Source organism: Protopterus annectens, chromosome 2.part0 (genome assembly GCF_019279795.1).
Source record: "Protopterus annectens isolate FY-2018-M chromosome 2.part0, PAN1.0, whole genome shotgun sequence".
Taxonomy (NCBI): domain Eukaryota; kingdom Metazoa; phylum Chordata; order Ceratodontiformes; family Protopteridae; genus Protopterus; species Protopterus annectens.
Window position 1 is genome coordinate 685,595,085 of NC_056728.1, and position 144,179 is coordinate 685,739,263.

The window sequence follows — 144,179 nt, forward strand, 5'->3', positions numbered from 1 at the left end:
ACACCGCAATATCTAGAAAACTTCAGAATGCTTCACAATCATACTAAAAACGCAAATAAAGACAAAAATATAATATAATAACTTTCAAAATAGTAGTAAACACAAACCTAAAATATTTTGGACAACCATTAAAAAAATCTTACATTCTGGCCGAACATTCAGCCTAAACCCCTCTCCAGATAATTTACCACTTGGAACTGCAATACAGTTCAACTCTTTCTTTTTAGAGACAGTACAGCATCTTTAACCAAGGTTTCCTCAACATCTAATCCCAACCCTGCCCAACAGCCATGTATCACTACGGGATCTGTACAGATCCCTGATGGCACTTTCTGCAGAAACAGAAATCACCAAACATACATAGCTGAAAGTGCTGTTCACCAAAGCAGCACTTTCGGTTATGTATGCTGGTTGTGCCAGTCGCACTGCGGTGTGGTTAAAGGAGAATTCCCTTTTCCCCACTGTAGTGCAACCTCGGAGTGAGACTATAAAAGTAGGGGGGGTGTGGGGGGCACAGCCCCCTACATGGGGGGTGCAGAGGGGCTTTCCCCCTGCATAAAAGAAGATTTATTGTTTTTGGGGGGGTTTTGAACGCACTTTAACGAAAGTGCTTTTTCAATGAAAGCGCTTTTGTTAAAGTATGTTCAGTTATTGTGGATTCGGACTATTGAACTTTCATTCAATAGTCCTAGATCCATCACTATATCCACTTTCACTTTCAAACCTGTGCCCACATCCTATATAAAACTACTCTTAAATTTAAACTGTACTCTTCTTCAGGTGATTAGCTTCCAAGCGAGTACATAAAAACAGCAGCCAATAGCATTCCCTACCCTGTCTCAATCCTTATAAATAGGTCAGTCCAGGAATCCCAAATTCCCTCTCTTTGGAAAAAGTCGCACATTATTCCTCTGCACATAGGAGAAAATTCAACAGACATTAATAATTTTAGACCTATAACAACCTTATTTCCCCTTGCCAAATTACTTGTATTCAGAAATAACTGCTAGACTGTCTCCTGCAGGAAGAACTCTGATCCCCTACACAACATAGCTTTTGTCCATCCCATAGTACTAGCACTGCCCTTTTAACATATATAGATACTATTAATAAAGTTAGAGATAATGGCAAACTAGTGTCTTCCTTATTTCTAGACTTGTTTAAAGCCTTCGACAGATTTTGTCACAGCAAACTTCTACTTCAAATGTCCTCATTAGTTCTCACTCAGCCCACCCTTCTGTGGTTCAAATGCTACCTGTCCAATAGGTATCAGTCAGTAAAATGGGACTCTATGCTCTCTCCTTACCTCCCAGTCACCACCAGCATACCACAAGGCTCTATCCTTGGTCCCCTCCTCTTTAATATTTTCACCAGCACCCTCTATACTTTCATGGATGATTGTACTCTCATTTGAACATCTTACAAAATGGTACACCACAAAACAATTACTCAGGAAGCTTTACTGGCCACTGAAACATAGCTTGGTAATTCAAGACTTACGCTCAACCCAAAAAAGACCAAACTGCTTCTTTTTTAACTCGAATCCCACCCTCATGAAAAAACTAAATTTAAAGTTGTTTCTCTCTTGATGATACAACCATTGAAGTCACTTCTCACAGCAAACTATTAGGGGTGATGGTGGATGATAATCTTACATTCAACCTGCATATACAAACTTGCATAAGAAAAATTCATGAAAAACTATGGATGCTTTACAGAGCCAAACATTTTCTCACTGATGCAACAAAAACTACACTTGCCACTACTTGTCTCCTCCCCACTCTTCTTTATGGTACTCCCATCCTTATTAACCTCTAGGCTTCACAAAAATTAAAACTTGAACATGCTATCACAAAGTTGCTAAATTTGCAGCACATACCCCTTTCAGAACCCACCATTGTATAGCACTGAAAAGCCCAAATTGTTAAGAACTGCCACATCAATTAACATACACAACTTCTTACCACCTATAAAATTATCCACCATCCATCTGCCTATCCAGCACTAAAAAATATTCTGCACAGCTATTTTCCCAGTCAGTCACTGTGATCCAAAGACCAAAATCTTCCGTCTGTCTACAGGCCTAGAAAATCTGCTGGGCATTTTCTGTACATGTACAAGGCTGCTAAGACATGAAACTCCTTACCTGTATCCATCAGGTCTATACCCTCCCTTCATCTTTCAAAACCACTCTGAAACACTTCCTAGATAAAATCTGTGTCTGTTCTTCCTCAAAACCAGGATAAACTATATCCCTAAATGTGAACAAGTACCTTCCCATGCCTTATATCTTCCTACTCTCCCTTCTTCACGTACTTCCTTTCTGCTATCTAATTTTCTTCCCTGATTTTCTTTATAAATATACCATAAACCTGTTTTTTCTCTCATTTCATATTGCAGTTCCTATTTACATTAGACTAACTTACCTTTAATTTCTCTACAAACTGTCTAAATTTTCTCTAAATATTAAATGATTGTCATAGACCTTGTATCAATTCTTAACCAACATGTTTATATTATGTTGAATTTCTTATAATTATTTAAAATGCAGATGTTTTTGTTTTATTTTTGATGATTATAAAATTATCGGTCTTACAATGGGTGGTGCAGTGGTACAGCGGTTAGCATTGCCACCTCACAGGAAGAAGTTCTCCAGTTCGATTCTCGGCTGGGATGCCTTCTGTGTGGAGTCTGCCTCTCGTCTCTGTGTTTATGTGGCTTTCCTCCGGTGCTCTGGTTTTGTCTCACATTCCAAAGACATGCATCTGGAGCATATCTCCCTGGGCCTCCTCTGAAAATGGGCTCTGTCCCAGGCAGAATTTCCCAGTAAACAAATGTTAAATAAAACAAAATGTTTTGTTATAATTTACTCCCCAGGCCTCCATTGGAAATGGGTTTCTATTCAGTCAGACTTTCCTGGTAATCAAATGTCAATAAATAAAATAAATAAATACAGTATTGGCAGGCAGAACCAAATGATGACATTTAATTGTTATAAACTGAAAGAAAGAAATATGTTATTTTATTTATCTCTGTATTTTTTAGTTAGCTTTGATACATGGGTATGCCAACAAGTCTGATTATTATTTTCAGCCACATCCGAGGACAAGTGGCCAAATAGTAGCAGGTTTCAGGACAGAGAGTTTGAAATATAATGACTATAAAAGCATAGACAGAGTAAAGACAAGGAGGGTATTCAGAAACAAATGCAGCATAGCATTACATTACATAGCATGATGAGCAACAACCTGCAGTGAGGGAACAATACAGAGACAAATGTGGAGTGACTGCAGTAGTGGGGAATTTGCATGTTATGCATCATATGCTAATGAGTGCATAATGATATGCAAATGAATGTCAACATGCTAATGACAGCAATTGCATATCCAAATGTTTAAACACAAACATGGTGGAGTAATGCAAAATTCTTATACAAATAACCCTACGTTTTGCAGTGATTATCTATTGTGATCATTACGATTTCCCATTGTATGGGGGTGTGGCCAAGATGGTGAGCAGTTAACAGCACTGTTTTTAGCTCTGTTTCATTTAACATTTCTGACAGAATTTTTACTAAAAAACTCAAATAGAATGTTTCAAAACTAGATGGATTTATAGTTGAACATCTGCTGAAAGACTTACTACAAAAATAACAAGTATGAAACTCTTCTATCTGCTTTTTCCTGTCAAGAAAACTAGAAAGAACTAATGAGCCACTCTAAGCCCAGTGTACAGGACAATACCATGAAACAGGCTATATTCAGTAACATCAGTGAGTTATCCGTAAAGATAGATACATTAAAAAACAAAATGGACAATTTTAAGGAGGAATATAAAAATGAAGTTGAAGTGCTGAGTGAATCTCTTAAACAAATTCATCACAAATCTCAAGTATAGAAGTGGCAATGTCTGATTTTGTATGAAGATTACTTTAAAATGAGAATAATACTGAATTTCTTTTGAAACAAAACAAATTATTCCATGATAAAATAGAAGACTTAGAGAATAGATCTAGAAGGAATAACATCAGGATCTACTGGATTCCTGAAAAGGAAGAGAAAGACAGTGCCATTCACTTCCTTAATACCTTGTTGCCTAAAACTTTGAACCTGCCTGAATCTTTTTCCTTTGCCATTGAAATGGTTCATAGATCACTTTCTAATTCATCTTAAAAAAAAAAAAAAACACCTTCACCAAAGTCAGTGATTGTAAGATTTTTCTCAAGTCAAGATAACAGATTTAGTCTTAAAAGCTGCATGGACTAGTTATCCAGTTAAAATAAATGGAAATACATTTGACAATGACTATTCCACATTATTGATGTCCAAGAGAAAAGCATGTGTGCCACTTGTTAATATTAAAGCACAAATCTTGTTTCCAGCAAAAATAAGGGTACACCTTCCAGAAGGAAAAAAGATTTTTTTAACACCTTGGAAGATGCAATGGATTGTATACATAAAAATAAAATTGTAGAAAAAGAACACAAGAAATGAACTAGAATCAACTTATTTGAAGTAAAATGCAACAATGCTGGTTAATAAAAGAAAAACATGGTAAAAAACTGAAGGACAAATGAAAATCAATGTATTTCATGGTTATGAATTCTTATTAATTTAAGTAAGTGATTGAATACTTATGAACAGGTGCTACATATTACTTTTTACAAAGTAAATCATTAATTATTTCCCTACTTCAAATGGTTACTAGTTTCTTTCTAAAATGTTAGTTTGATTCTTGAATCTATATATGAAATTAAAGCCACTTATTTTTACTTAGAGTTTAAAAGGTTGGATGAGCTTTCAACTGTTCAATTAAGCTATTAAGTTTTTTTATTGATGTTAATGTTTAAGAATGAGGTTTTTATGTGTTTGTAGGCTCTTTAAAGCCCAGTGGGCTGAGGCACTATAGAGTTTTTTATAAATGTTTTAAGAAAATTTGGAGATTTACTAGCCTTTGTAGTCATGTATTTTAAACCATTTTATTAAAAGTTAATCATTATTACTATGAAACTTATGTTAGGTGGCACACTTTCTGATATCTTGTTGAATAGTGTATTATTAAATATAATACAAGATAAGATACAACCAATGACACTAAAGAAGCATGCTAAGTTACATTCTAGGTTCTTGAAATATTTGCTAGTGTGCTACTGATAGTGCATACTTGACATGCAATGGCACCCAGGAAAGACATGCTATATTTTAAAGAAACTATAACAAATATAGGTTTTTACATATATAAAAGTTACTATTAGAATTATATCAAATAATTAGAGTAACATTCACATGTTACAAGGCTTTTTTGTGGTTGGGATACTTCGAGATGTTTTTTGTTGTTTTTTTGGTGGTTTGGAAGGGTTTTTGGGATTGATGTGTGGTGTGGAGGTGGCTTGGATTCACTTTCGGGAGGTTTTGTGTGAGTTGCAACTGATGGATTCATCATTTCCAAGCCCTTATCATGAAAACTAGCTTGATGCTGCAGGAGTTGTAAAATTCTAAGAACTGTGCAGGTTATCTTCCAGTCTAAAAGTAAATAATCATAATATTTTGAATCGCATGCTAAGATGTCTAAGAATAATAGATAGTTAATAAGTAAACCACAGTGAATTGCATTTTAAACTACTGTCAGTTATTACATAGTACTGAATGCCTGCTACTGATAGTATACTTGACATGCAATAGCACCCAGGAAAGTTATACTATGCTATAAACAAAGTATCAAAAATATAGTTTCTTACATATATAAAAGTTATTACTGGAATTTTATCAAATAATTAAAGTAACATTCACACTGGATCACACATAACTGTCATTCTTTGAATGCAAGTTTATAAGCTAAAAAATGACAGTCGGCTTTATATTAAACATCTCATACAAATAGTGCTTTTTGAAACCTTAAATGTTATTTCTTTAAATACAATATCTTTTAGTGGTTAACATATTTTGAATGTTTTTGTTTTTTTTTAATGATTTGGAAGGGTTTGAAGGATTGATGTGTAATGTAGAGGTGACTTGGATTCACTCTTGATTGTTTTTGTGTGAATTTTAGCTGACAAACTGTTCATTTGCAAGCCCTTGTCATGAGGACCTTCTTAAAGCAGCTTAATTAAAATCATGAGCACATTTGTGATGCTGTGGGAGTTCTAAAATTCTAAGAATTGTCCAGGTTATTTGTCCCGGTCCCCTTCTATAAAACACTCAACACCAACATGAGAGTTGACAACCTTTATTAATTTCCAACATAACCTTATTGCATCATTTCAAATGTTAATCATAATATGAATAGCCTTTTAAAATCCTTGTAATACATCAGAGCAGCATACCCCATTCACCCTGTCTGAATAAACAGCATTAATACCACTGCTCACTTATTCTTGTTAAACAAAGCAGCATCCTACTGCTCGCTTTCATTCCCAAAACTACTTACATCAACATCCAACACCAAGAGGGGGAACAGAAGAGGGCCTCTTCTCTGCTCAAATACAAAACCTCAATACCCATACCATCTAAAATAAACCAAAAGAAAGGGATGAGGGTGGGTAGCAAAATCACTCCTAACTATGATTCCTCTTCCCAGTCACACTCATATAAAACACCGAAGTCCCATCCCACATCTACCTCACTTCCTCTAAAGTTCCCCTTAAAAAATTAATACTTCCATCCCAGATCTAATCAAACGTCCCATTACTTTTTAACCTTAAACCCTTTCCCCAGCATACCCCCTTCCCCATCCTCATTCAACTCACCCTACTCCCCAAACTAAAGATGTCCCCGGAAAAATTGGTTTGTTCTCAAATCTCATTTGTCCCAGTCCCCTTCAGCAAAATGCTCAACACCAACATGAGATTTGACAACCTTTATTAGTTTCCAACATAACTTTATTGCATCATTTCAAATTTTAATCATAACATGAATAGCCTTGTAACCACAACAAGTAAAATCCTTTTAGCACATCAGAGCAGCATATCCCCTCACCCTGCCCAAATAAGCACTGTCCATACCACCACTCATCTATTCTTGTTAAAGAAAGCAGCGTCATACCACTGCTCACTTATTCTTGTTAAACAAAGTAGTGTTCTACCACTCATTTACATCCCTGAATCTCCTTGCATCAACATCCAACACCAAGAAAAGGAACAGAAGAGGGACAAGCCCGCCTGTCTTCTCCTCCCTCCAGCCTGACTACAGACTGTTCCCCCTCTCCTAAGAAAAAACATTTGCCACACCTTCTAAAAATAAATTTAAAAGAACATTAAATCTAAACCAAACTCATTCAAGTGCACTCCATCAGATCTAAATCAAACTGAGCCCCTGTCATCAAAATCCCTATGATCTATTGTATGCATACCCAAAGCACCCAACTGTTGTGACAGTCTACAATTAACAAACCTCCGAGCACACTCCAATGCCATAAAACTTGTGGCATTCTTCCAGTATAAATGCAGTACTATCTCAGACCATACAATGCACATGCCTGGATATAACCTCTGCAACATAGCCAGATCCTCCCTTATCCTGTCCACCAACTGCTTTTTAGGAATTACTCCCAAGTCATTACCAGCCAAATGTATCACCAATATTTGATAAATCCCCATCCATGACCATATCAATGCAACTTCATCCATAAACTGATTCCAGCTAAGACCTCTATCACCATGCCATCTGACTGTACATCCCAATTGAAGCAAACCCAAATCCTTTTCATCCATCCTAACAGTAGCCCTCTTTGCCACCCAATGAATACACGGATGGCCCAAGATGGCAATATCCTTTCCTGAAAGTCTAAAACAAAAAAATAATTATCAATTGAATTCATTGCCTAATATAAGATAAAAAGGCATTTGAAGACCACTGCCCCACTTTCCATATGAACTCAAAGGATCTCCCTTCCCCTTGCTAAATCTGAAGCTCTACCAATATGAAAAGAATGTGTGGAAAACCTCTCTTCCCCAGGAAACCCATACAGTGCAGAGCCCTTCTTATCATATATACAAACTGACTACCCATCACCACCTACCCCCCCCTCAACCAAAAAAACAAATCCTGAGGACTCCCTAAATGAGTCTACACCAGTCTCTTGGCCTAACCCACCAGACACAAGCCATCATTCCTATCTTTCCCAAGAACTATCTTTGTGCCCTTCCTTAACTGATCCATTTTAGACCTGCGTAACTAGATGTATACTGTCACCAGATAAAACATGACATCTCTCCAAACTAACAAACCCAACAATTCTAATACCCAGAATGCTCCAAAATACATCTATAAACACAAAGTAACCCACAAAATATAATCCATGGAATCACCAACCACTAAAGCTAAACCCCTCAATAAAACTTTCAAAACTTGTCTTGCCAAAGCCCAACGCACATCCATATTCACACCAACCACTCTAAACCATCCTCTCAACATCCGCCCTAGTATCCAGGACTTCATAAAGTCATGCAGCCTGCCACTTGTGCAAATATACTAATCACTACCAGGTTTGCACCACCTTACCTTGTTCCCAAGCCCAAGCCAAATATTGCAACAATAGTTCTTCTGATCAAACTCCTTCATCCTCAGGCAGCTGTAAAATAAATTTATTAAATTCATATAATGTCCTACCATACACCATCCTGGTAGATGCTGCCCATGATTTCTGCACCAACCGCCAAGTTATGTCAGCCTAAGACACCATACCTTGTCCGGCAACACCATTTGGCTCTTCCTCCACCCCAGGACTAAATTCCAAAACCTGAAAAACTGAAATTAAGACAAACTGTCAGCAATTTTGTTTTTAATCCCTGACACATGCACTCCCATGAAAGAATAAATTATTAACAAACTCTGCAAAGCCAGCTTATGTAAAACTAACATTAACAATTCAGACCTCCCAGTCTTGGCCTGCAAAACTTGCACCACTGTTATATTGTCCAAATATAAATTTTCCTCTCAAATGCTCCTGCCAAACTACCAACGCAGCTCATATTGGCATTAACTCCAAAAAGGCAACGTCCTTTTTCCACTCCTTCATCCAATCTGCCAGCCAATGAGCCGCAAACCATTCCCTGCCAAAAACTGCCCAATCCCAATACCACCAGCTGCATCTGTAAAGATTTGTAATTTCTTTTGACCTATCCAGTCCAGCTGCAAAAGGAAACAACATTAAACCGCTCCAAAAAGGATAAACAGAGTACTTCTCACCTCACAGACTAGTAACAAAACCAGAGCGTTTATATCACGTTATCAAAAGATGAAAATAGCAAACGCTATTTCATCGAACCTAAAATATCTAATCCACATAATATTGAACATTCAGAACAGCAATTTTTTTCCTTGAGAAAAAATTTGCTGTTCTGAAACACATACACACAACACAAGCACACCTAAAAAACATCAATACGAACACATACACTTATAATCCTACAACTAACCCTACACTAAACTATACATGCACTACAATCTATCCACTTACGTTAACCCAAACTGTAACCCTAATGTCCGTCACTGTTGCACACTCACCTAACCCACGCCCTAACCCTAACTCACTTAACCCGCCCCTAAACCTAATTCACCTAACCCGTGCCCTAACCCCAACTCACCTAACCCACGCCCTAATCCTAACAACCACACAATCGCGCAGTTACCTGAATCTCCACCACAGCACTGAAAATAGCGAAGCCACAGAACCGGCCAACCAAATTCTTTCCCTAGGAAAGTATTTGGTGTTCTGCAGCTTTGCTATTTTTATTATTTGATTAAAACGGGTCAATATTAGAACATTTGAAGTTTTAAAACTTCAATGTTCTGATGTAGACCCAAACCAGAAGCCGAAAAAACAGTGAAAACAGTTTACTGGAACACAGCAACAGAAACAAAAAGGTTTAGCTCTTTCATCCATCAGGACATCATCAGAACAATGAACCAGCCCATTCAATAAGTATAAATAGTAATAAAAACCATCACATGACTCTAAGCTCATTAATTAAACAAATATTAATAAAAACTGTGAACAATCCATTCTAAGATAAAAACTAAAAATACTAAAGGTTCAAATACAATCACATTAACATTCTAAAATTTTTAGAAATAAAATAGGTGAAATGGAGCAAGTGTCATTAAGACCTGGCTCCACTAGGGAATTTAGCTTGAGCTGCCATTTCAATTCCCTCACAAGTAAATGTTCTTCCACAATTCTACCCCTAACATCCCTCTTAAGCTGTTCTATGACAAAATACCCAAATTTATGTCCAGGATTTTTTTGGATATGTCTGAACAAAGCATTTGTGTCTTTTTTATTTTTAATATCTCTTTCATGTTCGTATATTCTTTCTCTTACCCATCTAATAGTTCTGCCTATGTAATAGGCAGAACAATCCAAACAGCAGGCAGCATAAATAGTCCATTTGGTGTTACAATTATATTTCTCCTTAATGAGAACCTTAAACCCATTAAGAAAAAACTAACAGCCTACTAATATATGAGGACAAGTTCTACAACATCCACACGTGGACATACCTCGGGTGCCAGATGAAATACAATCCCTACTATGTGTTCTCTCCAATAAGTGTTTGAAACAAAGGTCCTTCCTATAAACCACAATTGGTTTATCACCTAATAATCTACACAATTGGGGTTTGCAGATATCAGTATCCAATTATTTCTCACTGTTTGTACAATTTCATGACTATCCAAAGAATAGGTACAAATACAGGATCTATTGTACTTATTTCCATCATACACCTGAATTTCACTTGTGGTAGCATCAGAGCCCACACCCAAGTTCCCAGTGACACTATCTTGAACTCTGCTATTGTTATGATATAACAAAGGGAGGGAAAATCCACTTTTCCTCTTACTTGCCACTTCATCAAATGTAGGCTTTAAAAATTCCATGGGATACCCCCGCTTAGTAAATATTTCCAAAAGAATCTGACATTCATCCTCAAAAACCTCATCCTCAGAAATCATTCTGGCAAGCCTAACCATTTGGCCTTTTACCACTGATTTCTTCTGACAATGAGGATGGCGGCTTTCAAAATGTATGATAAACAGAGTGCCAAATCAGCCCACACCAACTTATTAATCCGGCCCAATGATGTTTGCTCTTCATCCCTTTTAACAAAAAGGCCACTGACTTACAGAACATACACCCCAGATGAACTGCCCAACGTGCAAAATTCAAAAGACTTAAAAGCTCTATAACTTCCCTGATCTGCACCTTATCTTTAAACATCACCCATCCAATCTTCTCCTTCAAATGGACTATCTTGTCTGCTGGCAAGCAAAACATCCCATGTTCTGCATCTATTAATAAACCCAAAAAATCAAATACCTTAGCTGGGCCTTCCATCTTCTACCTAGTCAATGGGACTCCCAACTCATCATACATCCCCAAAAACTCCCACAAACCTACCAACGCTCCATCAAACCCCTTGCCTACTATCAAGAAATCATATAGGTAATGCACCGTCCTCTGGGTGTCCACCCGCTGCTGCCAAACCCAGTGAAGTACAGTGCTAAATTTCTCAAATGTAATGCATGCTACTAAGCATCCCATTGGCATAGCCTTATCAAAGTAAAACTTGTTCCCCAACTACCATACCCCAGCAATGGCCACTCCTCATCCCATACTGGCAAAAGGCTAAATGCAGATTCAGTGTCCACCTTCGCCAACCACAGATCTTTAAAACCCTGAATAATCTTCACAGGATCACTCAAAGATGTATAACTGACCTTAGCATCCTCTACTGAAATAAAATAATTAATGGAATTCTCTTCCAGGTAAGACAAAGTGTGAATCAACTGGAAATCCTCAGCCACCTTCTTAGTAACCAAACCAAGTGGGGATATCTTAAAACTAACAAAGTGGGGCTATCAAAAGGCCACAACAACCTACTTTCCTGCTGTTCCTACTCTACCAAAACACTTAAGATATCCTCCTTTCCCCATACAGATTACAGATTCTTACAAACTACTCCATCTCCCAACACCCTTGATTCAATGGAACATCCCCCAAGAATAAAACAACAATAATTTCTTCCCTAAGGGAAGAATCGGGAAATTGCTGGAGCATTCTCTGTAATACTGTAATAATGTAATAATGTATTCCCTGACCATCCCCTTGCCCCCCAAAAAGACATCCCTCTCTGCAAACCCTGAAAATTCCCCCTACCTCAAAAATTCTGAAACCCCTGAAAAGAAGAAGGTAAGCCACCCATTTTGGTGGAAAGGGATCCCAAAGTCACAAAATTACCTTCCCTCTGACCACACTGTACCACTGGATACATCCCTGCACATTTTGAACAAGCATGTGAAAACTTACACCCCACTGACAAGCAACATCCCGCATTAAAACCCCAACACACCTCCACCCCTTCTCCCCTCATCTTCCCTCCCCTACTTATCGCTGCAAAGCTATACATCATAGTGGCTAGCTATATGTCTGGATGATGAACCTTCCAACAGAAATAGTGATCCACTGCCTTTCACTTCCTAAATCTCTGGTCTTACCACAACCAGGCAGTCCCAGCCCACAACTACTGGGCCTCCTGAATTGTAAGGAAGTAAGCCAAAACTGGTAAAGCCAAAGCTGTGAACTTCTCCAGCCAAACAGCCATGTAGTACACAAAGCCTACCACCAAATTATCCCATCTTCTGGGTCACAGCCTATCCACTGTTCTCCTCCTCAAAGCCACAACACTGCCAAGAGGTCTTTACCATTTGATGTTTCCAATTACAACAATCATTGAATGCCTTCTGCATCAATTAATTCAAAGACATCGACATACTCCCTACTCCAAATCTTCTCCTTAACTGAGGATGGTATGTGAGAAGTCAGTGTAGCTACCCAATCACCTGGCAGCATGCCAAAATCTGACCCAACTTCAGTGAACAAACTCCTACACTCAGATGACCCCAAGATCCTTATAGACAACCCTACTCTATCTTTCCCACTGCCTGTTCCATCCTGACCCTGCTTCCTAGACCTTCCCATATCACCTACAGCCTCACCTGTCCCCTGGTATACCTCATCCCTTACTATCCTACAACTATTCCCAACAGACACTCTGAAACTTCCCTGCCTAACAAACCTTCCGACATCATGTCATTACCTGATGCTCCATCATGTTTGATGTCCACTCTGATGACATTCTTTGACTATCTTACTCATTTCCCTCGAGCTGCCAACCTGGTCTTAGATGCCAGACATATTCTCTTCTGACTGGACTAACCCAGTTCATCTACCAGCCCAGACTCAGTGTGAGGCACCTATTTAAACAGCTCTTCCACCTGTAACACAGTGGCTGCCAGCCTCTGCTGCAAACTCTGCATATTCACCATCTGCAACAAAGGAGACAGATTACAACTGCAAAGAAAAACAATTTCTCTCCTTCATAAGTCCCTACCTTTATTTTGCTTTTGCACTTTGCTCCAGTGCTGAGACAATCAAACCCTGTCCCACAAGAAATACAGCTCACAGCCTTAACCTCTTCACCAACTGCCAGCCTCAATGGACATAACCCCCAACTTCCTGTCTTAATAAATAAGTACAAGTCCTGGAAGACAGACTGAAGCCCAAGTATAAACAACGGGTCTTAGAGGCAGAGGTACCCAGTACTGTAATCATGATTTAAAAATTAGTAGCATAACATGGTTCCTGCCCAGCTATTCCTGAAAATGCTGCCATTTCTTTGTTTCTTTTTTTTTTTTTTGGTTTACTCTCCTGAAGAAAACGCCAGCAACCCTTTAAAAATGATGTCCTCTTAACTAGCATGGAGGTTAGTCTGAAACCCCTATATATAGACTGGTCTAAGGGGCTCCCGCCCCTAAGCACTCACCGGATCCTCACAGTGCAACTCCCTTATTTGTCAGAAAACCATAAGTTGTAGGACAGAAAGCTGATAACATGAGAGCTGAAGGAATCAAACTCTGTGCCACAAGAACTTTTGCTCACAGCCTTAAAGCTTTGCATCGACTGCCAGACTACCTTTCCCCCCAGCAAAATTCTACAAAACTGGCATACCTCTCAACTACTTAGTGCAAGAAATCTAACAAAGCCCAACAAAATGGGGGCATGAAGGACTAAAATAGGGACATATTTTAAATATTGCTCATATAAACTTAGGAAGTCACTAGAGTAACAGGGTTTGTTTTAACATACAGTTTCTAAAGAATTTGAAGTCTGAATCTCAAATGTATGCCATTATTTAGTGACTTTAATGCTCTGATCATAGGTTCATAGGTTGGTACTAGGCTATCAGCCCTAGGGCCTATACAAGCCTAGCCATAACAATTCCCTGGATATTTCTTCCCACAATATTTACTTACCTGGACCCCTGTCTAGCAGGGCGACTGATGTGATCCCCGTGGTGAATTTCCTATATCCTATCCAATCGTCAAGGTTCCTTTTGAGAGGGCCAAGAAGGTGCTCTGCTTGACATGTATGGGCAGTCTATTCCAGAGTCTGGGGAGTCTCTGGGTCAGGAACCTATCCCTCATGCATGTTTTGTTCATTGTGATGACAAGGTTTAGATCCCTGGAGTGTGTGGCTCTGAAGGATTGGGATTTCTTTAAGTGGAGCATGTCCAACAGCTCAGGGTTTGAAATGGCCTTGTATGTTAAGCAGAGATCACCTCTGAATAGATGATATGCCACAGAGTATATTTGGAGTTTTTTTAGAGGGCCAGCATATGGCATCTGCTTTAGGCCTGTGATTCTTTTAGTGAGGTATTTCTGTGTCCTTTCCAGCTGTTGCAGATGTCTTGTGAGGTACATACTAAATGGGGCATTATACTCTATAATGGGTCTAATGAGGGATGAGTACAGTGGGACAATGACCTACTTTTTTCTGTATGAAAAGCCCTTAGTGATGAGGTGTGCCACATAGAAGGATTTCCTGACTGTTGTGGCGATGTTTTTTGAAAGTGAGACCACTGTTAACCTGTGTCACTAAGTCTCTCATCACACTTTCAGTGTTTAGTGTACTACCACCTATGTGGTAATTCATGGGTACATGTTTTTTTTTTCCAAAGGGGATAACTATACATTTCTTGGCATTAAGCTTGAGCCCATGGCTCTGGCACTAGGCATCTGTTTCTGTAAGGCCATTTTGTAGAATATCCACATCATTTGGGGATTCAATAATGGCTCCCAGTTTGCAGTCATCTGCAAACTTTGTTAGCCAGAGTCCTTTAGTGTTGGCCTGTACTTCAGAGAAGTAGATGCCAAACAAGAGTGGTCCCAGGACTGAACCCTGAGGTACTCCACTTGTCACTTGTCTGGAGCTGGATTTGTAGTCAGCTACTTTTACAGTCTGGGTTCTGTCAGTAAGCCAGTTGGCAATCCATCAAGTGATGTAGGGATTTATGCCCAGCTTAGTAAGTTTACTTATGATTCCAGAGTGGGGGATGGTGTTGAAGGCCTTGGCTAGGTCCAGATAGGCTGTGTGGACCCACTGATTTGCCAGAAAATCACAAATTTTATTAGGAACAGACCAAAAATATGAGCCAAAAATCTGGGCATTCTGTGAAAATCTGGACACTTGAGAGGTATGAAAATTGGACTGTTAACTGGTATCCAGTTGATCGGCTGTCCACACAAGCATGCTACCTTCCCTAATGGCTTAATGTCCCACTGCACATGTGTGGCATGTGGCTATTACACCATAGTGCTGGAAGCCCGCAAAAAGGCAGTCACAGCATCGCTGGACCCATCTCAGCCCCCCAAACCCAACAACATGGTACAACTACCACCAATGAACCTGCTAAATAATTCTCAAACCAGGAGATACCTTAACAAAGACAAAAGACTAAAAGAATATTATATATGAAATGTACCCTCAAACCTACAAACAGCACACTGTAAATGATATGCAGTTAAGGATACAAAACACTTTCTCCCACTCTCTCTAGAAAGATGCAGGACAAGAATAAATATGCCATATACAGCACCAGCTTCTAAACAATTCCTCTGTCTTGCCTCAAACCCCAGCCGGAACTACTACAAGATTACACTACTCCACCAGCAGAAACTAACCACCGGCAAACAACAAAACCACTAAAGGCCATACTAAAATGATATCACTGCTAGCCGAGGAGAAGAGTTATCACTAGGTGATTATGACTGAATTTCCATAACTAAGTGGCAGTATACCCTTTTCCAGATGTATACCTGCATTCCTGTCATCATTGCTGTGTTGATTGTTTCTGACATGTTATTTACATTTCAGATTTTCTTTAACATTCCTACATCCAGCCCACTATCCTTATCATTCAACACCTGCCCTTTACCAAGCATCCTACCCAATGCCTAACCTGTGCTGCCACCGAACAACACACACGCACACACGCGCACACACACACATACACACACACACACACACACACACACACATATATATATATATATATATATATATATATATATATATATATATAGACCTTTACTAACAACTATTATCCACCTTCTGTATACATCTATTAATCCAAAGCCTAACTGCGCACACAGTACCAACAGGCCATCACAGATGTAAACCTGTAGCAAAATCATTCCTAAATATGATTCCTCTTCCCAGTTACACTCATATAAAAGACCAAAGTCCAACCCCACATCTACCTCACTTCCTCTAAAGTTCCCCTCAACAAATTAACCCTTCCCATCCCAGAATCAAATGAAACCTCCCTTTACTTCTTAACCTTATACCCCTTCCCCAGAAGACCCCACTCCTCCCACCTCCATTTACCTCCCCCTATCCCCCAAACTAAAGATGTCTCTGGACAAATTTGGTTGTTCACAAACCTCATTTCTTCCTATCTAAAAGTAAATAATCATAATATTTTGAATCATATGCTAAGATGTCAATGAATACAAGTTAGCTAATAAGCAAAAGATAATGAATTGCATTCTAAACCACTGCCACTTATTAAACAGCTCTGAATGCTTGCAGTATACCAAAAGGATAGTTTATATACTAGCCTATAGAATGACACTTCTGATAAAAAATTTAGGATTGTGTTTCTCTGTTATTGTCTCTTTTTAATGAAAACAGAACTTATTTTAATTTATTTATATATTTTACATTTGTTTACCAGGATAGCCCAACTGGATACATGTCCATTTTCAGTGGAGGCCCGGGGAGAAAAGCTCCAAATAGACAAACTTACATAGATTACACAAGAAGTTAGATAACATTAGAAAATATAAAACAAAGTGGTTATGTACAATGGTTTAGTAGTGTTCCCTAGTAGGGATTCACAGTTCTCATGGACAGACAAAATTAAAAGCAAGAGATGTCAGATTGGATATAGAGCTTGGTGACATAGTTGCATATTATGATATTTATAGATTATGCTTTCAGTTTATAACTTGATCTGGGTTGGTACATGGGCAAAGCCAGTTAACTTTGAGATACTGTTTGAGGTTTTTTTTTTTTAAGAGACTTTTGGAGGATTGCAGAGTTATATAGTTTGGCAACAAATTACAGGTTTTGCCAACAAAGATGGCAAACAGGGATTCACCAGCAGAGTTATTAACTTTGTGGGTTTGGACCAGTAGTTTGTTGGCTGACCATAGGGATCTCAGGTTGCTATATGGCTTTATAATATTTATAAGTGAGGGGGGTATTCTCAGGGTGGTACACAATTTTGTGCGCTATTAAGAGCTGATTGAATTGAATTAAGCTGGGCAGTTCTAGCCACTCTAGTTGTTTCAGGTTCTGGCAGTGGTGGGTTCTATAGGTGGAGCCAGTGGCGAATCTGGCAATATGGTTGTACCTATGGGACACCTTATCTAGTTCAGATTTGTTGAGGTTTGAGAGTACAGGCGAGGCATATTAAAGAGTAGAGAGTAGGTGTGACCCGGCGATTGTAGTCCTAGCCAGTGGGGTTAAAAATGTCTTGCTTCTATACAGTGATCCAAGCTTCTTATTGATGGTCTGTATAGTTTTGTCGACCTGTAAGTCAAATTTGAGATTATTCTCTATGATAACCCATAGGAGTTTGGTGTGTTGATCTGGGGAGATAGTGGTACCATTGTTAGATGTGACAGAGAATGAAAGTGTGGCAGATCTACTAGTGGGGGTGAAGAGTAGAAGTTTCGTTTTATTGGGGTTCAGCAGTAGACGTTGGTTGGCAAGCCAGTTCTCAATAGTGTTAAATGTATTTTGGGTTAGGATTTGCAGTTCGGATGGGATGGTGGCTGAGCAGATCATAGTGGAATCATCTGCATATTGAATACAGGTAGCTTTAGGGATAGCGGTGTGAAGGTTGTTTATAAAAATAGAGAAGAGTAGTGGACCTAGTACGGAGCCTTGAAGGACACCAAGTGTGAGAGGTAGGTGACTGGAGAGTTTGCCCTGCCATAGTACCGCCTGTTGTCTACCAGTCAGGTAAGACTGGAACCACTGGGTTGCGTGCTTATTGAGGGAAATAGATTTTAGAGAAAGAATGAGAAGTTCATGGTTGACCATGTCATAGTTTTTTGATAGGTCAAGAAAGAGGGCAGAGGATAGCCTATTGTCATTCCTATTTTGGTTTATGGCATTAGTAAAGGAAAAGAGGGCTGCGATGGTGTTGTGGTATGGCCTGAAACCATACTGGGAGTTGGATAGTAAGTTATTCTGTGTAAGGTATTGCATTAGTTGCTTGTGTACACATTTCTCCATTATTTTGGCTAGTGGAGAAAGAATGGCAATGGGTCTATAGTTGGATATGTCTGTAGAACTACCACCTTTATGGAATGGAATGATGTGGGATATTTTCCAGAGGGAGGAGAACTTAATATCTCCGAGCAATTTATTATGGAAAGTTTGAATTTTAAAAGGGAAGAGTTTTCAGATGTTTGTTCAGATACTATTAGACATAACATTTAAGGAAAAAAATAGGACTGATTCTAACTGTAGTACTAGATTAAAGAGTATCAGATATATAAGGGTAAATATAAATGTTCTATATATGATACTCTACACTAGGATTATAGCTAAAAAATAAAACTTAGGAATATAGCAATAGTACAAAACAGTATACAAACAGAAATAGAAACAGATCAGAATAAGTAAATATATATATATAGTTAAAGAAGATAAATTTGCCTACATGTGTGGTAGGATGGCATAGTGGGTAAAGTGTTCACCTTATAGGCACAAGGTGCAGGGTTTGATTCTCACATGGGGTAATTGGCTGGGCTTGGAGTGGCCCAAAAGGAAAGTTACCTTGGTAATAATTTATGAACTTATAAACTTATGAACAACTTTACACACAGTAAATAAAACAGAAAAAAAATATAAAATCATCTGACCTATAAATTAATAAATATGAAAATAACTATTGACTTCCTCCCTATAGTAGACCAGAGAAATAATGTGAGGTACAGGGGAAGATGATTGCAGAGTTATTCATTCTCGTCAACTTTAAGATTTTGAACACCTGTTTAAGTTTTCTTATTCATAGTAACTCACTGACAGGCTTTTTGAAGATGATGCATACTAAAAATATGAGACAAATTAATATGAATCAGAAGCATGAGCTACATATTGTTAGTCTGTGAGCTTGAGAGGTAGTTTGTCTTTTTCAATAAACTAGGAATACGTTATTCCATAATAGAATGTTTTAGGTTTATATCATTAGGTATTTTTTTATTTGTTTCAAAACTTTTATCCATAGCTGAAGACTCCATATTGTTATAAAGTATATAATAAGTTCTGTACATAAATGTGATTTCATTATACCTGTGTTTTTTTCTTTCTTATATAAATGTCTGATTTTAAATGCACATCTATTAATACTAATAGATTGAATAATGCAGCAAAGAGGGTGAGTCTGTTCAGATACTTGCAATTACATAGAGCTCAAATAGTATTTCTACAGGAAACACATTTATTTAATAAAGATGTAAATGAACTTTCATCATTTGGTTTTAGGAGGTTCTGGCTTTTGAGCTAAAATAAGAGGCACCATCCTTTTGTGGAAGATCTCACCAGTAATGCCTTAAGTAAAAGATACCTATGTTGATAAAAATGGCATGTTAAGCATTGTTTTATTGAGTAGAACAGAAAACTGTATAGGTTCATAGGTTCATAGGTAGGTACTAGGCTATCTGCCCGAAGGCATTTATAAGCCTAGCCAGAATGTGTTGGCTTTCGCCGCCCCCTTAGATTAGTTCCCTGTGCATCTGTCCAGCACAGCCAGTGAAGTGATCCCCCGGGGTAAACTTTCTGTTTCCCATCCACTCGTCAAGGCTTCTTTTGAAGAGTGTTAGCAAGGAGCTCTGCCTAATGTAGATTGGAATCATGTTCCAAAGCATGGGAAGTCTCTGGGACAAGAATCTATCCCTCCAGCACATCCTATTTATTGTTGTGGTGAGGTTTAGATCCCTAGAGCATGTGGCTCGACGGGATAAGGTTTTCTTTAGGTGGAACATGTCCATCAATTCTGGGCTGGACATGGCCTTGTATGTCAGGCAATGATCACCTCTGAGTAGGTGGTATGCAACCGAGTACAGCTGGAGTTTCTTCAGTCGAGTTGCATAGGGCATCTGTTTTTAGCCAGTGATCCTCTTGGTGAGGTACTTCTGTGGTCTTTCCAGCTGTTGCAGGTGTCTTGTAAGGTACATCCCAAACAGGGCATTGTACTCTATGATGGGTCTGATGAGTGATGATTAGAGGAGCACAATGACCTCTTTTGATCTGGATGCAAACCCTTTTGTGATTAGGTGAGCCATGTAGAAGGATTTTCTAACCACTTTGACAATGTGATTATCAAAGGTGAGATTACTATCTACTCGGGTCCCCAGATCCCTCATTACGTCTTCCGTAATTAGGGGACTACCACCTATGTGGTAGTTTGTGGGTACTTGTTTTTTCCAAAGGGGATGACTATGCACTTTTTGGCATTTAGCTTGAGGTCATGATTTTGACACGAGGTATCCATCTTAGTGAGACCCTTTTGGAGGATGTCTGTCTCAGCCGGACATTCAATTATAGCCCCTAGTTTGCAGTTGTCTGCAAACTTGGTCAGCCATAATCCTCCTGTGCTTGCCTGTACCTCTGAGAAGTATATGCCGAACAGGAGGGGTCCTAGGACTGAGCCCTGGGGAACGCCACTTGCAACCAGTTTAGATCTGGACCTAGCTCCTGCAACTCTCACCATGTGGGTTCTGTCCATGAGCCAGTTGGCAACCCATCTTGTGATGTAGGGGTTTATATTCAGGCTGGTGAGATTGTCTATAATACCAGAATGCGGAATGGTGTTGAAGGCCTTAGCGAGGTCTAGGTAGGCTGGGTGTACCACCTTTCCCTCATCTGTAGCCTTGGTAACTGTCTCAAACAAGTCCACCAGGTTTAGGCGGTATGATCTGCCCTTAACAAAGCCGAACTGGGTAAGGTCCAGTGTTTGGAAGTTCCCAATGTCTCTGTTAATGAGTTCCATGATGGTGATGTGCTCCATAGCCTTGCAGACCAAGCTAGTCAGGCTTATAGGGTGATAGTTCCCAGGGTCTGTTGTAACTCTACCTTTGTGGAGCGGAATAACCATTGCTGTGCACCACTCTATGGGTACATAGCCTGTGGACAGGCTGAGTTTGAACAGTGTGTTTAGGTGAGGGCTTAGTTCATCTTTGAGCTTGTGTAGGACGCAGCCTGGGACACCGTCCGGTCCCATTGATGCTATGTTTTTGGCTTTGGAGAGGGCTGTTTTAACCTGAGTGTCTGTGATTTCAGGGACTCTACATTCTTCTGGTATGGTTATGGGCCCTTTTGGGGGTGAGAGGGGGGGTAAAGTTTGTGCTGAACCTGTCTTCCAGGATGTTGGAGATATCGGTCAGTTCAGTGTATTTTGTGCCATTCTGCACTAACTCCGAGCAGATCTGAGCATTGCCACTTAGATTTTTAACATTGCTAAAGAATGCCTTGTGGTTATCTTTGGAGTCCTTGGCAATTTTTCTTTCAAAGTTCGCCTTGGATAATTTTATGAGGGATCGTAGTTTCTTGCTGATACTGATCAGGGATGTCTTCCCTTCTTTGGATTTTACTCTCTTCTGTACTAGTTTCCTCCTTCTATTGTATAGCTTGTTTATGGCAGGAGTCCACCAGACTGGTTTCCTTTTCTTGGAGGAGTGAGTCTTGGTTTTGCTTGGGATGGCACAATCCATGCATTCTTGTAGGTGCCCGTAGAATGCAATAGTAAAGGATTTTGCAGCATGGACAGCGTTATCCTTCAGCATGGGGGCTTTGAAACTTTCCACTTCAGTCTTAAGTAACGTGAAGTTTGCTTTTGAAAAGTTTTTCATGGTAGTTTCCTTGTCCAGGGTTGGGGCGGAATGTAGATATCCAAAGTGAATTGTTTATGGTCAGATCTAACCAGTGAGGGGTTGACCTCTGGTGTAGAACACTAGTCACCCACGTTGGTGATGACCAGGTTCAATATGTTGTCACCTCTGGTTGGAGTGTTGACCAATTGAACCAGGGCATTTGAGTTTATAAATTCTAGGAAATGTTGGGCAAGGGAGTTAGTAGTTCTCCCAGTTAATGTTTGGGTAATTGAAATCACCCAATATCAGTGTGTTTGGTAGGACCTTTATGTTTTCCAGTGTTTCCAGAAATGCGGAATGGGGGCCCTGGAACATGGTGGGTGATCTGTAGCAAGCTACAATTTGAATTGCAGTTTTGCCCTTTGTTAGTTGCACGTGGATGATCTCTGAAGCATCTTGCTGTGCCACTAACCTGGAGGTGTGGGTATCCTTGATGAATATGGATATGCCCCCGCCTTTTGTATTTCGGTTTGGGTTCTGTGGCCAAAATGTATGGTATGAGTTGTAGCCTGGTAGTACTGGGGTGCTCTCTGGAGCCTTAAACCAGGTTTCTGTTACTGCACATATATCGATTTTCTCCATACTGAGGAGTGACTTGAGTGCATGCATTTTGAGGTTTAGACTTCTGGAATTGAGTAGCATTACCCTCAGTTTTTTGTTACTTGTGCTATTTACAGAGGTGGATTTGTCTTTTGAGCCTTGCCTAAAAAAGGTACTATGGGGGTGGCAAGAGCCTTGGCCAGTATTCAAAAGCCTAAGGGTGACAGGTGCAAGCCATCTCTAGCGAAGCAGCGTGGCTTGTCGAGCATGTCATCCCAGGCGGACAGACACCAGATCCCCTTTGAATGACACCAGAAACTTAGCCAATTGTTGAAATTGAGAATTTTTTCTTTATACCATGGTATCATTCTTGGTGAGGTCAGGATGCTACTCAGAGTCAGGCTCATACCTGCCTGGGCTACGTGATCAGAGAGCTCTTCCATGTCTCTTTTCATGTAGTCCAGAGATGTTTGGCTCAGGTCATTCACACCAACATGGACAATGACATATTTGTACTTGTTCTGGAGTGACCTGAGTGCTTGTGTTATGTGGCAGATCCTGGCACCCGACAGGCAGCTAACAGTAACTTCTCCTTATTCAGCCTAGTGAGTGGGACGTCAGTCTGCCTGACTATAGAGTCACCTATTACTAATATGTTGGGTATGTTATTTTGCCATAAGGGCTGTGATTGCATGGCCACTGGTTTTGTGAAGTATGTGTTTCATGGTTCGTGTTGGGGGGGGGGGCAGAGGTTGTTTGGTTGTTTGCTTTGAAGGTCTCTGTTGGTTTTGCAGATTTTTATTTAGAGCCTCCGAGTATGTTTTCATGTATTTATGTGTGTTTTTTGCTGGTGCTGGTTTAATCGGCCTATGTGAGACTGGTGGTGTGATGCAAGTATTTCCCTTCTCCTCTTGACTGTCTGATCCAGTCTTGGGTTGAGAGAACTTAGCCTTAGGTTTGGCTGTATAATTGCATCTCTCGCATGTATTAGTGTTTGGTGGTAGGAGGAGAGGGTTGTCTGTGTACATGAGGCAGTTCTAACATTTCCTCAAAATATCCAGATTCACCAGTTGGACTGGAGAGTACATCTGAAACTGCCCTTTGGATATACCTGGATAGGTACAGTGAACTGCTTACTGGATGGCTGGTAAGGTCGAATAGAGAGCATTGTCCTTCTGTACAGTACAGGAAGGTCTAGTGCTAGGGTTTATAAGTGCTTGCTATAAGTTTTGAGCAAGTGCCGGGCTGTGAAATGAATGGCTGGTGTGCTTAAGTTGAAAATTTGTCTAGTTCCAAGGGAAGAATTGAAGAGGAGACTTTGTGGAGCCGGGAATAGTTTTACCCTAGCTAACTGGCGCTGCCCAGTTTGCAAAACTGGGCAAATGTAGTCTTTATAGCAGGGAAATGAAAGAGATAGAAATTAGCCCAAGATGGCCAATAAATTACTAATTTCTGGGCTGAAACCACTCCTCCAGGGACTGATAGGCTACTCAAAGCTCCCCTCTCTCACAGGTGAACAGAGAAACATCCTTCTATCCAAGTAAGGTATGTGCAAACACAGAGATTTGTAACACAGCCCTGAATTCAGCACTAGGTGAGAAACAAGTATATACATATATATATATATTTTTTTTTTGTTTCAGAAAATAAAGCAGATACAATAAAAAAAAAACACTTTAAATGCACAGAAAATGATACTTATTGTTATATATCGCAGATCACAGTTATAGTCAGTGCCCCTAGTAATGAAGTAGGAAGAAACACAAATACAGTAAAAGCAGATAAATACAGTGCACTTTTTATATATAAAACAACAGAAAACAAACAAACTGATTTAAACAATTTACCCGATTAACCAGAAAAAAAGCTCAAAACTGAGCCCTATTCCAGCAGACAAGTTCTAACTGCACACTCCTGCTACTAGGGTGCAGGGGAACCTTCTCCAAAAAAAGATGGCCTGGATCAGTGCTAAAGTTATACAAACATAGCTAGATTCAGCAGGCCTGAATCTGGTCTATGCTACAGCAACAAGGTGCACCAATTTCAGAAAGAAACAGTTCAAATAAGCAGGCACAATAAGCCTGTGACCAGATATTCCCAGCTCAGAAGGGCAGAATCCAGCCTCTCCTCCCACAAGAGTACAGACCACAAACCTTCTTAATGTAGAATAACTGGCCTGAAGCCCAAGTGCTTAAGCCAAAACCATATACATTGATAAACTATTACTGGATTCCAGGGGTTGGAGGTAAAGATGCAAAAAATTACTTAGACACTATAGCCTATTACATGAAAGATGAAATAATACTGTCTGCTGATTTTAGTTGTATTTTATCAGACAAAGATTCCACTGCAGACAGAAAACTGAGAATCACATCTTCAGCCAAACACTTAATGAATTTTGTAAATCTAATGAATTTAAAGTATATATGAGCTAAGGAAAACAAACTCACTTCAATTTACCCATTATTCGTATAGAAATGGAACACAAACAAATATTAATAGTTTCTTGTCTCAAACAATCTATTATCACATATCAGAGTTTCAATAGTTTCATGTCCATTATTGGACCATAATTCTATAATCTTGAATATTATTTTAAAAACTGACATTCTGATACATCATAGGAGATTACCAGCATACATTTGTAAAATAAAGTGATTCAAGGATTGATATGTTAAAGAGATCAAAGGTTTCCTAGAATAAACATGAATGGTGAAGGTGAATGGTGAAGTAACTGACATTATCCTGTGGGGTTCACTAAAGGATTACTTAAATGGAAGAGTCACAAGCTAGTATATTATTAAAACAAGAGAATGGAACAACAAATTGAAAACACTACAGGCCAAAACCGACAAATTGAAGTTAAATTTAAAACCAAATGACATTATCAGTCAGCCGGAACTTAAAATTTTAAATGCAAAATATGTTGAAATTCTAAATCATAAAGTTTCAATAAACCTGGAAAAACCTCAACTTTAGTCATATTCAGTAAACCCTTTAAGCCTGCATAAACTTGCTCTTAGATCAAAGAAAATGAGTAAACTAAATCATATCAAAGGCACATATAAATAATGTGAAAGAAAGTAGAAGAGATATTAAAGGTATTCTTGAGGACTTTAAAATATCTGATGAAAATATAAATAATAATACAAATAACTTAGATAATGATAATATAGTTGAAAATATTCTAAGCAAAAATATAAATAATACATTAACAAGTAAACAAATAAAAAATTGACAGACCATTTACTTTAACAAAAATAAAAGATCAAATAAAAAAGTTAAAAAATAATAAGGCACCAGGCTTAGATGGTCGTATATCAGAACTATATAAAATACTACCAAATGATGCAGTTAAAATATTAGATATGGTCTATAGAGAAATGAAAACAAGTCCCACCATCATGGAAATATTCCCTTATTCACCTATTTTAAAACAAGATAAGGATTCTACAAAGTGTTTATCATACAGTCTCATTTCACTTCACTAAGATGTTCATGTCCATTTTAGCTAACATAATTAATCTACTTATACCTAAACTAATTAACAATGATCAAACTGGGTTTATTTTAAATAGGCAAGTACAGGGTAACATAACAAGAATACATGTATTAATAGACTATGCAAATAAAAATAAAAAAATAACTTTCTATCATTAGTATCGATTTAGATAAGGCTGTTGATTCAGTTCATTGGTTACACTTGTTTAAAACACTTAAAGTGTATATTTTTTTACCTGAGCTAATTGCATTAATTTCTAAGTTATACAATAATTCCTGTGCTTATGTTAAAATAGGTTATTTTCTTTCTAATTCCTTTAAATTATAAAAAGGCACAAAACAATGCCATCCATTATCACCTTTACTTTTTGCATTAACTATAGAACCCTTTGCTAATAGTATTAGATCCAATAAGAACATTAATGCTATCAAAATAAAAGAAGATTTCAAACTAAAGATTCAGCTCTTTGCTGATGATATTTTACTAACAATAGGAAATATAGAAAACTCATTAGAACATATAATTACTTCTATGAGTCAGCTTGAAGAAATCTCAAACTTAAGATTAATCATAATTAAACACATACATTATTAAGTAATAAAAAAAAATTAAATCATACAAAAAATAACATCAGTTGGAATAGCAATCAAATGAAATACATTGGTATAACCATTATGTCTAATAGTAAAGAAATGATATAAACAAGCTTTCAACAGGTCATTGATAGCATTTTAAGTTTAGTCACAAATTGGAACAAATTCTTATTTACCATGGAAGAACAAGTAATGCTTATAAAGATGGTAATTCTCCCTAAAATATTGTTTGTCTTGCAATCTTTAGTACTATCCCCACCAAAAAATTGATGAAGAAGATAAATATTTTACTTATTTTTTTTTTTTGGCGTCCTGATAAAACAAGGGTTTCATTTGATTGGCACAAAAAAAGGTTGGGATAATGGGGGAATAGGATTCCCTGATATTCAATTGTATACTACTTCAACAACTGTACAGGTTATAGCATTGTGGATAAATTCATCTTATGATTCAAAATGGAAACAAATAATCAAGAAATATTTTTAGTAAATAATAAATATATCACAACCAGTCATACACAAATAGTAATTAATAGTTTTATCTAGTTATTAAAAGATTTTTGTATAAATGGATAACATTAAGTCTATAAGATTAATACTAGTATTTTGACAATTAATACATTTTAATTTAGCTTGTTTATTTGCAGGCAGTCAGGTGTGAAATGCACTGTGTTTGGATTACAACAGTTTGTCCCACACTTGGTGCAGATGAGTAAGGCTATGCGCTGTTAACCAGCTTCTTCCTGTAGTACATGGTTTTATTCTCTCAGTCATCACTTGTTTTCTATGTGGCTCTGCCAAGTTACTTCACCAAACAGTAATCCTGACTGCTCCTGAGTGAAATGGGACACTTGTGGACTGTCCCAGGTTGTTAGCAAATGTGTTACACATTTGTAGTTTGAATTCCTGCATCCTTCACATAGATTCTAATTAGTTCCTCATTGTATGCTGTTTGAGTATGAATCCCAGCACATATATTGTAGTTTGCATTTTCATTAAATGTGAGTTTCAAGGGAAGATACGTTTACTGCTTCTTATGCTAAGTCTGTTTTCAGTGTAAGAATGTTTTATTTTGTTTAAAAATGTCTGTCAGTGCTATTTCTCTATAAAATTTGAAATACATTTTAAATGAAATCCAAATGTCTGTTCTAACTGTAAAACTAAAGAAAAACAATATGTACACTGACAGGTTTGAACAGTGTATGGTAATTGGAGTGAGACAGCTAGGTAATAGGACATTTGTATGGCTGGTGGGAGGCCTAATTCATTACATTCATTACCCTGCATGAGACCTCATTTGTCCACAATCTGGCTATGACTCTGGAGGTGTATACTGCAACAATATGGCATTATTAGCCATTCACTTAGGTCAAATATGTACTGAGTGATGTTAGAGGGGATAGTTATTCTCAATGTCAGCAAGATGGATCTACTTCACATCGTCGAACTCACTATTCATCGAATGCCTCTTCCTCTTCCTCGAACCCTATTTGTTGAAGTCTTTATCCATCGAACGATTGTTTCAGATTTTTCCCAAGGTAAGTAACCAGCAAGGATGTCCACAGGCAGGTGCAAGGGGGTGCACTTGCACCCCCCTGGAGTGGCTGGCCGGGAGATTTATTTTCTTTTAATTAAAATATATATATATATATATATATATATATATATATATATATATATATATATATATATATATATATATATATATATATGTTTTTTAAGGGTGTTCTTCTTTAAGAATGCCCTTTGCATCCAGTCACACAGATGCAGCAGGTGTTTGTGACCTGTTTACGTCCAGGATACCGATGGTTTACGTCTTTATCTTCCTGCGCAGAACTTGAATTCCTGAAGATGTATGGACTGCAGACAAATGTACAAGTGAGAGGTAGGTGTGTGTGTGCGTGTGTGTGTGTTTAAGTGTTTAAGAGATGTGTGTGTGTGTGTGTGTGTGTGTGTGTGTGTGTGTGTGTGTGTGTGTGTGTGTGTGTGTGTGCGTGCATGTGAGTGTGCGTGTAAGTGTGTGTGTGTGTGTGTGTGTGTGTGTGTGTGTGTGTGCGTGTATATGAAATAGGTGGGTAGGGGTATGTGGATGTAAGAAGGTAGGTAGGTAGGGGTGTGCATGCGTGTATGTAAGAAGTAGGTAGGTAAAGGTAGGGATGTGTGTATGTGTAAGTGTGTAAGTGTGTAAGAAGTAGGTAGGTCTGTGTGTGTGTGTGTGTGTGTGTGTGTGTGTGTGTGTGTGTGTGTGTGTGTGTGTGTGTGTGTGTGTGTGTGTGTGTGTGTGTGTGTGTGTGTGTGTGTGTGTGTGTGTGTGTGTGTGTGTGTTTGTTTGTGCATGTGTGTGTGTGTGTGTGTGTAAGTAAGAGGGAGGTATGAGTGTGTGTAATAGGTAGGGGGGTTATACCTCATAATTATCAGGATTTTTTCCTCATATTTTCAGTTTGTTTCTCATAGAATTGTGTTTTCCTGGCAAATCTTTGAGGACTGAAGTCAGAAAATAGTGGCAGACATTTCAGCTTTAGAGTTCATATCCTTCAGAAAATGCATACTAATGCAAAACTTGTTGTTCTATCTACTTTCTAAGGTGATAGAGAGATGTATGTGTGTGTCATACCTCCCAACTGTACAGATTTTTTGCCTTGTATTTATGGTCTGTTCCTCCTCATAAAAATTATTTTTTCTTTTTTTTTGACAAATCACTGGGATGAGCTAAGGATTAAAGTTACTAAATAATGACATGGTTTTGAGTTCCAGACTTTACATCCTTCAGAAAAATGCATTCTAACACAAATTCTGTTATTCTAGCAACTTTCTAAATATGTCCCTAGTTTTGGGCCTTTGTCCCCAACATTATAACAGGCTTTGTCCAGATTTCTTGTGCTAAGAGTTTGAGAGGTATGTTGTGTGTGTGTGTGTGTGTGTGTGTGTGTGTGTGTGTGTGTGTGTGTGTGTGTGTGTGTGTGTGTGTGTGTGTGTATGTGTGTGTGTAAGATGAAGGTAGCATACCCATCAGCTGTCCAGGCTTTTGCTGAATGTCCCGATTTCTGCCCCATATTACTCCTAAAAAGAATTGAAGTTGCTAAATGATGATAGACATTTGAGTTTTAGACATCATAACCTTTAGAATATATTCAAAAACAATTGCTAAACTATCTCTTGCAAGAAGAACTATCCCCCACACAGCCCACACAGCATGGCTTCCAACCATTCCATAGTACTAAAAGTACACTTTTAACCTATATAGATACTGTCAAAAGTCAACAGACTTTTCTAAAGCCTTCAACACAGTTTGTCACAGCAAATGTTTGCTTCAAATATCTTAGCCCACCCTTCTAGGGTTTAAAAGCTACCAGTAGATATCAGTCAGTAAAATGGCAGTCCACCCTTTCTCCATACCTCTCAATCATCACTGGTGCACCACAAGGCTCTATTTGTTGTCCCTTCCTCTTTAACATTCTCACCAACACCCTCCACACATCCATATAACCATCATCCCTAATACAGTATGCAGATGGCTCCATACACATTTGCAGATCTGACAACATGGCACACCTCCAAAAATTACTCAAGAAGCTTTAACAGTCACTGAAACACGGTTTTGTAACATAACTCATGCTCAGTCCTAAAAAGAAGTAAACTACTTTTTTTCCTCAAAACCCAACAAAATTTAAAGTCATCTCTCTTGATGAAACAACCATTAAAGTCACTTCCCATAGGAAATTATTAGGGATGATAGGGATGATCATCTTAAATTCGATCTGCATATTCAAAATTGCATAAGAAAAACTCATCAAAAACTAGGAATGCTTTACGGAGCCAAAAACTTTCTCACCACTGCAAACAAAACTACACTTGTCACTACGTATCTCCTCTTCACATTTCTTTATGGCACTCCTTACTAACCTCCAAACATCACAAAAGTCAAAACTTGAACAATGCTGTAATAAAGTTGCAAAATTTGCAGCAAATATCCATTTAGAATGCACCACTGTATAGCAGTAAAAAGCCTAAATTGGTTAAACCTACCCCATCAACTAACATATACACAACGTTTTACCACCTATAAAATTATCCAGCATCCATCTGCTTGTCTGGCACTATATAACATTCTACACAACTATGTTCCCAGTTGATCTTTATAATCCAGTGACTGACAACTCTTCTCTGTCCACAAACCTATCAAATCTGCTGGGCATTATCTATACTTGTACCATGATGTTAAGGCATAGAACTCCTTACCAGTATCCATCAGATCAATACACCCCTTTCCATCCTTCAAAACCATTCTGAAAGACTTCCTAGCCAAAAACTGTCTGTGTTCTTGTTCAACATCAGGATAAACTGTATCTCTAAATGTGAACAAATACCTATTCATACCTTAATCTCCATTCTTCACGCAATTCCTTCCAACCATCAATCCACAACTCCTTTTTCCCATTTTTTGCACATGGGATCGGGGTGTCACTTCAACAGTGACAATCATCTAGAACCAAGGTTCACACTGCCAGGTGCTAGCCCTGCCACAATAATCTTCCACACCACACACAGACTCACACCTATGGCCAGTTTAGATGTCCAAGCCACCTACTACATGTCTTTGGAATGTGGGAGGAATCCAGAAACCCACACGAACACAAGGAGGAAGTAAAGACTCCACACAGAAGGCACCCCAGATGAGAATCAAACCAGGAAACCTCTTGCCGTGAGATAAAAACACTATCTGCTGTACCACTGTGCCACCAACTCACTTCCTTACTTCTATCAATTTCTCCCCCCCGGCTTTCTCTCTAAATATACGAAATAACTTTTCTGTCACTTCATATTGCAATTCCTGTTTGTATTATACCAACTTACCTTTAATTTCTCTATAAACTGGCTAATATTTTTTATTTATTTTATTTTACATTTGTTGACAGGGAGTAGTCCGACTGAACTGCAAAATAGCCCTTTTTCAGCAGAGGCCCGGGGGAGAAAAGCAGCAGAAAAATTATACAATACAAGTAAAAACAATTACAGAGGCAATTACAATTTTTGCTGGTATTTACATTATACAAGTTACAGTTATTTATAAGTAATCATCAATAATACAGGTAATATGAGAAATAGACCTATTCTTACAGTCATAGAGTATTAGTTCAATAGAAACATTAGTTAGTTACTTACAGGAGGTGAAATTGAGGGGAGGTATGCAGGAGTTAAGCTGAGGGGCAGGGAAAGTAAGTTTGACAGAGACTGACAGGCAAAGTCAAGAAGGATAAAGGTGTTATAGCAGAAAAGAGTGGAAGTTAATGTTAGGGGTGGTGGTCAATTAGTGCGCAGTTTATGTGTGAACAGTTTATGGGGGATGTGTACAGAGCCAGGACCAGAGTGTTTTAAGTGTTCCTTTGCAGCTGCTTTAAATTGTTTAGGTTGAGTTATTAGTCTGATTTGACATGGAAGCTTGTTCCAAGCAGTGGTAGGATGATAGCTATAAAGGTTGCTGCCAATTTTAGTAATAGGTTTGTTGATAAGTAGTAAGTCTTGGTCAGAGATGCAGAGTGATCTAGAGGGAATATAGCGGCATATAAAGGAGGATAGGCTAGGGCAGTAGAAAGGTCGTTATAATATAGAATGTAAAATCTGAAACTGAGAGAGAAGCAGATTGGGTAGTTCCAGTCAGTTTAAGTGAGACACAGTGATGAGTTTTATAAGTATGTTGGGCAGAGAATCTGGCTATCTTGTTATAGGTTGAGTTAAGTTTTGCCAGGAGTGTGGTGTTAAGGTTTGTGAGTATTTGAGAACTGTATAGAAGACTCAGTAGTAGATAGGTATGCGATAAGGTTACTTTAGCTTTGTTAGTGAGAAACTTTCTGTTTCTGTAAAGGAGGCCTAATTTTTGATGGATCTTCCTGATGCAGTTATTAATGTGCAAGTCAAATTTAAGTTAATCGTCTATAGTGACACCTAAGAGTTTGGTGCTGCTTTCAGCTACTATTGGAGTCTTATTGAGAGACAGTATAGTAAAAGTAGATTTGAGATGGGTAAGAGTTTTTGGGAGAAAGAGAACGAGTTTGTTTTTTTATGGTTTAGGATTAGTTAGTTACTGGTGAGCCAGGTTTCCACTGATGTAAAAGCAGCTTGACTTTGAGAGATGAGACCAGAGGGAGAGTCAGAGATAGTAATCACTGTAGAGTCATCTGCATATTGTACAAGAGATGACTGGGAGCAGGAAGTATATAGTAGATTTGTAAAAATATTAAATAGGAGTGGACCCAAGATGGAACCTTGGGGTACACCCATCTCTAAATATTAAATCATTGTCAGATAACTTGCATCTTTTCTTGACCAATGTTTTCATATTATGTCTAATTTGAAGGTGGAGCATCCACTGATCCAGGAAATTATAGACCCATCAGCCTAACTAGCCTGATCTGCAAGGCCATGGAGCGGATTATCATGGACTTCATTAACAAGGACATTGGTAACCTCCAAACACTCGATCCCACACAGTTCAGTTTCATCAAGGGGAGGTCATGCCTGTTAAATTTAGTTGACTTCTTTGAGACAGTCACCAAAGCCATAGATGAGGGGGAAGATGGTGCACACAGCTTACCTTAACCTGGCCAAAGCCTTCAATAATATTCCCCATTCAGGTATAATATATAAACTCTCTCAACTAGGCATCAATCCGTATGTTACCAGACGGGTAGCAAACTGTCACACTGATAGAACCCACCTAGTCAAAATAGGGGAAGCCACTTCAAGCAGTAGACCCGTAACAAGCGGTGTACCCCAGGAAGTTGTCTTGGGGCCACTGTTGTTTGGGATATACATATCTGAGGTTCAGACCAATGCATCATCATTCCCACTGGGGATTGTGATGTCCCCACAAATTATCACATTAATAATACGGTTCTAAGCATGCACTCAGTCGTGAGGGACTTGGGCACCCAGGTTAATAGCAAAATGACTTTTGACCACCATATTGCATCCATTACATGGAAAGCTTTCTACATCACCCACAGCATTAGTAAAGGTATCCTATCCAGGGACAAGGAGATCATAACATCCCTGTATTCTTCCCTTATAAGACCCATCATTGAGTACAATGCCCCTTTTGGCATGTGCTCCACAAAGCACATGCAGCAGGTGGAGAGACCATAGAAGTTCCACACCAGGAGAATCCAGGGCCTCAAACATTTACCCTGTTCCACTTGGGCCAGTCAAGAAGACCCTCCATATCCCTCTCTATCTCACCTTCATTGTGTTTTCCTTCCTTATGAATCACTTTTTGTCCTCTGTTTGAATTCAAATTCTCCCTTCCAAAACGAATACTCTTCTTCCTCCACTTATTTTTCCCTTCATGCTGTCCTTCTGAGTGTTCCTCCGTCTGCTGTTTCTCAAGTCTGACTTTATCTCTTCCTTTCCTCCCATATATGTGATTTAATGGCTAGGTGCATTGGCGTGGTGATCTTCTATGTGCTGCTATCATTGTTCATGTTACAGCTATGACATGCTTCATTTGCATATATGACTGTGGGTAGCATTGTGCATGCCACCTGCCTTATGCTTTCACTTAGGTCACGTAATCACTCATAATGCAGTTGCTGCAGTGGCACAGTTATTATGGCTGCTGTTTCCTTATACAATCCTATCCCTAGCTTGATGTTAGTATGTTGGCAGTTATGTGTACCTCATTGGGATCAGGCAGCATAGTGCTAAAATCTCTTTACTACTTACTGTTGCCAAATGGATTTACTTCTAATACTAGAAACAACACAACTTTCATCCAGAGACTAGCAAATAGCATCCCTTAAAACAACTCACCTAGTTTTCACAATACTATATTTTTTTCGACAAAGGGCTGTATTTATTTTCATGCACTGGCAAAACAATAAGGCCCATTGGGTAATACATTGTGATCATATCAGCCTGGAATGAGTCTGCAGGTTTAGACTTCCTAAGAATCATTCATTCTGCAAGAAATGGTTTGTAAGAATCTGACACAGGTATGTTTCTGGTAACAAAGTCACACTACCAATATTTTCTTTGTGGGCAGTTTTGTAGACAAGTGAACATTTTCTGTTATATACTTGTTTCATTGTAGTATCTACAAAATGCACGATTAGGAAATCTATGCCAGTCATCACTGTATTTCCTGCTTTGAAATGCTTTAAGCCAGGGGTTCCAAAGTGTGCGCTGCGGCGCCCTGGGGAGTCATGGCTTCCTCACAGGGGCACAGCGAACTAATAAGCTTAGCTGCAAAATAAGCCACAAACAGTTCATGGCTTAGTTTGCAGCTAAGCTTATTAGTTGCAGCGAATTAAGTGTAGACCTACACTGTAGCTTCTGTAGAACTGGCATCAAGTATAGCAGCGGTCCCCAACCACCAGGCAGCGGACCACTACCGGGCCGTGGAGCACTTGGAACCAGGCCATCAGGTAAGTGAATGCCTGTATGAGTGTGTGTGTGTCTGTCTGCATATGTGAGTGAATGCATGCATGAAAGCAAAAAAGTCTGTGTGTAAGAGAGAGATCGGGAGAGTGAGAGTGATGTGTGAGTGAATGCAGGAATGAATGAAGAAGTGGCTGTGTGCACGTGTGTGTGAGATCGGGAGAGTGACAGCAATGTATAAGTGAATCCAAGTATGAATGAGAATGTGGCTGTGTGTGTGTGTGTGTGTGTGTGTGTGTGTGTGTGTGTGTGTGTGTGTGTGTGTGAATGAATGCAGCTATGAATGTGGAAGTGGCTGTGTGTGTGTATGTGTGAAATCGGGAGAGTGAGAGGGATGTATGAATGAATGCATAAGTGGGTGTGTGGCATGTGAGTGTGATATTGGGAGAGTGAGTGCGATTTATGAATGAATGCGTAAGTGGGTGTGTGGCATATGGGTGTGACAGACTGAGAGTGATCTGTGAATGAATGCAGGTATGAATGAGGAAGTGACTGTGTGTGTGTTTGATCAGGAGAGAGTGAAAGCAATATGTGAGTGAATGCAGGCATGAATGAGTAAGTGGCTGTGTGTGTGTGTGTGTGTGTGTGTGTGTGTGTGTGTGTGTGTGTGTGTGTGTGTGTGTGTGTGTGTGTGTGTGTGTGTGTGTGTGTGTGTGTGTGTGTGTGTGTGAATGCAGCTATGAATGAGGAAGTGACTGTGTGTGTGTATATGTGTGAGATCGGGCGTATGGGTGTGATAGATAGTGAGAGCGATGTGTGAATGAATGCAGGTATGAATAAGGAAGTGACTGTGTGTGTGTGCGTGTGTGTGTGTGTGTGTGTGTGTGTGTGTGTGTGTGTGTGTGTGTGTGTGTGTGTGTGTGTGTGTGTGTGTGTGTGTAAGATGAAGGTAGCATACCCATCAGCTGTCCAGGCTTTTGCTGAATGTCCCGATTTCTGCCCCATATTACTCCTAAAAAGAATTGAAGTTGCTAAATGATGATAGACATTTGAGTTTTAGACATCATAACCTTTAGAATATATTCAAAAACAATTGCTAAACTATCTCTTGCAAGAAGAACTATCCCCCACACAGCCCACACAGCATGGCTTCCAACCATTCCATAGTACTAAAAGTACACTTTTAACTTATATAGATACTGTCAAAAGTCAACAGACTTTTCTAAAGCCTTCAACACAGTTTGTCACAGCAAATGTTTGCTTCAAATATCTTAGCCCACCCTTCTAGGGTTTAAAACCTACCAGTAGATATCAGTCAGTAAAATGGCAGTCCACCCTTTCTCCATACCTCTCAATCATCACTGGTGCACCACAAGGCTCTATTCGTTGTCCCTTCCTCTTTAACATTCTCACCAACACCCTCCACACATCCATATAACCATCATCCCTAATACAGTATGCAGATGGCTCCATACACATTTGCAGATCTGACAACATGGCACACCTCCAAAAATTACTCAAGAAGCTTTAACAGTCACTGAAACACGGTTTTGTAACATAACTCATGCTCAGTCCTAAAAAGAACTAAACTACTTTTTTTCCCTCAAAACCCAACAAAATTTAAAGTCATCTCTCTTGATGAAACAACCAGTAAAGTCACTTCCCATAGGAAATTATTAGGGATGATAGGGATGATCATCTTAAATTCGATCTGCATATTCAAAATTGCATAAGAAAAACTCATCAAAAACTAGGAATGCTTTACGGAGCCAAAAACTTTCTCACCACTGCAAACAAAACTACACTTGTCACTATGTATCTCCTCTCCACATTTCTTTATGGCACTCCTTACTAACCTCCAAACATCACAAAAGTCAAAACTTGAACAATGCTGTAATAAAGTTGCAAAATTTGCAGCAAATATCCATTTAGAATGCACCACTGTATAGCAGTAAAAAGCCTAAATTGGTTAAACCTACCCCATCAACTAACATATACACAACGTTTTACCACCTATAAAATTATCCAGCATCCATCTGCTTGTCTGGCACTATATAACATTCTACACAACTATGTTCCCAGTTGATCTTTATAATCCAGTGACTGACAACTCTTCTCTGTCCACAAACCTATCAAATCTGCTGGGCATTATCTATACTTGTACCATGATGTTAAGGCATAGAACTCCTTACCAGTATCCATCAGATCAATACACCCCTTTTCATCCTTCAAAACCATTCTGAAAGACTTCCTAGCCAAAAACTGTCTGTGTTCTTGTTCAACATCAGGATAAACTGTATCTCTAAATGTGAACAAATACCTATTCATACCTTAATCTCCATTCTTCACGCAATTCCTTCCAACCATCAATCCACAACTCCTTTTTCCCATTTTTTGCACATGGGATCGGGGTGTCACTTCAACAGTGACAATCATCTAGAACCAAGGTTCACACTGCCAGGTGCTAGCCCTGCTACAATAATCTTCCACACCACACACAGACTCACACCTATGGCCAGTTTAGATGTCCAAGCCACCTACTACATGTCTTTGGAATGTGGGAGGAATCCAGAAACCCACACGAACACAAGGAGGAAGTGAAGACTCCACACAGAAGGCACCCCAGATGAGAATCAAACCAGGAAACCTCTTGCCGTGAGATAAAAACACTATCTGCTGTACCACTGTGCCACCAACTCACTTCCTTACTTCTATCAATTTCTCCCCCCGGCTTTCTCTCTAAATATACGAAATAGCTTTTCTGTCACTTCATATTGCAATTCCTGTTTGTATTATACCAACTTACCTTTAATTTCTCTATAAACTGGCTAATATTTTTTATTTATTTTATTTTACATTTGTTGACAGGGAGTAGTCCGACTGAACTGCAAAATAGCCCTTTTTCAGCAGAGGCCCGGGGGAGAAAAGCTCCAGAAAAATTATACAATACAAGTAAAAACAATTACAGAGGCAATTACAATTTTTGCTGGTATTTACAACATTATACAAGTTACAGTTATTTATAAGTAATCATCAATAATACAGGTAATATGAGAAATAGACCTATTCTTACAGTCATAGAGTATTAGTTCAATAGAAACATTAGTTACTTACAGGAGGTGAAATTGAGGGGAGGTATGCAGGAGTTAAGCTGAGGGGCAGGGAAAGTAAGTTTGACAGAGACTGACAGGCAAAGCCAAGAAGGATAAAGGTGTTATAGCAGAAAAGAGTGGAAGTTAATGTTAGGGGTGGCGGTCAATTAGTGCACAGTTTATGTGTGGACAGTTTATGGGGGATGTGTACAGAGCCAGGACCAGAGTGTTTTAAGTGTTCCTTTGCAGCTTCTTTAAATTGTTTAGGTTGAGTTATTAGTCTGATTTGAAGTGGAAGCTTGTTCCAAGCAGTGGTAGGATGATAGCTATAAAGGTTGCTACCCATTTTAGTAATAGGTTTGTTGATAAGTAGTAAGTCTTGGTCAGAGATGCAGAGTGATCTAGAGGGAATATAGTGGCATATAAAGGAGGATAGGCTAGGGCAGTAGAAAGGTCGTTATAATATAGAATGTAAAATCTGAAACTGAGAGAGAAGCAGATTGGGTAGTTCCAGCCAGTTTAAGTGAGACACAGTGATGAGTTTTATAAGTATGTTGGGCAGAGAATCTGGCTATCTTGTTATAGGTTGAGTTAAGTTTTGCCAGGAGTGTGGTGTTAAGGTTTGTGAGTATTTGAGAACTGTATAGAAGACTCAGTAGTAGATAGGTATGCGATAAGGTTACGTTAGCTTTGTTAGTGAGAAACTTTCTGTTTCTGTAAAGGAGGCCTAATTTTTGATGGATCTTCCTGATGCAGTTATTAATGTGCAAGTCAAATTTAAGTTAATCGTCTATAGTGACACCTAAGAGTTTGGTGCTGCTTTCAGCTACTATTGGAGTCTTATTGAGAGACAGTATAGTAAAAGTAGATTTGAGATGGGTAAGAGTTTTTGGTAGAAAGAGAACGAGTTTGTTTTTTTATGGTTTAGGATTAGTTAGTTACTGGTGAGCCAGGTTTCCACTGATGTAAAAGCAGCTTGACTTTGAGAGATGAGACCAGAGGGAGAGTCAGAGATAGTAATCACTGTAGAGTCATCTGCATATTGTACAAGAGATGACTGGGAGCAGGAAGTATATAGTAGATTTGTAAAAATATTAAATAGGAGTGGGCCCAAGATGGAACCTTGGGGTACACCCATCTCTAAATATTAAAGCATTGTCAGATAACTTGCATCTTTTCTTAACCAATGTTTTCATATTATGTCTAATTTGAAGGTGGAGCATCCACTGATCCAGGAAATTATAGACCCATTAGCCTAACTAGCCTGATCTACAAGGCCATGGAGTGGATTATCATGGACTTCATTAACAAGGACATTGGTAACCTCCAAACACTCGATCCCACACAGTTCAGTTTCATCAAGGGGAGGTCATGCCTGTTAAATTTAGTTGACTTCTTTGAGACAGTCACCAAAGCCATAGATGAGGGGGAAGATGGTGCACACAGCTTACCTTAACCTGGCCAAAGCCTTCAATACAATTCCCCATTCAGGTATAATATATAAACTCTCTCAACTAGACATCAATCCATATGTTACCAGATGGGTAGCAAACTGTCACACTGATAGAACGCACCTAGTCAAAATAGGGGAAGCCACTTCAAGCAGTAGACCCGTAACAAGCGGTGTACCCCAGGAAGTTGTCTTGGGGCCTCTGTTGTTTGGGATATACATTTCTGAGGTTCAGACCAATGCATCATCATTCCCACTGGGGATTGTGATGTCCCCACAAATTATCACATTAATAATACGGTCCTAAGCATGCACTCAGTAGTGAGGGACTTGGGCACCCAGGTTAATAGCAAAATGACTTTTGACCACCATATTGCATCCATTACATGGAAAGCTTTCTACATCGCCCACAGCATTAGTAAAGGTACCCTATCCAGGGACAAGGAGATCATAACATCCCTGTATTCTTCCCTTATAAGACCCATCATTGAGTACAATGCTCCTTTTGGCATGTGCTCCACAAAGCACATGCAGCAGCTGGAGAGACCATAGAAGTTCCACACCAGGAGAATCCAGGGCCTCAAACATTTACCCTGTTCCACTTGGGCCAGTCAAGGAGACCCTCCATATCCCTCTCTATCTCACCTTCATTGTGTTTTCCTTCCTTATGAATCACTTTTTGTCCTCTGTTTGAATTCAAATTCTCCCTTCCAAAAAGAATACTCTTCTTCCTCCACTTATTTTTCCCTTCATGCTGTCCTTCTGAGTGTTCCTCTGTCTGCTGTTTCTCAAGTCTGACTTTATCTCTTCCTTTCCTCCCATATATGTGATTTAATGGCTAGGTGCATTGGCGTGGTGTTCTTCTATGTGCTGCTATCATTGTTCATGTTACAGCTATGACATGCTTCATTTGCATATATGACTGTGGGTAGCATTGTGCATGCCACCTGCCTTATGCTTTCACTTAGGTCACGTAATCACTCATAATGCAGTTGCTGCAGTGGCACAGTTATTATGGCTGCTGTTTCCTTATACAATCCTATCCCTAGCTTGATGTTAGTATGTTGGCAGTTATGTGTACCTCATTGGGATCAGGCAGCATAGTGCTAAAATCTCTTTACTACTTACTGTTGCCAAATGGATTTACTTCTAATACTAGAAACAACACAACTTTCATCCAGAGACTAGCAAATAGCATCCCTTAAAACAACTCACCTAGTTTTCACAATACTACATTTTTTCGACAAAGGGCTGTATTTATTTTCATGCACTGGCAAAACAATAAGGCCCATTGGGTAATACATTGTGATCATATCAGCCTGGAATGAGTCTGCAGGTTTAGACTTCCTAAGAATCATTCATTCTGCAAGAAATGGTTTGTAAGAATCTGACACAGGTATGTTTCTGGTAACAAAGTCACACTCCCAATATTTTCTTTGTGGGCAGTTTTGTAGACAAGTGAACATTTTCTGTTATATACTTGTTTCATTGTAGTATCTACAAAATGCACGATTAGGAAATCTATGCCAGTCATCACTGTATTTCCTGCTTTGAAATGCTTTAAGCCAGGGGTTCCCAAAGTGTGCGCTGCGGCGCCCTGGGGAGTCATGGCTTCCTCACAGGGGCACAGCGAACTAATAAGCTTAGCTGCAAAATAAGCCACAAACAGTTCATGACTTAGTTTGCAGCTAAGCTTATTAGTTGCAGTGAATTAAGTGTAGACCTACACTGTAGCTTCTGTAGAACTGGCATCAAGTATAGCAGCGGTCCCCAACCACCAGGCAGCGGACCACTACCGGGCCGTGGAGCACTTGGAACCAGGCCATCAGGTAAGTGAATGCCTGTATGAGTGTGTGTGTGTCTGTCTGCGTATGTGAGTGAATGCATGCATGAAAGCAAAAAAGTCTGTGTGTGAGAGAGAGATCGGGAGAGTGAGAGTGATGTGTGAGTGAATGCAGGAATGAATGAAGAAGTGGCTGTGTGCGCGTGTGTGTGAGATCGGGAGAGTGACAGCAATGTATAAGTGAATGCAAGTATGAATGAGAATGTGGCTGTGTGTGTGTGTGTGTGTGTGTGTGTGTGTGTGTGTGTGTGTGTGTGTGTGTGTGTGTGTGTGTGTGTGTGTGTGTGTGAATGAATGCAGCTATGAATGAGGAAGTGGCTGTGTGTGTGTATGTGTGAAATCGGGAGAGTGTGAGGGATGTATGAATGAATGCATAAGTGGGTGTGTGGCATGTGAGTGTGATATCGGGAGAGTGAGTGCGATTTATGAATGAATGCGTAAGTGGGTGTGTGGCGTATGGGTGTGACAGACTGTGAGAGTGATGTGTGAATGAATGCAGGTATGAATGAGGAAGTGACTGTGTGTGTGTTTGATCAGGAGAGAGTGAAAGCAATATGTGAGTGAATGCAGGCATGAATGAGTAAGTGGCTGTGTGTGTGTGTGTGTTTGTGTGTGTGTGTGTGTATGTGTGTGTGTGTGTGTGTGTGTGTGTGTGTGTGTGTGTGTGTGTGTGTGTGTGTGTGTGTGTGTGTGTGTGTGTGTGAATGCAGCTATGAATGAGGAAGTGGCTGTGTGTGTGTATATGTGTGAGATCGGGCGTATGGGTGTGACAGACAGTGAGAGCGATGTGTGAATGAATGCAGGTATGATTGAGGAAGTGACTGTGTGTGTGTGTGTGTGTGTGTGTGTGTGTGTGTGTGTGTGTGTGTGTGTGTGTGTGTGTGTGTGTGTGTGCGTGTGTGTGTATATGTGTGTGACTGGGAGAGTAAGAGTATGTGTGTGTGAATGAATGCAGGTATGAATGAGGGAGTGACTGTGTCTGTGTTTGATCGGGAGAGAGTGAAAGTGATGTGTGAATGAATGCAGGCATGAATGAGGAAGTGACTGTGTGTGTGTGTGTGTGTGTGTGTGTGTGTGTGTGTGTGTGTGTGTGTGTGTGTGTGTGTGTGTGTGTGTCTGTGTGTGTGTGAGAGATTGGGAGAGTAAGAGTATGTGTGAGTGAATGCAGGTATGAATGAGGGAGTGACTGTTACTGTGTGAGAGATCGGAAAAGAGTGAGAGCCATGTGTGTGGGTGAATATGTGCATGAATGCAAAAGAGACTCTGTGTGTGTGTGTGTGTGTGTGTGTGTGTGTGTGTGTGTGTGTGTGTGTGTGTGTGTGTGTGTGTGTGTGTGTGTGTGTGTGTGTGTGTGTGTGTGTGTCACGGGGGGAGAGAGTGATCCGTGGCAGCAGCAGCAATGAGGTCTGTATAAGTCGGGACCATACCACTGGACATATACCTCTCACCCTCTTAGATCAAGAAATCTGGACAAAGCCAAAAATATTGGGGGTACAAAGGCACAAAATAGGGGTACTTTTAAGTACTGTTCTCACAAACTTAGAAAGTTGATAGAAATGCAGGTTTTGCATTAGCATGAATTTTCTGAAGGGTATGAAGCTTAAAACTCAACTGTCTGTCATTATTTTCTGACTTCATCCTCACTGATCTGCCAGTGATTCACCAGAAAACAACAATTGTTATGCAAAAATCTATACAGTTAAGAGGTATGCTGGACAGAGCCAAATAATAGGGACAGATTTTAAATATTGCCTTTATAAACTTAAAGTTAATAAGGTTGCCATTAGGTTTGCTTACCTCTCAACCACAGTAGATCAGTATTATGCTGTTAAGCAGAATGTACACTTTTTTTTTAATAATTGTCTTTTTATTGTACTTTTCAGCTTTTCTCCCCAGGTCTCCTAGTCCATTCAGGCAGCCTCATTATACAAATGTCAAACAAATAAATAAATAAAATATGCACTTTATGCATGCCGTGGGGAACCACTGCTTTAAGCATAGTGTCATAGTACTGGGTACTTTTCAGAATAAATGCTTAATGTTATTACAGATGTGAGTACTCCTATCAGCAAGTGGGTTTTACAGCACAATTTTGAAATGTCTCAAGTCTTGCCACTGCCATTAAGTTATGGCATCCACCCTTCCCTCTTCTCGTGTGGAAAAGCCAAGGACAACATTGAAGATAATGTGAAATGCACACAGTTCCATCTCACCCCCCCCCCCATGAAAAGGTTAAGAAAAATCTCAGAGTAAGAGTAAGAAAAAATGTATTTAACAAGAATTTTAAGAGAACATATTTAATAGCAGTGAGTCATGTGATAGGGAAGAATGAGGGTTCAGGTGCTGGGAGGTAAAATAAGTTTGTTGCATTCCTCAATAGGTTATGGAAGAAGAATAGTCAACACACTGCATGTATTTGTATAGCAGGATCCTCAAGGAGAACTTCAGAGGGCTGCCATAGTTGACAACTACAGAATAAAGCTTTAAATCAAAGTCGCATACACTCAGAGGAAGACCACAACAATGAACTTGGCCACAGTAAATAAACCTTTGAGAGCTTAAGTATCTTAAATATCTCTACAAATCAGGTGAGAGCAAATTCCGTACTAAATTCTTGGTTTGGCATACGTGCTGGGAAATTGGCTCAGTATTACTGTTGCATGTTTTGAAGATGTTTTGTTTGGTGTTATGCCTTACGTACGGAAAGAAGGGCTTCCTTTCTGGCCCTGCTGGCTTTCCTGAATGAAAACAATCCACAAGGACAAGCCTTCCTTTTGTGGTCTCAGCTATTCAGTTAGTCTTAACATCTGAAACTCAAAACATACAGAGACTTCATGTTAAAATGTTGCAGGTGCTCAGAAATTGGATTCAGTAAAGCCACTGACAATTGTTTCATCAAAATTTGGAACAGCATAGCAAACTACCTATGCAAAATTCATGTAGAGCCATTTATTTTGCATTCTTCCTAAGGCCATAATTCACATGAATGAAATTATTATTTTTTATATATTTTATTATAAATGTTTGAGTTCACAACTGGTAAGCACAATACTGTACTTCCTGACTTGTGTACAGTCATTTTCGTGGAAGGAATGCTAAATATGATGCATTGTGTTTCACAACTATTGGTTGTCTAATGCTTAATCCAAAGTAGTTAACTTCATTTGCGCATCAATCTATGGGTTATCAGATCCATATTGGATCCGAGCCGGCAGTTTCCAACAGCTGAGATCCAAGCTCTAAGCCTCTCCCCCTACCCATAATCCCCTGCCATCCCTTACTGACCCCAGATCTAGTTTGCCGTGGTTACACCAGCAGCTTGATCTCGAGCTTCCAGGGCTTTAGAGCATATATTCTGTGAGAAAATCCTCTCTTTTTTTTTGGATAGCTAAAGTTGAGTGTGTGTTTGTTTTAGGATAGCTTGTTAAATTTATTGTTAGTGTACCCTTTTTGTATTACCCCCCCCCCCCGTGTGTGTGGTTTTGGGGCCTAGTGAGTGTGTTTTTAGTTTACTATGGCAGAGGCCCCCAAAACATTTTTTTCTAAATGTACCGAGTGTGGCCATAAGCTCTCCCCAGCGGATGGCCACACTCGGTGCGTTTTGTGCCTTGGGGTTGAACGCCTGTCATCTAGCTGTGCTATTTGTGCAGTGTTCAACCCCAGGGCTCTCAAGGACTGGAGGTTGAAGCTGATTCTGGCGGGACTTCTGCCCCCGGACTCGGCTTCGTCCTCCAGTCCCCCCGTGGCTCCTGCCGTGGCTGCGGCAGTGCCTTCGGCTACTTCCCTTCCCTTCCCTTGGCCGGGACTCAACCTCCCTCCTTGGGCCAAGAGGATAGGGAAGCTAGACGTGAGAAGCGCAAGGAGAAGCATCACAAGCGGCGGGCCAAAGCCTCTGCATCGGCCCCGCCAACCAAGTGGGCTTCTTCCCCCGAGACCTCTGAACCTTCTCCTTCTCAGCTCCGTTCACCCCGCTTCTCACCGGGGCCAGAGGAGGAGGAGGCCCAGTCTCCTTCAAGGTCATAGAGGCGGCACTCCTGTCCCACCTCGGTGGCCTCCTCTAGGTCCACTAGAAGTTTAACTGATGCAAACTTGGACCGGATGATGCGAAGGTTCCTCCAGGCCCAACTGCAGATGGGAGTGCCCCTGCCTCCCCCCCCCCCCTCAGGGGGGAGCTCGACCCCATGTTTTGTCCCGATTGCTCCTTTCCCGACCCACTTCCCGGGTTCGGTGTCTTTGGAGCTGACTATCGTTGGAGCCGGGGGACTGTCGGCGCCGATAGAGTGAAGTGCTTCTGCGCCGATGGCACCCTTGAGTCTGTCGGGTCCTTTTTCTTCGGATCTGAGCTCTCGGAGCTGAGAGCTGAGCTTTGGATCCGAGACGGTTAGTATGCCTTCGGCTCTGTCCAGGTCAGAGCATACTAGGCTCTCGGATCCGATCACCTCAGCGCCGGCTCTGATCTGCGCATCGGATCCAAGGGAGGGTCTACTCTCAGATCCTAGGGAGAGCAGCTCTCCTTCGGCCTTCGACGTGGTAGAAAGGGTTCTGTCGAGGGACTCCAGGCTCCCGGCCCTAGCTATGGCCCAACCCTGCACTCCCTCTCAGACGGACCCAACTTCCATCACCTGGCCCAGGGACAGCCTGCTCTTACGTCCCAGATCGTTCCTTTGTTGGAGCAAGATGTGGTTGGTGAGGCCTCCTCGGACAGCCCCCCCAAGGAAGTCCCTCACAAACGCAAGTGCAAAAGGAGGCACTTGGACTCCCCTGAGTCCTTGACAGAGGACACGGATTTGGAGGAAGGGGAAGGCTCCCTAAGATCACCCCCCAAAGATGTCTCATTGGGAGACATCATGGAGATGCTCAGGATTAGAGGGGGTGGTCTGCCCCAAAGCCTACCTTGGATGAGTCCGTATTTCTGGAGGCATTTGAAGCAGGCCCATCTACCTCTTGGGTGTCCCCTCCAGCCGACCCCCTGGTAGATCTGATCACTACCAGGGCATGGAAGGAGCCGGACACTGTGGAGCCCATTCCCAAGAGGCCAGACAGAATTCTTAGACCCCCCTTGGACAGGTCATATTGGAGTAAGGGGACCCCCGTAGATGCCATGTTGGTGGTGGCTGCCACTAAAAGGGAACTAACCCAGGAGAGCCCCATGGTTCACCCTCCTGACAAGGAGTCTCAGGCGATGGACCGCTTGGGGAAGTGGGTGTTTGCTTCAGCCACCTTCTCGATAAGGTCGCTGAACTATATGGCACACGTCATACGACTCCAGCGGGACCTTGTCAAAGAGTACGCTGGTTCGCCCCCAGAGTCCATGTCGGCAGAGGACAAACATGTTTACTCTACCCAAATGACCACTCTCAGGTCTATTTCCAATACCTCTATGTGGCTACTATCCCATGCTATGGAGGGAGCTGCTAGAGCTAGCGGAACGGGCGTCATTCTAAGGCGACAGGCGTGGCTCTGCCACTGTGATTTTGCGGAACCCTTTAAGGCGTCATTCGCTAATGCCCCGTTTGATGGTTCTGCCCTCTTTGGTAAGACCATACGTGACACCTTAGTCCAGAGCGAGAAAGACGGGAAGACACTGTCTGCCTTCGGAGTCCGCTTCTCTGCTCCCCAGAGGTCCTTCTCCAAGAACCAAAAGGGACAGAAGAAGGTGTGGTTCCGGAAGTCTCAGCAGTCCTGTTTCGCACAGGTCCCCCCGTCCTTCAGGGGCAGAGGAGGGCAGGGTGGAGCCACCCTAGAGGCAGAGGGGGCCCGAAAAACTTTGGGTCCAGAGAACCTTTCTCTGATCGGCCCACACAGCAACCCTGAGGGGGTTACCTGACTGCTCCACTCTGGAGGCAGTCGGGGGGCATTTCTCAAAGCACCTAGCAGCTTGAGAGTCCATCACAACAGACCGCTGGGTGCTTCGGATTATATCCAGAAGCTACGAGATTCCGTTTCTCCATCCCCCTCTCCGATCCAGATCCCTCCCCGATGTCCCATCCGATCAGAGGGAGGCCACAGCTGCGGAAATTCAGCGGCTGCTAGAAAAGGGAGTGATCCAGCACATCCCCCTAGACCAGTACAGATCAGGCTTTTACTCCAGGTTTTTCTTGGTGCCAAAAAAGATGGGGGACTTAAGACCAATCCTCGACCTTTCTCTCTTGAACCTGGCGGTAACCAAAGAAAAGTTCCGGATGGTCACCCTTCAATCCATTCTCCCCCTCTTGCAGGAGAATGAATGGATGTGCTCCATAGACCTCAAGGACGTGTACTACCACATCTTGATGGACAGACGGTCCAGGAGGTTTCTCCACTTCAGGCTAGGAGCCAGCCATTACCAATTCAGGGTCCTCCCCTTTGGTCTCACCACAGCCCCCAGGGTGTTCACCAAGGTGTTAACTGTGGTAGCGGCCCACCTGAGACTCCAGGGAATTCAGGTCTTTCCATACCTGGACGACTGACTCCTGACCACCCCCACAAGGCATCTACTCTGCCCGGCCAGGAATTATTTTCTTCACCTAGCTCCCCCGCTGGGGATCACAATCAATGTGGGAAAATCTTCCCTTCATCCAACTCAGGTCATAGATTTCATCGGAGCCAGGTTGAACACAAATCAGCTTATAGACTTCTTGACTCCAGACCGGCTGCAATCTTTAAAACTTCATGTGCAGGCCATTCTTCATTGCCCAGCCCCTCCGGCAGAATTGGTCCTGAGGGCCTTAGGCTCGATGATGGCAACCATCAACCTTTTGCCCATGGCGTGCCTAAATATGAGAATCCTGCAATGGACCCTCCAAGTCCAGTGGTCCTTCCTTCATTACCCCCTGAGCCATCCTGTTCCTCTCAGCAGGGTTTGCAGGAGAGCCCTCTTGTGGTGGCTCCAATCTCCGGACCTCCAGAAGGGGCACCCCTTTTCTATGTCCCCTCCCTTAACCATGGTGACCACAGATGCCTCTCGCCTTGGGTGGGGGGGGGCATTGTTTGGGCAGGACCATCCATGGCACATGGAACCATGTGGAGACCTCACTGCATATCAATGTCCTAGAGATGAGGTGGTGCTGTTAGTGCTGGAAGCACTTCAGAGTCTTCTTCCCATCGGGATAATTGCGATCCAGATGGACAACATGTCGGTCGTCTGGTATATCAACAAACAAGGGGGAACCAGGTCCTATCCACTTTGTCGAGAGGCCATGAGAGTGTGGGAATGGGTGATTTCCACCAACCATTTTCTCATAGCAATGCACATTCCGGGACGGTCCAACATCCTAGCGTACAGATTGAGTCACACGATCCTCTCGCCATACGAGTGGTCTCTGAATCTCAAAGTAGTGAAGCAGATTTTCTCCAGATGGGGTGAACTGTGGAGTGCAACGACTACTTCGCTCTAATTCCCCCACCCGGGGAATCTCCAAGAGACGCCCTGGTGCATGTTTGGCCACCCGGTCTACTTTATGCTTACCCTCCACTTCCCCTGATTCTGAAGTTTCTGCAGAAAGCCAGATCTTTGGGGAGCAGAATAATCCTCATAGCCCCATTATGGCCTCATCAGGCATGGTTCCCATATCTATGATCTCATCTGGTGAATCCTCCCTGGATTCTAGATCCCATTCCAGATCTGATTTCTCACCGAACCTGAACAACCTCAAGCTCACGGCTTGGTTGATCCAGTTCCACTGTTAGCTAGGACTCCCAATATCTCTTCCCCGGTCAAAGCCATCCTAGTAGCTGCTCACAAGCCATCTACTAGAAGGGTTTATAATAGCAAATGGAAGCATTTTTCTATCTGGGCGGAGCACAAGAACTTAGACCCCTTTACAGCTCCGTTGCCAGCAATATTAGACTTTCCATCAGGGTTATTTGACCAAGGTGCTAGCTCCTCCCCAGTCAAAGTACAATTGGCAGCTATCTCTCATTACCATGTTGGATGCGATCTGGGTCCTTTGACCTCGTCCAGATTGTGCAAGACCTTCTTAAAAGGCACCTTCTTACTAAGGCCCCCGTTGAAGGATGTAGTCCCTCCTTGGGATTTAGCGCTGGTATTCCAGGCTTTAACAACTTTTCCCTTTGAGCCTGCAGCTTTGGTGGATATCAAATTCTTATCCTGGAAAACAGCTTTTCTTGTTGCCATTACTTCAGCAAGAAGGGTTTCAGAACTTCAAGCCCTTTGCTCCAAGCCACCGTATTTGACTTTCCACAAAGACAGAGTATCCCTCAGGACCAATCCCTCTTTTCTGCCCAAAATTGCATCCGAATCTAACATCAACCAGTCTATTAACTTGCCAGTCTTCTTTCCCAATTATCAGAATAAGGGTGAGTACAAGTTGCATTCCTTAGATGTACACAGACAACTGCGATTCTATTTACACAGGACAGCTGGTCATAGGGAATCAGACCAGCTGTTTGTATCCTTTGCTAAACCTAGTCTGAAGAAACCTGTTTCGAAAGTCACATTGTCCAGGTGGATTTCCCAGTGTATTCTTCTGGCTTATGAGAGTTCTGGCAGGCCTGCACCTCAGGGAGTCCATGCCCATTCTACTCGGTCTATTTCGACCTCCGCTGCTTTTCGTTCTAGAGTATCTTTGGATGACATTTGCTCAGCAGCCACATGGGCTTCATCTCATACCTTTATAAACCACTATAAGTTGGATTTTGTCTCCAGAGGGAGAGAATCCTTTGGCTCCGCAGTGCTCCGGAACATCCTTCCATGAGGACCTCCCAAGATGCAGGTAGCTGGGGACTCTGTCCCATAGGTTGATGCACAAATGAAGTTAACTACTTCAGATTAAGAAGTTATGTACTCACCATAACGTTCCATCTGAGTAGGTAAACTTAATTTGAAAGCAACCATCCCTCCCTCCGTCCCCCTGACCTACTTGGATGTTCATGGTATTCCTGTGTCATGACGGATTGTATCCAGGTTAACCTATAGAGGTCTCCTCTTCTATGATATTGCAGGTGTTGCTTTTAGGCAAACTCGATCTGAGGTCAGTAAGGGATGGCAGGGGATTATGGGTAGGGGGAGGAGCTTGGAGCTCGGATCTCAGCTGTTGGAAACTGCCGGCTCGGATCCAATATGGATCCGATAACCCATAGGTTGCTGACAAATGAAGTTTACCTGCTCAGATGGAACGTTATGGTGAGTACATAACTTCTTATTTCTTTAACTTTTCAAATCCGAATATATACAATAGGGTACTAACTACTCTGTATATATTAAAAAAAAACAATAAAGCTTTGTCAAATGATTTCTCCGTTTTCACTGAGTTGTTAAAAGTTCTGGCAGACAGAAGTACCTGATTTTTATTACATTTGACTCATATTTGCATCTATAGTGTGCTGCAGTAAAAGGACACACTGAACGCACATACACATTCACAAACTTCAGTACACTTAACCAGCTAACTGGAGGATTTATCATTTGCAGTAAAGTTTCAGAGCTCTGAGCATTCTGTAAATGTGGCTACCAGAACCTTGAAGAAATTGTTCAGGGTCATGCAATTGCAGTCAGATGCTTTTTATCAGATGCTTACCTTAGGGCTTTCATTTCACAATTTAGCATCTAGACTGCTATTTGATATACTGTATCGTGTTTATTAAAGCTGTGGTTTTGACATGTAATTGACAAGGCTAGTAGTGTGGTCTCTAGTACAGACACAGTGTGTCTATATGTGTCACCACTGGCATTCCTGATTTACGGATGAGCCCATAGCACTGGATGGCTAAATGAGAAGGACCATGCTGAGCATTCATTGGACTGCATCTGTTACTGAAGGGAAAGTATAGTTAGTCACCATGTCATGACCCTGTTCTGACATGGCTGCTTGTGATGCTTCAAAGGGTGAATATTTGTAGATATGATGCAGATAACACTACATGCAGGGGAAGAGGAGAAGAAAGTTAAACATACCCACCTCAGTTTTCTTAACTTCAAATGACCGCCCCAAAGTTGAGAGAGATCTATCCTCCCTAATTACTGAAATTGAGTTGATTCCCATGGTTGGGTTGGAATCAAAGATTAATGTAAAGAAAAGCATTTTTTGAAAAAAAGATGGAAAGCTCGGTCAGGCTGAGGAAGAGTTAACAGTAGTGAATAGCAGGTCGTAATGTTACCTGCTGTGATTAATGAGATTAATTTCTGATTTTTGGAAATGATCTTAAACAACTAATCTGATGATAACAAAGTGATCTTTGGGAACAGTGGACTAGGCTCATAGCCAGACTTAGGCATAGGCCAATTAGGCAACCGCCTAGGGCGCCGTTCTGGCAGGGGTGCTTTTCCAGTATTTATTTGGTGTAGGTAGACCAGGATGGGGGCACTGGGTGTTGTGAGGTGGCACCGTGAAGCCCTTTTGCTTAGGGCACCAGTTGACCTAAGGCCAGTCCTGACTAGGCTTTGTGTGAGCAGATTTAGAAGCACATAACAATTAAAAAATAAATAAGTAGATATCCTCCACTTACAAGAAGCAACATGTACCATAGATGCATAAAGTACCATTTTTTATCTAATTATCTTCAAATATTTTATGAGTAAGGGTATTACTTAAAATCCAAATACATTTGTAGCATACTTTGCACCAAACAGATTTCTTTCTTTGGTTACTTATATATATAAATAATGATAAATACCCTGCAAAGACTGTTCAGTATCTGGGATTCTTTTCATTTGCTAGTATTTTTAAGAAGAAAAAAAGGAGAACTGATTTACAATTAATGTTATATATGTGTGTACCAAATAGATTTTAAGTGCAGCTTATTCTGCAAGTAAATTTATTAACTCTTGAGGAAGAACTCCTATAGTGTTCTTTTATTATTCCCGTGTTGGTGTTAAACCTTCATTTTGAATTTTCAATTCCTATAATGAGAACACAATTTTTTTTTCTTTTGTTAATTCCATGCTAGTCTCAAGTCTTTATTTTAATGTTTTTATCACAGCTAAACTGCAGACCATCTGCGATGGTGCAGCGGTAGCGTTGTTGCCTCACAGCAAGAGGTTCTCCTGTTCGATTCTCAGCTGGAGTGTGAGGAGTGGAGTCTGCATGCTCTCCCCATGGTTGGGTGGGCATTTGAAAGACATGTGTAAATGGGTGTGCCTTCCTTGAAAGTTGAACATCGAGCTAGCACCTCAGTGTTCATCAAAATCTACTGACAGTCATTAGCAGACTGGAATTCCACTGTGGCAACCCCTAACTGGGAAAAGCTGAAAGACAACAGCATCACAGCTAAGCTGCATCTGTAACCACTTACCTGATAGATTATCTGTAACTGCTGGAGCAGTGTGTGCATGATTCTTATATCTGCACTTGGTTGCTACCTCTGAGTAAGAAAATGCAAGTAGTGTTCAATTGCAAACTTAAAAAGCCAGGTGAGATTAAAAAGATGAGTGAGGTTAAGCTTACTTTGTTAGTTTTTTTTTTTTTTACCCTCACCTTGTTGTACGTTTCTTTCACAATCCAAAATGTCCTGATACTATAAGAAAAGATGCCAGCTTTACTTGTACTTTTTTTTAAATGCTCCAGGAAAATAAAACTTGCTCGTATTTCACAAGTATTACTTCCAGTTGTAATGAAATAAAGATACAACACAAACACAGATCCTCATCATTTGCCCCCCCACCCACACCTACACACACACACACACACACACACACACACACACACACACACACACACACACACACACACACACACACACATAAGCAGCATGCATCCGACAATTAGTATGTTTCCTATTGCCTACACAAATGCATGTTTGATATCTTTTGATACTCTGAAAATTGTAAAATTTAAGAAGGGCGACCTATTATATTGGAATCAATTTCTCTCAGCTAATAAAATAAGTTTTGCAGACTATTTGATCAGCATATATAGTTTGCAAAATTGCAATTGGCTAGACATCCAAAGTTGTAAGGATTTGATACATACTAAGCTCATACCCTCGTTAGAGGCATACAATAAGAGTAACTGAAAAATCTTGAATTTTATCTCAACAATTATTAATAGCTCACTCAAGAACACTTCATACTTCATACATATCTGTTATTTATAAAATTCTCAGAAATTATTTTTAGCAAAACAGATGCTTCTTTTTGGAATTATTCAAGTGAAGTTAATAAACAAGTATTCTCAGAAAAAGAAAAAAAATAGTTTACAGTCAGTGAAGGAATCCACATCTTTCTTGTTCTGATGTGTATACAAATGGAAATGTTTACGTAGCTGTTTTCTCACCCCACATAGGTACAGTGGCAGCTGGTGACTTCAAATCACAGGGGGGCTGCAGGAGACAGCTGAATGGGTGGGGTCAAGGGGTGTGGTCAACCAGAAAGGGGAGGAGCTATGCACAAAACCACAAAAAACTAACTTTAATTAAATACGCTGCCCTGGGTGGCAAACCATCATTATGAAAGTCCAATCAAGACAAAAATAAGTGTAGAAGAATAAAAATATTTCAATACATTGGCTGCATGACAGCTTACTTAATATCTAGATGGAAACAAAAGGTTGTGAGGCATGAAAAAATAAATTACTTTTTAAATACATTACTGGAATGCCAGTCAAAATCAAGTATAAGAAAAACCAGAAGCACTCAACTCAAACCACTTCTCCTTGCACTGCAGTCCTAATTATAATATATTCAGCTTTATTAAAGTACCAAGTAACATGCTGAAAGTAGAAATGAAATCTATGTGATGCCCCCACTTGTAAAAATGTTTCTTATCCAAAAAAGACCTGCTGCCTGACAACTTGTTTCATGGGGAAAACATGATAAAAGTAAAAAATGAAAAGCAAACAAGAAACAAGCTCAAGATACATTGCTTAAAGGATTACTGTACAGGTTATGGACCACACATGATTGGCATTCTGTTTAGTTTACGGGTAAAGTCTGTAGAGATGACTGGAAGTCTCCAACAAGTGTAATGAGCTTTTTAAAATAATGGAATCCTGTCCTTTAATACCCAAGGCTTATACATTATCTAGTCAAGTATTCTCTGCATGGCAACAACAGAAAGGCTTTCAATGTTGGCAATTCTTTAACAGTATGCTTATTAAAGCTTACTTGCATCTTACGATCTCAGACAAGCTTACCTTATGGTCATTAAAGCATTGCTACTTAAAAACACAGAGCAACAGGCACTTTGAGTAATAAGCATAAATCAACAGTACAAAAATATGACAGAAACCAGACCATTCTGCAAAATCAAGGACAGATGAAAAGCCACTGTAGTACTTATGCAGTGTGTCCTCCCCATCCAAGGTAGATACAACTACTCCTTGCCTTGCTTGGACACATCCAGAGTCACTACATGGGGAGTGGGGTGCAACAAGCATGTCACAATTTGAAATCTCTCTGGCTGACTGTGATGGCCCTGACACATTTGTCATACCTCTCAACCTCAAGAGCAAGAAATCTGGACAAAGCCATACACAGAAGTGGGACAAAGGCCCAACAATAAGGACAATTTTTAAATATTGCTCTAATAAACTTAGAAAGATAATAGAATAGGTCTTGCATTAGTATGAATTTTCTGAAGGGTATAAAATCTGAAACTCAAATGTCTGTCATTTTCTAACTTCAGTCTTTAGTGATGTCACTAATTTGCCAAAAACACAATTTTATGAAAAATGGACAAAACGTGATGCAAAAATATAAAATAGACACACAATACAGCTGCTACCTGTCAAAGAAGGGACACTTTAATATTAGTACTGCTACCTTGAGCAGCTGACAAAATATAAAAGAATCTACATGCATTTCAAGTAATCTATAACTTTGATTATTACAGTTATTTCTTAATTGTAAACCCTCCATGTTTTCTTCCAAAATTGCTATTTTATGGAGGGATTATAAGGGGAAGAGCAACATTTTGAGCCAAAATTGGGGACAGTTGAGAGGTTGGCTATGCCTAATTCTATAAAGCAATTTATTTGCATGTACCTCTCAACCTGTTAATGCAGTAAATCTGAACAAGGCCAAATATATTGGGGGCACATATAAACAGTACTAAAAATTGCTCTTGTATAAATTGAGACAGTTGATAGAACAGCTCTTACTTTAACATGCATTTTTCTGAAGGTTATGAAGTCTGAAACTTAGAGTGACTTCTGGCAAATCATTTAGAAATTAAAACTACAAATTTTATGAACAACAAACCAAAAATAAGAAGCAAAAATCTAAACATTCTTTGAAAATCTGGACAGTTGGGAGGTATAGTTCAGCTGGGCCTGTCTGAGTTTGCTGCCCTTCCCCCCCTGACAAAATAATGGTTGAATGGAGCCTCTGCAGCCATTCCAATGAACCATTACTTGGCTATTTCACTCCATTTACCATAAACACTAATGTGCATACTGCTTTACTTCTATGATGAGTTGGACTTCATTTGAAAGTTTTATTTTGTATTTTACAGCACAAACACTAAGTCATCTGTTAAACAAAGCAATGCAGTCTCACAATGAAAACTTAGCATTAAAACTTCTCTGCCCTTGAAACTCACATTCATTGAAACAGCATTGAAACCCACATTCAAAGAAAATACATTTTGCCAGTGGCAGATAAAGATTAATTTTGGGCTGTTTTCGAATCATAGGCTCCTTGCATATGAAACATACATGTGCTCTTTGATACACCTTCCTCATTGTACTAAAATTATATTCCTTGTACAATACAGTACACTTGTTACAGGGTGTTTTAAATTTGTTTTGAACATTTTTTCCAGTAAGCAATGAAACAAACCATATGCACCCATAATGGCAAAACTGCCCAGTTGAGAACATTTATCATAAAAAGTCTACTCAGACTTCCACAGTCCACCATTATTAGTAAATATACACAATTCTACAGTCCACCATTATTAGTAAATATGCGCAATTCCACAGTCCACCATTATCAGTAAATATGCACAATTCTACAGTCCACCTTTATCAGTAAATATGCACAATTCTACAGTCCATTATCAGTAAATATGCACAATCTCTGAAGTCAGTCATCTAAATAATTCCACATTAAAGAAATCTGTAACTAATGAAGCAGTTGCTGCTAGCAATCACCTTTATATTTCATGGTTTCATCGAAAAATAAAGTGTCTGTTGCCCCTCAGGAATAAATTGCCTATATAACATTAAAAAAATGATAAGCTAGTAATAATATTGCAAGAGGAAATGGATGGCAAACTGATAACGAACTCATAGTTAGTATCTTCACCAAGGAGAACATACTCAGTACGGCAGCATCTACCCTTTGTGGGAGTAGAACCCACAACCTTCTGCATCAAAAGCAAGTACACAGCCTGTTGTGCTATAGCATTAACTTGGCAAAGCACTAAACTTCTATTCCCCTGCAGCTCTCAGTTCCTTGTAAAATCTACTCAATACTCAACTGCATCTCAACTTCGCAGCTCAAGAAAACTGGAAAAAGCCAAAAATGTATTGGGGGGGGGTCAAAAGCCCAAAAACAGGGACACATTAAACATTGCTTGTATAATCTTGGAAAGTTGCTAGAATAAAATGTTGTGTTGCCACCATATATTTTATCTTGGAAAGTTGCTAGAATAAAATGTTGTGTTGCCACCATATATTTTACTGCCAAGGTCCCTGAGCAAAAAACAGTCAGAGTAACATACCACTACGCCACATCAGCTGCTTTGTAAAAGAGAGGAAGACTGAAACTTAAATGGCTATCATTTAGTGAATTCAGTTCTCACCATAGCTGTCAACCTCTTAGTACAAAACACCTGGACAAACCCAGTAATGAGGGAATACAGCCCTCAAACATATTCAGTGAATTCAGTTCTTGCCATAGCTGTCAACCTTAGCACAAAAACCTGGACAAAGCCAATAATGGGGGAATACAGTCCCAAAAATAGGGACAAATTTAAAATATTCATCTTATAAACTTCGAAAATTGCTAAAAAAAAAGGTTGTGCTACTATGTATTCTGAAGAACATGAAGTTGGAAATTCAAATGCCGGTCAATTTTACTGCGGACAGAACAAAAACAATTTTCAGCAGAGACGCAGGGATTAAAACTGCAGACACGTCTTTGTAAAATGGCAGGGCACCAGAGCAAATCCACACAAACACAGGGAGGAGATGCAGACTCCACACAGAAGCCACCCCAACCAAGAATCAAACCAGAAAACCTATAGCTGTGAGGCAACAATACTACCACTGCACCATCAATTATGCAAGGAATTAAACATTCAGAAACCTGAAGTCTGAAATTCAAATGCCTGTCAATTTTACTGCGGACAGAACAAAAACAATTTTCAGCAGAGACGAGGGATTAATACTGCAGACACGTCTTTGTAAAATGGCAGGGCACCAGAGCAAATCCACACAAATACAGGGAGGAGATGCAGACAGAAGCCACCCCAACCAAGAATCAAACCAGAAAACCTATAGCTGTGAAGCAACAATACTATCACTGCACCATCAATTATGCAAGGAATTAAACATTCAGAAACCTGAAGTCTGAAATTCAAATGCCTGTCAATTTTACTGCGGACAGAACAAAAACAATTTTCAGCAGAGATGCAGGGATTAAAACTGCAGACACATCTTTGTAAAATGGCAGGGCACCAGAGCAAATCCACACAAACACAGGCAGGAGATGCACACTCCACATAGAAGCCACCCCAACCAAGAATCAAACCAGAAAACCTATAGCTGTGAGGCAACAATACTACCACTGCACCATCAATTATGCAAGGAATTAAACATTCAGAAACCTGAAGTCTGAAATTCAAATGCCTGTCAATTTTACTGCGGACAGAACAAAAACAATTTTCAGCAGAGACGCAGGGATTAATACTGCAGACACGTCTTTGTAAAATGGCAGGGCACCAGAGCAAATCCACACAAATACAGGGAGGAGATGCAGACAGAAGCCACCCCAACCAAGAATCAAACCAGAAAACCTATAGCTGTGAAGCAACAATACTATCACTGCACCATCAATTATGCAAGGAATTAAACATTCAGAAACCTGAAGTCTGAAATTCAAATGCCTGTCAATTTTACTGCAGACAGAACAAAAACAATTTTCAGCAGAGACGCAGGGATTAAAACTGCAGACACATCTTTGTAAAATGGCAGGGCACCAGAGCAAATCTACACAAACACAGGCAGGAGATGCAGACTCCACACAGAAGCCACCCCAACCAAGAATCAAACCAGAAAACCTATAGCTGTGAGGCAACAATACTACCACCGCACCATCAATTATGCAAGGAGTTAAACATTCAGAAACCTGAAGTCTGAAATTCAAATGCCTGTCAATTTTACTGCGGACAGAACAAAACCAATTTTCAGCAGGGATTAAAACTGCCGACACGTCTTTGTAAAATGGCAGGGCACCAGAGCAAATCCACATAAACACATGGAGGAGATGCAGACTCCACACAGAAGCCACCCCAACCAAGAATCAAACCAGAAAACCTATAGCTTGTGAGGCAACAATACTACCACTGCACCATCAAATATGCAAGGAATTAAACATTCAGAAACCCTTAAGTCTGAAATTCAAATGCCTGTCAATTTTATTTAACATTTTTTAATCAGGACAGTCTGACTTGGAACAAATAAACAATTTTCAGCAGAGGCCCAGGAAGAAATAATGCAGACATGTCTTTGTAACATGGGAGGACACAAAAGCAAACCCACACAAACACAGGGAGAAGATACAGACCCCACAAAGAAGGAACCCCAGCCAAGAATCAAACCCAAGAACCTGTAGCTGTGAGGCAACAATGCTACTACTACACCATCAAATATCAAGCATTGCAACATTTACAAACCACAGATATTATGAGGAACAGATCAGATCGAATATGAGGCAAAAATCTGAAATTTTTTTACAAATGGTGGTGGGTAGGGAACTCAAGTCTTTAACACCTGCATACAGGGTACAGGGTTCAAGCCTGAGGTATTCCCTACCACACCACCTGGGGCATTTTCACACACACACACACACACACACTCTCTCTCTCTCTCTCCAGTGAAGCATAAGCACCATACACAAACTCCAGTAAAAGCATAAGCACCATACACACAAATAAAGGTAAAAAGCACCATACACACACAAATAAACATTGTAAATTAAAGGTAAAAAGCACCATACACTTACCTGAATATATCTAGCTAACGTACATCCTTCCCGCGCAATACTGAAAGACCTGCGAGATCCCAAGGAAAGCCTGACAAGATCCTAAGGACTACTGTGCATGTGCGTTTTATTTTTCTTTCTATTTTATATTTTGAGGGGGCTGCAGTCCGGCAGCCCGATGCCACGAGCCGCCCCTGCATAGGTAGTAATAATGTACAAGAAAGATGAAATGAAGTGCTGGAGATGTGGACACCCTGATGCTGACTGGATATGTATGGTTGTTAATTGCAAAATAATTTCCCCATTTCTGTTAGACTTTAAATATCTTTGTAAAGCTCTATGGAATGACAACTGTATAATTTCTGATGACTTATCCTTTTCAATGTTCCTGTTCCTGAAATCATTCCTAAAAAACAAACAATTTTACTATGGAGTATCCTCTCTACAGCAAGGAAAAGTATTTATTTTATTTTATTTATTTTACATTTGTTTACTGGACTGGTCCGACTGGGACAGTGCCCATTTTCAGCAGGGGAGAAAAGCTCCTGCTTAAGCTTACATACAAAGTCATCACATCAAGTAATAAAATTATAGACAAAAAAAAAAAAGAGTGTTGACGCATTTACAGGATACAAATTTAAAAACATAAATATATACATAGTATCAAATAGAACAAGACTTTAAACACTTGAATATGGACAAATATATGGTTGAACTTATATATGTGGAGGAACATAACATTAGCTAGGAAATTAAGTAGGGCAAAGCTTCTGTGGTGACAGTTCAGCTAGGAATGTAGCTACTTATAGAGAAGTAGTGTTCTTAGAAGGGATATGTTAACAGAGTTAGTACGTACAGCCAAATTGTATAAGTAGTACTAAGTTAATAATTAACCTGGAGTGTTACATGTGCAAAGCCAAGATTCAAATAAGTGTCTTTTGAGAGATATTTTGAAATTATTAAGATTATTTATGGCTCTAATACTATGTGGAAGGATATTCCAATTTTTGGCAACAAAGTTAAAGAGAGTTGCTTGCTATATTGGATACTTTGATTACTTGTTAGATGATCAAAGATTACAAATGTTTGAATAGGATTGTAGAAGATTTTTTAGGGAAGGTACATTGTCGGGATTGTGCATTATTTTGTGAGCCATTAATAATCGGTTATAGTTCATAACATGAGATAGTTCCAACCAAGAATGATTTTTGAGGCATTGACAGTGATGGGTTGGATGTGTGGAATCTGTTGCAAATTTGGCAATCTTATTGCAACATGATTCTAATTTACTTTGTTCTGACTTTTTGAGGTTGGTAAGTATGGGAGATGCATATAAGAGTGAGGAGAGAAGGTGTGTTCTAGCTATGGCTATTCTTGCAGCATCTGTTAAGTTTTTGTTTCTATACATTGTTCCCATTTTCTTGTGAACCGTTTTGATTGTGTTAGAAATGTGTATGTCAACTTTTAGTCTGTTGTCGATTATGACACCTAATAGTTTTGTTTGGGAATCTGGGAAAATCCTAGTATTATTACTGGCAGTGATATAAACGTTAGATGGGAGGTTGGTAGGTTTAGATGGATGAAAGAACATAAGCTTAGTTTTATTTGGTTTGAAAGTGAGCTGTGAGTTTGCTAGCCACGTTTCAATATCAGAGAAGGCTTTTTGTGTGACTTTAAGTAGTTGAGTTATTGTGGATGCTGCACATATGAGGGATGAATCATCTGCGTACTGTATGATAGATGCTTGACAGAAGGCAGTATTAAGATCATTTATGAATATGCTGAAAAGGAGGGGGCCTTAGGATTGAACCCTGAGGGACTCCAAGTGTAACAGGAAGGAGTGGGGACAGATCTTGCTTCCATTTCAGATCTTGCTGGTGGCTAGATAGATAACTTTGAAACCAGTTAACAGCATCAGGGTTGATATTAAGATTATTCGGAGTGGACAGTAACTTAGGATGGTAAACTGTATTGAATGATTTAGACATGTCCAAAAAGACTGAAGACCCTATTTTGTCATCATCTCTGAATTTATTTATAGTATTAGTGAAACTTAGAAGAGCTGTAGTAATGCTATGATATGGTCGGAATCCATGCTGTGATGATGAGAGGACATTATTGTTCAGAAGGTGTTTAAGAAGGTGAAAGTGGATACATCTTTCCAGAATTTTAGAAAGTGGTGAAAGTGTAGCAAAGAGTCAGTAGTTTGTTAGTTCTGTTGAATTGCCTCCTTTGTGTAATGGTGTAATATATGCAATTTTCCAAATAGCTGGGACATACTGTTCTGTTATAGAGCGGTTTATAAGTATTGACACAGGGAAGGAGATAACAGCTGCTGTTAATTTTAGATATTCTGCTGGCAAGTTATCTGCTGCCAGTGAAGTGGGTTTCAACTTATTTAATAGTTTTGCAATAGTTTGTTTTGGGACTGTCTGAAATGAGAATGCATCTACAAAATTGCTTAGATTGCTGGGTGTTGGCATTGTGAGAGACTTGCTATTCTTAGTCAGTGCTAAAACACTTTCAGTGAAAAATATGTTAAATTGTTCAGCAATATTGTTTGTGTTATCAGGTAAGTCGGGGGGGGGGGGGGGTAGAGTTGTGGTTTGTCCAGGGTGAAGTATTTTATTAATTGTGTTCCAGAATTTTTGTGGATTCATTCTGTATTTCCATTGTAAATTAGAATAGTAGTATTGTTTGTCTAGTTTAATTTGGTGTTTGGCACTGTTTCTAAGTTGCTTGTAAATTAAACAGTTTTGGAGGGATTTATTTTTAGTCCAAGTTTGCCATGCTTTGTCCCTTTGTTTTAGGAAGGTACGAGTCTCATGGGTTAACCATGGTGTGTAGTTGGCTTTGACTTGAACTATTCTTGGAGGTGCAAGTCTATTTAGAATAGTAAGGAAGGTGTCATTGACCAAAAATAGCACTGTGTGAGGAGAAACAAAGCACCGGACAGCAAAAATAAAATAAAACCAACTAGTTTATTGAGCCAAAAAATAACGTAAAACGCTTAACGAGTCACCGCATTTTTCGTCCTCATAACAGACTTCATCAGACAACAATAAAATACTACCATAACATTTAAATATGCTGGCACAATTTCAAATCATCCAATAATATTCCATCTCATAAAAGTGTATTCCCATTCCAATGTACGATATGATAATTAACTACATAGTTAAGTCACTTAAAACTTGAATATAAAACTTTGAAGTTGCATGGAAATCAACATAAAACTCTAAACATATATATATGTAAAATAACTGATAGGTATGAAATGGTAAAAAATGGTAAGAAATGGTCCAAAAACCATAAATGATGCTTCTAATGTAAAAAAAAATCCCTGGTGAAGGGAATAGAACCTCTGGTTTGGTAAAAACTGACAGTTTTACTAGGGCATGTGTCTTGCCCTTCACCAGGGATTTTTTTAACATTAGAAGCATCATTTATGATTTTTGGACCATTTTTTTGTTTAAATGAGAAGATCAACAAAAGGTTGGGGGAAAAACCTCTTGTGGTTTACAAAAAGGGCACCTCCTTGAAAGGCCTGGTGGAGAGGAAAAAGTTAAAGGCAGGCCTTGGTGGAACTTTTAAATGTGGGAGGTGTGGACAATGCCCCTATATATTGGACATTGATTCAATTAGAATCAGGAACTATGGTAAAATTACTACTATTAAGAAGTGTTACTTTTACACCAAGGGAGTGGTATATATTGCAACCTGTATGGTATGTGAGGGGTACTATGTGGGGAAGACAATCAGAGCCCTCAGACAAAGAATATATCAACACAACTATGATATACAAAAAAAAACAAAGAAACCAATGCTTTATTTAAGCATATAAAGGTACACCCGACACATTATTTTAAATTTTTTGTACTTGAACAAGTAGACCTGGGTCCACAAGGGGGGCCCGATGATGACTTCCTTGAATATTTAGAGCTCAAGTGGCAGATTAAATTAAATGCATGTCAACCACCTGGGCTCAATGACAAGTTATCCATTAGTTCTGTATTAAAACTAAAATCAGCTTTTTTTATGTGATTTTATTCAAGATCTGTGTTTTAAATCATACTTCAATACACAACACATTAATGTCTGTGTGGTTGGTAGGTGGCAATTGGTGTGTTGTAGTGGGCAGTTACTGTGATTATGTGTTACTGTCTTTTTAAATTGCTTAATTATTTTACAGGAAATGATGTTTGCTTTGTCAACCAATGGCTGTAAGGGTTAGGGTATTGAAATATGGCATTTTCTGTTTGTTCTTGTTCTGATGAAGTCCTGTGATTTTGACAAAAGCGCTTAACTTTTTTCAATACATTTTCTGGATTGAGTGCTGCAGTGTTCCTTTGGTTATCCTCTTCATATATCTTTTACTTGGTTTTGGTATTCGTTGTTTCTAAACTACCATCTATAGTTACTTTATTAATCACTTTAACCAAACTCTTCATACCACAATCCCAGTAGAAACACACTACCAAAACACAAAAAATTGAGCTACTATCTTCATAAAATTAAAAGGTTATCCCTACAAATAATAATACTCTTTCCCTAGCTGCTCACTTAACTTCCTACACACATTGAAAAATACCACCACTCAACCATAAATTCACAACTCCTGCACCACTACAAACACCGTCAACAAACTTCAAAATAGCACCATCAGTTTTCAATACTACTCTCATAGATCATTTCACATTCAATATACTACCAATAAATAGGCCACAGCATACAGCCCCTTAGATTACATTCCTTCCTCAACATTATAATTAACACAGCATCAAAACTTCTAATTATCGGTGACAGACACCCAATCTCTGGCCCCACAAATACCTTTCTCTCACCTAACAAACCCCTCTCTCATCCTCATAATATGATAAACCCACCTCAGCAAAAACCTGATCTATTACTAATAAACTTAAATATTACAAGTCTAATCAAAAAAGTTCAAGACTTTCATACCACACTCTCTGTATATTCAGCTGACATGCATTTACCAACAGAAATGTGGTTAAAACCACAAACTGAAGACAATGAGGCCATCCACCCTGGGTATAACATTCTCAGACAAGACAAGAAAGGGAAAAAAAGAAAGAGGGGTAGCCATAGTTTACAAAAATAACCTAACACTATGACCCCTAAATGTAACATTCCAATGTTCAATAATACTGAGAGTATATTCTCAAAACTAGAAATTGACAATAACAAACACATAGTCATTGCAGGTGCGTATATTCCAGCTGGGAACAATCCTACTACTTTAGAGAGCATAGTCCACAAATACTTTTTCCCAAGAAAATAATAATGGGTGATTTCAACCTAGCTTGGTATACCTGTAACACACAGAACCCTACCAATCATATAAACCTCTATGAATTTACACAGCTTATCCAAAACACCAACAGAATAGATAAATCAAATAGACAATCTATCCTCAACTGGATTCTTACTAACAAAAACCACATACTATCAACATTCAGTCTGTCTCCTTGATAGCCTAAGTGACCACTCACTAACCTTTCTACTGAGACAAAAGAGCAATATTCCCAAAGCAACTGTTTACCACCAAATCCAGAACAAAAATAATGTCCATCCCCAGACCCTAGTGGCCACACTCAGCCAATGCAACTGATCTATCCTAAATGAGCTACCCCTCAACAAAGCCATTGAATGATACAACAGCACATTTCTAAATGTCCTTAATAGTCTTGTACCCCCTAAGACAGACAGAACTAAAGCAAACACCACCCCCTGGCTAACCAAACAAACTAGAAATCTTCTTAAACTTAGAGATAAGGCCTGGGAACAATGGAACACCACTAAATCTCTTCAAAATCATCAACATTTCAGCAACTTTGAAACAAAGCCAAAACTCAAATCAAGATAGATAAAAAAATACTATACCAACATGCAAATCACAAATCAAAAAAACACAAATATTCTGGACAACTATTAAAACTATCCTACACCCTAGAATCCCCAGCCCCCACAACTACCCCAAACTTGGACACAACTGCTGAACAATTTAACAAATATTTCATCAAGAGAATCCTAGCACTATCCAAAAATAACTGTTTCCCACCACAGACCTCACCATTATTAGAAAATAGGAAAATCAGTACCTTCTCCTTCCATCCCGTCCTGACAAACACCATAAAAAAAGTTTATTAAAAAATTGAAACCAACAATCATTGCAGCTGGCTACCTCCCAACAGAATACCTAAAAATGTCAACTGATGTCATGCCCTACCCTGTATCAGTTCTAATCAATAAATCTATCACTGAACATCAAGACCCACATCTCTGGAAAATCTCTTATATAATCCCACTCCACAAAGGAGGCATTTCAACTGTATTATCTAATTACAGACCTATTGCTATATTATCTCCTATATCGAAAATCTTAGAAAAGTGCATACATTCTCAAGTAATGCGCCTCCTCTCAGACAATAATCTACTATCTCCCAACATAGGTTGAAATCCAATCATAGTACAACTACAGCCCTCTTGAGCTTCACTTATACAATCAATCTACAATAATATGCAATATAGCTTCATCGGTCTTCCTTGATATATCCAAAGCATTTGATACAGGCTCTCATAGAAAACTTCTAATAGTCCTCTCCAGCCTAAATCTTAGCTCATCTGCCCTATCTTGATTCCAAAGCTACCTAACTGACTGACTCCAAGCGGTAAAGTAGTCACAAGACCTCTCATCACTATTTCCAGTCACATTAGAGGTACCTCAAGGATCTATTCTTGGCCCCTTCTTTTTAATATATTCACCAACAATCTCAACACAGCTTCTTCTCTAGCTACTCTAGTCCAATATGCAGATGACCCCACAGTAATATGTGCAGCCCACACTCTTCAAGAACTACGGGAAAAAACACAGAAATCATTCACAGCAGTGGAAGCAAGGCTTTCTAATGCACAGCTTATACTCAACACTAATAAAAGCAGATTAATAATCTTCTAACCTACTAGAGCCATTGACCCACCCCCCCCATCCTACTTTTTAATAAATACTGCAGGTAGCATAACTACTGAACCTATTACACAGACTAAACTCCTAGGTGTCATCATTGATCACAATATGAGATTGACCAACATATATCACAAACTGTTAAGAAAGTACACAAAAAAATAGGTACTCTGTATAAAATTCTAATCTATAATCTAATTCTTGGGTTAGCAAGTCAAACCTGTAACCCTGTAACTGTAAATAAGATGCCATAGCATCAGAAATAAGAGAACTGAAATTATCTATGTTTTTTTGTCTTTCGGCTAAGTGCCCAAGGGATGCAAACTACAGCACAAAATGTTGCATATACCTTTAGAAAAAAAAAGATATATTACAAATTAAATTAAATTGTTACAGCCTGTTCTCAACTTCTGCAGTAGATACATTCAGAAGCACCATATACTTGTAGTGAGGGAGGGCAGCCAATGCATTGAGCTACCTAACAGGCAAAAACTTTTGCTACTATGGCAACTTTGAAGACTGTTGGTTTCAGGACTTCCACAGTCTTGCAGGTGTTGCTGTGGTTGGAAAGAAGTTTCTAGTCTTATGAATAATATGAACAGAACAGAAATTTTTCAGTTAACTCTATGTTCCCTTGGTAATATCTTCATTTTATTATCGTAATAATTACGTTATTTCTCTTATTATTTCAACAGTAGGGCCACCTGGAACAATATGGCATTGATGAAAGGCATAAACAGCAAAGTTGGCACAGCAGCAAAACTCATGACTTATAAGTACTTTGGCATCCTCCACTTTGAGGTGTTTGCGGTGCCTCTGAATTTATCACTTGCTGACATTGAGAAACCTTCTGGAAATTCCCAATACATTATCAATACCATGTGGCCTATCTTCAAGAAAGATGCTGCAATGGACAGTGTTAATGCTCCAAGTACTTATTTGTCAAGTAAACACATTTCTGACTGAACATTTGATCATGTGAACTCAGTTATTAACATTGTAGTATATCAGCAGGCAAGAGCAGCAGGCAGCAATAAAAGTATTGCTTTACATTGATGTGCAGCTATTATTGTACTACATTAATTGTTTTTGCATTAAAAGTTTAATGGAAATGACCAGCACATTATACACTTTCACACTGTGCATGAGACACACAGTTATCTGCTAACTTCTGCAATCCTCATTCTCATGACATAGTGACATACATTCATTAAACATTTCTTATTAAGCTCCTCAGATTTTTTTAATAAACCTAGAAAATATAAACTACATTCAATACTACAATAGAAATGAAAGTGTTATACTTGTAGAACTCTGGCCTTGTCTCATGAACATCTGTGACCCACTAGATGAGCTGGTCATGTCACCTTTGCTGCAGGTATTAATACCTATGACTCCATTGCTCACCAGTGGAGGGAATATCTGTGGGAGAAGACAATTCATCATCAGGTGTGTCTACACATCTGTCTTTTTATACTGGTCTGCACCAACCACTTCCAATCTCTCCCAGAAAGCAGTTAGGCCTCATCAGATGTCTGCATCATAGTGTAGAACCTCTAAGTCTAAGCCTGCAACAGTGTTTGGTCAATGGCAAGAGTGTCCCCTGCATCCAGGACTTTCAGTTATTCCAGCAACTCAGCATTGAGTTTACATACCAAGATGTATTCACAATATATTGGACCATCAGCAACATTATCAAAAGGAGACATTGTGTATGACACATTCCAAATGTAGCACAATTCCAAGTGCTGTAACACATACTGTACTCACCAGGAAAATCATTTGCAGATTGACAGCGGTCACTACACATTACATCTGTTGTAAATGACAATTATCACACCTACCTTCTTGCTCATGAAAAAGCCAAAAGGAGAAAAAGAAAAAAGAAAGAAAGAAAAGAAGAAAAAAGAAAAAGGAAACTTTATTAAGTTTTTTATTAAAAAGAAATTCAGAACTGATATAGAAATTAAACATTTCAAGATGAACAACTGACATTTGCATTAGCAGCTAGATACAGCTTCAATAACATAGTTCAATTATTCTGACCACAGCATTAAGCAAGCAATAATGCCTGACAGGGTGTGTGTTAATGTGTAATTAACGCCGCCCAGGGGTGTTATGAAGCCTGACACTGCAGACCAGGAGTTTTAACAAAAACATGTCCAAACATGAGGCTGTTATGCAACTTGAACACATTCATATAAGTATATTTGTATCAACATGGCGTCAGACACACTCCCTCCATTCCTGCGTATAGTGCCTGTTACATCATCAGACCTACTAGCCATCGTGGGGGACTATTAGTATTTGTCAAGTATATCATCACCTCACAAAAACTTTCTTGTGACACTACATTTGAACTCTTAGAAGTCCAAATAGGTTCATAGGTTCATAGGTTGGTACTAGGCTATCGGCCCTAGGGCCTATACAAGCCTAGCCATAACAATTCCCTGGCTATTTCTTCCCACACTATTTACTTCCCTGGACCCCTGTCTAGCAGGTGACTGACATGATCCCTGGGGTGAATTTCCTTTCTCCCGTCCAGTCATCAAGGTTCCTTTTGAAGAGGGCCAAAGAGGCGCTCTGCTTGACATGTATGGACAGTCTATTCCAGAGTCTAGGGAGTCTCTGGGTCAAAAACCTATCCCTCCAGCATGTTTTGTTTATTGTGATGACAAGGTTTAGATCCCTGGAGTGTGTGGCTCTGAGGGATTGGGATTTCTTTAAGTGTAGCATGTCCAACAGTTCTGGGTTTGACATGGCCTTGTATGTTAAGCCGAGATTGCCTCGGAGTAGACGATATGTGACAGAGTATAGCTGGAGTTTTTTAAGGTGGTCAGCATAGGGTTTCTGCTTTAGGCCTGTGATTCTTTTAGTGAGGTATTTCTGTGGCCTTTCCAGTTGTTGCAGATGTCTTGAGAGGTACATACCAAATCCGGCGTTGTATTCTATAATGGGTCTAATGAGGGATGAGTACAGTAGGACAATGACCTCCTTTTTTCTGGATGAAAAGCCCTTAGTGATGAGGTGTGCCACATAGAAGGATTTCCTGACTATTGTGGCGATGTGGTTATTGAAGGTGAGACCACTGTCCACCTGTGTCCCTAAGTCTCTTATCACACTTTCAGTGTTTATTGAACTGCCACCTATGTGGTAATTCACGGGTACATGTTTTTTCCCAAAGGGGATAACTATACATTTCTTGGCATTGAGCTTGAGCCCATGGCTCTGGCACCAAGCATCTGTTTCTGTAAGGCCCTTTTGTAGAGTATCAACATCATTTGGGGATTCAATAATGGCTCCCAGTTTGCAGTCATCTGTGAACTTTGTTAGCCAGAGTCACTTAGTGTTGGCCTGTACTTCCGAGAAGTAAATGCCAAACAAGAGAGGTCCCAGGACTGAACCCTGAGGTACTCCACTTGTCACTTGTCTGGAGCTGGATTTGGAGTCAGCTACTTTTACAGTGTGGGTTCTGTCAGTAAGTCAGTTGGCAACCCATCGAGTGACGTATGGATTAATGCCCAGCTTAGTAAGTTTATCTATGATTCCAGAGTGGGGGATGGTGTCAAAGGCCTTGGCAAGGTCCAGATAGGCTGTGTGGACTGCCTTACCCTCATCCACGGCTCTGGGGACTGATTCAAAGAAGTCAATCAGGTTCAGGAGGCAAGATCGGCCCCTCACAAACCCAAACTGGGTGGTGTCCAGTGTTTTAAGGTTGCCAATGTCTTTGTTTATAAGTTCCATGACAATACGTTCCATGACCTTGCAGATCAGGCTTGTCAGACTGATGGGGCGGTAGTTCCTGGGATCCAAGGTGGATCCCCCCTTGTGGAGTGGGATAACTGTAGCTGTGCTCCACTCGGTGGGCATAAAGCCTGAGGTGAGGGTATGATTAAACATGACACTTAGGTGAGGTGCCAGTTCATGTTGTAGTTCATGTAGTACACAGTTCGGGATGTCATCTGATCCCATGGATGCTGTATTCTTAGCTTTGGAGAGTGTGTTTTTTACCTGTGTGGCCATTATTACCAGAATTTGGCAATCTTCCAGTATTGAGATGGGCCATTTAGGGGGTGAGAGGGGGGGTGAAGTTGGTACTGAATTGATCTGCCAGGATATTGGCAATATCCTTTGGATCAGTATATTTAATGCCATTCTGTTGTAGCTCAGAGCAGATCTGAGCATTGCCATTTAGATTCTTGACATAGTTATAGAATACCTTGTGGTTGTCTTTGGAATCTTTGGCAATTTTATTTTCGTAACTAGCTTTGGAGGATTTTATGAGGGATCTCAGCTTCTTACTGAGGATGGTAAGGGAGTTTTTTGCATCCTGGGAGTTTCCTCTTTTCTGCAACAGTTTCTTCCTTTTGTTGTAAAGTTTGTTTATGGCAGAGAACCACCAGATTGGCTTCCTATTTTTGGAGGAATGCATCTTGGTTCTACTTGGGATGTCATGATTCATGCATGAGTGGATGTGCTCGTACAGTGCCTAAGTGTAGGACTCAGCAGTCAAACTTTCAGTTCTCGTCTGCATGGGTGTCATGAAGTTTGTAACTTCTGACTTGAGTAGCATGAAGTTGACTTTGGAGAAGTTTTTTTATGGAGGTTTCCTTACTGGGGGGGGGGGGGGGGGATCTGGATGTTAAGGGTGATTAACTTATGGTCTGACCTGACCAATGAGGGGGTGACCAGAGGTGTGGAGCATCGATTTCCCATGTTGGTAATGACCAGGTCTAGGATATTGGAGCCCCTGGTCGGACTATGGATTGGTTGATCCAGGGCATTGGAATTTATGAATTCCAAGAACCATTGGGCAAAGGTGTTGGTACATGAGTAGTTTTCCCAGTTAATGGCAGGGTAGTTGAAATCACCCAGTATTAGGGTGCTTGGTTGTATATTAATATTTTCCAGTATGTTTAGAAAGGTGTAGTAAGAATCTTGGGGCATGGTGGGGGATCTGTAGCAAGCTACAATTTGGAATGCAGTCTTGCCAAGTGTTAGTTGCACCTCGAGAATTTCAGCCGCATTGTGTTGGGCAACTAACCTGGTGGTGTGAATATCCTTGGTGAATATGGACACTCCTCCACCTTTAGTGTTTTGATCCTGGTTTGGTGGCCGAAAAGTGTGATAAGAGTTGTAGCCTGGTATTGCAGGGGTGCTCTCTGGAGCCTTGAACCAGGTCTCAGTTACTGCACAGATATTGATGTTCTCCATTTTTAGGAGTGCCTCGAGAGAGTACATTTTGATGTTTAGACTTCTAGCATTGAGTAGCATTACCTTCAGATTTTGCATGCTTGTACCTGTTACGGTGGTGGTTTTGTTCTTTAAACTTTGCCTAAAAAAGGCACTATAGGGGTGGCAAGAGCCTTTGCCAGTAACATGAATCCCAGGGGCGACAGGTGCAGACCATCTCTGGCAAAGCATCATGGTCTGTCGATCATGTCGTCCCAGGCAGACAGATACTGGATCCCTTTTGAATGACACCAGAAGCTTAGCCAATTGTTAAAGTCAATCATTTTGTCCTTATATTGTGGTATAATTCTGGGCTAAGGCAGGATGCTGCTCAGGGCTAGGGTCATACCTGCCTGGGCCACATGATCCGAGACGTCTTCCATGTCTCTTTTCATGTAGTCCAGGGAGGTATGTCTCAAGTCATTCACTCCAACATGGACAATGACAGAGTCATATTTGTACTTGTTGTGGAGTGACTTGAGTGTATGTGGTGGATCCTGGCACCAGACAGGCAGCTCACTGTCATTTTCTCCTTGTTCAGCCTGGTGAGTGGGACATCAGTGTGCCTGAGTATAGAGTCACCTATGACTAAAGTGTTAGGTATGTTGTCTTGCCTTAGGGGCTGTTGCTGGGTGGCACACTGGTGTTGTGAGCTATATGACACTTTGGTTGTGATTGGTGTTTGTTTGCGTTTCAGCTTCGGAGGTCCTTGTTGCTTGTACAGGTTACAGTTAAGGGCCTCCACATATGTGGATTTAGTGGTGCTATGTGTGGGTGTTGGTGTGAGTTTAGAAGGGCTATGTGTTGCTTGAGGTGTAGTGCGGGTGTTAACCTTCTCCTCTTGACTGTCTAGCACAATCATGGGTGGAGTTTGGCTATGTAAGTGCATCTCTCACAGGTTGTAGTGTTGGGTGATAGGAGGAGAGGGTTGCCTGTGTACATGAGGCAATTGCTGCATTGCCCCAGTATGCCCAGATTCACCAGGTGGACAGGAGAAATCAATGGAAGCTGACCCTTGGATATGCCTGGTTTGGTGCTTTTTTTTGAAAAGTACAGGAGCTGTTTTCCCTTACCTTAGCAAGGTACTTTGCAATTATAGGCTGTTTAGTGCCTATGATTAATTTCTCCTTATTAATAAGGAGAGTTGAGTGCTTGTATCAATTTAAGGCTTCCTAGTGCTTTCCAGCAGGTATTATAGCAAGTGCTAGTCACAGGGATGCTTAAAGGTAAGATGAAAAAAATGGTTTATCCTAAACACTGCAATGTGCACTAGAGTAGTTAGAGGTGAAAGTAGGTCTCTTAAGTTTTACCTGTCTAAAAAGTTAAGTTTTAGTGAAGAGTCACTATTAAAACAGCAAAACAGATTGAAAGGAGGTGATCACTTTTGTATTCCGGTACTATGGAATACAATAGAATGGCCAATAAATTTAAATAGTTGAAGGGGGGTGATTTCACAAAATGGTAATTTAGCGCTTACTCACACAAGCCAGTGAAAGCAGAGAGGAAATAAGATATATGGGATATAAATGAGATAAATCATCATCAACAAGACTAATTACCACTTTAGAACCAGCTATTCAGTGCCATTTATGTTTCCTTCTGACCATGATAGCTATCATAACTCATAAGCTGAAATCAACATTAAACCCAACACTTTTCTGCTGAGGGAATTCAGCTATACTTCAATAAATTGGCTGACCTGCAATGCCAGTAGTCACCCTGCCCAGTGCATTTTTGACATTATAAATGCTAACTCTGTTTTACAAATAGTTAGCCATCCAAGCAGGGACCCAAACATAACTGATCTTGTCTTCATAAATATGTCCACATCTTGCACATCTCAATGTGTATCATCATGCCTTGGTAATCAGACCATAATTTACTTCCCCCGTAAATATATCTGTGCTTAGGCATGTCTCAAATGCAAACCTTTTTCAGTTACACAATGACCTAAATAAATTCCATTGTAACCTTCTCCAATGGATCCTATTGCTAAAGCCACTGTCTATGCCTCTGACTTCTACTCCCAGTTAAATAGGTGTATTGATAAGGCAGTCCATATCCCCACCAAATATGATAATACTTTTAAAAACAGTCTTCTTCTGTGGAATACCTGTATAAATAAGTTATATAACAAGAGAAATAAATTGCTTAATTCTTATAAGAGGTCACATTCTGCCAACTGTAAGATCACACTTAAGCAGACTAGTGAAGAGTTCAAGGAAACAATTAGGAAGCTCAAAGCTGTGAATGAACTTAAAATAGCCACCAAAAAAAAAATAGCTAAAAATCATTCTTTAACTATGTCAGGAAATTAAGCCCTAACACCAAACAATGTTTAGAACTAATCCATAATAATACTATACACTCTGATCCAAAGGAAACAGCTAATATCATAGCTAACAAGTTCATTGTAAAATTTACTCCACCTACAGTTATAGCCATTCCATTTTTTTAACTACTATGGAAAAAGGTATCTCAGGCCTGTCAAAAACTAAGAACATCTTATCCATGGGCCCTGATAATATACCAGGCTGCCTGATTAGCATTTCCATATATGGCCTATCTAAGCTCCTATTTAAGCTATGTAATCTAAACCTTTCCACTGATTACATTTCTGAAGCATAGAAGGCAGCTATTGTAATGCCATTGAACAAGTTGGTCCAATCATGGGCCCTAGTAATTATAGACCCATTAGACTTACTAGTCTATGTAAAGCTATGGAACATATTCTCAGAACTCATTCATCTGGACATGCACATTTAAAATCTGTTAAACCTGGACCTCCTTCAATTCAAGTTTGTCAAAAGAAGGTCTGGGATACAGGATCTGAATTGCCTAGCTATAGTAAGGTCATGTTAAGTTTAATTCTGGTGGTTACCAAAAAGGCAGTTACTAGAAATTGGAAATCAAAATCTAAACCAACTGTATTTGAAGTATTGCATACTGTAATAGAGATAAAAAGCTGGAAGTGGTATCTTTAGAAAAGAGTAGGAGCAAATTACATAGAAAAAATGGAAATTATGGGAACAATATATGTAAAATAATGTTTTGGAGAAGGAGGAGTGAGGTTTAAGGAAAGGCAGGATTTAAAAAATGTATGTAACTTTGGGCTGATGATAAATGCACAAAAGTATATATGTGATTTACAATGTTTGCAGCTGGGAACATGTTAATATGGTCTGTTTTCTTTTATTTAAATGTATATTTGCCTATATCCTAAGTGGTAATTCAATAAAGTTGTTTAAAAGAGAAAGTCATCCAGCTTTAACCTCATTAATTTGTGTAATTATGCAATACATATGACATATATGGACCCTGCTAAGGTCTTTCACACTGTCACCCATACAGGCATTACTGACAGACTCCTAAATCTAAATATAAATTAAAACTATTAATATAAATTAAACATATTTTATAACAAGTCTATTAAAGTTCTACAACTCTTAAAAACAAATTGAGGACTTGCACCTACAACTTCTGCTGTAAATGGAAAACCTTTGAAAATCCTCAGATTATTATATAATATTGTCTTATTTGCCTCAGCATCTACTGAAGGTACTAATTTAATTGCTATATTTTGATTTCCACATATATTTTTCCCTTTTTTTCCTGATTTTACCAACAATGCTTCAGGAGAATATTTCCTATCTCTCGCTCTGTCTTTACAAACAATTAAAATAATTCTCATCAAATACATTTTCAGGATAATATCTCCAAGTTAATTTCTCTTTAAGAAGGGCATGTTCCTGTTTAGAAACTTCATCATCCTGTTAACCTGTTGATTCTAACCAATTGTCCTTTCATTATATTCTTCTTAATCCAAGGTGGATGTATACCATTGTAACGTAAACAGGTAATGCTACTGATAGATTTAACTACATCGCTCATTCTGAGAAAGTCATTACTTTTCTTTAATAAAATATCCAAATGCACAATTTTCTCCAAATCAAAATTCATAATAAACTGAATAATACCAGCTACCTGATTCAAATAACATAAACATTTACATAATTCTTCCTTTGAACCTTCCAAATTAAAAAAATATGTCATCAATAAAATGTTTGAAAACATCATCTTCCCAGTATAACCAGATAAATAAATGTTCACCTCCTCCCATATTGTCATGTATAAACTGTCATAAATGGGGGCAACAGCAGCCCCTATTACCACACCAGATTTTTGCCTTAATTCCTGCTCATATATGACATAATTGTGACTTAAAACATTATCTAACATTTCCCCATTAATAATCTGACTCAGGATGCTGCCAGATTAGTCTTAGCATATAAATAATGAGAAACCCTTTCCAAACCATCAATATTAGGTGTTACTGGATATAAGGAATTAACATTGAGGATAACTAAAATATCATCAATCACTTTTATACACTCCACCTTATGTATAAAATCCACAGAATCCCTGATGTAAGAATCATTATAAACTCCACAGAATCCTTGATATAAGAATAATTTGCAGTCACTATCTGCTTAATGCTTTTTCCACATAGCTTCCATTTGAGATCCCTTACTAGCTATATATAGGCCTAAGTAGTAGGTTTAATAAATCTTTATGTATCTTAGCTAAGCTAAAGATATGTGGCATTGGATCTTGGTATTCACCACTGATAAAAAATCAGCCATATTAAAATCAATTAACCAGTCCAACAAACATTCATAAATGTATAACAAATCAGATTATTCATAATTATTTCCATTATTCAGTAGTTGCACCATTTTAAAAATATAATCATGTCTGTTTAAAATAACAATTACTCTACCCTTATCTGCTGAGAGAATAATGTTATCTATATAATTACGCATCACTTCTAATTTTTTTTCTCTGATAAAAGGTTTAGCTTTTTGATCCATGAAAGATCCATCTTTCTTTGACCTCCTATTGTTCACAGAACAAAAGGTACCTAAAATAGCCTGTTAAAGGAACTAAACCTTCATTTTAGATAAATAAGACACATAGATAAGATAAATAGACTGATTAAATGATTCATACCCTTATGTATCTTCACCTCTGGAATAAATTCCTACTACATGTCATCAGAGTCTCACCCTTGCCCCTTCAAGGTCAGCTTAGATAATTGGATGGGCAGCCTCATCCAATCCAGTGGGAATTTTCCCTTTTCCCCATTTTAGTGTGATCTCATAGTTGATATATTTAGTTAGGGGGGGTGTGGGGTATATAGCCCACCACCAGGGTGAGTTTTAAATTTTTCTGTTTTTGATGCAGTCGTTAGGTTGGCCCACTGGTTACTTACTGTGGGAAAAGTTCAACAGAACGATTGTTTGACTAATTCAGGTTTTGATGAAAACAGGTCAATGAAGAGGTGTTTGATGTAGTGAGGTTTAATATGATATAGATCCCAAACAAACTATGGCATTATCCCCCACCAAAAAATAAAAAAACAGAACTGATGTGTCTTTTAATCTCTTTAGAGATGAGATAACTTACACCAAGGCTATGATGGCAAACAGCAAAAATATTACCTGTATACTGAAAACTATAAGAGAAACAATGCAAAACAATACCTGTCAGGAGTGCAACACTATAACATCTAGGCAAATCTAAATAGCTTATTTCCCCTTCCAGAGTTCTGCTGAAACAGCTAAACAAGTCAGTTTTAATTTTCAGTCTTGTATGTAATGATACACTTTTTACTTCCAACACAGCAATTAACTCCAAACCTGTAACCCCAATCCTGACTAAAACTGTTCAAATTAGCATCATCAAAAACGTCTGCTGAAACTTAAACCATACTCATTAGCTTTTGGTTTTCTGCCACCCATTCTTAAAAATAGCTGTTTCATTCATTTTCTTCTCCGTCTCTAGTCTAGTAAACCAATTTATACTTCAGAGACATGTTCTGAAATTCTGTAAGTCAGAGATAACCCTTTGCATAATGGCAGTCCTTCAGTTACAGTCAATAATGGTCTATATCACTTCCAAATCTTCTTTCAAAATATTGTTACAATGTACACTCTCCCAGGTTTGGCATTATACAAACATTCACAGCTTACTATGTGGCCCACAAAACAGGCTGCTTTCAGGTCATGGGGACAGAACAGTGCTGCCCCCCTGACATCTCAGATGCTCAGGTAAGAGCCGCCCTCTCCAAAGCAAAAAACATAGCATCAATGGGACCAAACGGTGTCCCGGGCTGCATCCTACATGAACTCTAAGAAGAGCTAAACCCAAACATAAAACTACTGTTCAATCTCAGCCTTACTACAGGATATGTACCCAAAGAGTGGCGTACAGCAACAGTGGTCCCTCTCCACAAAGGTGGTGCCTCAATGGATCCTGGAAGCTATCGCCCCATAAGCCTGACTAGCTTGGTCTGCAAAGCTATGGAAAGGATCATCATGGACCTCATAAATAAAGATATTGGGGACCTACAGACACTGGATCCTACCCAGTTCGGCTTTGTTAAGGGCAGATCCTGCCTCTTAAACCTGGTCGATTTCTTTGAAACAGTCGCCAAGCCCATTAATGAGGGGAAGGTGGTCCACACAGCCTACCTGGACCTCGCAAAAGCCTTCGATACAATACTCCACTTGGGCATTATAGATAAGCTCACCAGCATAAATATAAACCCCTATGTCACTAGATGGGTTGCAAACTGGCTCAAGGACAGAACCCACATGGTTAGAATTGCTGGAGCCATGTCAGACACCAAACCAGTTACAAGTGGCATCCCACAAGGCTCAGTCCTGGGACCTCTCTTGTTCGGTATATATTTCTCGGAGGTACAGGCCAACATGGAAGGACTGCGGCTGACCAAGTTCGCAGATGACTGCAAACTGGGCGCCATAATCGACTCTCCAGCTGACACAAGCATCCTCCAAAAGGGCCTCATAGAAACAGACAACTGGTGCCAGAGCCATGGCCTCAAGCTAAATGCCAAAAAGTGTATAGGCATCCCCTTTGGCAAAAACAAAGTGCCCACAAATTACCACATAGGTGGTAATCCATTAAGTACAGAAGAAGTAATTAGGGACCTGGGGACCCAAGTTGATAGCAATCTCTCATTTGACAACCACATGGCCAAAGTGGTTAGAAAAACATTTTATATAGCCCACCTAATCATGAAGGGATTCACATCTAGATCAGGGGAGGTCATCGTGCTTCTTTACTCATCTCTCATCAGGCCCATAATTGAGTACAATGCCCCTTTTGGGATGTACCTTTCCAGACACCTACAGCAACTGGAAATACCCCAAAAGTACCTCATCAAGAGGATCAAAAGGCTCAAACAGATGCCATATGCTGCCCAGTTAAAGAAACTCCAGCTCTACTCAGTGGCATACCGCCTGCTCAGAGGCGATCTGTGCCTGATGTATAAAGCCATGTCCAACCCGGAATTAATGGACATGCTGCACCTCAGAAAATCCAAATCCCATCAAGCTACATACTCAAGAGACTTGAACCTCAGCACTGAAATAAATAGGACATGCTGGAGGGACAGATTCATAACCCAGAGGCTCCCTTCACTCTGGAATAAAATCCCAGTCCAGGTTAGGCAGAGTCCCTCATTGACTCTCTTCAAGAGGAATCTTGATGAGTGGATGGGAGATCGTAGGTTTACCCTGGGTATCACTTCTGTGTCACTGTTAGACAGAGACACAGTATACTAACCTCAAAAAAGGGCATAGCAAAATTAATTTAAAATGGGTAGTGAAAGCCAAACACACTCTGGCTAGGCTTATAAATGCCCTAGGGCAGATAGCCTAGCATGAACCTATGAACCTATGATTAAAATTAATCAGGGCATTGCTGGTAGTACTTTGCTGTGAAGCATGTACCATCCCCCACCAACACATTTTAAGCAAATTTTCTGCCAGTGGATTAAATGCAGATATTTTTTTTTTTTTTGGATTAGTAGCTACCCTGAATGAAGATCTGAGACTGTCAGGCTGTCAAACTGACAGGCACATCCTCTGTCAGTACATCTAAGTGTCCCACAGATCTCTTTGTTCACCCAACTTCTTTTTCTTGTCTTCGCAAATAATATAGAAACAGGTGCTGTCTGGTTAACCCAGAATGCAGACAACCTGACACTGATTTGTTCAACATTTGCAGCATCATTTGTAAAGTCAGACCTTCAGCAGTAAATTAACTCTTTTCAAACCTAATTAACCACCTTAGGTTTGTACCTAAGTATTCCTAAAAAATGCCTGATGCATGGGTACATACCAGTTGCTTCTTTACCTGCTCCTGACTTGCTTATTGCCTCTGTGGATCACTCACCTACCAAAGTGTTGAAATCTATCAGGCATTTTGGGGTCATCCTGTACACTGATCTGGAGTCTGATCTCTTTATCAAGTTCATAATTAGAAAAAAAGCAACTCTTAGATACATAGTGTGTCACACAAGGACAGATCATTTATGAGTAGTTAAACAGAAAATATACCTTCTAATGTTTCTTGTTGGCCTGACTCCATTGGTACCAACTATACTACCTTCTTACAGCTACGGCATAGAAACCTGATCTGGCTTATAATTGATTTATTTACCTACCTGTTTTTGTTTGCATATTATAGTTGTTGACAAAGTATGCCCATCTAAGAGGTTTCAGTTTCAGTAGAGCCTTGAAGAGAAAAGTTTGATCCCCTTGGGTGCTACATTGACCTTACACATCCATATTCATGAGAAAGCATTTAGAAGCTGTCTCTGTCCATCAGTAGAACAGAGTAAATTTTCTGTTCCAATCTATATTTCCAAGTTGTGTTTGAATATGGACAGGGATGAGCATTGTTTTACATGGATGGGGAGTCTGTCCCAGAGCAGCAATATGCTTTACAAGATATATACCCATCCCTCCAAACCATTCATTTGCAGAAGAGGTTTAGATCCCTGCACTGGGAATCTCTGATGCCATTTGACTTGCTGATGTGTAGTAAATCCATCAGTATTGGGTCTGCAATAAGTCAATAAGTTTGCTATGCAGTCGAGAGACATGTACAAAGTAATATCACTTTAAATAAAATGGGACAAGGATGCAAAACAAAATGTAACTTATGGACCTACATTTGTATGATTATCAAGATAGCATAGTCTTCACACAATGCATGAGAATGGCACTTAATACCGAGTAAACAGCAGTAACAAATATCAGATGGAGCAGAAGTTCTGTAGCACGCTCCTTTGACCCATTGGTTTTCGAAAGATTACTTCAAAATTAGTCAAAACCTCTAAAAAAACACAAAAAAAATCTTTTTTTTTTTTTTTTTTTTTTTTTTTTTTACAAGATTGTCATCAGGAAAACAGGACCTGCTAAACAAAATCAAAGAGTACAATTTATGTCCAGGTAGTAAGGCGAGGCTGTCCAGGTCAAAGTTAAGTAATACCACGTTGGCATTTTTCTCTACAACTGATTTTTTTTTTAATTCAGGCTTCCAAGTTTCTCCCCCATATAAGTACATACATTGACAGCAGAGGTTAGTTTGTTTTGTGTTTGTTTTTTTGAGCAGTGCCAGTGGCACAACAAATAGCACACTTGTCTTTCGTGCAGAAGGTTGTAATTTCTATTCTCACACCAGGTAGATGGATTTCTGAAACTTCGGTGTAGTATAAGGTGAGTGCTGCACTCCTGAGTGTGGTGTCCTTTGGCTGAGATGTTAAACTGAGGTCCATCTGTTGAGCTGGTAGTAGCTGTAGCACAGGTAGATGTAAAATATGTCATTCCACCTATCAAAAAGAGAAGTGGAAGTTCCCTGTTGACTTATCCAAATTTCCCCTTCTATTATAAAAATTCCACCTTAGGTCTCCTTTGAAAAGAAGACACTAGCCTAGTGGGATTAACCCAGTCAACAAAGTATAAATAAAAACACTGAATTGCAGGCTTTGCTGCTATGTCTTCCTATACTCACTATTGTGAATCCTTAAACAGGCTGATGTGACTAGAATTATGCAATCTTCTGACTCCCACCCAACTAACAATAACTCACAGACTGTTATACTGCAATAACTAACCAGAATTACTGTGTCAAAAGGAAGTACTGCCAGCACAGCTAGCTGGAATTTTGTAAATAATTATATCTATCCATCCATCCTCAACCCCTTTTTTCCATTTTGTGCATGCGGTTCGGGTGTCACTTCAACAGTGACAATCATCTCGAGCCAAGGTTTACACCCCCAGGTGGCTAGCCCTGCTGCTGTTGTAAATAATTATATATCATTTGTGAATATCAAACTGATTTGTACAACATGCTGGTGTTACAAATGTATTAGAATTGTATGTCATATGTATATCAAACTGATTTGTACAGACGTTTGTGTTAAGAAAGTATTTGTAAAATGTTTGTGTTTGAAATGTATCCACAGTATGCCCTACCGGTGAGAACAGAAATGTACATGGAGTATTGTAACTGTTTAAATGTATATGTTTTAACAGAAGAAATTGGCAGTCAGGAGGTTAACCTCAGTCCAGCAAACTTTAAAAAATATCTGAAATTAAATCACTTTATAGTCTAGGCCATAAATATGCTATCTCACAGGTTTCAATACAGCCAGAGATACAAAGTCTGTACTAGGATGGTTTCTGTATTGTCTTTGGTGTGAACTAATTACTACTTTGGAAGTGTGGAGGTATGCAATTGTTTTATGATTTCCAGCACAGACCAAAGATCTGAGCAAAAGCCCTTGTGTGTGTATTTTTACAGCTAGGTGCTAAGTCCTGCCAGCTTCCAGCAATGGTGGTGTGCATTGGAACTAGAAGTCAGATGACCAGAAGTGATGTTGTTCTGCAAGCTATCACATATTTTAGATATTATTTTGAAAAGTCTCTAGTGAGACTGAGCATTCTGTATTCTGTCTAGAGCCTGACAACAACAAGAAGTACCATTCACCACAGCATCTGCCTTGCTCTATTAAGTAAGTTATTAAGGAATAGTATAATTCTCTTACATTCAGTCAGTAATATAGTGAAGCATAGTTTGAATATTGTTTTTCTTTATTTGTCTGAACCTGTCCTTCAATGTCATTTTAAATATTGAAAACAAACTGGTGAAAGACAAGAAACCAGAAATCCAAACGAACTGACCACAAGCCCAAAAAAAATGATGAAATATGTAACTGTTTAATGAAGTGCTTTTCGTAATGAAAAATACAGTAACTTCTTCAGATACCATCCAAGTTACAAATCACTTTTTTTAAAAACTTTGTTAAAACATCACATGGTACTTGATAAACCAATCAACCAACAAAAGTTTTATACATCACCACTAAGATTAAAGCGACAACACAATGAAGTGTTGTTTCCTTAAAAAGTAAGTTTGATGTTTCTATTTAACAAGTTAATGCCGTAACAATAGGAGCAAACCTTGCCAGTACATAAAAATGTAACATCCGTTTAAACTAAAATCGGATGGTTAGTGAGAAAGTGCAAATGAGAGTAAAGATGACACTAGAAATACTAAGTATTGTAATAAATAGTACCCACTAACAACTAAAACAGATTTATGGCATGTATGGCATTCTACGTAGGTAAAACGGAATGCAGGCTCCGTGATATAGTCTATGAACACATATATGCTTTGAATAGAAATAAGCTTGACAATGCACTGGCTAAACATTCCCATTCAACTGAGGGGCATAAATTTAAGTTTAAAGCTATTGACCAGATTCAAACTGACATTATCGGTGGACATAAGGAACTACTTCTAGAGGAACGTGAATTGATCTGGCAACTAAGGCTGAATGCCTTTTGCAACCCAGGTTTGAACGAAGCATGTAACATTGCTTGTCTTCTTATGCTGAAGAGTTTGAACAGATGAAATCATTATAATAACAAAATCTGTTTTAGTTGTTAGTGGGTACTATTTATTACAGTACTTAATATTTCTATTGTCATCTTTACTCTCATTTGCACTTTCTCACTAACCATCCGATTTTAGTTTAAACGGATGTTGCATTTTTATGTACTGACAAGGTTTGCTACTATTGTTACAGCATTAACTTGTTAAATAGAAACATCGAACTTACTTTTTAAGAAAACAACACTTCATTGTGTTGTCGCTTTAATATTAGTGGTGATGTATAAAACTTTTGTTGGTTGATTAGTTTACCAGTACCATGTGATGTTTTAACAAAGTTTTTTAAAAAAAGTGATTTGTAACTTGGATGGTATCTGAAGAAGTTACTGTATTTTTGGTGACGAAAAGCGTGTCATTAAACACTTACATATTTCATCATTTTGTTTTGGGCTTGTGGTCAATTTGTTTGGATTTCTGGTTTCTTATTTTAAATATTTCCTGTGACTTGAACTCTGATGCCACTGTGAATATATACTTATTAGTTTCTTGTTAATTTTATTACTTATATTTAAACCTTTCATTGTGGCTGATTTTTGTAGAGATATTTAAGTTTTGAGAGTACTTGCATATTTATATGGAGACACTGTGTGAGCCACTCCTGATAGCCTTGCTCTTGGTCAAACTAACATTTGTATTAATATTAATTTCATTCAGTATATTACATACCCTTGAAAGAGCTTTAAGGAGATTGGCAGGAGTGTGGTGGCAGTCATAACTGCATTATAGTCTGGGCAGAAGGGAACATAGCTAATAAAACTGTGCCAGCCTTTCCTAGGTGTGTGTGTGTGTGTGTGTGTGTGTGTGTGTGTGTGTGTGTGTGTGTGTGTGTGTGTGTGTGTGTGTGTGTGTGTGTGTGTGTAAATAAAATCTCAAAGAGTTTGTGTGTCAGCTACTTGGGCAAGGACACGAAGGACTGGTTTGACAGAGAGGGAGCTGGAGGCCTTGGCTTGGACACTCAGCTGAGATCTCAGCTCTATAGCTGTGCCAGTGGGGAGTCTTACTGGGGATCTGTAGAAAGAGGGAGAAACCAGTCCAGAAATGGCTGTGGTCTCTGTGTGCTCTTAAGGGAAATTGCACTTGATGCAGAGAGCTGCATGTGAAAATACTGTGTGTGCACCTGTTACTCTCCCGGTGACCATCCCTCAAAGGTGTCAGTGGTGAGGATCGGGGCTCCTTGATTAATGGCTCAGAGGTGGGGAGTCACATATTGGTTGGCAGTGGTAGGATATCCACATCACATATTGGTTGGCAGTGTTGGGATATCCACGTCAAAATTACCTAAAATAATGATCTGCTACTTTTCATGACTACATGCTCACTGCACACATCTGCTTACCTAGAGAACACATAACAGTGTTTATCTGTTCCATAAAAGTTGCTGTTATAAATGAATAAAGTTTATCTAACATAGATATGCAACAATCATTTATATGACCCTATTTTTGGACTTGCTGTGATGTTTATCCTATTTTATCTGCAAAGATTTCCATAATTATTATTGTTGTTATTAATTTTGACTCTAGTAAACTTCATTGTAAATATGCACTGCCCTGAATCTTAAAACATACATAATTCACATTAAAAAATGAAATGGGGTCATACAATAATAGATCCTGAACATTCATCTTTCCAAAGAAGTAAAATAATGCACATAGCGAGCTTGGTAAAAATGAGAATACCTACTTATGACATGGAATCTAAGCGCCAGTAAACACAAACTCTATCATAACACCACTATTTTTTGTTTTAATTTTATTTGTATAACTTACACAGAATCTTCTCATAAAGTACTTTAGAACAATACAATAACATAGTATGCCTTCCTGGTTTACAACAAAAGGTGCTCATTGAGTCCGTTCTTATTTTAGTTTATTTTTTGTTATTCCTAGAGGTTGTTACTGTTGTTCTTTATCTTGACCATACATGTGAAGCTTAGTGTGCTGTGTACAAACTACATTACCTCTCCAACCACTCTGACTGTGGAGAACTTAAAAAGCAGTTATCACAACTGTTCAATACCTTAATCTTGGACTTCCAGCAAAAGATGTATGTTTCTCAAGTACAGCACCACCCACCCTCTCAGGCACCATGGAGATTTTATTGAAAAAATGCTGCCATTGTTGCTATCTTGACCCTGAACTTGTAGCTCATGATGTTGTCCACAATAATAAATTACAGTGACTCCCTCAGACACTAAAAAACTTGGGGAGATTAATAAAAAATGGCCATGTTTCATGTCTTGACCATGAACTTGTAGCTTAAAGATGCTGTGTGCAGTCATGAACAGCAGCACCTCCGCAACTCCTTGGATACAACGGAACGGAACACTTAAAAACATAATAAAATACTAAATTTGTACTATTGTGAACATTCAATTGTTTTTATGCCTGATATAAATACTCACATGTACATGTGTGTGTGTGTGTGTGTGTGTGTGTGTGTGTGTGTGCGTGTGTGCGTGTGTGTGTGTGTGTGTCTATAATCACATATGCATTTATCTTTGTATTTTTGATTGAACTCACTTTCCTAATCAACAACTGCATACCCTATGCCAACTTTCAGACATCTAGCAAAATAACTTCTATACATGAAAAACATAAGAAGTATATACGAACACACACACACGCACACACACACGCGCGCACACACACACGCGCACACACACACACACACACACACACACACACACACACACACACACACACACACACACACACACTCACACACACACACACACACACACACACACACACACACATACACACACACACACACACACACACACACACACTAATAAAAAAAATACAAAAAGAATTAACAGATAACCTTTTTTTCTAAGTATATTAATGCCCTCCATGGTGCAGAGTAGATGTATCAGTGAAACAGTGGACCTCACAACACCCATGCCACCAGCAGACTATTATTAATGCCCATCTTCTCAGGCCTTATTGATTGCATACTGCTGTTATACACTGAGACGCATGAAGAATCCTCTGTATTGCACCCTGAAGGCATCTTTTAGGACCAAGTCACATAGTTCTTGTCATAAAATAATAATTCTCCCACGTGACAAGATGGCATGATCTGCTGTTTGATACAACATCACAGTAATTCCTACTTACAGGTATACCAGTATGTACCCTTGTGCACAATTACTATACCATAACGGCACTCGGCCAGTCCCTTATTCTCATACCATGGGAGCACTGAAAATATTTTAAACTGCACATCTACAGCTCCCCAAAGTTCATGCCACCGCCATTTCTTTTAAATAAAATAAACCCCATCCCAACTTCTTCTGCTGACATATTCTCCGCACTTTGTTTATGCAAACCCTTTTCACCTCTATCCACATAGTAGCTCAATCCATGGTACTTTATTTTAGTAAAGTAACCCCATCTTACCCAAAGTCTTACAATCCAGTCCCCTGCATTCCATTTTTTTAGGTACTCCCTTCCAGCTTGCCCTGCCCTTTGCTGTCATACTCATTGCATTGCCACACAGCAGAGCATAGTCCCCTCTCACCATCATATTTGGGGTATGATGCCCAAGAGGCTAATCACTCACCACCCTTCGGGGTTTGATTGTGTACTTTTACAAAATGTCCTGCAGAAGGCTAGCTCGGTAGGATGTTCTCCTTGCAATCATTTTCTGACACAAAGAAAAGTACTGACAACTTTGTGTAGTATCAGATTCTTCCTTATAACAGAATTCATGGGCTGTCTCCACCCTGCGATACTACAACTCAAATGGTCATGAAATGTCAGAGTAATGTACTACAGTTTACATCATTTACATGTCTCCAAACTTTCTGTTGGATGTAACATATACATCTCAACTCCTTAGTGCAAGAAATCTGAACAAAGCCTAAAATAGTGAGGCTACAAAGGCCCAAAAGTAGGGACAGATTTTAAACATTGCTCTTATAAACTCAGAAGTTTGCTAGAATAAAAGGATTTGAGTTAGCATGGATTTTCTGAAGACTATGAAGTATGAAACTCAAAGGTATGTCATTGTTTAGTAACATCAATGCTCCACGTTTTGCCAGAAAACCACAAATTTCATGACGAATTGACCAAAAATATGAGGCAAAAATCTGTACAGTTGAGAAGTACGATGTAACAATAAAAATCAGAAAATCGGAGCCACATGTGTTCCTTCCTGTTGTAAATTCAAGACTGTTAGTGCAACACTCAAAACTGTGAAACTTATGAGAAATATATACCCAGTGCAATGTTGCCGTATCTTGGAAAAATTCCCTTTTCCCTAAGATGCAGTGAACTTTGAATTAGTATATTTGGCTAACAAGGCTGTGGGGTGCAGCCACCCTTACATCAGATGGTGCAGGCTCACTTGTTCCCTGCAAAAAGATGCTATAAATGTGTAACCCTGGCTTTCACAGTTTACTGTTACTAGTTTTTATTCACACCTAAGCTTTCTAGTTTTGGGCCTTGCATTATCAAGTCACAAATTTATGATAGTGCACTGAGCACACATTACAAAGACTTTTGACATTGCTGTACATTGCTTGGTAAAAGTGATGACAGCTGCAATTCATTATCTATTTCAGAACCATTCATGGATTAATTTGTACTTTTAGATTTGCTTTCTGAATGGTCATAATTAATCTTTCCATCTCTGAAAATAACACTCAGAGCATCCATTAACTGACAAGTCACAGTGGAGCCACAATTACATCAAAAATAGGCAAGTCATAGGTAGCCCTATATCTTCTTCACTCCATAATCAGTGTAAAATAAAAATATTAATGCCATATTGTAAGACGTGCTACATGAAACCTACAGATGTTATGAAAACCAGTAAGAAATGAGAATCAGTCCTCAGCTGTGCCATGATAGCCAAGCACTATGGAAGGTTCTGAATGCCCTACTCACTGTATAGCTTCACTAAGGTCCCGTGCAAAGTGAAAAGGGACTGCATCTCTGAAGCTGAACCTCATGAACTGGAAATTATTCTAATAAGATGGGCTGTTTTTGTGTTTGTTCACTGTTTCTGTTCAATGGTTTACTAAGAGCATAAACATTATTCTACATGTTTTAACAAAAAAATAAACAAAATGCTCCTCGTACTTACTTTGTATCCCAAGATATGATCCCCTGACAGTAACACCTGTGGGATGGAATCCATACTGCACACACCTAAGACTGCTGGGGTTTCTGCATACCTCTGTACACCTAGAGCGACTGCTTCCAATGGTATTCATATGCTTTTGCTCACAAGCTACATCAATGAATATTCCAAGCAGGTCACCAAAACTTTCAGTAAACTTACATACAGGAACAGGGAAAGCTCTACACTCAGCCCTGTCACATCTCGGTTACTTTCAATGAATGTTTATTTATTCTGTAATATATGTTATTAACATAGGATGAATGCTTCTGCTTTGTGTAACACAATAACAGCTTTACCCTAACCCAACATATTATGGTCTCAGACTCCTTCTTCACTCATTGTCACTCATAGCTTCCATGCATTTTCTTCTAGTAAGTGCTACTTCAGTTTGTTGATGATGAATTTATTTTATATAAAGGATTTCACTATGAAAAACTCTGAAAGCTTCTAAAGTTTGTTTACAGATGAATGGTGTTCTACCTTTAGGAGCATTCTTGGTAAACCAAGGTCATTATTTGCACAAAGGGTCTATAGTCAGTCACACTACTCCAAGAGTGTTAAGGCAATGACTAATGTTTGTTTGTTTTTCTTTCAGCTTTTTCCGGTTAGGGGTCGCCACAGCGGAACTCCGGTCCGCTAATGATTGGCAGTCGATTTTTTTGGTGCCAAGGTGCCAGCCCGACGCCCAACCTTCAACGAAGGCATGCCCATTCACGCATGTCTTTCGAACACCACTCGACCGCGGGGAGGGCGTGCAGACTCCACACAGAAGGCGCTCATAAAGGAAATGTTCTTTCTTCTTGTTTATATTGTTTTGTCCTTTTCCTTTTTTTTCTTTCTTTGGTTCCTCCTTCTTTACTTTCATTTATGTGTCCCTCTGCATCCCTGCATTATCACACTATGTTGCAACTTGCCTTCTATTGTATAGCAATTGCTATGACCAGAACCCATTGACATTTTGAGAATGCCTTCAAAATGTTTCCACAGGAGGTATCCATATCATAAATTGAATGCAGTTAGAGTTATGCTACAACTAACAAAAAAATAAGGTACTGCCTCAGCAGATAATCTAAAAACAAGACAAAGGTAAGAATACTCCTCTGAACAGAAAATAAAGGTTAGACGTGATGCTGTAATCCATGAGGTCTTCCTCAGAAATAACCAAATATATAAAATAATATGAGCTATAATACAGCTAAGTATAATGCAGCATACTAAGGTACATATAAACTAGTAACAAAATGAAAAAAAATGCTTTTGCAGGGGAGCAACCCACCTACACAACCCATTCAGGGCTTTGCTGCCCTCAGACCCATGATAGTTAAATAGATAAGTTCAGAGTTTTATATTACATTATTTATTTTATTTTATTTTATTTCTGTTAACATGGTAAGTGAACTGGTCATAATGTATACTTAGTGCCATATCCTGTGCCACAAGGGTAAATGCAATATGGAAGGACACTTTAAGTACTCGGTCAGCTAGCATCCTTTTAGGCGAGAGGAAAGTAGAATATATGGAGGGGAAAAAAACATGCAGACAGTGGGAAAACATGCAAATTCCATACAAACAATGACCAGAGATCAGGACTGAACCCTGAAGCTGTGAGGCAGAGATATTCTCTACAGAGCCACAGTATTGCCTTAATTGTAGGTTGCATGGATTTGGAGAAAGTAAAGTACTTTATTTTACTTGTAGCCCATTTCTCTGAAAGTTCTTCACGTCAACTTGTTTTCAGGATTCCTTTCCACTATGTTCCACATTATCTGCACAAGAGGGTATTCAAATAACTTCTGAAATAATATATGCATGCATTTCACATTAGTTATGAATCAGATGACTGGCTTAATGCAGTGTGCATGTAAACCCAGTACTGAGTTGGTACAGCTGGTTCTTTTATTGCAAAGTTTACATGTTCTGGTATCAAATGCAAATACTCTGGACAGGATATGCAGGATGTGCACAGGATCTGGCAGACATAGTCATACCACTTCCATTCATGGTATAATAGATACCACCTACCCTCATCCTGTGTGCTGGTCACTGCAGAACCCATTGATGGGTTTGCATATTCATACACAACCACACCCTTACTAAGAGACATGACAATATGCAAATCGGCCCGATAAGCAAATTTCTCATGAAAAACTTGGTCAACAAAAGGATACAATCACTGCAGCCAAGTGCCCCTTTTGGTATGTACTTGACCACTTTGGTATTTACCTGCCCCCTTTGGTTTGTAACTAGCAAGGAACATCTTGCAACTGGAACATCCACAGAGGTTCCTCATTAAAACAATACAGGATGTAAGTAACATGTCCTGTGCTGACCATTTTAAAGCCGTATCCCTGTATTCTGTCTCCAACAGGCTGTTGAAAGGAGATCTATGCCTGACATACTGGGAATTGTCGGATCCCATCCTGACAGACCACCTGCATATCAGCAATGCAAATAACACCAGAATTACCCATTATAAAGAATTAAAACTTGTCTATGATATAAATAGGACCTGCTGAAACAGGCTACCCATCCATGTGAAGCAGAGTTTCTAACTAACCCAATTCAAGTGAAACTTAGACAACTGGATGGGGACCAGGAACTTCATCCCTAGTTTGGCATCTATAGGTCTAACGGACACAAGCAGCCTGTACATGGTTCACTTCTCAACCCCCTGCTTATACTTACCAAGGGTACCAGAACTTGTCAGAGAACTGGGATGCATGGTTAGGCGAAAAAGACCCCTGTGGTTGTTAGTCTAGTACACCCCTATGAACCTATATGGCATGGTGGGCATGTGTTGGGGGACTATTACTGCATGGTCTCATCAGGACTTGTAGGGTGGTTGTCTTTCTTTATGCAAAGGGGTTGTCAAGCTGTACTGCGACTGAGATTGTTGAGTAATAACACACCACAGTGTGATCTTGCTTTGCAGTACAGCTGTTTCTACTAGGAAAGAAGGAAGTAGCAGTGTACCAACGCAGAGCACAGACTACATTCTGCTATGCAGCCTAGCCAACAATGACAGCTGGACCACATAGCACTGCCCCTCTATCCCACCTGGATAATGTTATAATTTATTCAGGTCACACCACGTTGTACAGCCCCCCCCCCCCCCCCATGGAGGACCCACATCATGTTGCACTGAAGCTTTTCTGAAAACTTCTAGAATTAGCATTATCCATTGTTAGGTCTAGAGATTTATAAAATAAGGGCTTAACCTTACCTAATAAATTGTGCACATGTTTGTGTGCATGTGTGTGTGTGTGTGTGTGTGTGTGTGTGTGTGTGTGTGTGTGTGTGTGTGTGTGTGTGTGTGTGTGTGTGTGTGTGTGTGTGTGTGTGTGCATGTGTGAGCATGCGTGCATGCGTGCGTGTTCATGTGCGTGTGTGTGTGTGTGTGTGTGTGTGTGTGTGTGTGTGTGTGCGCATGTGTGCTTGAATGCGTGTGTGTGTGTGTGTTTGTATGTGTGTGTGTTTTGTGTTTCTGTGTTTGTCTTTTTTTGTACAAAAGTGTCAGGAGAACCTTCATTCTACAGATAACAACCTTTGACCCTTACAAGGATAGAGTGCACATTCCTGATGCACCCCTAGGATCCCCACTGTCATCCACTCTCAGCGTTTGATCATCATGTACCGTCGCCTGTATGAGATGAGATCTAAATTTTGTGGTTATTGTCTCCTCATCAGGCATTTGAATTAGTAAGGAAGCACAAGGGTGAGTATAGAAGAGTTGTGCACCCCAAACTGCAGTCAATTGAACAAAATGAAACATGAAACTCCTAACAGCCTATTTTGATCATAGTCAGGTGTGTGTTATGTGTCACTGAGCACTTGTCTAACAAACACAAGGACATGTACTAGGCATTCTCTCAAAAGCGTCCACATTCACTACAAATGCCACCTCAAAGTGTGACATAAAAAAGGTATACTAGGTCAGTGTACTTATCTATTTATCAAGCAGGCAAATAAATATCTCATTAAGCATATCTGAAGCATCTGTTTCCCCTCTAGAGGTCCATTACTTTTCAGTCCATTAGCTACCTTGCTAAAGACAGATATAGAGAAGTTAGGGCAGGCATGTATTTAATGAATATTTTGAGTAAATACAATTTTATCAAAATGATTGGTTTTATTTTAGTTTATTTGATTGTTATATGAAAAGAAAGATATGTATAAGCTGGTGACTTTAAAGTTACAGTTGAGATTAGATTTAATGTTTAATGTACTTCTAATACTAGGAATAGGGTTATGGTTAAGGTTAAAATTAGGGTTAAGGTTAGGGTGAAATTTAAAGTTAAGTTTGGTGTTAGATTTAGGTTTGCGGTTATGGTATGTAGAGGCTGTTGTCTACAAGATGGGTATATTGTAGTGTATTTCTGGCCATGATTTGCATACTGTTATCAAATATATATTTTAGGAAATTCTTATGAAACAGTGTTTTGGAAAACTTGATATAAGTGGATTTGATAAGATTACATTCAGGCATGTATTTTTCATATTGGTTTACAGTCACTTGCTTGAATCACCCAAGATCAAGTCACATTTGCTCATGCAAAAGGCCTTGATCATAGGATCATAGGAGGTTACTAGGCTAATGGCCCTGGGGCCCTTACAACACTAGCCAAGAGTTTATCCCCAAAAAAGAAACTTCAGTCAGCACCTGTCGCCCACGTCAATGAAGGACAAAGGTGGAAATACTGGGACAAATTTGTGGATTCCCTTCAAAATGTTCCTAACGTATCTGAAGAAGGACTTGTGGTTTCCCTTTCTTTTGGAGGCTAGTTTCAACTCATAATTGACTTTGGAAATTTGCATGTTGAGGTGGAGGAAGGAGTTTTTTTCTGATTTGGAATTTGTTCCTTTTTACCCATGAACAACAGTTTCTTCCTTTTGTTGTAAAGTCTGTTGATAGAGGATGTCCACCAGACAGGTTTGTGTTTCCTTGAGGAGCAGGTTTTACTTCTGTTGGGTATGGCTGAGTCCATTCAGTTGTACTGGTGCTTGTATACTGCACTGCAGTACTGTTCAGCACAGTTGTCTGCATCCTCTAAGGGAGCTGGTGGTGTGAAGCTGCTAATACCCTCCCTTGGGAGGTTGTAGTCAGCTTTTGAGAAGATTTTTAGCCTGGTTACAGCTAGGGAAGGGTTGGGTGGAATAGAAACTTTGAATCTGATTGTGTCTCATTGCTCACTTCAACTTCTGAATGAATGAAGATAATAATACTCACTTGTTAATAAGTAGTAGGTGGTCCAAGGTCAGTAACCCTTAGAAAAATAGCCAGACATCAATTATGTTGTCTGCCAATGAGTGTTCTGTCTCCAAGGGACAGTGAAATCAAGTTATTTTATGTATTTATTTATAGATTTATTTTTTTTTTTCCATAATCAATCTTTATTATTTTTCTGAATAAACTAACAATATTACATAAACAAACCCAAGAAAATAAAACAAAGCCCAAATGCTACTACAAAATATATACACTATATACATGAATGCTTCCATCAATTAAACAAGATCAATCTAAACAGATAATTGATGCTAAACACAGATATACACTTACATGTCCAGGGGTTAAAGTATTTTTTTAAATATGAAGTTTGTTGAATGGGAAAAGGGGCTGATCCACAAATGACCCAAATAATGGGGTGTGGTGGGTAAAGTCCCCCACAATGATGGTGCAGGGGGGTTGGCCACCTGCAAAAATAATGTCTTTTATTACTTTTACATTAGCTTGCAAAGTGCTAGGATTAAATGCATGCATTGCAAGGATCTGTGTATTCAGACTGTTATTTACAAGTTAATGTGACCAAGCTCATATGATCCAAACTGTGGGAGCACCAGTCATTTCAACAGACATTGCTATACCTCTGTCAAATTACTTTATACTCTGTAACTCTTCTGTCTCAACTTCTACTTTGCCAAGCCTAAGATTTTACCTTCTAGAAGTTATCTGAATTCATTACCAAACCCTGCATCACTTTCCATATTTAGTCAGATTATCTTTAGGTCCTTTAAAGCATTTTATCTGCCAATCAAACAATGTATTCTAATGCCTCCGACATTAATATTTGCCACAGACCAACGACGCTTGTACAGATTAACATGGTGAAGCATGTCATATAAGTTCCTAAATATAGACTGCACGGGTTTAAAATGTATGAACATATTAAACAATGTACTTCTCTGATTTTCCCGTCTAAAAATGTCACTTTGCTTAAGGATACGCAGATTAAAAGATGAGTTTCTGCTATTTTCCCTGTATAAAAATAAATCACTTTGCTTAAAGACAACTTTGGGAACTGGAATTTTTTTTTATTTTCATTTTAATAAGGAAAGACTTTGTAGTTCAGCTAGTAATGACCAAACTTAGTAGCAGCTCTGCAGTAAACAACTTCATAATTTAGATCCCCCAGACATTTCTAAGAGACCTCATGACTTTCCCCTCTACTTGCACACAGTCATCAGCTTCTGTCATGTAATTTTCCATGTACAAACTCAGGGGTCTTACCAAAGTGTTCTGGAAATGGCCTTGTCTCATCATTGTAAAAAGTGCAGCTATTTCCTGTCTTAGTAAAGCCATCTGTTCCTTGATTGTTTACTCAGGAAACTCTCCCACAGTACAAGTCAGTGTTAGTGGCCTCCCCTCCCTACTGTTTGTTTTGTATGACATATTTATGGATTATGATAAATATACAGCAAGCATCTTATAGTGACAATAGCAGACGCTACTTTTCTCCCTTAAGAGTCAAGATCTTCAGGAAAAGCAAAATATGAGGTGCCATTGGTTCACCAGAGACAAGTTAAATCTAGCTTTGTATAATCAAATGACTAAATACTAAAAATGTAAGTTGACAAAGGCTGTCACTCACCCTCGTTTGTTGATAGCAAAACTTAAGAATTCATGAAGAAGTCACACTTCTGTAAAATGCTGTGGGTTCAGAAATAATGGAAAACTACTTCTCTCACACAAAGCAAAATTACTCCATATGAGCAATGTAATACCAAGAGAGCCCATAGAAATGCTAATGAATTAAAGTAATCTACTGTTTCATGCAAATGAGTTACATGCCTGTTTAGCAAAATTAGTGAGTGCATAAAGGGGTGGCACTTCCTGAATATCAATTTTTTTGGGACCCAAACTGTTGAAGCAATTCTGGTCAGTGCTCTTCTAGTCTTCTTTTTTGGCCTTATTTCTGCATTCTGACTTCACATATCCGGTGAAAATGAGCACGTACATTTGTTCACCATTGGAACAGGCTGCAGGGATTAGTCTCTTTCTGTGGTTGCATTGCTCCAGTTAGACTCATTCATTATTAAAACAAGTAAGTAGATGTACAGTGTATACATATATATTGTGATAATAAAAAGTAAGCTCTTTACAGTTAAATTGTACTTGTTCAGTTAAACCCCCACAAAGCACAATGTAATATTGAAATCGATTATATGTATAGATCTGCAGTCTTGGGACTGCATACATATCAGCTGACCTCATCAAATCCAAACATAGTGAAAGTTTTAAAACATGAGGAGAAATCATCTAAGATGGCTTCCCTGCTTTGTTTAACAGACAAATATCGGTATCGAGCAGGAATGGAAATCAAAACAGAAGTAGACAAAAATCTGTCAGCATCTGAATTTGTCAAAAAGCAAAATAAAGCTATAAGTAGAAAGATCAGATGAGAAGGAAAGATGTGGAAAAGGTATAAATACTGTGGCAAGTACAGAGATCTCCTGGAACAACCTCATGTCAATCAGGATTTGAAACAGGAATGGTTAAGCGGAAGTGAATTCAAACCAAAAGATGAAAGCTAGTTAATGTTCAGCCCAGGATAGTGGACTACGTACACCTCGATTTATAAAGTCCATTGAACATGTGGGCAAAACAGAAAACTGCAGGTAATGTAAAACAGAACTGGAAAAAGTCACACCTCTTTCTGCTGGGTGTGATACACTCATGGTGTAGGGCCTGTATACTGAAAGGCATAATAATGTGGTAAGACTGCTGCATTGGGGATTGTGAAAACATTATATTATTGAAGTAGCCGAGAAACATTGGAAACATGAGTCACAAAGCATTATAGAGAATAATAAAGTTTATAGCACATGGGATCACCCATTACCAACAACGTGGAAAACAGATGTGAAAAAAACAGATATAGTAGTCCATGAAAATAAGACAAGAGTAGCATTGATCACTGAAATTGCTAAATAAAGTGATTACATACAGAGAGAGAGAGAGACACAAAGAAATAAAATTCAAAGATTTGCAGGCAGAAATGAAAGGAAGATACCCAGACAGTTCCAGTAGTAGTAGGAGCAGTGGGTCGTATAGAAAAAATTTATAGTCATATTTAGATACGTTACCAATAAATGTGACTTCATATGAATTACAGAAAGAGTCAATTCTTGACATATTGCGGGTGCTGCAAAGAGCACTTTTGGCTAACATCAAATAGTAAAGCCATGAACTTTAATCATGTTTAAACTAACACTTTAATTTCTCTATAAACTGGATAACATTTCTATATCTATTAAATCATAGTCATATAACTTGCATCTATTATTAGCCAATGCTTTTATATTATGTCTAATTTGGTATAATTATTTAAACTGTATTTTTTGTATTATTTTTAAAGAATGTAAAATTATTATTCTTAAAATGTTTTGTAATACTTTTGAGCTTTTCTCCTCGGGCTGCCACTGAAAATGGGCTCCTACATGGTTGGACTTTCCCAGTAATCAAATGTCAATAAATAAATAAAATAAAATAATCATACCCTGACTTAGGAATGGGGTCCATTTCTATCAGGGTATTAGAAGCCCAAAACACTTGGAGAAATTAAAAAAAGCAAAATCACAATGCACCTGGACTCTCATGTGAACTGTGATTTATTTTTGTGCACTAGACTTGTAGAGTTCACTACTCCCTATATAATTTCCATGTGCAGTGAAGGCCTGTAGAAATATATTTTTCAGCTGCTTGTGCATGGTTTTAAGTACAGAATAGCAAGCACTTCATTCAGCTAGTTTGTTTAAGTCAGACTGAAAGCAAAAGTTAATACAATGCACATTCCTGCGCTTCCTGAAGGAATGCATGTTTCACATTTTGTGGGCCTTTTGGTTTCCTTTTTTTTTTTTTTGCATATGTTTGAGGGAACAATACAAATCTATTTCAGTCTCATACAAAATAATTCCCAAGCCTCAACTGGCTAAGAATGCCGATGCTGTAAGGATTTGTATTTAACAAATGATCTGTAGGTGAAAACCAGCAGTTATGCATGTGACTTTACATTAAGGTATTTTGAGTCTGGATTTTCTGCATACAAGAAGTGCAGTTCTGAGTCCTAACACTAAGTTGGGTAAAACTTAATGTGCTATATACTAAAATAGTGCTGCATTCCCTGAGCTAAACGTCAGCTACTTTTTGCCTTTATATTTTGCAGGCTTTTTGTCTACCTTACATGTTTTCACCTGTGTCATGGTAACCTTGATTCTGCGAAAACTGGTCTGTGAATTTGCAACATCATGAAGACTAAACCATGAACCCATTAACTGCTGTACACAGACAACACCCAATGATGTCACTTTATTGTGACAGAATGCAGAAGGCTGACCTGAGTCTCAGCTATGAATCCATTAGCTTCCTAGTACAATCATTCTCCATATTTCTATCATTATTTTTTTAATCGCATTTGTTTAAATTATTTTACCAAGCTGCTGCATCCTTTTTTGCATCCTCAGTGTCGGTAGATTTTTCCTGACTCCATTAACTTATTGGTGCTGTGAAATAAATGTGTCTGCTTCATTTGTGCTGTTTTCTGTCTTATAGCTATACATCCATTTAGATGGTATTCATTGTTAGCAAGAGTATCTCATTTTGCCTGCTAATGAAGTCCAAAAAAAAGTGAAAGCAATGAATAAACTCTCTGAGAAGGTGTTTTGTATTGATTATTATTTGGCGCTGTCACATACCAGTTCTTATGTAAGTAACCTTTTAACTCTTTCCATTAAATGCCTGCACTTAGAATCATAGTCTGAGAAAACTGCAGGTATACTCCTGTCTTACTGAAAAAGCTTGGGTTCAGCATTTGCCATCCAGAACGTTTCCTCACATGTGTAATTGTCATACCCTAAACTAGGACTCATTTGATGAGTTCATTACAAGTCCTCTGCACTTCATACATTTAGATACGTGTAGAGCATCAGCCTCGGTTTATTTATTGTAAGCACCAGGTAAAATATGTATTCAGGATGTAAGTATTTGCTTTCTTTCTTTCCATCCCAAACTCATTTGGACTGCCTATTTCTGTTTTTTGCTTTGCCAAGTCCGTTTTTGTTTAACATGGATAGATGGTACAATGAAGCAGTGATTTGTATTGTACCTCATAGCACTTGGTTCCTGGGTTCAGTTCTTGTCTGGAGCACCCCAGAGTGTACATATCCTCCTTGTGTCAGTGTAGGTTTTCAGCAGGTACCCTGGTTGCCTCCCACATACCAAAGACATACCAAAGGGGAAATGGTGATCCTCCAAGTAGTCCACAGATATTTGTGCTGTACACGAGTGAGTGTGTACATCCTGCAGTGGGTTGGCACCCCCTTTCAGAATTAGTTTCTGTCTTGTACTCAGTGAGGAATTGTAAAAAGCAAGCAATCAGGGAATAAGGATGAATGTCTGAATATCTGAAAGATTATATTATTCTTATTATTACAACTTTGCTTCTCCTTCCGTTTTCCTCAATACTCCTCTGTCTTTATTTTATTGGACAAGGCAGAGATCACCGCTTGTGGTAGCTTTGCACCATGTTCAGTTTAAAAAATAAAACAATTGGATTATAAATAAACAATTTTAATACACCTCATAAGCACTTTCATTCTGATAGCAAAACTTCATCAGACGGAGGTGCAAATGCATAAAACCATGTATATACCCAATATACTTACCAGGTGACAAATCACATGAAATGCAAAGCATTTAATGCTTCAGGCTTTTCCATTTTAAATAAACCTTGAAATTCTCTTTATCATTTAATGTAGGATACAGACATGCTTCTAATTTTAATTGCCACAAGTATTTTTTCTGATCAAGTTCCTCTTCGATATCTAACTTACTTGTGAAATGAATAGCTTATGTCTCACCTACTTTGATTTTGTTTGCCTTTCACATGCATGATTGGAGGTTCTATTCTGTCCCCTCTGATCTTCTTCAGCATTTCATTGGCTACATTTGCTCATCTGTGCTGTTGCTTGGCTTACACTTGTACTGCTGACAAACTACTTGGGTATTGGATACAATATCCATTGTGTATCAAGCCGCAGTGGTACAGCGGTTGCGTTGTTGCCTCACAGCAAGAGGTTCTCCCGTTCTATTCTCAGATAGTGTGCGGGGAGTGCCTTCTGTGTGGAGTCTGCATGCCCTCCCCGCAGTCGCGTGGCCTCCGTAAGACATGCGTGTATGGGCATTCCTTCGCTGAAGGTTGGGAGTCAGGCTGGCAACTCAGCACCATAAAAATATACTGTCAATCATTAGCAGACCGGAGTTCCACTGTGGCGACCCCTTACCGGCAAAAGCCAAAAAGACAAACAACAACTGTGATCCCTATTTTTCCACGGCAGAGGTAGATACCCAGAGGTGTTAACCTGGCTCTAGATGATTGTCACTGCTGAAGTGACACCCCAACCCCATGTACACAAATGGGAAAAAGGGGTTGTGGATAGATGGACAGGTACACAATTCACTAAAACATAGTTCTCTGACATAGGATCTACTACATCCTGGACAAAGGAAGATATTTGGATTTGCCAGAAAACCTAATTATTTCTCTGTCTTTGTGTGACCTTACAGGTGTTGGTTATAAAAAGTGGTGAAAGACTAGAAGGTTAAGCTTCCACATGATGTGTGGGTATCAGGGTAGGGTAGAAGATGTGCAGGTCTTGATCCCAACAAAGAAAAATAGTGCATTATATCGTGGAAGGTACAGGTTAACATTCATGTTATAATGAATTGTGCAGCAGTAATTTTTTCGGGGAATTATGTTCATTCGGCCTTCTATTATATTATTGTGTTAAATGCAAGATGTTCCCTTTTCTGGCTTTCTATGATTTTTGAGGATGATGGTTATGATTTTCATTTGTTACATTGTGAGTTACATAACCTGAGGTTAATATACTTTCCAAAATGGTCTAATAAAGCCAGGTGCCAGAATGACTGCATCAGAAGCAATTTACAACAAAACCCAGCAGCTGTGCAAACAAAATATTCAGACTTACATTCACATACTAGTACAACCATTTAAAAACATTTCAAAATGCACATCATTTTTCAAAACCAAATCCCTAACAGTCACCCTCCTGGTCATGTGCCACCCTAATATTTTGTACATTTTTCAGTTTTTTAATCCTTCTTAAGTTGAAAAACCTTATTAAACTGATAACCTATGATTAAAATCAAGTCTGCTTGTAGTGTGAAGGTTATACTGGTATTGAGTCTCTGTGAGTAGAAATTTGTGAGTTCCATTTCTAACTGAAACAGATTTTGTTGTCATATATATATAGCCATAACTTTAAATGAACACAAGTTATCTACTTCCATGTTATGTCTAGTTAAAACATTATTTATTTTCTTATTTTTAACAAACACATTTAATTCAATAACGCTTTCCCGTTTTCAAAAACACAAACATAATTTTTGAAAAAAAAATGAGGTAGAACCTTATAGTATTGTAATCCAAAATGTTTGTTTTTGTACTTCATCAAATAAAGTAGTTGTAAACACCAAAAACAAATACTTTACCATAAATACTAAAACACCACAGCAACAAGACAAAAATAATAAAATACCACAGTATAGAAGTCATAGACCACAGAACAGTTTTCATTTAATTCAAACTTAGCTCTTTGGCACCAAGCCTTCAATGAGTGCAAAATTCATTCCATACTTCATTATCTATATATACAATAAAATCAAACAATCATCAATTAATCAAACAATCAAACAATTAATTAATTAAATCACATATTTCTTCTTTACTGTGGTATTTTATTAACCATAAATATTCACTGATAAGGAGAACTTTGATTAATATCCAGCAAAGTACAATAATTTACATACACATTTTCCTAAGGAGTCTTAAGGGGAAACATCTCGTCCAGGCCTGTATTAGTCACAGAAAGTCCCATCTGTCAATCAATCAATAGTCAGAACTATAAATGCCATTTAAATAAGACCTTAGGCAGGGAAACCTCCTGGTAATTTGAAGAAATTTAAGTGAAAATCTACAAGAAAACAGATAGAATTTCATAATTGCCAACCATATCTTCAAAGAAATTCCGTGTTTGATGACAAAATACTTGCCACAGGCAGAAAGTAGAAATATTAGGACTATTATCTTTAAATATGCTGGTAAGCCTAATCTATATAAATATACCAGTCACATTTGATATATATTATTTTACATTTTTAAAGTTTACTACTCAAGAATGGCAAATTTCATTGATCAGATTTATAATACCAAAGTATACATTGTTCTCCAAAAGTTGAAGAAATCAAGGTTCTCATTCCAAATTTTTAAAACTTTAATCAGACCACAAAATTCTTTTAATACAATAAAAACAATAAGAACGCTAATGAACTGATAAGCGCTTTTGTTTTGTACAATGCCAAAACTTCATCAGATAACAGTCGTGTTTAGAACCTCAGTTAAAACATCAGACATAATATACATACTTACCCCCATGAACCAATAAGTTACATCATTTAGCAACACATCTTTAAAAACATCCAATACAAAACATGTTATAAAACATCATACAAAATGAAAGTGCTTATCAAGTCATTGGTGTTCTTATTGTTTTTATTGTTTTAAAAGAGTTTCTTGGTTGGATTAAAGTTTTAAAACACCTGGAATGACAGCCTTGGATTTCTTCAGTTTTTGGAGTTCATTTGTTTTGTGGTTTCTTTATTTGCAGATTGTTAACAGTAGCATCTCCAGCACGAATAATACAACAGGGTAAATTAAATTTACCTGTGGCAGAAAGCGTGTAGGTAGTCAAGTTGGCAGAAGCATAAATTGCTGATGAATGAATTTAAAAAAATTATAAAACTTTGTTTGCAGTTATTCAGATTTCTTCCCGCATTTGAACAGTGTTGGTCACTTACCTAATAATTAGATAAATGTAACAAATCTTCAGGGTAGCATATAACATCCTTACAGTACACAATACCACATTATATAATTTTGATGTAAAAAATGTGTTGCTTTTGCATTTCATTTTATTTAGAAAGATGGCTCCCTGATTTCTTTTTTCTCATAGCTGAACTCCCTGTATGACATCATGAAAAACTGAACTTACTGCCTAAATTAATATATAGGCTACTATATTTCCATTTTCAGTGCATCAGTAATAGTTTCTTACTTCCTAGAAAGACAAGTTACCAAATAGTTCTTGCTGGTGGAACACGTTACATTGAAAACTAATACATGAGATATAGTAATGAAACTGCAAAATAAGTAAAAAGATGATCTTATAAAGAGGTAAGCTATTTTACTTACCATTAATGCTTTGTGGTTGTATATAAATCACTGCTCAGTGCCTACCATTACATAATTCTATGGGTATGGTTATACAGAAAAACTAAGTAAACAGTGAAACTAAGAAAAAAAAAATCAAACTGCACATTATAATTTTTATTTAGCAAAAAACACTTGCAACCTAAACATGAGAAGTCTAACAAGAAATTAAATTAATTGTAAAACAAAAATCCTTCCAAGAGTGACAAGTGCACTTGTCAATTCCAGGGATACATTAATTCTGAAAATGAGGCTTATATGTTTATTTGTGTCTTTCGGCTTTTCCCGGTTAGGGGTCGCCACAGCGGAACTCCGGTCCGCTAATGATTGGCAGTAGATTTTTACGTACTGGCTTGCCGGGCCTAACGCACAACCTTCAACGAAGGAATGCCCATTCACACATGTTGCTACACAGAAGACGCTCTAACTGAGAATCGAACGGGCAACATCTAACTGTGAGGCGACAACGCTACCGCAGCACCACCACCGTTCTTTATTATCAAATTCGAGATGAGTTTATTTTTCAATGTAGGAAGTAATGTAGACTTCAGATGTTCTTTATTTATCCTAATAACAGGATTGCATTAAAACAAGATGAACTCCTTAAAAATTAGTTGGGCCATCGATTTTAAGCATCAAGAATTAAAACTTTAGTGAGTGAACTGAGTTTTGTGAAGATGATCTAGAATAATTAATTCAACTACTGAAATTCAAAAGTGGATATTGTTGAGAGGAGAAGTGAATGACCAGAAATATATAACAACTTAAGTGGCACTGAAATCATGTAGAGGAGAGTCATCCTTTTGTTTTCAGATCTAAAAAATTATTTATTTTTTATTTTTTTATTTATTTTACATTTGTTGACCGGGCTAGTCTAACTGGATATATGTTCATTTTCAGTAGAGGCCCGGGGAGAAAAGCTCCACATAAAAAACAAGAACAAACAAAACATTACAACTTCAGTTACAGCTCACTTGTCAGACACAAAAGGTGTTACATGGTAACTTAGCATTCATGATAGGTAATAGCAAATAAAATAGAAAATCCCTTTGTTTTGTTTTTTTGTTGACCAAACAATAGTAGAAGAAAAGAGTATTCAGAAGGATGTGGGCGATTCCCAAAAGAAAGTTATAAATACGGCACACGAGAATAGAATAGTTATAAACAAGACTGGGAGAGTTAGTTAAGGGCAGTGACTTAGCTATAAGGCAGTGAAATAACCATACAGTCTTTCAAGGGCATAATAAGTCTAACTTACAAGGTAGTGGTCTTAAAGTGGCTATAATGTGAGTATTAAATTGGTGCTATAACCAAGGATAACAGGGAGAGAGATCTTAGTCAGGGTTAGTACAAGAACATAGCCAGTGGGTTGTAAGGTATAATTTGAGTTTCTTTTTGAATAGTGCAGTTGAAGAAAGGGATGTGAGTTCACAGGGAAGTAGGTTCCAACTTTTTACCACAGTGTTAGAAAAAAGGGAATCTCCTGCTTTATTCCTGGGTTTTTGTCTAGATACCAGTAGTTTATCTGCTGAGTGTAGGTTTGTGAGATTTTTATATGGGGGGATTAGACTCGTGAGTATTGGTGTGTTACCTGGATGATAAAGGGTTTTATGGGCAATAATCGGTTGGTGGAATAGAATTTCATTAGGCAGTTCCAGCCAACCTAGTTGCTTCACATTTTGGCAGTGGTGGGTTCTGAAAGGGGAGCTGGAAGCAAATCTGGCAATGTTATTGTAGGAGATTGGCAGCTTGTTGAGGTTGCTTTTAGATAGATTCATGTATATAGCAGAGGCATAGAAGAGAGTTGAGATAAGGTGGGTGTGGGCAATAGTAGTTATAGCTATAAGGAAGGGTTTAATTTTATAGAGGGAGCCTAGTTTTCAGTTAACTGATTTTATTGTGGTATTGTTATGAGTATCATAGTTAAGGTTGTGGTCAATAGTTACTCCTAAGAGTTTGGTGGTAGTGTCATGAGATATGACTGTGCCATTATTAGATTTAATAATGAGGTCAATTGGAGTGGAATTTTGTGTAGGAGTAAAGAGCAATAGTTTAGTCTTTTGGGGGTTAAGGAGAAGACAACACTGTAAAAAACATTCTTCTACTAGTTCAACGACATTTTGGATGAGGGGACTGCAGTTCAGATGGACCTATAGCTGAGCATATTAATGTGGAGTCATCTGCGTATTGTATGCATGTAGCTTGTGGGATACTTATAGTTAGATCGTTTATAAAGATGGAAAATAGAAGAGGGCCCAAAATAGAACCTTGGGGTACACCAAGGGTGACAGGAAGATGGGTGGATAGACTGTTGTCCCAAAGCACTGCTTGTTGCCTGTTATCTAACTAGGACTTGAACCATTGAAGTGCTTGAGTATCAAGTGAGAGGGACTTAAGAATATTCAACAGTAGCTCATGGTTAACCATGTCAAATGCTTTTGAGAGATCAATAAAGATTGCAGAGGACAGGGTGTTATTGTTCCGGTTTTTGTTAATGTGGTCAGAAAATGATAGGAGGGCAGTAGTGGTGCTATGGAAGGGTCTAAAGCCATGCTGGGAGCTAGCTAATAGTTTATTTTGGAGAAAGTGGTCTAATAACAGTTGATGGTGAATGCATTTCTCCATGATTTTAGCTATGGGAGAGAGAAGTTTAACTGGACGAAAGTTAGAAAGTTCTGTTGAGTTGCCACCTTTATGTAGGGAGATTATATGGGAGACTTTCCAAATGGATGAGATGGTACCTTCTGTTATGGTTCTATTTATTAGGATAGAAATAGGGTAAACTAAAACTTTAGCTGCAATTTGCAGATATTTAGCAGGTAAGAGGTCAGAAGAGAGGGTAGAAGGTTTGAGTTTTTGAAGAAGGTTACAGATGAGGAATGTAGGCACAGATTGTAGTTGGAAAGTAGGTGGAGAGTTAGTTAAGGAGGTGGGTAGATTAGAGGATACAGGAGGTAGAGAGTTAGCAAGTGACTGGATGGCTTCAGTAAAGAAGATATTAAAGGTATCAGCAATTTGTTTGGGAGTCTCTTGGGAAATACCTGATGGGTTGGTGTCTTAGAGTTGCCGGGATGTAGGAGTCTGTTGATACCTGACCAGAATTTTTGCGGTCTATGTTGATTGGTCTGTTGAAGTTGAAAGTAGAAGTTTCTTTTATCTAATAATATTGATGCTTTAGTAGAATTTTGAAGCTGTTTAAAGTTTAAATGATTAGATGGGTCTTTAGAAGTACGCCATTTGGCCCAAAATTTGTTTCTTAATATAATTTTTTGCTTAGTTTCCTTTGTAAGCCATGGAGCAGTTTTTGTACTGTTTCTAAGAGTACAAGAAGGGGCGTGGTAGTTCAAGATTTCTAGGAACTTAGAATTGAAGTATGCCACTGCTTCCTCTAGCTGGAAGTGTTTTAGGGGTGACCAGTTGCATACACTAAGTTAATTTTGGAAGTGTTCAGGGTTGAAATGTTTATTGGAGCGAATTGTTCTAAAAGTTGAAGGGTAAGGAATATTGCTCTTTTGTCTAATTATATAAGTTAGTGAGTGATCACTTATGTCGTCTGGCAGGATGCCTGACATATATGTTGGGGAGTGAGTATTTATTAGAATCCAATCTAAGGTACTTTCTTTATTGGTAGGTTTAAGGATTCTGGTGGGTGAGGTGATAGTTTGGGAGAAGCCTTGTAGGTTTATATGGTTAGTTGGGTTATCTGTATTACAGGTATTCCAGTCTATATTAAAGTCGCCCAGCAGTATGGTTTCTTGTGGATAGTTATTGGAAAGCCAGCTAAGGAGATTTTTCTAGGGGGTGATGCTATTACCTGGGGGAAAATATGAGGAAATAATGTAGATGGACTTACTAGTATTTAGTTGTAGCTTAATGATGAGAATTTCAGTATTGGTTTGGGCGGAGATAGTTGGTTGTGGATGTTATGTTAATGTGTTTAAGGGTGGCTGATAAAGCTGGTAGGGGTGTTTGTTTAGAGGGTTGGTGGGTTAAATGTGGTCTATGATTCTTTTTGTTCCGTGTCTATGATGAGATATGCCCAATTAGTGATTTTAAATATTCACTGGGAATACAAAAGATAGAATTAGTACAAGGATAGAATATTAATTAAAAGTATTCATCTTAATTGTAAATACTCTTGCTAATAAATTGAATTTGAATTTGTTCCAGTTCTCTAAATCAGTTTTAAATTTCTTAAAGGATGGCATTCAGATTAGCTCAGAAAAGGGTATGTATAGCAAGTTTGCATTTAACTCTGATATATTTGAATTTGTCAAGCAAAATGTTGATGTGATTCACAAGCAATGAGTTAACAATATTATTGCAAGTCAAAGCAAAGAGATAAGATTTATCAAGATTTAATTCATGCCAGTGGATTCACTAAGGTCATGGTAAAAAGGCCCTGCTACCACAGCATGCTAACTTGCAATTCATAGACATGTTAGCCTTGTCAAGTTAAGACCTCATTATCAGCTATTTTGTATGTCTTTGAATCATATTGATTACCGCAATGCAAAGATCATTGTTGCTGTGCACATCACATTAGTAAACTGCTGCTTGTGCGGGCAGTGGTATCCCCCAGTCACTCTCCCACATACACAAGTACATAAATCATACACACACACATACACATACACACACACACACACACACACACACACACACACACACACGCACACATGCACACACACGCACACATGCACACACACGCACACACGCACACACACACACACACTCGCACACACAAACACAGACGCACATATACACACACACCTCTCCCTGACCTGTCTGCCCTACGGTGGTTCCCCCCAACCTGATCCCTGTTCTGAAGTCAGCACCATTAAGTCAATGCAATGTATCCCTGGTGTCTACTGTTTCCCCACAACTCCAGTCCCCTTGCTGATATCTGTGTCTTTAAGGTAATGAAGTTCTAAATGTATCCCTGGAGCCTAGTGACTGCCCCTAACCCTACCTCCCCATTGCTGATCTATACAGTCAAGTGATTTCTTGAATTGTTTGGTGTGTAGAGGCTTTCCTGGAGGTAGTTCCAGGGAAGACAGCACATGATTAATTAGCATAAGCCTCTCCCCCAGACTGCCTCATTAGCATTCAACATAGCCATAGGACCAACCATACATGACGCTGCATATCTTCGTGCAAGAGTACCATGTATCACCATATTAGGGTGGTTGATAAATCGGAAAAAGGTACCATAATGTGCACATGGAGATGCGCACGTCATGGTACTTTAATGGATACAGACCAGAATTCAAAGCTTGACTATATTCTTCCACAGCCTTACATAACTGAGGGTAAGATTTAGAAGAATTCTGGAAGTCCCAAAGAGTGCAGTCAGACTAAGATGACAGTGACACAAATGTTGATAAGTATTATTGTTGGTAAGGAAGGATTCTGAAGAATTTTAAAGAAAAATGTTACAGTGATAACCTAAAAAGTTGGATTATCAGTGATAACCTAAAAAATTGGATTATCTCTGCCTAGTAATTTTGCAGAATATTAGGGATGGTGCCATTTTAACATTGATTCCTATACACATAGAAACTTAACCATGCAAAACTTTAATAGCATTAATACAGTTTTCCCAAAACTTTTAAATAAGAATGGTTTACTTACTCAAACAAAAGCTTTGCTCACATCTAATGCAAATATTTGTTGCTAGTCACTTGCTTGTGAGTTATAATACAGGATCATTTCAAACATGGTATTTTCTAGTGTGTGCCTTGACTCTCTAAATGGTGAATGGAACTTTGATGTGACCTGATTGGCAGCTAGTCAGAATTTATTATAATATTCCATTGAGAAAATGTTAATATTAAGACTGATTAAAAAGCTAACTCAATTGTGTTTATTATTAATAAAGAATCTGAGTTCAGTCTGAGAAAAAAATGTTTAGATTGATTTATGAATTAATGCTTATACCCTTACGCATATGTAATTACATAATTTAACCAAGACTAGAGAAGGTGACTAACTTTAAATCAAAGCATTGTACATCAATTATCTAAGTATCTTAACAATAGCACTGAACTTCCAAATCAACGATTCTCACAAATACTAAGAACGTGAACAAATAAAATGAACTATAAAGACAAGAGGCTGTATTGTCAGCCTGGAAAACATTTGACTGGAACCCATGAAAGTAGTAAATCCATCCTTGCAATGAATAAAGAAAGAAACAAACAGTGTATATTCATGTAACATAAAATAAATAAATAAATAATGACATATAATGACATAAATACAGATGTAAAATTAGTCTTTGCACAGAATAAATAAAGTGTAATCATTTTATTGAATGTGAGAAGACTACACATATCGTAACATTAAAAAATAAATTTCCATGGGTAGACTTGAACCAGCAATTTTACCCCATGCAGGCAGTGCTAAGTACCAGTACATTAGTAAGCCAGTAAAATGGTTTTGCTCTTAGATTTCAGCCTTACAGCTGCACACTCTGTATATGGCTACCTTCTATCTTTACATTTTATTTTTTTATCTGTACATCTTTTCAACATTTGTGAGAGTCGCTGATTTGGAAGTTCAACACTCACGGTTCAATACTCTCAAGATGATAATACTATGTTTCACTCTAAAGTCAGGAAGTCATTGAAGAGATTTAGTGTTTGAACTTTTATGAGACTAGCTGTCTCAAATGCATCTAGCCTGGATCTTTACCATCTTTGAGGTGCAAAATTGATTTCACAGCCCCATTCAAAGAAAAATCCGTATTAATCCACTACCAATCATTAGCGGACCGGAGTTCCGCTGTGGCGACCCCTAACCGGGAAAAAGCCGAAAGACACAAACAAACTTTTGAGAAAAAGTGTTCGGGAATTGCGTTCCTTTAAGATATTGATTTACTTAGCTCTGCAGCATTTTATGAAGTACTAATTAATAGGCCTCTAAGACTTGATTTAAAAGCAGCCTATCTACCATCATATGGAAGTGCTGATTCCTGCTGAGTTACAGAAAAAGTTTATAATAATGGCTCTACTCACATAGCTACCCCAATGTCATGCAATCAGTTCAAATTAAGTACACAATTTGACCAAATTGAAGATTGATCTGAGCAATAATTTTATATGATTTAAAAAAATGACCATAGAAAGATTTTGGTTCCATGTAATGCAAAAACCGAAAACTACAGAAAAATCTTTATATTATTAAGTCAATTATTGACTAAATTTTGTTAAACACTGAGAAAATTGTATGATCTTGAACTTGACAGTATACTGCATGATAGGGATAAAAGAAGACTTATATCTGTCTGATATCATTCAATATTTTTAGATCTGTATTACAACATGCAACAATAGTTTTTGCTTACCGAGAAAGGACCCCAAAGTTAAATTCTAGACCCAGCTTAACATATCTACAAGGCTATTTCAAATAGAAGGTGCCAAGAATATTTGATAACTCTAGGATGAAGCTGGAATTGTGTTGACATAAAGCATATACAGAGACCAAAAGTGAAGGTTTTGAAAGAAACAAACATTTGCATTTAAGAGGATAAAATCTTCCCTGAAGATCATTTTGAAACTGAATTATTTACAGACATATGATCCTATGGACCAAAATAGCTACTCTACAAACTATAGAGTCTTTTAAGTGATTTCCATTAGATATAACAAATTGTGATGCACACATATGGGTTTTTATGTAAATAAAATATTAATATTTGTAATATAAAACAAGTGCCAGAATAGTTTCCTTTGGGATGCAACCTGGATTGCAGGTAAATTCCAGGATGAAAATTTTAACTCCATTGTCATCTTTTAAATGATATTACAGTACAGAAAATTCATGCCGACCTGACTCTCCATAATGTTGACTCCAATTTATGAAAACGGTTTGGTAGGACATCAGTACTCTTGTACCAGCAAAACAATTACTCCAACATATAGCTGCCCTCCCATATACTTACCAGACACAAAGCCTGTGATGTTTATCATGTATATAGGAAGTTAACCCATCCCAGGACCTAATCCTATTCTTCTCAGAATTGACCAACTTAACAAATATAAACCCACATCTAATCTTAAAACTGACCAGAAGAAAAAATTCTAATTAAAGTTAGCATTGTTGCCTCACAGCAAGAGGTTCTCCCATTCGATTCTCGGCTGGAGCACCTTCTGTGTGGAATCTGCATGTCCTCCTCACGGTCGAGTAACGTTTAAAGACATGCAGGTAGGTGTGTGCGTGAATGGGTGTGACTTCTTTGAAGGTTGAGCATCGGGCTGGCAACTCGGCACTGTAAAAATCCACTGCCAGTCATTAGCAAACCGGAGTTCCGCTGTGGCGATGCCTAACCAGGAAAAGCCGAAAGACAAACAAACAACATTGGTGTGCACAAGATTAGAAAGATTAAGTAAGCACATTCAAAAGTCATATGCTGCCCTGCCTTGCTCAAAAGTCAAAAACTTTGCATTGGACATTTATTTATTTTATTTTACATTTGTTTACTGGGAAAATCCGATGGGACAGAGTCAATTTTCAGTAGAGGCCTGGGGAGAAATGCTCCAGATGCATGTCTTTGGAATGCAGGAGGAAACCGGAGCAGTCAGAGGAAACCCACATGAATGTAGGGAGGACATGTAGACTCTGCACAGAAGGCACCCAGCCGAGAATTGAACCAGAGAACCTCTTGTTGGGAGGTGACAACACTAACCGCTGCACCACTGCGCCAACCAATAATTTGAATTATATGACTAATTCCTGATTGTAATAAAATATATTGTTACACTGAGATGTTAAGATTAATAGTCAGACAAGCACTTGAAGTATTCTTTAGCAGTAAACTCTACCTCCCAGTATCTCATAGCTAAGCTTTAATGAAATCATAAAACACTTTTGCTAGCTTTAAATGTCATTTTCCAGTAAAATATGAAACTATGATTAAGACCTATCTAAAATAAGCAACCAGTGACATATGCAACAGTTACTGTAAACATAAACACAAAATTTCTGTAACGGACCTTTGGAAATTGTTCAGATTACCCATAATGTGAATAGTGACCAGAGTACTTAATTCACGTAACAAATAGTGCACTAGTGTAGGGAACTAGAATTAAATATGCAGTATAAAGTTGCATATCACAGAAAGCCTTTGCACACAAGATGTGTGGCAGTTAGTACAGAGGATGAAGGCAATGAGTTCTATTTGAGCTGATTTCTGTAGTGCACGTTGATCCTCCTCAAACCTTAATTTGCCTACTGTGTGGCTGTAAGCAAATCACTTAAGTTGACAAGGCAACCAAAATAAGGGACACTTGTGCCCTGTGGGATTACCCCTTTAACCAAACTAAAAATAAATAAATAAATAGATAAAAAGCCATTTTGGTTCATATCATGGCAAAATAACACAGCTAATGTAACAGGTATTAATTGTCAGCAGAATAGTATGCAACCATAAAAGCAAGAGGTACTATAGTTTACTAGTAGTTAAAGCAAGACAGAACAAATCAGCATATCAGGCATCTCTCATTAGATTTCCAGAATAGCAATGAATATCCCAAAACACATTTATTTATATAGCATTGATTAGCCTGATAAAATGTTAAGTGAGATGAGTCTGAGACCTTTGTCTGTCCCCCGGGTAATTTTAGTTGCACAACATTTAAAAGGTAGACAATGGAAATAAAGCATGAGTCATATGAAAGATCGGGATCTCTTAATATGTTTAATAGCTAGGGATTACTAGTTAAAACACTGTCAGTTTAGTTCCCCATGTTATATAATGGCTCCCCATGTTATATAATGGCTTCATTAACATGCTAAGCAACAAAAACATCCTTATCACAGCAAAGTGTTCCAAAGTGCAGATTCATGGCACCGGTAAGACTGCAAGGTCTGGCAATTGGACTCCTTTTCATCTTGATTGTACAAAATGGAGAGCATGAATGAGGAAAATTAGTTATTTATCAGTTACATTAAGTTATATGGAAGACTCCATGGCAATGAGACCACATAACAAAAGAAGAGAAAACAAAAACAGTGCACCAACAACTTTTGAAGAGTGTGAGATTATAAAGCACATCATTAAGGTTGGCATATACAGTATTTAATATTCTCACTCTATGCAATACTCACTGAATTAAACACACCTGTTTACTGCTGCTAATGTTTACTTCTAAAAGCAGCAGTTTACAAGATCAAGTTTGCATAGTACCCCTTCTTTGGTGTAAGAACAAAGATGAGGTAACAGAATATAATTGCTTGGTGCATGCCCGCCAAATGCACAAAATGAGGCGGTATATTCTACCAGTTAAGCTTTTACAGCTATCAAAACATTCATAACTATATTGTTAAGAAAAGTCTAGTATTTGAAGAAGAAAATATTATGTAATGTACTTATCTCGTATTGAAAAGGTATTCTTCCAAGAGATTATAGATGGTTCAACCACAATCAAACGTTTCTGGTCAGTCATGAGTAGGTATACAGCTGACCAACAGCATGTAGCCATGACCATTAAATACATTAATGTTATATGCATTATATCATGAGAAACTTGACTTTATCAAAAGTACATATATAGTCAAATTTCACTACAACCAAACAATGTTTTACATATTAGTGACAGCTGAGAAGCATTAATAGCTTTAGAATTTGGCTCTTTCCATGAAAAGGGGAGTACAGAATGACAAGACGTTATGAAGCCATGCTATATTAGCACATAGCTCTCAACCAATCAGGGACAAATTTCAACAGAAAAAAATTAGGGAGACTTAAAATATTAGTGTTATTAACTTGAGAGATTCACAGAATCAGACCATGTGAATTAATGTACATTTTGTGAAGTAAAAGAAATCGACAACTCTTAATTATTGTCATTATTCATTAAGTGTAATTCACCAACTTTCCTCCAAAAGTCACTAGTTTTAGGAGGGATTAAGAGGGACAGAGCTAAAATTTTACTCAAAATATGGGACAGTTGGGAGGTATGTATTAGCATCTGAACTTTAGGCACAATAGTGAATCTGCCCTAAATTCTTTGTATAAGTTAACTGAGATTTGTATATTATAACTATGCCTGGAAGTTATAGAATGAGTTTTTAACATCTGCAAAGGTTTCATAAATACAAAATACCAAGTACATACAGGCACCAGTTCTTTCTTTAAAGCTGCAGCTATTAAAGTAGCTAGTTTACGTGACTTGAGGGGAACATTCAGGCTAGCCTGAGATATGCAAGAGGCCTGTAGGTTCAAACTCTAAAAAGTTACATCATTAATTATTAAATTCCATTCCCTTTTCATGTGTACACTTGTGTCACCATCTTCAAGTACTCAGTCCATGTATACTTTATTTTTGTTATTTTTTTTCATCAGAAGACAAGAGCAAAAATTGTCTAACTGCTTGTTCTTCTACACCTCCCTAATGGTTGTAGTCCAAGAAAAAGATTTCTGCTTTTTGTCTGCTGAGAGAACTTGAAGTAGATGATTGCATTAATTAATTTACTGTTCAAAAGCCTTGAAAGTCATGTGTGCATGGGGGGGGGGGGGGGGGCAGCTCTGTGTACCGTATTTAAAGTATGTGGGGAAAGAGCCTTTGCAGGAGCAGCAATCAGCTTAAAATTTTTTGCTCAGAATCATTAACTTCCTCATTAGGGTAATCTTCCCATAAAACCGTAATAATAACTGCACACCTCTTAATCCAAGTGCTTATTTAAAGGAGCACAAGCATTTTTATAAACAGTTTACTGTAGGAAGCGTCAAATTATGGCAGCCTACCAAATTAGGAAGTTTTTTTTTTTAATATTCTGAAATGATTGCCTGGAAGTTCTGAAGTGAGTTTTTAATATCTGGAGTGCTTTTCAAATTGCAAACAAAAGTATGCAGAAACACCAGTTCTTTTTTTAAAGCTGCAGCTATTAAAGTAGCTAGTTTACGTGAGGTGAGGGGAAAATTCCCTATTTTACTGAGGCTATCCTGAGATATGCTAATGGCCTGTAAATCCAAATTATAAAACTTTCATCATTTCTTAATAAATCCCCCATCCTTTTCACATGTGCATTTACCTCACCATCTAAATGTAGTCAGTCTGTACATACTTTCTTTTTGTATTAAATATATTAAACATATGCCCATTAAATCTAAGAATATGTTTTGGTAGAGCATTAGTTGTTTTTTGACAATGAATATCACTTAAATGATGCCGGACCCACTCCCTTAGCTCTTTATTACTCTTGTCAACATAAAAAGCTGTACATTGTTGGCACTTAACTAAATAAACAATATTGTGTGTCCTATAATCAGCATGAGCATTAAAATAAAACATTCTGTTTGCATATGTTTAGATTTTTAGTTTTGCAAGTGGTCAAAATAGGCTTTAGGGGTGGAGACCTAGTGAATAAAAAAAATAGCTGAAATGCAATGTATTGCAACTTTACAGTCTGATAAAACACCGGGTCTCAATGTCTTTGTACTGATTAAGCCTGCCCTTAGAAGGCGGAAACTGATGCATTGAAATGATTGGTTAACTGCTGTTTTAAATAGGTTCTGGGAGTGTATGTTTTTATAGATCTAAGGAAGGACCAGGAGTCTGAAAGTGCTTGTCTTTTATTATTTTTATTAAAGAAGTATATGGTTTTATCCATAGTGTCCGGTGTCTCTGTGATATTTCTTTCCATTGGCTCTTTTCTATCTCCTGAGTACATAATTCATGGTGGGCACACTCATCTGTGTCCAAAACATGAAATGAATTATAACTCCTGAATTAATTGTATCCCAAAGACATGCTGTAGATGGATTGAACACTCTAAATTGGCCCTAGGTGTGAGTGTGTGCATGTGTGTGCCTTCTGTGGAAGGTTGGGCGCCGGGCTGGCAACTCGACACTGTAAAACTCCACTGCCAATCTTGAGTGGAGAGGTGATCTGTGTGGTGACCCCTAACCGGGAAAAGCCGAAAGAAGAAGAAGAAGAAGAAGAAGAAGAAGAAGTATGATTACCCTGCATTAGGATAAATGTATTATATGGAAGAACATGAAATGAGGTAGAACACTTCATTTATTTAACATTTGCTTACTGGGCAATCTGACTAGGACAGAACCTATTTTCAGCGGCGGCCTGGGGAGCAATGCTCCAGACAAATGTCTTTGGAATGTGGGAGAAAATCAGAGCACCTGGAGGAAACCCACACAAACGCAGGGAGGACATGGACACAGAAGGCACCCCAGCTGAGAATCAAGCAATAGATCCTCTTGTGGTGAGGTGACAACGCTAACCACTGTGCCACCTATAGTTATAGAATAGCTATTATACAATGCCTACCCTAAAAACGTGCACGCTGATTGGCCAGCCCAACCAGCGTGCCCGTGGTAAATCCCTCAATATACTAACGGAAAAAGGTCCGCCCGGACTTTTTCCGTTAGTATAAAACACTGTCTCGCTATGTTAAAAGAGTTTAACATAGCGACACAGATTTAAAAAAAGCAACGGAGATCTCCGTTGCTTATTAAAGCTGTCTCGCTATGTTAAACTCCTTTAACATAGCGACACAGTAAAGCAACGGAGATCTTGCGATCTCCGTTGCTTTTAAACCTGTTCGCTATGTTAAAAGAGTTTAACATAGCGAGACAGCTTTAAAATAAGCAACGGAGATCTCCGTTGCTTATTTTAAAGCTGTCTCGCTATGTTAAACCTATTTAACATAGCAAGACAGTAAAGCAATGGAGAACTTGCGTTCTCCGTTGCTTTGCCCAAAGCTCTGATGTACCGCGAGGCATGCGCAGTACATCAGAACTGCCGCGGAACACCAGACAGGTGCGGAAGGGCAGCAAAGAGGCATTATACAATGCCATTATTTAAGAAAAGTAATTATTTCTTTTCTTAAATAATGGCATTGTATAATAACCACTTCTGGGTGTGGGTAATGCTGGATTTACCCACGGTTGTCTTTGTTTGGTCCCTCGGGCTTTGCCCTCGGGACCAAACCACGCCAACCGTGGGTAAATCCAGCATTACCCACACCCAGGCGTGGGTTATTGCTATATTATTCGATCTCCCATTAGTCCATTAGCTTTTAAGTATAAATATAAAAAAAACATTTCAGTGTTCTTGGATGTTATTAACAAGAAAGGATAAATAATCTTCCAAGAACTCATAACAAAAATGTAGAAACCAATAGTATCTTGAGATACATTTGTTACGCTACACATCACATGCATGTAAAAATACTCATAAAAAACAGTTTCTAATAGCAGAAAAGAATAACAAATACTAGCAAACATAATTGCATAGTTAAGTAACTGGAATAGTAACAGGAACAGCTTATTATGAATGAGTAACGTGATAGTATGAATGAAGCATTGCTAAAGGTAAAGGAAAGGTTCAGAAAGGTTAATTTTATATGCATCAGCACAGATGAAGGCAACAATTGTATGCATAATACACACAGAGGACTAGAAAGGTAAACAACAATGAAGGTTATAAATGTCAAAGATTTTGTTTGGTTTTTAATATTATAGAAATAAAACTACTGTTGATAATTGGTGTCTGCTGCGAATTAAAACTGATGTGGATGACATACATAGTAACAGGCCATTATTTTACTACAAAAATGCAAAAACTTGTAAAAACAGGCTAACTGCAGCAAAGGTTTAGAGATGTAAAGTAATCATGCATTAACAAAAAAGTAAATATACTTTAATTTTTTGATTGCATGTAGGTACATAACAAAAATGAATATTTGTTTTAAGCATCTAAATGTAGGGAAAGATGTTGTTCAAATTACCTGTACAGAGCTTAATGCACCCGCCATGCATTTTGCATATGAAATATGGAAATGAGATTAGGAATATGGTCATCAGAACTCAAAGATACAAAAAAATAAGAATGGAAAGAATGATTTAGCTGTACGTAACAGAAGAATATCATGTGTGTTCATTTAAGTTTACAGTTGGATTTATTTATTTATTTATTTTACATTTGTTAACTGGGGGTGTTTGACTGGGCCAAAGGCCCTTTTTCAGCAGAGGCCCGGGGAGAAAGACTCCACACAGAAAGACAGTTACAGGTACATTTAAGTGCTTAAACAGCATCACAACGCATACAGCTTTAGATCTGGGCTAAGAAACTGTAGTTCAGATAACAATTTAACTAGACCCAAGGACAAAGTAACTCTAATGTAAGCACCAGATTTGGGCTTAGTGAGAGTTGTCAGTGTTCTCAGTTCAGCCACATTTCAGTTTCAGAAGGGCTGAAATTAGGAATGAATACAGAATAATTAGAGGCAGATGAACAGCATTTAGGAATGTGTTTAGCAGGACTCATTTTAAAAAAATAGTGTGCATATCACAATGATTTTAAATGAGTATATCTGATGAAGAACTGGAAGCCCATCATATGCCTTTTATACTAAATCATTAGTTTTGCCAGCTCATTTTTTGCTTTTTGTTGTAAAGTGACCACTCTCATTTAAAAGGTAGTTCCTTGTGTCTCATTAAGTCACTGTAAGAACTGCCTTTCCAAAGTAAGACTTGGGCATTTCTTTCTCTGCTTCCTTATCTTTCTCCCATTCACTGTGCTGAGTTTGTTATATATAGACATGAAGTTCAAACACCTTAAATGACATACGTTTAATTACAAATCCAGACCCAGTAGAAACAGCAACATTATTTTCCAAGAAGAATGCCTTATTATTTTTTTAGCTGACACAATTTTCCACGATATTAGCTCCTGGCTAGGCAGTGGGTCTTTTAGTGTTTCAAAGTGATGGTGACATATAGTATATATGGAAAATATTCATTCTTTCAGCAGGAATTCAGGAGGTTGAGTGGAAAGTTTGGAGGTTAGTACATTCAGTTTTCAATGAGAATTTAGAATTCTTTGTCAAAGATATAGGGCACAGAACACTGAAGTGTATGTTTAGTTCAGAGAAGGAGGAAGGGCAATGGGAAAAAATGGTGGCAATCTTATAATTATTAATTGTCAGCCATTCGATGCACTTCTGCTCCACAGTGCACGCCTAATGAGACTACTTCATTCTGTATGTCTTGGAATCTCACATTGCATTTTAGTGTGGCAAGTTTGCTAGGCATGACTCTCTGGACTGTTAGGGTTGTGTTATATCTCAAAACAGAGCCTTCTGATATGCAACTTCAAATGCTTTAGAATCTAATGTATACAGGATGGCATGGCATCAGCCTCTTTTTCCCATTTCGTACATGGGGCCAAGGGGTCACATCAACAGTGACCATTATCTAGAGCCAATGTTCACAACACCGGGTGACTTACATTTTGCTAAATACAATTAACATGTTCATTACTATACTCCACCTGTTGTTCTAGACTATGATTTGAATGTTGTGGCACTATTTCTCACTAATAATACTAGTTAAATAACTTATCTGCCTCCAGCAGCTGTTGTTTCTCCTTTATAAAAATACTGCAAACTGAATGCCTACTAACTTTCCTCTCTGCTACTTTTAAGTAGGCCTGCCATTTCTCTTTGTTTTAATGCTTGCCATTTGTGTATCCCTTACTGGCATTACCAAGTATGAACTTCCGGGTCATTCTGAAATACTTTTGTGAGCATAATGTTACCACTTTCCCTTTTTTTCTGCCTTTCCCTTTTGGAACTATCCAGCCAATATACCCTTCATTTTAGAGCTAACAGAAGTCAAATAACTGATGGCAGAAAGTATCAGGAGAGAGAGAGAGAGAGAGACAGAGACAGAGGCTGGCTATGATACGGTGACCTATGAAAGGGTGGGGATAAAGTGACCTTGAGCAGTTCCCAGTGAAAAGAATGGGTGAGGGAAGGAGATGGCCTTTCACAGGAGAGCTTCTAAAGTGTGGAATTCATTTATCACTCCAAAGTACAGATCCATAAGGAGCAAGTAAGACACATGAAGCAGCATGTTTGGCAGTAAGTATTCTAAGCGTGGTGCAAGACAGAAGGTGAAGGCAAAGAAAGCATGCTATTATTATTATTCAGTACATAGGAGGTCTAATTAGGGTCAACAAAGTTTTCCTCTTACTTATTTTTGATTGTTTTCTTTCAGGTCTTTTCAATGCATAATGTTTCATGATTGGTAGCAATCTGGAACCATAGAATAATCTGCAGTTCCATATTTTCTTCTTTTTTTTTTTGCAATATTATTAGCTCACATTTGTACTTATATATGTATTTTTTTTCTTTCTACAGGCTTCGCAGTTGTTTTCCTCATCTTCCATACCTAAGGAGCAAACACATGTTTTGAATGTAAGTGAAAAATGAATTTGTTTTGTGCATGCATTATGGCAATTTCATTTCATCTACTACATTACCTGTGTGTGTTATTACTGTCGCTGTGATTGTTATATGTCCACATACTGTTTTTTTAGGTGCTATGCATTGTGCTTACTGGGTATTTCAACATGAATTTTATTATTAGAACTCTTCTAATCAGGTTTGCACATAAAAAGTTTGGTGCATTTACATTCTGCTGAAAGCTGCACTGCAGTATTTAATCTGTGCGAGACAACAAGCTTGTGCTGTTTATTTTTTCATATTTTCCCTTGTGGCAGTATTGGATTTGTCATGTGGTGAACAGGCAGTCAGTGTCTGGCATTATGTAGCAACTTTGATCAGTGTATAAGTCTGTTTCCAGGAGGACAGATTTACTTATTGTATGTCATGATTACCAACAGAGGGCTGAGTGTTATAGTCCGGTAATGAACAGTTTTTTTTACTACAACAATTCTAATGCTGCTTACTACTGTGGAATTGACGATGCCAAACTTCCAAAAATATGCCTACACTCTTGTAATGTAAAGAGATTATGAGTGTTTCATGTATTCTTTTACCAAATAAGGGTTCATAAAGGGTTGTCCAGTGTAAACTTGTTGAAATATACTTGGCAGACATCAAATTTAAATGGCAAAAAAAGATTGCCACTTAGTACCAACAGAGCTAGTCAACTTTTATTGTGGTGCACCATTGCTGCTAACAGTATTAAGGTGAGGTAGGGTCTTGGGCCCTGCACAAAGAAAGAAGATATATTTGGCATTCCACTACCAGTAAAGTGTGATGCCTAATCCGTGCACATCTGAAGTTTTTTAGGGCACAATTACGCCACCAACATGGAAAATCGTTTGTCACTGTATGTCTTACAGTGTCCCCACACCTGCACCATCACTTCCCTGGTGCAAGTAACATTATGCCTCACCAATATTTGGTCTGGCTTAGCATCACTCCATTTGAAGACCATATCAAAAATTTCTGAGCCATTTAAAATTATAAATGAATAAAGATATAAAGCCTCAGAATTTTCTATAGGAATTTCTAACATACAAGCATAAGAACACATCAGACATTTTGTCAGTACCTTTTGAAGACCATATTAAGATTACTGAGCCCGTTAAAACTTTGAATGACTAAAGATAAAAAAGCCTTATTATTTCCTATAGGAATTTCTAATACTCATTCATAACAACACATAAAAAGATATTTTGTCTGCAGATAAGACCAGATTAGCATATGTAACCTGCATACTGTCCAACCTAGTGGGCAAGTTACATTTTCTTGTTTGTTTTTTAATTTGTTTCTGTTTCTTCTTACAGCCCAGTAGAATTAATGTGAGCCTATCCAATATATTCTTGAATATGCCACTATATTTCATGTTATATCTTCATCAGAGAAGCTAGTCCTTGTATCTACAAACTCTTTTGCAAAAATGTCTGACTTCATTTGTGAACCTCCAAGTTCCCCTCTCATCACCCTGTCTTTATTTATCTTCTTGTACATTGTCAGTTCTGGAAAAGCCTGACCCTGGGCTTAAGAATGTTAATGTGCTTTGGTGAGTATCTACAGTAATGGTACACCATTTTGGGCATAGTTTTCAACAGAAGTATGTGGAGCTGAGCAACGCACACAGTCATCTCATCTAGTCAGATTTGTGTAAGTGCTTGCAAGAAATGCAGTGAAACCATGGTATCAAAGTATGTCATTGTATCACATGTATGGTTCTAGTGGTATGTACTGCAGTCTTAAACATAACTGTAACCTTTACATCTAGCCCTAACCCTGATTCATACCTCTAGTGATAAGTTTAGTCCTGTGGCATACCCCACTGCTGTAAATATACATAGTCTAGTCAACAGATAATAAAGGCAGCTCCAGAATGTATAGGATAACTAGCTATAAGAAGTTCACTTCTGTTTCAGATGTGTAATTGTTTTGTCATTTATTGTTGTTCATTATTTTGGGTGTTATAGAATACATCATTTACAATAATTTGGCAGTGTACTATATGCATAGTGTTTCAGTCACCAGGTTTATTTAAGGACTATTAAATACTTCATGATTAGAACACATTGTCATTTTTTAAGATTTGATTGCATTCAAATTCAGGTAGCTGAAACTAGTAAACTCTAAATTATCCTTTCATCCTATGCCAATTGAGAGTTTGCACGTTTAGCAAAGAGTGTCATATATTCTTCTAGGTCTGTCCCTCTGATCTAGCAGAATAAACATGTTTGCTTGGAAATCAGCAGCATAGCATGCATAGTTAAATCTAAAATATAGACACCTCTCTAAAATGATAATGATTAATCCATAACTGCATATCACTTTATTACCTTGTCTTACACCATGTAATACTTGGTGCAACAAACTTTGCACTCCTAAATCAATTGGTTACACATTTGTGATCAAAAGGCTACCACTAGCACTCTTTTCTGCCTCTTTCATTTAGATCTCTCTTCAACTTGTTGAGGAATATAGTCATACTTCTCACCAATATAACATGACTAAGAATGAATGGCTTGCCCTTAAGAATATTGTAGCTAGGAATGACTTGATTATTAAGCCTTCTGATAAAGGCAACAAAATTGTGGTGCTTCACTACATGCAGTATTATAATATGTGTATGCAACATTTGAATGATAATCTAACTTATGAAATGTGTGATGTTACTACATATTTGAATGCTATGAAAGATTTTTCTGCAATGATTGAAAAGAGAGTGTGCCTGGGTTATTTCTCTAAGAAGGACTTAGATACTAAACTTAATTTAGATAATTGTAACTTAGCAACTTTTTATTGTCTTCCCAAGCTACATAAGGATAATATTAATCCCCCAGGGTGTCCTATTGTGTCTGCTGTAAATTATTTTTTACACAATATTGGGGTTTTAATTCATAATTACTTATTTACCCCATGTAGAGAGGTTGGATTCTTATATTAAAGACTCATTTGATTATCTAGATAAGATATCAGCCATCCAGTGGAATCAGGATATGTTTTGGATAACTATTGATGTATGTAGTTTGTATACTAATATTAGACACAGTGATGGAATACGAGCCTTACAATATTTTTTGGATGATAGTCCGAGGTCTTATTATATTGTAGAAGTAACTCACTTCTGTTTGCTTCATAATTATTTTAGTTTTAATGAAGTTGTTTATCATCAGTTAAGAGGTACAGCCATGGGGGTACCATTTGTCCCTATGTATGCAAATCTTTTTATGGTTATGTTTGAGTTGGATTATGTATACAAAAATGAGTTTGTACAACAACATGTTTTATTTTATTTCAGATACATTGATGATTTAATTTTTATTTGTGACGGTGGGTTGGATGCAGTATCAGTATTTCTTTCGGAATTAAATAATAATGTTTATAATATCAAATTTGATGGTTTACAATGTGGCACAGAGGTGAATTTTCTGGATGTTCATTTATAAGATGGCTCTATTGAAACTACAGTTCATCGTAAATTTGAGGATGGCAACTGATATTTATTTGGTACTAGTTGCCATCCGGCTCATACTATCCAATCTTTACCTTATGGGAAGATCATTAGATTGTCCAGGCTCTGCAATAATAAGCTGGATTTACAAAAGCCAATTTGTCAGACTTTGTCTATGTTTTTACATAGAGGTTATAGTGAGAATCCAAGCATCTATTGATAAATTAATACAGTTCAATCTCGCTAAATGTAATAATAACAGTAGTAAAAGATATATCTGCTCTAGCAATAATAATTCTCTTGCTGAGGGAGATAAAATGTTTTTTGTAACTACTTATAATACTTTAAGTACAAGAATTTGGGAGTTAATAAAACAATATTGGAAATTCTTACACAGAGATGAACTGCTGCATAGGATTATTTCTAATATACCCTATGTGGCTTATAAGAGAGGACAGAACTTGGGGGATAAATTAATTAAAGCTTATTTTATTTTACCAGTAGCTAGTCCTTCTAGCCCCCTAATGTCTCTGGGTACTACATCCTGTAATAATTGTAACATATGTTATCATATAATTTCGAGTTTTCATATGATTAATGGCAAAATATTTAGACCACATAATCATTTTTCATGTGATACAGCAGGTGTAATATACTGTCTGAAGTGTCCCTGCAACCTTTTCTGTATTGGAGAAACCAAGAGGAAATTCAGAATTAGGTTGCAGGAACACATAAGAGACATTAGGAAACAGAGACTGGAAAGTCCTGTAGCATTTCATTTTTTTGGAAAAAACATCATAATGATATTAATTTATTACAAGCTACAATTTTGGAAGAAGTGTTTATCAGGAAGGGGGATGAAAGATTAATGAAAAATATTTTATTATACAAATAAACTGTTTTCATATTGAAGTTTGACACATTAACACCAAGAGGTCTGAATAGAGAAGTAAATTGGAGGTTTGCTTTAAATGTTAAAGTATTTATTTAATTGATTGATTGCTTTATTAAATGATTGCTGATGATGTATAAATAGGGGTATGTGTTTTTTGTAATTTTGTACTATCTGAAGGCTGTTGTGGCAGAGGCGCTAAGTCGGTGTAATAAATTTTACTGTGGAACTGAATCCTATTGTTGTTTTTTGGACAATCTTTTTGGTTTTGCTGCTGTTTGTATGCTTAGTTTTAGAACCCCTGGCGGCAACTATGGGTCTGAAGGGGGAGTTGAAGGGTCCTTGTCGCACTTTGGGATGCCAAAAATAGATGGAATAACAGGTGTACTATTATTCAGGTAATCAAATTCCACTTTAGTAATAAGTAAGTAAAAAGCAAGTTCAAGTGTACCTTCACAGCTGAGAAACTGTTAAAACCAAAAATGTAATAAAAAATATAAAAAAGTGTATAGATAAAAACCAATAAATGGAGCGAGAGCTAGCAAAACTCAATAAGCACTTTCGGCATATAACCTTCTTCAGATCATGACTTCCTGTAGCCCTCTCTTCTTATTTAAAAGAACATCAACCAATCAAATCATATAATTACAGGGCACACCTTCTTATTGACCCAAAAGAACAAAATCATTAGTTACCCTATCGGGACAACACTTTCTGAAGCTTAACTAATAGGCAGCAAGCCTTCAAAGACCCATTTACATATCTAAGCCAGACCTATATTGGCATACCTTCCGATTGACCCAATGGGACAAAGTCATTGTTTACCCTATCAGGGCAGCATTTTCTGAGGTTCAACCAATAGGCAACAAGACATCTAAAACTCATTTACATATCTAAGCCAGACCTATGCTGGCTACACCTTCTGATTGATCCAATGAAATAAAAACATAAATGTTATGTTTTATGCGTAGCTGCAGTTGCAATCAAATTATATATATATATATATATATATATATATATATATATATATATTATAAAACATTTCTCATATTTTAGCTGGACACTATATTACAAGTGAAAAAAAGCCAATATAGATCTGGCTTAGATATGTAAATTAGTCTCAGATGGTTTGTTGCCTGTTGGTTGGGTCTCAGAAAGTGCTGCGCTTATAGGGCAAATAGTGTTTTTATTTCAACTAGCATTCTAAACATCTCATCTATAATCATCACAGTTTCTTACAACTGACATTACCCAGCCATGTCTCTCACAATCAACATATTTGCCTTATATTCACCCTCCACCTCTCTCTCCTTCTAAAGCTTTCATCATTTCACACAAGCCATCTCCCCCACCCTCCTCCACCATATCTGTCCTTACCAACACCCTCCCAAGCTACTCTGCTATCTTCTTTAGTCTGTATCAAACTAGTCTAATCCTACAAAAGAAATTTACCCAGCTGTCCATTCACCATAACTCTTCTTATCACCAAGGCCACAAATACCTCAACAACATAAGAAAGACTCCCAAGTAACTTCTTAATTCATTGTAACTTGGCTCTCAGTGGTGATATACACCCCCAACCCAGGCCCTTCTTCCCCTTCTCATAATTCTCACACCTCTACTAAAAACCTAAAATTGATCACTATTAATCTTCAGAATATTAAGAATAAAATTCCCCACTTGCAAGCTTGGCTAAGCCAGCACAAACTTGACTTCACTGCCATCAATGAAACATGGCTTAAGCCATATATCAAGGTTTCTGAAATTCTACCTCCAAATTACTCCTGTCTTAGGAATGGCACACTCCACAAAAAAGGTGGAGGTGTCGCCTTAATATTCCCAAGCATCTACACAGTTATTCCTTACTCTAAACCAATTCCCTCTTTCTCATCTGCTGAGCAACTAGTTACTTTTCTCAAACTTAACAACCACAAAAGCCTTTGCATCATAGTAATATACATTCCCCCAGGAAACAATAGTCCTATTCTAGAAGAAATTCTAGCCTGGATAAGCCTTAACATATAAAATTAAACTATCATTTTAGGCGATGTTAATATCAACTGGTTAGATGCCTCCAATAATAATCCCTCCACAAATATTAACCTACACATATATTCTCAACTAATTTCTGATATCACCAGAGCAAACAAGAACACAAACAAAGGCTCAGCCTTAGATTGGGTCCTAGTTTCAGACCCTGATAATTTATTTATTTTTATTTATTTTATTTTTATTTATTTAACATTTGTTAACCGGGCTAGTCTAGCTGGATATATGTCCATTTTCAGTAGAGCTCCGGGGAGAAAAGCTCCACAAAGAACAGACAAAATTAAAAACAAATTACAGTTACAAAGCATTTAACTTCAGTGACAGATACATTAAAGTTTAGATAAGATAAAATACAGATAAAATAGCAAATCCCTTATTTTCGAGTTTGAATCTATTTTTTTTCCATAGAAGGAAAGTAACAAGAGGGAAGAGGGAAATTATTATAATAGGGTCTTAGTAAGGAGTTGGGAAAGAGACAAGTAATAGAGGAGAATATAAAGAGGAATAGGAGAGAGAAGTAAAGTGAAGCTGAGCTTCAAGTAGAGCAGGAAGCAGGAGGTGTATCTATTAAGTCCAGCTGGGAAAACTAAGTCCAACTTTCAGGTAAAGTGACCTTTAAAATATGAAGAATATAAGGTGGAATAGCTAAGGAAAAGTTACGTGGTGATGTAACAGGAGGAGAGAGTTTTAGTCAGGGTTGCTGCAGGGACAGAGCCAGCGGCTAGTAAGATGAAGTTTAAGTTTCTTTTTGAAAAGTGAAGTAGAGGAGATATTAGTGAGGTCACCAGGAAGTAGGTTCCAGCTTTTCCCCACTGTGTAAGAGAAAAGGGAGTCCCCTGCTTTATTGTTGGATTTATGTGTAGATACTAATAGTTTATTAGATGAGCAAAGGTTAGAAAGATTTTTATATGGACTCATGAGATTTGTAAGAACTGGTGTTTTATCTGGATAATAAAGGATTTTTGGGTGATAATTAGTTGCTGAAATAAAAACTGATTGTGCAGTTCAAGCCAACCGAGTTGTTTTAAATTTAGGCAGTGGTGTGTTCTAAATGGGGAGCTGGTAGCAAATCTGGCTATACTGTTATAGAAGATAGTCAACTTATTCAGGTTAGTTTTAGAGAGATTAATATATATAGGTGAGGCATAGAAGAGAGTAGAGATAAGGTGGGTGTGGGCAATGGTAGTTCTGGCTGTAAGAGTGAGGAAGGGCTTGATTTAGTAGAGGGAGCCAAGTTTTTTGTTTATCGATTTTATTGTGATATTAATATGAGTATCATAGTTAAGGCTATGGTCAATAGTAACCGCTTAAAGTATGGTTGTTGTGTCAGGAGATATGACTGTGCCATTTTTGGATTTAATAGATAAATGAAGTGGAGTAGATTTTTGTGTTGGAGTAAATAGCAGTAGTTTAGTCTTTTTAGGGTTAAGGAGGAGACATCACTGTAAAAAAACAGTCCTCTACAGCTCAAAGACATTTTGGGTGAGGGTCTGAAGTTCAGCTGGCCTTGTGGCTGAGGAGACTAAAGTGGAATCATCAGCATATTGTATGGTTACAGCTTGGGGGATACTAGAAGCTAGATCATTGATAAAGATTGAGAATAGAAGAGGATCTAGAATAGATCCTTGGGGTACACCAAGGGAGACAGGAAGAGAGGAGGATAGAGTGTTTTCCCAGAGCACTGCCTGTTTCCGATTATCTAAGTAAGACTTGAACCACTGTAGTGCTTGAGTGTCAAGTGAGAGTGATTTCAGAAGATTCAGGAGAATATGATTAACCATGTCAAATGCTTTTGAAAGATCAATAAAGACAGCAGATGAGAGGATGTTATTGTTACTTTTTTTGTTGATGTGATCAGTAAATGAAAGAAGGGCAGTAGTAGTGCTATGGAAGGGACGAATGTCATGCTGAGAGTGAGCTAGTAGTCCATTTAGTAGGAGGTGGTCAAGTAGTTGGCGGTAGATGCCTTTTTCCATAATTTTAGCTAAGGGAGAAAGTAGGGCAATTGGACGAAAGTTGGAAAGTTCTGTTGAGTTTCCACCCTTATGAAGGAGGATAATATGTGAGATTATTCCAATTTAATAAAATCTCTTCCTCAGGCATTCTCCCTGATAGTATCAGTGATCACTCTCCAGCATTCATTATACATAAGCCCACCTGTACAACTAACCCTCACCAATATAGATACACCAGAGATCTGTCTCATTTCTCCCAAAACACCCTCAATGACATCCTGCAGAATACAAATTGGAACCCACTTAAAATCCTTCCACTCAACAATGCTGTTGAATTCTTTAATTCCACATTCCTCTCAACCCTAAACTCTCTTGCCCCCCTAAGACTAATGAGAGTCAAATCAAAATATGCCTGCTGACTGACAAAGGCCACAAAGCAAGTTATGTCCTCTTGAGACAAAGCATGGAAAACCAGGCAAGAAAACAAAGCTTCTTCCAACCTAATACAATACAAACAGTTTCATAATCAGGCTAAACGTTTAGTGGTCAAAAACAAAAAAAGAGTACATACAATCTATTCAAAATCAGGACAAACAAAAATCCAAAAAAGTTCTGGGGAGCAATTAATTCCTTACTCCACCCAGGTTCTAACAACACCCCATGCCCAAACCCAAATAAAACCCCTCTGAATTAGCCTCACTCTTTTATACATACTTTATTGACATCATCACTAATCTATTACCTTCCCACCCATCAACTCTGACACACTGGGCCCACCATCAGCCCATAATACCTCATATTCCATACCCATATTCTCATTATCACCCATTACCACATCCAGCATCCAAAAACTACTTTATAAACTAAAACCTTGTACAAACGCTTCTGATAATCTACCTGCAGAATACCTCCAACTAGCAGCCCCTTCCATAGCTTACCCTATCAGCATACTCCTTAACATGTCCATTCAAGATTCATACATACCAGATATCTGGAAAAAATTCTTTGTCATTCCTCTACATAAAGGTGGCAACAACTCTGACATCTCAAACTTCCATCCTATTGCAATTCTTTCCCCTATCTCTAAAATATTAGAAGTGCATCCACACACAGCTCCTAAATCATCTAGTTAAATACCAACTGCTGTCTCCCACTCAGCATGGCTTCAGGCCGGGACATAGCACCAACACTGCCCTCATCTCCTTCTTAGACACAGTAAATAGAGCCTGTGACTCCGGCTCCGTAGTTTCAGCTCTCTTTCTCGATCTATCAAGGGCATTTGACACCATTTCTCACTCCCTACTACTCAGCAAAGTCTCCAACCTCAATCTCCCCCCCCCCACCCTACAGTGGTTTACAAACTACCTCAAAAACCGGCAGCAATCCTCTAAATGGCAAAACTCTTCTTCCTCTTTCATCACTGCCAGTACAGGTGTTCCTCAAGGATCAATTCTTGGTCCCCTCCTCTTTAGTATATTTGTCAACAACTTTCATCAAACCCCTACTCATAGCTCTGTCATCCAATATGCTGACAATTCAACTATCATCTCCTCCTAAAAATCTCTCACCAAATTACAGCAACTTACCCAAGAAGCATTCACATCTACTGAGCAATGGATGTCCCAGAATCACCTTGCCCTTAACCCCAACAAAACAAAACTTTTATTATTTGCTCCCACAAAAACCACCCCCATTGATAAATCTTATTTTACAATTACTTCATGTAACAATACCATCCTAGAAGTCGTCCCTAGTACCAAACTGCTAGGTGTCATCATTGATGAAAAACTAACCTTCGACTTTCAGATCCAAAGCAATATGAAAAAGAAAAACATCAAAAACTAGGTGCCCTATATCGACATAACTTTTTACTCAGTCTCACTGCTAAAAAGGCCCTAGCCTCATCCTTCCTACTTCCTACTCTGCTTTATGGTGCCCCTAGCCTTACCAGCCTACAATCTATCCTAAAAAGTAAGCTTGATTCCTGTTACAATAAAATTGCCACATTTGCTATAAACTCTAAATACTCTACCCATCACTGCTCCTCATTGCATAAACTAAACTGTCTGTAATCCCACCATCATCTTACTTACCTTCAACTAACCACAGCGCACAAAATAATCTACCAACCTGAACATTGCCCTTCCCTTTCATCCATACTGACCACGTACCAGCCCAATCGCCACCTCAGGTCAGAAAACAAAATGTTGATGTCTATAGAGAAACACAAACTGTCATCTGGCCAAATGCTGTACTCCCATGCTGTCTCAAAGTTATGGAATAATCTTCCTCCTCCTATCAGATCAACCTGTAAGTCTGCTTCTTTTAAAAAATTACTAAAATTACATTTAGTGTCTAACTGGCGATGCTCCTGTACCCCACTAAAAAAATCCCAACATCTAACTTCCCACTATGGAACCTCCCTGTTTCTATTCTGTAATCTCTCCCACTCTTTTCTCTGTACCTTCTCACACCTCCTCTTTCCATCTTTTCATCAAGACACAGTCTGCTCACCATCTTCACCCTGTAAACTACACCCTCTACTTTGAATCCTACTCACTCTCATGTAGATACTATTGTCTTTCTCTACTCACATGTACTGCTAAGAGACGTTCTTCTTCTACTCTGACTTTCATACTTCTGTTTCCATTTATGCTTCCACTTAAAAAAAAATATGTCTTTTCTAGGCATTATTGGAATGTCATCTCTGCCAAATGCCTTATCCTTTCTACTGTGTGTACATTTTTATATATCAACAATTGTTCTAACTAATTGCATATAGTACTACATCTGTTTTATTCATGTATCTACAATGTTTTATTTTGTTAATTGTATGTAATAATGTGGAGATTTTCTCCCCGGGCCTCCACTGAAAATGGGCTCCTCCAGGCCCAGTGGACTTTCCTGGTCAAGAAATGCAATAAATAAATAAATAAATAATTGGATCAATCAGAAGGTATAGCCAGCATAGGTCTGGCTTAGATGAGTAAATGAGTTTTAGATGTCTTGTTGCCTATTGGTTGAACCACAGAAAATGCTGCCCTGTTAGGGTAAACAATGACTTTGTCCCATTGGGTCAGTCAGAAGTTATGCCAATATAGGTCTGGCTTAGATATGTAAATGGATCTTTGAAGGCTTGCTGCCTATTGGTTGAGCTTCAGAAAGTGTTGTCCTGATAGGGTAACTAATGATTTTGTTCTATTGGGTCAATCAGAAGGTGTGCCCTGTAATTATATGATTTGATTGGTTGATGTTCTTTCAAATAAGAAGAGAAGGCTACAGGAAGTCACAATCTGAAGAAGGCTATATGCCGAAAGAGCTTATCAGGTTTTGCTAGCTCTCGCTCCATTTATTGTTTTTTATCTATACATTTTTTATATTTTTCATTAAATTCTTGGTTTTAAAAGTTTCCCAGCTGTGAAGGTACACCTGAGCTTGCTTTTTACTGTCTGTCTTTTTCTCTGGGTACCAATTGTGGTTCTTAGAGCTCTTGCTTACTTTAGGAATAAGCCCCTCAAAAAGTGCATCCTGCAAAAAAATGTCAATTTTAGTGTATGCCCTGTTCACCTCCCTTTTTGAGACTCTTTCATATGTGGACGGATCATTTAAAATGTCATACATCCTTCCTGCATAGTCTAAACATGACATAATTACAATTCCACCCCCCTTGTCAGGTTTCATGAAACAGTAGTACTTGTTTTTTATTAATTCTCTTAAGACTACCCTTTCATCACTAGTCAAATTGTCCACAAACCCAATCTTAGTATTACATATTTTCCTTATTTCGATCTCAAACAGTTTTTCTAGGACATTGACAAGTGGATTATGGGGGGGGGGGATGAAAGTACTAGTGCATCAAGTTCCAGTGCATTTTCCACACAACTGTTTTGCGATGAAAAAAATAAATGCAAATTAAATTTTCTAACATACATCTTTAAGTTTATCAACACACTTGCCACATCAGTCTTGTATTCAGGGATGAAGTTAAAACCTCTTTTTTAATAACTTAAAATGTGTTTCCCTAATCAACAAATCACTAAGGTTATAGATGGTGAACCCATCCTTAACTACAATATCCACAGTGTGTTTGCAATCTGTGTAGATTCAGACAGTGCATTATTAGACATGCTTGTGTTCAAATAAGCATCAAAGAATTTGGAAAACTCTATAAATGACCTATTAACATTATTTACTTCAAGAGACTGGTCACCCTGTAAGTTTAGATTCATTTAAAATGATCTGTTCCACCTCCCTCTCCCTTTCCTCCTTCCCCTCCTGTTGTTCATTCCCCTCTGTTGGCATTCCTGCCAGTTCCTCTGTCCATTCTGGGCCTGGTTGCCCCGATTCAATAGGCGTTCTGATTGTCTTAATTGGGGGAATGCTCCAAAAAATGTTTTTGGTTGGCTTCATATTCACTTTCAAAATCATCATTCCAGGTTTCTGGATATCCCAGGTCCCCCATACCTCCATCAGCCAACTCTGGAGCATTATTTTGGTTTTGGGTAGGGGGTGGGGGGTAAATAGTCTTTAAACTCTGTCAAGTTTCTTCTGTTTCTTGGAATAGTTGTTACTAACAAACTTATTTAAGTCAACAAAAGTTTTTTTATAATTTATTAATACAGTTGGATATACTAAGCCATTAGTTATACTCATGTTAATGTCATTAATTTCTCTTTGTAAAGCTTTCAACTTACGTTCATTGTCCCTCACCACAATCGCCATCAGCTCGAGTCCCATCTTGTCAAAGAGCTCAACAAGCTCTTTGTGCATAACAGATCCTGCCTCTGTTCCTTCTGGGTATTTCCAGATACGCAGGCCCTTAGGAACTTGCTTGCGACTTGCAGAGGTATTTAAAAATATATTATCCAACTGTAATGAACGCTTGCATAACTTCTCCAGTTGCAAAAGCTGTTGATTAGCAGTTCCCCTTTCACTTCTCTCCAACACTTCAGTGTGCATAAAGTTCATATTAGGCATCTGGAACACATCATTCAGGCCCATTATTACAGGAATATGCCCAGCCAAATTTCTCAAAGTACCAGGCTCTTCCAAGTTTACTGGGGTGTGTAGTGTTAGTAACTCAACCTGTGAATCCAAAATATTAAGAGTTCCACTTCCACCATTAATATTGGCTTTTAAATTAATTGACAACTGTTTTATGACTTGGGTGAGCTCTCCCAACAGCATTTCAATGATAGCTCTAGCCCCTGCCATGCCCGGGAAAGTCAAACCAGGAACCAAACAAAAATAATTTAAAAACTAAAAACTTAAACTAAACAAAAAGAATTCCACTGGCATACACAAGCTTCCTGTTAAAAACACTGGTTTATTAAATATTAAAGCACAAAACACTGCAAAACACTATGGGCCGGATTCACGAAGGCTTGCACGGAGTCTAAGAGTAGTGTAAGACTCCATGCAGCCTTCGCGATCCAGGAACAGCCCAAAGTCCGTGTAAGAGCCAAGCTAAAACGGCTATTAGACGGAGTGGGCGTGGATAAGCTAATCACCTCACTTGCAGCCGAATAGCATGCAAATGAGGGTGATTAGCGATCCAGGAAGGCCAGAACAGCCCGTGTAAGAGCCGTTTTAGCTGCAGAAATGTACTCAGTTGACAACTGAGTACGTTTCTGCAAAAACTGCAATGGAGCCATGTCAGCTCCAAATAAAGGGTGCATATGTGTCAGGCAGCATGCCAATGGCCAAATATGTGGCCATTGGCAAAGTAACCTGATGCAAATATATTAAAAATATAATTTTTTTTCGGCGATTGCCGATGTTTAAACCCAGCGCAGCCCCGCGCAAACGGGCTGCGCTGTATAAAACATAAAAACGAAGGTTTTAAACCTACAAATGTAGGTTTTATGCAATACATGGAATGTCAATGCAGGGACCAGCAGACCAAAACCAACATGGCCACCGTGTAGTGGTTGCTAAGGGGGGAAGCTGAGTCTAAGAGATGTAACTAAGCATTAGCAGGCAATCTGATGCAAATGAGTGTAAGGATACTGAATTCCACTGTCACATAGCAAATGAGCACATTCTGAGTAGTGTAAGAGTTACATAAGGGGAGGAACAGAGTAGGAGATAGGTGACATCACAGGGGGGAATGGTAGAAAGAAATGCAGTTCATTGGAGGTTAGAGTTACATGACAGATGTCAGACAGATATCATGGAAAGAGGTGTGCCACTAAGTAAGCATGAGAAAGTCAAGAAATGGAAGGTGTACACTGTTGCCTACACCAAAGTTTCTTGCTGGATGTATGCGCAGCGCACTCACGGCGAGTAAGGCAGTGTGCGCGCGTGTAAGGCAGTGTGCGTGCGACGCCGCGCGTGTAAGGCAGATTGAGCATGTGGGAGCGTGTTGGGAGATGTTTAACACCGTTTGCGCGTGCGTGCACGTGTTTTAAACTGAATAAGCAGATTCTGAACTGTGTAAGTATGTGTGCGCGCGTGTAAGCCACTGTGAGCGTGTTTCTGCTGGTTTGCACACGGCTCCTCCCTGAGGAAACAGAAAGGAAAAAGGAAGCAACAGATTTAGTAGGAAGTTAGCAGGGAATATTGCTGGAGCTAGCAGGTGAAAACAATTAGATGCAGGCAATTACACAGGCAGAATAGTAGCCCAGCCCAGCACTTAAAACTCTGCAAACAGCAGTGCAGAATGTTTCTCTCAAGAGACACTGCAAGACAGGAGTTAAGTTTTCAGAAGTGAAAACTGAAAAAGCTGAACTCAGAGCAGAAATGTTAGGGGCTGCCATAGCTGTCATAATGAGACATAGGCGACTTGCTGAGGGTGGTGACAATGCAGATGGTGCCAGACAACCCACAGTGAGGAGACGGAGAAGAGTGTACAGGCCCAGGGTCACCTACCACGGGTTACATGAGCTGGAGATAGTAGAGCACTATAGAGTGGACAGAGTCCTCCTGCAGCAAATAGTGGAGCTGTGCAGGCCACGCCTCACACACAGAACCAACAGAGGGGAACCCATCCCAGTGGAAACCAAGGTATGTGTTGGCCTAAGAATACTAGCAACAGGTACCTTCCAGAGACCAACTGGTGATATGATGGGGATATCACAGGCATCAGCCTCCAGGGTACTGCACCAGTTCCTGGATGCCATGTCAGCACATGTCGGTGATCATGTATATTTCCCCAATGCCCGTGAGGTATTGGCCAGCAATATGCATCTCTTCCAGCAAATAGCGGAATACCCTGAGGTAGTGGGTACAATAGACTGCACGCACATACGCATCAAAGCACCAGCCGGTGAGCGGGGTAGGGCATACATCAACCGCAAGGGCTTCCCCTCCATCAACTTCCAGGTCGTGTGTGATGCCCAGGGCATAATAATGAATGTGTGTGCTGGCTGTCCTGGGAGCTACCACGATTCCCACATCTGGCATTTGACGCAGCTGTACCAGACATTTGCCAATGGGGACATCCCGCACGGACACCTAGTGGGGGATGCAGGTTATGCACTGGAGCCGTGGCTGATGACACCCATCAGAAATGCACACACACCTGAACAGGAACGCCATAATGAGGCACACGCACAAACACGTAATGTAATAGAGTGTGTTTGGGCTGCTCAAGTCACGGTTCCGGTGTCTGGACACATCTGGTGGAGCCTTGCAGTACACACCAACTACATGTACCCAAATTGTCATGGTATGTGCTATGCTACATAATATGATCTTGCAAAACAGCTGCAGCAGGACCAGCATAGGGCCGGGCCAAACAGCCCCCCACCATTGCCAAGGCCATCACAGGCAGAGCGTGACTCGGAGGAGGAACAGCCTGAGCCTGCCCCAGTAGGCAGAAGGAGGCATGCCCAGTATGCCCTGGCCTTGGCAAAGAGGCAACGCATAGCACATACACTGGCTCAGTAGGAACCCTGGGAATGATACCCCTCTCTGACTCACTCATATAGTAACAGGGATGCCTAACATGACACAACCTGCTCTCAAACATGTACAGGGAAGTGTAATATGCGCATCTGACAGAGACAGCCCTGCAGCACCACCTGAGGCATGAATGCTATGTGTTAAGTAATGTAACACCATGTACTATAAGCACACCTGAGGACCCTGACTAACATCCTACCCTCACCAAGCATCAAGCCACAACATGACAATGAGATGATCAAGTGCAACAATTGACTGAAGTATCGCAGTTAGTCAAAGGGGATCCAATGTGTGCCAGTATGGGATGACATGCTGAGCATGACATGATGCACCACCTGCTAGGACTGGCGTGCACCTATCAGTGCAGGCCGTATGGATACTGGCAAAGGCTGTTGTCACCCACAGTGTGCCCTGAATAGGTAAGGCTCAAAACACAAACCTATCTCCATAGGTATCAGAAGGGATAAAAGTAAGATAAGGGATAAGTTGAAACAGCAAGATGCATGCAGTCTAAACTCAACCAGTATGGAGAATGTTGATATCTGCGCTGTAACAGAAAACTGAGCCAAGGCCCACAACAGCACCCTAACACTACCAAGTTACACCTCATACTGTGCTGTACAGCCTCAACACTTGGAACAAGCTACAAAAGGAGGGTGACTAGCAAGAATTGTCAAGGATAACCACACCCCCATGTTGGTACCACAACAAAAAGCAGCATGGACTAGCCATGCTCAAGTAACAGTGGCTAAAACTGCCCCCCAGTTTATAGCCTGCTACAGACTACTGTCCCAACACCAGGAACTGCACCCGGCCTATGCTGGAATACATGAATATATCAAGTCCTCCAAACCACATTATATTGGGTGACTGCAAATACCCAGACATAGACTGGGAGCATTATACTAGCTCCAACAGTGTAGGACAAAAGTTCATAGAATCCATAAACCAAAAGGCCCAGGAACAACGTACCACTCCCACAAGAGGGGTAAGCATACTGGATGTGATAATCAGCAACATGGGTACTGGATGGCAAGACGAGAAGTGTATTGCTCACTGGTAAAACCAGACCATAGAGTAATCACACTAGATATACAAATCCTGACCACAGTCCCTGGCAAGAAAACCACAGTGGAAAACATGTGTAAATCAATATTTGCACTCCTCCAAACTGATGTGGAATCCATTAAAGATCCTGTGCAGGTGCAAAATATGGGCCACACCTCAGAACCTGTAATACAGCCATTCCATGAACACTGCCAGGAATGCTTGAATTATGCAGTCCTAAATTAAAACAAGACACAATGCCATACATGCAGAAATCTGGCATGGTGGACACCAGCCATAACCAAACCATGCAAGAGAATGAGGAAGCTACTACATGATAGAGCAAACATAAACAATGAAGTAATCACTGATCAGTAGTATGGCAATAAAATCTGTCCACACATACAATCCACTAAGGCCAGCCACAACAAGTGGAATCTGTGAATCCTGAGGCAATGTTACACCTGTCCCAAGTACACAGCCAACCCCCAACTCCACCAAAGAAATACAAATATATGTGAGAGATGCAACCATCTATCCATACTGGAGGCTCCCTCAACTCAGTACTTCCAAAACAAGTCAGGAGGAGAAGGTAACCACACACACCACAAACACAGTCCCACATAGACCTATCACAACTGCAAACCAAACACATAAACACAGAAAAACATTCCCGGAGGCACAAACTACAAACACAGCACACCAACAGAGGCCTCTAAAGCAGACACCCAATCAAACAACCTCCAAACATAGCACATGCAACACATAGTACACAAAGCTGGTGTGCCAAACAGTCACAGGCCAGAAGGAGAAACAACATGCCTGATACAGTTGTAATAGGTGACCCCATAGTCAGACACACTGCTGTCCCGCACACCAGACTGAACAAGGGAAAGGGTACAGTAAGCTGCCTGTAGGCTGCCACAATATGCCACATAACAGAAGTATGCAGGTCACTCCAAAGCAAGTAGAAATATGATGCAGTCATAGTCCATGCTGGTGTGAATGACCTGAGATGTACCGCCCTAGACTACATGAAAAGAGACATAGATGAGCTATCTGATTATGTAGTCCAGGCTGGTATGACACTCACTGTTTGCAGCATCCTACCCTTACCAAGAATAATGCCACAGTACAAACACGGAATGATCAGTCATAGCAAGTGGCACACTTACTGGTGTCATTCCAAGGGGATCCAATGTCTGTCTGCTTGGGATGTCATGCTTGACAAGCCACGCAGCTGTTCTTGGGATGGCCTGCACCTGTTACCCCTGGGCATATGAATATTGGATAAGGCCTTTGCCACCTCCATAGAGCCTTTTGTAGGCAAGGCTGAAAAGACTGACCCACCACCCTAGAAAACATAAGTGGGAAGAAACATAAGGTAAATGCTGACCAATGCCAGATGTGTACACCCCAATATGCATGCTCCCAAGGCCATCCCCAGTATGGAGAACATCGATGTCTGTGCAGTGACAGAAACCTGCTGCAAGCCTCCTGACAGCACACCAGCACTACCAGGTTATACCACGTATCATGTGTCATGGCCCCAAAACCTGGAACAAAATATAAAAGGAGGGTGAGTATCCATAGTCAGCACAGACACCCATACATCCAGGTAACTGACAATGCACGAGGCATTGGAGTCCACCCATGTGCAACTAACTGTAGGCAAGACTGCTGTACAGTCTGTAGCATGCTACAGACTGCACTCTCACACACAGTAACCCCACCCAGCCGTCCTGAAGACACTGGACAGTATGAATGTCCCACCAAATACCAAACAAGGTACCACAAATTACCACATAGGTGGTAAACCATTATGTATGGAAGGAGTAACCAGGGACCTAGGGACACAAGTGGACAGTAACCTGTTATGTGACACCCACATTGCCAATGTGGCTAGGAAGACTGTCTACATTTGACACCGTATCAGGAAAGGATTCACATCTACATCAACAGAGGTCATTGTGCCCCTATACTGTTCTCTAATCACACCCATAATCTAGTACAATGCCTCATATGGGATGTACCTTACCTGACACCTGCAGCAGTTAGAAAGACCTCAAAGGTACCTCACCAAGAGGATAAAGGGTCTCAAATATATGTCATATGCTGCCTGGCTGTAGACACCCCAGCTGAATGCAGTCACATACTGCCTACACAGAGGCATTGCATGCCTGTTGTAGGAGGCCATGCCCAACACAGGAGTAATGGACATGCTCCACCCCAGAAAACTCAAATCCATCGGAGCTGTGAGAGTGAGAGATGTCAACCTCAACAAATAATGAAATAGGATGTGCTGGTGGGACAGATACATAATCCAGAGGCTCCCCACACCCTGGACCAGAATCCCACTCCATGTTAGGCAGAGCCCCTCACTGACACTCTTCAGCAGGAATCTTGCCAAGTGGATGGATGATTGTAGAGTTACACTGGGGGTCTTCACTGTGTCATGTCCAGACAGAGGCACAGCAAAGCAAATTATAAATGGTCATAATATTCACATAGCAAGGGGTGGCAAAAGCCACACACACTCTGGCTAGGCTAACAAATGCCCTAGGGTGGATAGCCTAGTATGAACCTATGAACCTATGAAGATACAAATTGTACAGGACACTAAGGATAATCACAAGGCTTTCACAACTGATGGTAGGAACCATGCTGAGAATTCACAGATATGCCCTGAATCACACAAATATCACAAACACACACACATATTGCCAACATACATCCTGACAGGTGCAGTGCAAACCCCCCCCCCCCCCGAATGCAGAATATCTATCTCAGCAGACTGCTGGCCCCCTGATATTGCAGATGCTGAGGTAACAGCCAACATCTACAAAGCAAAACACACAGCAGCAATGGTATGAGATGGTGTCCTGGGCTTAGTGCAACATGGACTCCAAGATGAATGGAATGCCAAACCACACTACTGCTCAATGTCAGCCTTACCACAGAATATGTACCCAAAGAGCAGTGTACAACAACAGTGGTCCTTCTCAACAAAGGTGTTGCCTGAATGGATACTGAAAACTACTACACCAGAATCCTGAGAAGCTCGGTTTGCACAGCTATGGAAAGGATCAGCATGTACCACAGACATAAAGATATTGGGGACCTACTGACACCGGACCCAACCCAGTGTGGCTTTCTCAAGTGCAGATCCTGCCCCTAAACATGTTTGACTCAATTGAAACAGTCATTAAGGTCATTGATGAGGGCAATGTGGTCCACACAGTGTAGCTGGACCTTGCAAAGGCTTCTATACAATACCCTACGTGTTCATTATAGATAAGCTCACCAGCTTAAATATAAACCCACATGTCAGTAGAGGGGTTGCAAACCAGACCAAGGACAGAACAGACATGGTCAGACATGCTGCAGCCATGTCAGACTACAAACCAGATATAACTGGCATCCCACAAGGCTTTGTCCTGGGATCTCCCTCATCTGGTATATACGTCCCATAGGTACAGGCAAACATGGAAGGACTGTGTCCAAACATGTTTGCAGAGGACTACAAACTGCTCACCACATATGATCCACCAGCTGACACAAGCATCCCACAAAAGGGCCACATAGAAACAGACAACTGGTGCCATAGCCATGTCAGCAAGCTAATTGCAGAAACGTGTATAGTCAACCCCCGTGGATATACAGTAAGTGCCCACCAATTACCACATAGGTGTTAACCCATTATGTAGTTAACATGTAATGAGAGACCTGGGGACACAAGGTGATAGATATCCTGCATTGGACAAACATGTGCTGTAGTGTTTACAGAAACATACCATATACACACCTAATCATGAAGGTTGTCAGATCTAGATAAGGGAGGTCATTGTGGCTCTGCAGTCATCCTTCATCAGCGGTACAATTGACTACAATAGCCCCTGTGGGATGTACCTCAGCAGACACCTCCATCAACCGTAAAGTCCCCAACAGTACCTCATCAGGAGTATCAAAGAGCTTGCACAGATGCCATGTGTTGCCTGTGTTGCTGGCATCAATAAACATGCTGCACCTTGTACAATCTGAATGGCAGTGAGCTATGCACATGAGAGACCTGAACCCCAGCACTGACTTACATAGGACAAGCTGTACTGCGTGATCCATAACACAGAAGCCACCCCCACCCATGAGTGAACCTCCAGTACAGGCTACCCATAGAGTCACTTATCAATCTTCCTCAATATGAATCTTGATGAGTGGATGGGAGATGGTAGATTTATCCTGGGTATCACTGTCATGTCACAGGTAGACAGAGGCACAGTATACTAACCATGACATATGTCATGGCAAACTCCACTTACAATGTGTGTTGAAGGACAAACACACTCTCCAACTAGCATTAGACATGGACTAGGGCACATCGCTAGTGCTTGCAAATGTACACCTATGTTGTGGAATACACTACCAATGTTGGACAAGCCTGGTTTAAGTAGTTCATATCTGAACAGAATGCAACATGGTCAGATGTACACAACTGGCCCCTAACCAGGCTGTTGTGCCCACTATCGAAATGTAAAGCAGTGATAGCACTAAAGCCCAGGATACTGTCCCCCACAGTCAAAGTACTACCAGTACACTATACAGTACTACAGTGTTAGGTCAGTGTGAAAGGATGTTGACAACTGTATGCAAAGTATCCCATGCAAACACTGCAGGCACAGTATAATCCTGTTGTGTTCACACACAAAGCAGTTGTACAGTAACTACACAACATGACACACAACACACAACCATAAACGGGTGATATTTGTTGAAGTTCACACTCATCCACAAATGTGGTGGGCTGCAGAGTCCAACATATGGAATGCTCACACTGGGCATGCTCACACACTTTGATAAATGAGACATATGTCAGACAACATGCCATGGGAAGGCTGAACTGGGCATGCTCACACACAGGCCAAATCTCAGTTTAGCAGTTGGACACACATATCTGGTATTTTTATGTGTTATTCCAGGAGCCAACCACATTACAGCAGTCTGCCCAGTGCACACAGTTAAATGACTACAGAGACATACGTGATATAGTGGATCCCTCCCATATGCAAACATCTTCCACAGATGCACAAGTTGTTCATACAAACAGGGAATGCTATGGCAATAAAGATGTGCAAACAGTCTATCAGCAACAAATAATGTGCATTTGACAATTAAACATATGGGTGTAGAGGTCAACACTAGGCTGTTTGCCCTAGGGAATGACAGCTTAGCCAGAGTGTGCTTGGTGTCTGCCTCCCCACAGGATGCACATTCCCCTTTCTAAACACCGATGATGTCAGCACCCTATAAGTACAGCAGGAGAAAAGAAACTTCCCAGTAATGTGAATAGCGTGCTCCGCTAATGCGTCCGTCTCAAGTGTCATAACATAATTAGGTAGGGGTTTGAATCCTGCAAATGCTCAGTGTGTGAGTGGGGTTGGTGTGTGTATAAGTCTGTGGGAGAGAGATGTCCCTTTTGGCAACTAGAAAACACACTACAGGATGCACATTCCCTTTCTAAACACCGATGATGTCAGCACCCTATAAGTACAGCAGGAGAAAAAAAACCTCCCAGTAATCCGAATAGCGCGCTCTGCTAATGCGTCCGTCTCAAGTGTCATAGCATAGTTAGGTAGGGGTTTGAATCCTGCGAATGGCAAGTGTGTGTGTTTGTCTGAGGGGGGTTAGTGTGTGTGAGGGAAATGTCCCTTTTGGCAACTAGGTGAACAGACTACAGGATGCACATTCCCTTTCTAAACACTGATGATGTCAGCACCCTATAAGTACAGCAGGAGAAAAGAAACCTCCCAGTAATGCGAATAGCGCGCTCTGCTAATGCGTCCGTCTCAAGTGTCATAACATAATTAGGCAGGGGTGTGAATCCTGCAAATGGCAAGTGTGTGTGTTTGTCTGAGGGGGGGTTAGTGTGTGTGAGGGAAATGTCCCTTTTGGCAACTAGGTGAACAGACTACAGGATGCACATTCCCTTTCTAAACACTGATGATGTCAGCACCCTATAAGTACAGCAGGAGAAAAGAACCCTCCCAGTAATGCGAATAGCGTGCTCCGCTAATGTGTCCGTCTCAAATGTCATAACATAGTTAGATAGGGATTTGAATCCTGCGAATGGCAAG